This window comes from Streptopelia decaocto (assembly GCF_964273445.1).
Source record: "Streptopelia decaocto genome assembly, chromosome: 2".
NCBI lineage: Eukaryota > Metazoa > Chordata > Aves > Columbiformes > Columbidae > Streptopelia > Streptopelia decaocto.
The window spans coordinates 26,603,529-26,747,707 of NC_138655.1; the positions used below are offsets into that span (position 1 = coordinate 26,603,529).

Sequence of the window (144,179 nt, forward strand, 5' to 3'; positions counted from 1 at the left end):
ATTTAAAGAGCCCCCAAGGCTGTTTTTGGTTGTGGTTTCTTTTTTTGTTTCTTTGCTGTGTTTTTGTTTGTTCATTTGTTTGTTTCCCCCTGAGCCTTTGTATATGTAAGCAGGATCTCCACTTGCTCAATCTACCAGTTGAGTTTCTCCACATCCACTTATGCTGCATTTATCAAGATTCAGTAACTGAACATGAGAAATTGAAGTACACAGTAAGATTACTGAAAAGATAAAGGAGGCAATGACTTTTCTAATTCATCCAACTCTTTTATTTTTTCCACTAAGTTTAGTCTCCAAAGTAACTAGCTCTGGCTGGGGTAGAGTTAATAGTCTTCTTAGCAGAGGGTATAGTGCTGTGTTTTTGATCTACAATGTTGGTTTTTATCTAGAATGAAAATAATGTTAACAACATACTGATATTTTAGTTGTTGCTAAGTAGTCAAGGACTTTTCAGCTTTTCAGTCATGCCAGATGCACAAGAAACTGGGAGGGGGCACGGCCATGACGGCTGACCCAAACCGGCCAAAGTATATAGTATTCCATATATTCCATATATTCCATACCATATGACATCGTGCTTAGTATGAAATCTGGGGGAAGAAGAAAGAAGGGGAGGACATTCAGAGTGATGGTGTTTGTAACAGTTATGCGTGATGTAGCCCAGCTTTCCTGGATATGGCTGAACACCTGCCTGCCCTTGGGGAGTGGTGAATGAATTCCTTGTTTTGCTTTGCTTGTGTGTGTGGCTTTTGCTTTACCTGTTAAACTGTCTTTATCTCAACCACTGAGTTTTCTCACTTTTCTGTTTCTCTCCTCCATCCCGTCAGGAGAGAGCAAGCGAGCAGCTTAGTTGCTGGCTGGGCTTAAACCATGACAAGTGGTTTTGCGAATGTCCTCAGAATATGTCTCAGAACCAGCAGGTCATTTAAGTTAGGAAGAAGTGGCATCGGAAACAAAAGCTCTGTGTTAGAAACCAAAGCTGTTATACAGTTTGCTAATGGTCCCAGGGAAGGAGCTGCACTGAGCTGTCAGAACCAAACCAGAACCGCAAGCAGCAGGCTGAGTCCTGCAGGGATGGGAGGACAAGAATGATGTTCAGTGGTATCACTGAGTAGACTGAATCAAACCAAATACAAAATTCAGCAATTATGTGTTTATTAATTTTAAATAAACATATTCAGTGTTGATGTCTTACTGTGGTACAGTGAACTGAAAATTCATTTTAAATGTTATAAAAATTATATTTAAATATTTTTATCGGAAATAAAAATAGAACTAGCACTGACAAATAAGATCTAGAACAAAGTAGTTGCAAACAAATCAAAATAAACTGAAATTAATTCATTGCTGTGGAAGAAACATTGTGTGAGTATAAAAATATTTTTGAGATGGGCCTAAAAAGTTTTAAATTACATGATGATTTTAAACATAAATCTAATCCTGTGAATCTAAACAACTTGTATAATGTTGTATGTATTTCCCATCACTCAGGACTGTTCAGGACATACACTTTCTCCTGTCTTTCTGCACAGTTTCTGCAGAGCTTGCAGAGTTGCAAGCATGTTTTATGCTGGCAGAGAGTTAGAAGCATTTTAACTTATGCACAGATAAGTGCAGAAATTTGCAGCCTCGTAGCTGGGAGACAGATGATCCTGCAGGTGCGTTAGTACGAATACAAGTGCCACACTGTTTTTACCATGACTCATCTGGGAATTTAAAGAAGAGGCAGCCTTCCCTTCTGCAGCTGAGAAATGCCAGGAAAAAAACCTCTGGAGAATTCAAGCAGCTGGGCTGGAGAAACATTTTGGTTTTGTGCAACTTGTAACTTCTAGCATTTGGAAAGTACAACGAATACTAAGGCACAAGCTGATAAAGACTTGGGCATACAATTAGTGAAGAAAGGGTGTTAAAACAGACTGCAGCACTTCTGTGCATATTGTGTATAGCCCTGATTTTTTCCATTATTACTGTAGAGCTTTTTTAATACTAGATGGAAGTGATAATTTTTGGAGGAGCTTGTAGCATACATGAGCACAAGAACGCAATTAATGGTTGAGGATAGCAGAGTCTACTTTATGGCAATACAGAAGACAACATCTCTGTGGTTGTGACACTGATTATGCTGAAGTCACTGCTCCCAGCTTGGGGTACGCAAGAATAATTTGAGTTTAAAAAGTCCTTTAAGGAAGTTTTGTGTGTGTGTGTTTTGTCCTGAATCCTTCTCCTGATGTGTTTGACATCACACTCCCAGGTCCATTGTATCAGCACAAGTGAGGGCAACGGGGCAGAGAGGAAGATGAGAAGCTAGTAGGAAGAAGGTGGAAAGCTTTAAAACTATTAGTGCTTCCTTAAAAATGCTATGTTAAATGGCACCAGGAGAGGCCTGATCTGGGGATAGGAGTACTTTTAATATCGTATGGTGGTAGCTTGCCCATTGCATGTGATTTTTGCTCCTGTGATCCATTCCATCACAAAAGAAGAGTAGGAAGACTGGATGCTGGTGATCAATAAGGCAGAAAACATGGAAGAAAATCAGAGAGGCATTAATTGGTAAAATTATGCTACCAGGAGCCCTGGGATCATTAGTGTACTGGAGCACCCAGTGGAGCTCATTCTCTCATTGTAGTATCTCCTGCTGCTTTCCAGAAGATGATGGGGTAATGTGATTAGCATATGTTGTATGTTCATCAATCTTTTACTTCAGAAAGAGAAACTGGGTAGAGACTTAGATATTTCCTAACTTATTGTCAGACGAATTTGGGGTGTGGATCTTGCCCAGAGGAGCACCAGGGGTGTCTATCTTTCCCATGAAGGTGTGATGTTCCTCTCTGCAGACCGGCTGTGCAGGTTTAGCACTCTAATGAAGCAGACACATCATTTTTAGTCTGGAGGATACCATTAAGTACCTTCAGCATTTCCCATCCCACACATAGCCACGCACTCCCAGGACTATTTTGGCAGATATAATTCAAATTACATTACCAGTCTCAGTTATATGGTATTCCTGCCAGACAAACCATTTAACCCTTAAGAAACTGAATCACAGACGAGTTCAAGCTCCTTCCATTGGATGAACACCAGAGATGATGAAGTTCCGATATTCCATAGGACTCAACAATTTTTAGGCCATAGTAAGTTCTTTCATCCACCAGTCCTACCTTCATGAGCACTTGCTATTTCTGTTAACCTGGCCTTCAGAAACTTTCACTTAGAGTCCTGAAAACAAGAAGCAGACAGGTTAGTGAGCCTCAGAGGAGAGGAAGGTTTTATGTGACTTGTCTAGCATCACAGAGAAATCCTGTGCCATAGATTTGGAATCCAGCCCTCTAAACTTGCATTTCATTAAACCAATGATAGAATAATTTCTTTGCCTGCAACCCACTGAATCAGATACCCAAATTCTTTAACAAATTATGCAGGTATCCTCTAGCTAACAACAGCTTCCTTCACTACAGCGTCATAACTGTACACCAGGGTATCTGATCCTGTTCATCAAATGAGATGGGTGTAGCAGAAAATTTGTAAGTTCATATAAGTAGTCTGCTTCAAAGTGCACACATATAGCAGCAACGTAGTCTTAGATACAATCTAATACAGTAACTTTTAAATTTTGAAGGATAAAATTTGAAATATATTTTTTTTATTTTGAAAAGTGTAGTATAATTTTAAAATGTCTCATCCAACTGTTTTAAGTTGTTAAAGCACCACTTGTAAAAACTGCCTTCTTCAGTAATATGTATAATATTATCATGTTCCACAAACAAATTAACTATGAAGGACCAATTATACACTGCCTTTCATGTTAGGTGAATAATTTCTAAGTGTAGGAAGTTCAAAAACTATATTTCTTTCTGAGGGGGAAGTTCTGAGTTGTATTTTACATCCACTCCATACTTATGTTTTCTTTGTGGCAATGACTCTGCAAGGAACTCAGAAGAGTCGGGACCTATAACCTCAGAGCCGTATTTTGTAACCTCCATCCACTTAAATGTTCTTTCCTCAGTCGTGTCCAGTAACATAAGAAACTTGAATTTGCAGATACTGAAGTGAAAGCCATCTGATGAGTAAGAGAGATTCAGTCCAGGAGGATACAGGATTTCTTTATGTGTCTACATCAACAAGAATTTAAGACACAAAACATAAACCTGGTCCAGACTACCAAACTGATGAAGCACCCTGGCTGGGCTCAGCTCCACCATGAACAAGGGAGGTAAGAGGTTGGGTGTCCCCAACAGCATCCAAAGCAAGTTGCAGCAGGGCTGTGGGCAGGACCGAGTGCCTGTGTGTCAGAGTGCAAACCCCCCTCTCTCCCCCTCCCTCCTTCAGTATGGGACGAGTAGGCACATCTCTCTCTCCCTCTGCTACTTGAAGCTAACAGCTTCTTTTGTTTGGCCCCAGAGCACCCTGGCCAGGGCCATTATGAGAAGGGAGTGCCGAGGCGCCAGTGAGCCGCTGGGCGCCTGCGGCCAGTGTGGGGGTGCAGAGAAGCTTCTAGAATGCCTACAGTCAGATCTGATCAGCCAATATAAAAACGGGACTCTCGTCGAGACTCCACCCATTGTCGCGGGTCTCTCGGAGCACGAGCAAGATGCTGCCGCCGAGAGCCCCTTCCCGGGATGGAGACTTTGCTTGCCTTGCCGACACGGGTGTGAGTAAAACTTCTCGCAGAATTGCGAGTATATTTATACTTTCCGTGCACATATGCACGTGTAACTTTCCGTGCTCAATATTAGCACATGTAAATTAATCCTTGCAGAATCGCGGGTGTATTTTCCTTCCGTGCACATTTGCACGCGTACTTTCCGTGCTTAATACAAGCACGTGTATAAATTATTTCCTCACACAGTTGCGAGTGTACTTTCCTCCCATGCTTCCACGTAAGCACGTGTAATATTCCGTGCACATTTGCACGTGTACTTTAAATTATTTCCTCGCACAGTCGTGAGTGTATTTTCCTCCCGTGCTTCCACATAAGCATGTGTAATATTCCATGCACATTTGCACATGTAAGTAAATTAACCCTCGCAGGATTGCGAGTGTATTATAAACTTACCCTCGCACGATCGCGAGTGTACACTTCCATACTCACTACGAGTACGTGTATCTTTTTAAAAATAATCCCACACTGTGTTTAGGCAAGTGTGTACTTCTCCGGGACTCAGGGACGGCTCCGGCATTGTTTTGAGTGAAGCCACGTGCATGCACACTGTGGACCGCCTGTTGTATTAGTTGCTGCCCCTTAATAATTTTCCTCAACTGATATCCGAACCTTTATTTAAGTCACTTTTGGAGTGCTAAAACCCTGTTTCTCACCAGTTTAATAAAAGTTGTTTTGGACCCTGTTGTCTCTTAAACTAACCTCGTGGTGCCTCCGTGACAGCCTGCTCTGCAGGGATGTCCCCAGCACCCTGTGCACAGAATGTGTGATTGAGAAGCCAGAAGGAGTTGTTCATGACACTTCATCTGCCAGCATTATGCTAGGCCTGTGGGGTGAAGGAGGTAAATCTTCCTAATGTGCCAGGTGTGAGTCTACACCTGCATCCTCTTTGAAACAGCGCCTGCTCCTCCATGCTATGGAAAAGTTGTACACAACATGGAATATGCAGAGTGACAGCAGTTGGCAGCCGTTTAAGCCCAGGCAACTATTTCATCATTAGTCTAAGTACACAGTCATGCAAACCGATCACATTTATTGCTGATTTTGTTTATACTTGCATATACTAAGGGGTTTTCAGCCAAGAGTAACTCCCTTGTTAAAAACCAACTCATTTGAAGCAGAAGTGATCCTCAACCCTGCTGCATCTGCGTGTACCCTTGCGAAAACAGAGGGTGGGTGGCAATAGCAGTGGGAGCAATGCCAATCTCTCCTTGCCAACATGGATATATACTCTAAAATATCCAGAGCTACTGTACATGGGCAAGTGTGGTGAAAAGGACAAACAGATGTGATTTACCTAATTGACAGCCTAATTAAGATCTGAAGAAGAGGTGAGTGATTTAGTGCTGTTGGAAAACAAGTTATTGAAAGGACTGAAAATTAATATAAAAGGTCTGAGTGGTATTTCATAAACAGAATTCACTCAAAAATGTTTTTAAATGTTCCAGACTTTGTTTTCTACAACAGCTCTGCCAGCTTATTATCACCATGTTCAGTTTGGACCCAAGAGAGCACAGCTGGGGTGAATGGGGGTTGCCACTGGGTTTTCTTGTTCTCATCTGTTTGATGTGATGCCTGTCCCTTAGACTGTGGCATTAGTCAGTAGACAAAATAGAGTGCAACGTCTCTCACTTCAGTGAAACACTCACACTCTTTATAGCATGTTTTGTTCAGCAGTTTCCACTCCGTTGCATTTTTAAGTGCTTCAAAACAAGTCACTCTGGGCTGGATGCAGTTTTAAGAGCAGGGCTTTGCTAGGCTCAGCCCTGAGGTGATCCCTCTGGAGTTCACCTCCTCTTTCTGTTTGACCATTTGACATTTTTTCAATTTTTTCCTGTTTCTCACACAAAAAGAAACCACTGGATCTCACAAGATGTCAAAATCTAACCACCAGTCTTAAGCTGGTGCTACACCATGAGGTAAGCCAGGTGGTGGCACCTGTCTCTGGACCAACCTTGCTGCTAGATTCCTAAGGCAGACATTTGGGCAGGGGAGGTTGGAAAGTGGAAAGAAGGCTTCCGCTTGGCTGTTTGGAAAGTCAGTAGTTTTTTTCAAAAAGGTGGTCTTGAGGCAGTTGTAAAGGGAAGGCAACATCTGTATGTGACAAGGAAGGATGTTGCACAGTCACTCAGTGGTTTGCCTCACGGTAAAGGAAACCGCTTAATCCAGGGAAGCACTGGTGATGAGATCCCTGTCAGATCTACCTTTGAAGTCAGATTTGGTACCACAACAGGGCAAAGAGATTAGATATGAGTGACAGCAAACTTGGCGTCCTGTGTAAAATGATCCTACTTGCAATTTACCTCTCATTTTGTATCAGGATAGCTCATCCAAGCCACGACACAGCCATACCATGTTTGTTGTACAGCGGGGATCCCCCTCTTGTGGGATTCTGCCATAGGTATGGTCAGCAGAGACTGGTCAGCCCTTATCACTTATAAAAGGAGATTATCAAAGAACCACAGTTCCTGCATTAGAGTCTGCAGGTATTTTGCAAGTCCAGCTTCCCACACAGATGCAAAGGTTTTTCACCCTGCTGGATCAGATTCAATCAAATTTGACACAGATGCAGAGGTTTTGTAGGTAATTAACATATTTAAACATAAACTGCTCATAAACATATGATCAGTTAAGGAGAGAGAGACCCTACAAGACACATGCAAGCAACCAAAGACTCTGCTCTGGAGAGAGATTTCATTATTCTCTTGCTACAAGGGAAAAAAAAAAAGATGGGGACAGAAGGTGACAAAAAACAATTTTTCCCCAAAGATCAATCTAAATAGCACCTTCTCAGAAACCAAAGTGAGTCTCAAGACACAGATTACTAGAAAATCTGACTCCGGTACTTCAGCTATTCACAGAATAATTTGTTGTCTGTGGGAAGCCTTCTCCTTTGAACTTGTCCTCCACTTGGTCAAAAAAAAGAAATGGTGGGTGAGGTGTTAATGATCTTCCCAGTGCATTGTTTGCTTTTAAAGGCTTGGGGGTTGTTGCAGAGAAGGCCTTGGTAGGATGAATGAAAGATATGTTTTGCTGATGTTTGAAATCAGTTGTGTTTTAGGTTGATTTTATTTAAGATTTATGACAAAGAAGCCTGGAGTACTAGATGTATTTTTTTAACATTTATAATAGAAAATGAAATATAATAAATCTAAGAATAAGCATTATCCAGTCCTTGTTTTATGAGTCCATAGGGGTCTAGCCCATAAAATAAATGAGCACAATATCACTGAGAGCAGGACTTTGTTCAGAGTTAGCTGAAAATTATGCAAAATCATAATGAGACCTGCTAGCTTAAGCAAGAAGGACATTAGTCTCCAGCCACCATTTTCTACCCTTCTCTTCTGCACTCCATTAATTTCAGGAAGCCTGTGAAGTTCTGATCTTCAGAACTGTAGCCTGTGTACTTCTGAGTGGAGAGAAATATGAGAAACTTGATGTGGCTTCACCATGGCTTTTGAAATGAACCAAGGTCTTCACTGTGTTCTCATTGCCAATTGTCCCTGGTTTAGAACTTATCTAATTCAGGACAACAGAAATGGCATTGTTCAGCTATTCAGACAGATTGAAACAGGAATTAGTTGTTATTGTTGTTGTTATTGTTGTTTGTGTTTTTGTTTTTTTAAGGCAACACTTACCGATCCAACATACTCTTGATATTGGAAAAAAAGCAGCTGGGGAAAAAAAAAAAAGTGAAATTTTCAGTTATAGGCAGAGTCATAGTTATAGTCAGTTATCACTACTGCTTTAGACTTACTTCCCTCAGTTGCTGCTTTATCCTGGAGGTGCCTGAAGTACCTAGGTTACTAAGTGTCTGACAGTGGGAATTGTAGACATGCTGTCAGTGCCAAATAGATTTTCTGTCTCTTAAGGTCTGGCAGAACTTCCTAAGGAGGCAGCAATCAAGCACCTGTGGCCTCCATGGACTGATACCACTGCTCCAGCTGCACAAAACGGGGGTTGGCCCTCCAATTTCTGCCACTTAAAACCCCATGAAATCTTTTTTTCCAGTCATCACTCTCAGCTACACTATGAGTTATATTTAGGGTTTTCCATCCAAGCTCTTAATTTGCTTCAACACCAAAACAATATGTAAACGATGCAGAAAGCACTAAATACATGGCTTCAGATACTCTCTTACTTATGAAGACCTCACATATACTATCATCTGACCCCACAGACAGATACGTGGCACAGTTGGGCACAGATCTCTGCTGGGATCTGCTAGTGCAGTCATAACACATAAAAAACCCCTATAATAATAGTCCCTTCAAATTAAAACAGCTTTCCACAAATGCCTAAGATTACCAAAAGGAGAACTCATCAGATCTGAAAGCCCTCAGTGTCCATCTGCCCAAATTTGAGAGATTTTGGATGTTGCAGCTCAGTATTGACTGAAGCTATGACTATCTAGACAACAGAAGGATGAGAAGATATGAAAGAGAGCAGCCCTATATAAAAAGGTAACATTTCAAAACCACTTTATTTCTGCTGGAAGTCACGTACATTTCCTTCAAACTCTTCGCTGGTGAGAAATATCCTGGATTTTTTCCCCATGAAATGCTAACCAACCTGCTGTAAGAGAAAGCCCAGTTCACTTTGAAGAGATAAGTATGCTTAAACTTGCTGCAGGCTTCAGTATCCCTGAGGGTCCTAAGGCCTACAAATTATTTTTATTCATTTAAAATGAAATAGAAATTAGAAAAAAAATCAATACAACTAAAAAGAAGACACCAGAGAGCTTTGTAACCCCCTCACTCTTCCTACAGTGTCCTGTCCTTTACCTAATAAGATCTCCTCTATCTTTTATTCTGAAGAACATTCTCCTTTCATTCACAGCAAAGTACAATTTGACACAAAAAATTATTACTACCATAACTCCACTGTCTAGCGTGAATTAGGGTTGTTGGTGTGTTTGTTTGCATATTCTACCAGCAGTGCATGAGCGTTCATTGTACAGTACATTGTACAGTACATTGTTCAGATGAGTACATTGTAGAGAGAACCTCCAACAAAAGTGCTGTCACAGAGCAACTTACCACTGCACCCAGAGGTTTGACTGCAGCAAAGGCGCCGTGTTTTGACCAGCCCCAGTAATCTTGTAGTGAAAACCATGAGTTACATTTTGTCCTACAAGAAGACTGCTTAGCTGGTGGCCTGTGCCACGCTGCTGCACGTCCCTTCTGCTGCTTCATGTCATTGCCTGGCTGAGGCTGTTGAAGATGTGTCTGTCCACACGGCTGTCAGACCCCCAGTTACCCTGTGACAGCAGCACCAGCTGACGCAGTGGGAGCACAGATTTAATGTTCGGAGGCAGTTTTCATTGCAGTTTGTAGAAACTGGCTGATTCAAGAAACAAATGTGTCACCCAGACAACGCATATTAGCAAAGTACCACAACCCTATCTTCCAGCCTATGGATGCCTCTGCCTAATTAAGCTCAATATTCCCCAGAACTGTGAAAATTTTTGTAGGAACGGCTTGTCATCACATCTTTGATTTACGTACCTGTCCTACAAGCCCTCCTTAATCTCCATGTATTTGTCTCTCCTTTCAAGTGCGTGTGTTCCTATGGCAACGAGGATGCCATTGACATGGGAGAGCTTGATGGCACTCATAATTCCTCTTTAAATTCCATTTATAAAACGGAAAGTCATTTATACTATGGTTTGTCAAATTAAGAAAGTGTTTATGGGCCAGGTCGGATCTGCTGATGTGGGTAGGAATTTTGCTACTGCCTTCAGTTGCATTCAGTATGGTCCTTATGCTGCACACCATATGTCTCGCTAACCACCACACAATCCCTCACCCTAAACTGCTAACTCCTCTCTTTTTTGGAAGAGAACTAGTGAGACTGATTCATGCAAAGTACTCTAAATTGTTTATAATTAAGATTAAAAGCATAATTATTTTTAGGAGCTCCTCAGTGATAAATTTAAGACTTCAGAGAGGGATGCCAGATGAAATAGTCCTTGACTTCAGAAAAAAAGGTTTCTGCAGGTAACACAGTCTCTTCTGTTTCATGTCACTGCACCCACCTCTCACTGACTCCTGGAGGCAATTTTAAAGAATAGCATGGGAATTATTTCAGACATGTGGAAGATGGGGTGTGATTCAGTTCAAGATCTCAGCAGGTTGCAGGGATGAAATTGGCGATTGTGAAAAATGTTCCTACACATTTTCCACATATTCCACATGTCATCCCACAAAAGGGATGAAAATAGAAGAATCTCTTTTCCTGAATCTGTGAGGAAAAATAAGATAGAAATCAGAAAGGTGAGTAAAGTGTGCCAGAAAGCCTCAGTTTTACACAAGATATTCCAGAAAATTCAGGGAGCAGTGGTCTCTCACACACAATATTTCTTAAAGCCTGTGCCACTAGACCTTACAGTATGAGAAAAATCCATGACACTAGTGCCATACTTTTATTATTTATCATGTGTGAGCAGTATGCTCAGGCCAGAGAAGAAATTCAGAAAGAACAAGACCACTGCCCAAGAAACCCCAAGAAATCTTAAAGTGGAATCAACAGCCAACAATAAATAAACAGCATTTTGGTTTGTGTGAAGTGGCAGATTGATATTACTGGAGATGTGGACAAGGCACTTTGGAAGGATATCTGGAAAGGGTGAGCGAGTTCCTTCATGTACTGCAATGAGGGAAGAATTCCATGTGTAAAAGGATGTATCAAGATGACCATGTGAAAAGGGCTTTATTCTACAATGCCCTTGGAGACTCCTGAAATATACTGACTGAAACACATCAATGTCTTAAAGCCTCTCTAAGTTAGTTTCCAACATCCCACTGGGGCATCTAGGATGGGGCAACCCTAGCTATGAAGGCAAACAAAGGACTTGTAGAGGGATCTTATTAAATCTCCCGAAGTAGCATGTGTTGTCAAGATCCAGCTTTGTGGTAGTGAAGAGTGCTAAATTTTAGAAATTCAGTGCTAAAAGGGAAGGTTACAAGAAGTTTTAATGTCTTACATTAACTTTCTCTTGAACTCTATTCAGCTCTGCCTGACTCTTTATGCAATATGGGACATATTGATATGTGTCAGTTCTGTCTGGAGGGATGTACCAAAAATATATCAATCTTGGTACATTATGAAAGTGAATTGAATATTAAATTGTTATTCTACATAGGCAACACATTGCCTAGGTTGACTCACACATACAAAAGGAAATGTCTGACTTAATTTCTGTGCTTTTTATGTCATTTCTGTCATTTTAAAAAGAACCTGGTCTACTTTTACATCTGAGGCTTGTTTCTTGTCGAAGAGAAACAGTGACATCCTGTGGTTCAACTGTAGGAAAAGTGTATATTTTATCGTTACTCTTTCTTGGATGTAATTTCTCCTTTTCTAAATAACTTAACAAGAACAATCTAAATTTTTGCTATGAAAAAAATATTGATTATATAGCCCCAAACAGTACTTTACAAGTGCAATAAGCTTTCTGTACATTTAGGATTACAGATATTTAGGATTGCAGATATTTATTAAATATAACATTTTATTTTTAGTTTCATGCTAATCAAAATAGAATAACTCTTTTAAAATAGATAAGAATAATATAAAATAATTTAGGTAATAATAATAATAATCTTAAAACAGATGTGAGAAGTATTTTTTGAAAAGCAAAGTCACATCAGACCTAGAATCTAACCCTTTTTTTCATAAACACCTTTAGGACTTGTCATCTTAAGAAATACTTTGATTGCTTTTGTTAGCAGAATGTATTTGAAGAAATAGAGCTTAATCAGAATATGATGACATCTCCAGATGAGAGCACTAGCAATTGTAATAATTAAGTGAGGAACGGTCATATTCATTAAAAAAAAATAAATCTGATATATTGATTTAAAAGCTAATTTCCTCATATGAGACCCTTTTAAACTGTATTACTTTCATCATTATGAAACTTCTGATGATCCTGTACTGACAGAAATAGTATCTTCAGACAGACTTGTAACCATTTAAGATAATGCAACAAAAATTATGCCAACAGAGCTCCACAAAAACCTTGCAATAGAATAAAAATCATATTTCCATAGGAGAAAAGAACTGCAGAATTCCTTTCCCTTGGCATAAACTTAATGAATAAACTGGTGTCATCTTTAAGAACTTGTCTTAAGACCCTACTCTTTTTTTCAGCTATATAAGTCAGAAAGGTTATGTCTGTAGTTTTCCTCACATCAGACTCGCACTCTGGATTTTTTTCTCCACATGTGTTGTGCTATTTGCATATTCTTCAATTGTGAGATTGCCCTTTTAATGTAGTTTACTTTTATTAAAATTCCCACAGACACATAGTCATGGGATCTGTTACATCATGGCTCTCCAGGTTTCGCTGCCGTGTTTGATGGTAGGAGTAATACAAAGAGTAAATGTTCTCTTGTCCCCTGACTTCCCTAATACAAGTGGCCAAGTGGATGGGTAACAATGATGAAGCCTGAAGTTGGAAAAGAAAACAAACCTGTTCAGACAGAAAGGTTGAAATGTGTTTCTTGAACATAAGTGATTTTCTCCAGGGCTTCAATTTCATGACTTTTTCCCCCCATCAATGCAAATAAACTCCAAGGCAAAAAACATGTTTATAGAAAAAGGGGAATCTTGACTTGATGTCAGTGTTGTGCAGGATGGAAACATGATGGAGGTGCAAATGCCAAACTATAAACTATAAACTATAAAGAAAACATTGCTGCCAATGTTGCCAATTATTTATAACCTTTCTTAACATTCAAAAGGTACACACTTGAATAGGCATTTTTTATAATATAAACCCAAATAAATAAGTAAATCCCCTCTACCGCCGACATGCAGAGTGCTCACTGGAATTGTTAATTTCAGAGACAAAAGAATATGCCATCTAACATTTACATCAATTTCATTATGTTTGACTGGCATATGGTGATACATAAGCTTGCTGTTAATATAGTGCCTGTATTTTTTAATTAAATTGATGGTCTTAAAAAAGGTACCTATTCTCCTGAGTAAGGTATAATCTCTTCAATTTTGAATATTGCCTGGTCTCACACCAACACTGCAGTTGTCCTAAAATTGCTTCAGACTCTAGAAGTTGCTTCAGAATAATTTTTAAATATAGGCTTGTAAATTTATAGTAAAGGACAAAGCAAAACTATAACTAGGGATTTCCCCAAAGAAAAATGAAATTAAGAACAACGCAGGCAATAATTCAAATTGTCAATTATATTTGACTCAGAGGAGTTTGAAAATTAAGTTTTTAATTTCCACATACTCCTTCCACTAATCTGTTTGTGAACTTTAGACTGTCAGCTGAGAAACAAAAACAGAGAAAAACTAGACTCTTTTGAACCAGAGATTTAATAACTCCCCCAGGTCACAGTGCTCATTGTAAAGGGAATGAAGTGCTGGTTCTTGGGCAACAGAGCAAACATCTGCATCCTGCAACACGCCAGGTGCTCTAAATCAGGGCAAAACCAAGGCAGCCCAAGCAGCAAAATCTGAGCATGTCCTCTGCCTCTCCAGCCTGCCTGTGTCCCTGCTATGACTGTGGTTGCAGCTGGAGCGACCTCCCAGCCGAACAAGCACACCTGGAAACACTGATGGGCAGCAGCTGTCTGGCACCCACAGCTAAATTCCCAGCAGGCGTCAGGTGTTTTCCTGACTTTTCCTAGGGGAGCTGGATGCACGTGCACTGTGCAAGCTTTAAAATGTCATTGTTAGTTTGCGTGTCAGTGAATAACATTTAGGCTGGAACTGAAATGACAAGGGAAAGAAGCATACTGCAAGAGGTTCTGTTATTGGCAAAAATGCTCACTGCATTTTTATTGTGAATTTCCTTTCTATAAATCTTTCAAGCATCTCTTCCTGTGCATAATAAAATTTTAACTTACACACAGCTGAAAACTACACACCTATCACTATGAGCAATGTATCATCTCCATGATATTCCCTTTCCTAGAGAGTGCTTTACCAAAGTCCAGAATTGATTTTCACTCTTTTCTTCAAATAATTCTGCATAATAGTAGTTTACATGAATTGCTTATGTGCTCTGTTTTTCCAGCCCTGTATTTACTCATCAAAGTCATATACCTCTTGCTTACTGACTCCCAAAATGAAGAGAAGCATTCAAGATAGTCGCTACACTGGATGCCTATTTACACGGCAGTTTGCACACATGTATACTTTTTAATACCATTGGTGTACGTGTAGGAGTGTTCACGGTCCTGCAGATATCCTCATGAACAAAAGCTTTCGCACTTGAATGTTTGCAAGTCAAAGGCAGAGCAAATGCCACCAAAGGCTGCTTTTATGAATAGGGATCATGTGGTTTTATTTTACTCCAAAGGTTTATGCATCTGGGAGCTATGTTGCATTGCTTGAACAGTGCATTTTTGCTTTGATATGATTTCATTCTCAGCTTGGTCCAGGAGTCATGTATTAAACACTTTCTTTCATTGGATGAACAAAGCCTTGGTTTTGTTCATGCTGACTGTGTCACAGTCCATAAATACACGTCAGATATCTTCCAACTTCTACAAAATCACCCTTTGGGTAAATTATATGTAAGAAAGAATGCTCCCTGTTTGTCTGGGTTGTCTCAGACATGTCCTTTTTTTCACTCCCGTGCTGGATCTTAGGATGCAGGAAGTCCAAAAGCAACCAGAAATCCTATACTGTGTACATGTGCCATATGTCTGACTCCCCTGGTAGTTTATAGACTGTACAGATAACAGTGTAAATGCCATGTGCGCTGGGTCCATCTGACTGACGCTGCATGCACAGCTGCATAGCACATGCACAGTACATCAGACATGCTGAGGTTGGGATGCACTTCCAGCCCATGTGTAGGCCATCTGGGTGGTGCCTGCACACATATTTCTGGCCAGGAAACCCTTGTCACAGATATGGCAGTCCTGAACTAATCCAGGAGCAGATCTGGAAACAAATGCCAATCACTGCAGCTCTTCCACTTCCTCCCTGAGGCACGACTTTGGCATTGCAGATCAGAGAAGTCCTACCTGTCCACATCACACTGAATTGTTATGTTTTTCTTTCTTCTAATGTTGCCATTCAAGACATTTCTTTCCTTTTCCTATTTTTAAATTTATAGTGACTTCGAGATTTATTAGCTTTATATCATCTTTTAAAAGTGACTTTATGAAAGGAGATACTTAATGCATCTAATTGCTAGAGAATGTATTTGGCATTCCCAGGGGGGTTTCCAACTCCATGTTCTTGATCATTTGAGAGATAACAGTAGCCAGAAACATAATGCTTTTATGCAGACAGACATGGTCACTGCTGTTGTACGTGGAGACCAGGATCAGGTGCTGAGAATCAGTTCCACTCCAAGTCTCCAATAGAGTTTAGCTGTGTATTGGCAAAGCTGCTCTGAAACCCTTTGCCACATTGAAAGCCTCTTGTAAATTATTTGGCTTGTCTTTGACCATTTCACTGGACTACTTGATATAAACACTGAGCATTTGTTGCATGCTGGCACAGTGTGCCCTCCAATAGTCATCCACAAATTAGTGATAAAAGTAAACTAATGCTTTGCCAGTGCTTTCTGCTTCTCTGGTTTTGAGCTCACTGATGAGAAGAACCTGCTTTTTATGGATGGATGAGTTTTTCTAAGAATTTCTGCTTTTTCTAGGGATGTTGTCTACAGAATTGGATTGTGGTTTTAATGTGACTTCAGCTCCGTATTTCTGAGCTGTAAAAGTGGTTCAGATTTAACCTTTGCCTGCAACTCACAATATATGTGAATTTTAGATGAGACAATTTTTTCTTGAAAGGTATTTAACGTTTAACATCATAAAGAAGATGGCTTTCAGCCTTAGAGTCACCTAAGCAAATATATTTGCCAGAGTTACAATAATCCATAAGCCTTTCCAGGAAATAAGAACCAGTGAAGAGTGTGGCGCTGTACCTAGATTTATGTCAGCTGGCCATTTTACAAATTTAATTTTAAAAAACTGCATATGCACACACACGTACAAATATGCAATATATTTCAAGAAAAATCATGCAGTTTGATGTAGTTTATTGAGCGCTAAGACAGCTGACATTACAGTTATTGCAATAACATTGCTATAAGCCATCTTACAAATTTAAAAGCATTGAGAAACTAGAGCCACTAAGGCAATCCTGAGTGTGATCTGTACCTCTTTCAGTCACCCGGCTGTATTGCACTAGACCATCTGATCACTGTCAGTAAGGTAAAGGTCTGCACTAGAGAGATGTGGATTTGCTTTCAGAGATGGTACATTGTGTCTCTCAGCATGTGCAGCAATGGTAGTGAGTCAAGGGATAAAAAAGATGCTTGCTTTTTCCTTTTGTCAACAGAGATTTGAAAGCTTTGGTAATGTTATTTCAGTGTTAAGGGTAGTCTCAATAGCTCCATATTTTTAGATTTTCATCACTGCTAGAGTATATTGATCAATGGTATGCACATCTTTTGGGAAAAGTGGATCTGGTACAGCAGGAGGTAAGATATTTTAATGAGTCTGATAGTGCTGTTGGTGAATATGTAAGCAGTAAGTGTTGATAGAAGATCAGAATGATTCCCCTCAACTTAGCACTGGTCAGGCCACATCTGGAGTTTTGCGTTCAGTTCTGGGCTCTCCAATGCAGGAGAGACATAGACATAATGGGAGAGATCCAATGATGGGCCACGAAGATGACTAAATCACTGGAGCATCTCTTCTATGAGGAAAGGCTGAGGGAACTGGAACTGTTTAGTCTGGAGAAGAGAAAACCCAGGAAGGTCTTCTGAAAGTGTCCAAATACCTGAAAGGAGAGTGTGAAGGAGAGCCAGGCTCTTTCTAGTGGTGCCAAGTGAAAGGACAAGAGGCAATGGGCACAAATGCAAAACCAGGATGTGTTTCCCTCCAAACCTCTGGAAAAAATTCTTTACTGTGAGGGTGAAGAAGCACTGGCACAGGCTGCCCAAAAAGGCTGTGAAGTCTCTGTCCTTGGAGACAGTCAAAAGCCGCCTGCACATGGTCCTGGAAATCTCGTTCTATGTGGCCCTACTTGAGCAGCCAATCTGTGATTCTGAGAAAATCTGGATTTTTCAGAAGCAAAACATTGCTATTTTTAGAATCCCACATAATCCATTTTAGTCATCAAGTGGGGCTGTTCATAACAGCTGTAGCTTCAGGAAGGGACAAGTCACTGAAGACAATTGTCTTTTTGTGGCCTCGGCATGGCATGAACATTTCACTGCCACAGCCAGCCCTGCAAGAGGGTAAAAGCGAGCAGTGCATGGGAAGTCAATGGAAAAAATAACCGTGCCTGTGTCAGAGAGCTCAGGTTTCTGAATCAGCACAGCTCATGACCTAGCAGTCAGGCAGGCACACACAAGGACCACTTCAGTGTTTTCTTCATTGTTGCTTCCAGCCCTCACGCCGCTGGCACGTCTGCTCACTCAGAGAAAAGAGCAGTGCTTGTGTGGTGTGAGCACGATGAGACTAACCCAAGGGAATGGGACTGCAGCATAAAGAACATGCTTTTTTACTTATACATTTTTTTCATAAAAATGAAAAAACTTAAAACAACATGTATAGCTCTGATGCAGTTTCCCTTGGATTAAAACCAGAACATTAGACACGTATTTAATCAGTTTTGCTGTCCCTAGAGGTGTTACTATTTGGCACTCTCCCCCTTTCAATTAAGAGCTGGTTCTCTAGTTCTTAAATAAAACTAGTCAGGAAATTTCCATGAATGCTTTCTCATTTTCTGCAAAACTGAACTTTACCAGGAGGAAATATTAATAATAGTCCTTGAACTTTCTGAATCTTCACCAGGCAACACTGACTCCAAGGGAAATATTTTGGTTAGTTGAAACATGAGTCTTCCAGAAGAGCATTCAGACCTGTTTAGGCAATGCTACTGTTGTTTGTGGGTTTTTTTGGTATTGTATTGCAGCAGTGTGCTCGTTTTGGCTGGGATAGAGTTAATTTTCTTCATAGCAGATAGTATGGGGCTGTGGTTTAGATTGTACTGGAAACAGTGTTGATAACACAGGGATGTTTTAATTACTGCTGAGCAGGGTTTGCACAGTGTCAAGGCCTTTTCTGCTTCTCACACCACCCCACCAGTGAGTGGGCTGGGTGTGGGCAAGGAGTTGGGAGGGGGCACAGTTGGGACAGCTGACCTCAGCTGATCACAGGGTTATTCCATACTGTATGACATCATGCTCAGCATATACAACAGGTGGGAAGAAGAAGAAAAGGAGGGATGTTTGGAGTGATGGTGTTTTTCTTCCCAAGTAACCATTATGCATGATGGTGCCCAGCTTTTCTGGAGATGGCTGAACACCTGCCTGCCCATGGGAAGCAGTGGATTAATTCCTTGTTTTGGTTTGCTTGTGTGTGGCTTTTACTTTACTTATTAAACTGTCTTTATCTCAACCCATGAGTTTTCTCACTTTTACTCTTCCAATTCTCTTCCCCAACCCAATGTGAGGGAGTGAGCAAGCAGCTGCATGGTGCTTAGTTGCCATCTCGAGTTAAACCATGACAAGAGATTACTTGCCCTTAATGCTCAGAGTATATGTTATGTTTTCTTTTGATTTCACCTGGCCAGAGCTTCCAGCCATAACTCTTCTTGTTGGTCATACTTGTTTGATTAAAGATTATTTCGACATCCATCTTTTCACTTGAATAAACACATTGAGTTTCAAGTTTGTGAAGGTAGAATAACTTCGCTAGCTCTCAGATAAATTTTTTTACTCTTTATCCTCATTTTCCTTTTTTTTTTTTTTTTTTTTCCAGCAGCTCAACATCTTGTTTAAAAACCGGACCATAGATCCATGTGCCATGTTCTCTTATTAGTCTTACAGCATACACACAGGAGGGAACTAACTTCTATTTCCTACTTATCACTGACCTGTTTGTGTACCTGGGGATTTCATAAGTCATCTGGCCTCAACATCACCACGATAAATTTTCATGAGCTGTAATGAGTTTCCATGCCCTATGTCTTATGTTCTCTGCCTTGTATCTACAGTTCCTTTCCACATACTTCGTAAACTCTACTAGGGCATTCTAACTTTTTATAGAATACTACAATTCTCCCTTGATGAATTTACCATACAGGAATAAACTTAATATATTCTATGCTCCAAAAACTAATCTGAAAGTGACTTCTCCATACAATATACAATGTTCTTGAGAGAGGGATTTTATGAAGAAATGTTGATGTCTCCATTCTTTCTTCCCTCTTCTACCCATTTTTTGACAGAACAATACAAAAGCAAAACAGCCAGAATGAAACAGCCAGAATGAAGTCAGATTACAGGACAGTGGAGAGAAGTTTTTGATCTTCTCAGCTTTTTCGTTTTTTCTCCTTTTGTCTCCTTTTTTTCCCTAGTTTTAGTTTTCCATTTTCAAAAAATGTCTACAGGATAATATAATATGTATATTATATATATAATAAATGTATATAGGATCAACTCTGAGAGAAGCAAAAAGGTGGGGATGGTTTTCCATAAGGAAAATAGAAGAAGAGAGCTTGTAGAAGGGCAGAATAACAAGGAATAAGCACAAAAGATACAGGAGATCGCCAAGAGAATCAGACTGAGAAGAATAAGATGTAGAAGAGATCTGTCACATCAGAGCTACTCAGAAGAAAGAAACTCTTATGTATCTTCTCAGAAATAGCTGAATTGTTGACAGTGAAGGCAGAGGAGTGGAATGCTTTGGGGCTGCTGGTCTGGTTTTGCAGATTGAGGTGGGAGCAGAATTCCTTGGAATTCTTTCCAGATAGAGACAAAAATCCCAGTGCTGAAGAGGGGCTCAAGGCTAGCATGAGGACAGGAGTGTACCCTAAACTAACCCTTGAATACTAAATGCCAGCAATTAGGGTTGCAGATTGGCTCTTCTCCGGAAAGGGACTCTGAAGCTGTGACACCCCCTGATTACATCTCAGTGCCTCTCAGAGCAAACCTGACTTAGGTCACAAACAGCAAGAACTCTTTCCACGGAGTTGCCGACCTTGGCAATCCAAGCTGCTACTAAACCTCATTCCTTAAAGCCTCGACTATAACAAAGAAATCAACAAAATTCCCATAGATTTCAGTAAATACAAAATTTCAGCCTCTATACATTTATGCTGTACTATTGTTAAGAAAAGTTCTATAAGCACAGTCAGTTACAGGCGAAAATAACCCAGTTCCCTTCTGTTGCCCTTTGTTCTGCATTTGGCAGGGATGAAAACCAGTGGCACTGTCTAGCTAGTGAGGGGGGAACCGAACACTGTGTGACAAAATATACCCAGGCAAGATAGTGTTTTTGCATACGTGCTTTTCAGCAGAGGTGACACAATGTTGACAGAAAGCTAAGAGTTACACTCCTGAGCTTTCCATAATCAGAGTATTTGAAGGGCACACAAGTGAAAGAAGGTGGTGTTTCCATTTTTTTTTCATGCCATGCACACATAAGGACCTCTCCTTGTTCACCTGGTGTAGCTAGGAAGTGACTCTCCAGAATTTATTAGATCAGTTCTCTTTTACATCATCTGGGAATCAAACTGCTTTTGTTTGCATTTTTTATTTTTAAAGGAGAAGTGTGCCATTTAAGTGTTGACTTTGTGTGTGCCTGTGTCTGTGTGTAAATCTATGTAGAAAAGCTTAGGATAACTGTTTGAATACTAGACAACAAAAGCAAAAAGACAACCCACTCCCTTCACTAAGGTTACAGATAAGCACGACAAGGAGCAAATACCAAAGCTGTACTTGACACCAGTTTCTGGATACTGGTTCTAAACTGTCAGTGAACATTACACCAGATAAGCCATGAGCCTAAGCCAAAGCCTAAAGAGTTAAAAGGTCAGGAAGGTAAAGAGAATCAGGGCCACTGCAAGCTTTATAAGTCAGTAAAAGAATTTTAAAGCCATATGCTGCTTAACAGGCACCAGGGTAGAGGAAACATGAGACTGGAGAAATATGATCTGTAGATCAAGTCCTAGTAACAATTCTGGCAGCAGCAACATTCAAAACCATCTGCAGCCAGTTTAGCAAACAATCTGGAACACCACCAGGAACAAATTAAAATAGTCAATCCTGGAAGTCATGAAAGCCTGTATGAACAAGAGCCTGAGCAAATGAAATGGTGTTTTCTTCAGACTATCTTGCAATATTCTCAAAAACATCAAAAGAATTTTTTTTGCCCTCTCTTTCATGTGAAGACAAAAAGCTGAAAGGAGAGTCATATGGGTAAGCAGAAAGAAACACGTTTCGGGACCGGAGCTCCAAAGCAATCAAAATGCCACAGATTTCACTGGCAGCAATATTAATACAAGTCAGGAAGAGTCCTCCTGTACGCTGCAGGGCCTCAGACCCGGATATTCCACTACACTTTGCGCCACATGTTGAGAGCAGGAGCTGGGAAGCAAGTGTGCTGAGAAATCCCACGGAGAGGGGTGTGGGTGAGAAAACTGGCTAGCATATGTGGTGCTGCGATATATAGCAACTGAACTCTCACTACATGGATCTCATTGTGCAGCACCTCCCAGCAAGTGAAAAAGCAATGTGCATGTGTGTAAGAGGTTAGGAGTTTAGGATGCAGTGCCAACAGGAAACGGAAAGAGGGAGAGAAGTAGAAAACCAGACTGTTGCAGAAACTGCAACGAAACACACTTCCACTAATGCTATCCAGAGAGGGGCATTGCCTCAGCAATTGTCTGGGGTGGCAAATTGTCAAAGAGAAGAATGTGAGAGAAAGTGTCTCACAAAGGCCCATGCACTGGACACAGCACAGTCAGGGATCTCTGTTTTGGGCTAGATTAGCTCTTTTTGGGGACTTCTGTCTGCTAAGTTTCACTCCTGGCACGAGAGGCAGCTACCACTCCATCTGCTCCACCACCATCCCACCACTCTGCTCCAGCATCATCCCACCACTCTGCTCCAGCAGAGGGCAAAGCCCTTCCCACTTACTGCTCCAACTCACCCTCCTTTTTGCCTGAGAAAAGAGGGTAAGGGTTTTAGTTGTGCGTTTGTCTGGATTTTTTAAGCAAAAGGAAAGCCAAGTTCAGTTCAAATTCCTGGCACTTCAGATTCTCGATGGTTTAGCTGAATACGAGGAGTGATAGGAGAGCTCTTCTCACAGAGCAGTTTGACCCACCCGCACAGATGGAGACACAGAACATATGATCTGGGCCAGGTTCTTGTTCAGACACTGCATGATGTGAACAGGCAAGCTTCATGCAGTGTCTATGAAAAGGAACATTAGCATGATATTAGCTTTTTCTTGAGCAGCCAGAAGGACAACATGAGAATAAAAAATTAACTTCAGATTAATCCTTCTGTGACTCTCTTGTTTTAATCATTCTCTTCTCATCTTTGTTGCTCTGGAATTAATAGATATTAAAGTAGAATTTTTCCCGCTTTAATTGCAGATATAAGTCCTATCTTCTTTGCCTTCGACTGGCAAAGGTGAGATTGAACCCTGAGGAGGTGTTGTGTTCAGGTGTTGCTGTTGCAATAGGATAACTTTGATGGAGCTGGCTCATTCCCAAGCACTGCTGCAGCTTCACTTGACCAGGAGAAGAGCGTTAAGCTTCCAACACAGCCATGGCTGGTCTTTCACTCAGCTACAAAGACCTGCATAGCTCCCGCTGGGTGATTCATTGCCTTTCTCTCTCTGTTGGCTGTGTCATGGCCACTCTTAATCTAGCCCTAAATCTGCAGTCAGAACAAAATAAAATAAAATAAAAGAGTGATTTATATACAAGAAAGCATTTTCTGACAGACTGGGGTAGAGGAGGGGAAGCAAAGCAGGCACCTATAAAACACTATTTCAATTTGTGTATCAAGACTTTTATTAGCAGAGCGGATGGCAAGCGGCACTCCAGGCTGATGAAGTTCACAATAAAAAAACCATAGAGACTGTTCTCTGGCTTTTTAATTGTCCTTTCTAAATCACCCATGGTATGGATTTTGGAATTAAGTGGTTTAATAGCTGACTCAACTGAATGGTTTTGATGATGGTTTTATTCAAATGAAGGACAGGCTGCGCCTGCAGCGTGAGCAGTGGAGAGGCTGGGGAGGGGAAGGCACCGATGGAGACAGGAACGACGGGGTGCCAGGAAGCATTTGTGCCCCACACAGAGGCCAGTGGCCCCCCAGAGCCTGCCTGGCTCCCAGGCAGCCAGACCATGGCCTCCACAGGCCCTTGCTGCTCCCAGACAGCAGCATGGTAGGAGCAGCAAGGGCCCCTGCCTGGGCAGAAGTGGGGAGGGGGCTTGTCTTCATCACCCGCCAAGGACATGGAGCTGCTTGTTTTGGTTTTCCCCTGTGGATGAAAGGAGCAGGACAGGGTTGGTGGCTGTGGGACTCCAGGGACAGGCAGCTGCCTGAACTCCATTGCAGGCTGGCAACATTCTCATTGATGCTGTGGGGGAGAGCCCAGGGAGCTGGGCAGGGGGGAGGTAAAACGTGCAGCTCTTTGAGGTTCTGAAACCCCAAGATTGTTCAGTCCTACCCAGCAAGAGAACAAAGATAGGTTTAAAAATAGAAGGGAAGCCCTGTATTCATTCTCACTTGTATCCTAGTTCCTCATTTCATGCCTAACCTGCAGTACATCCCTATAGCTCCCTACAGCACAGCTATTATGTGAGAACACAAGCCCACACTCACTGAGGTCAATACCAGAGTAGACAGAGAGAGCAAGAAGATGTGTGCCAAGAAAACACTTGGTGAAAACCAGAACTCGAGTTCATGCACCCTGTCCTTCCCTCCTCACAGCAGGAGAAGGAGGGATACAATATTTGTCCATGAGGGTCACTAAAGATGGCTACCCAAACTTTGCCATAGTCTGTCTGGTTTAAGCAATATTCTGAATAATGAATAGGAAACCCTAGATTCCTTTTAAGGCCCCAAGAGGGGAAGCGGTTGCTCATTAGATATCTCAGCTTGCCAGAAAAATTCTGCCTCTGGAGATCTTCAAAGCCCCTTACCTCTCTTGGTCACCTGTTTAGGGAATACAAGCACTGAGTTTAGCAGGACTGTTTCATTAGGTACCTACACCATGGTTCTACATTTGGCAGCCAGTGCCAGATCTGTCATGATCCATCTTTTGCAAAAGATTGGTTTTAAACTTAAATATGCTTTATTCATGTTTATATCTATTTTTCTTTGAAAGTACAGAGGACTTGGAGTCAATAAAATAAAGCTGTGAAAATAAAGATGAGTACCATTTCTTATTTTTCCTGTAACCCCCATAATATCTAACAAGCTATAGGAAATGAACAGTTTCCCCAGCAAATTAATTAAAGAAGTAGAAATAAAGATAAAAACACTTAAGAACTTTTACCTGGTATCATTGTATTGTTTTGTTCAAGGCAGAAAGGCCCCAAAACTTTGGAAAACCAATAAATCACAATACTTAGGGTAGATTCAGTGGTCCATGAGACATACCAAGTCCTGAGGAACAAGACATAAAATAAATTGAAAAAAAGAAAGGAAACCATAGCTGGAGTTCTTTCAATTTTTACTGAAAAGGATATCCTGCTTACAGTTTTCAGCACAAACTGGCCAGCATGAGAGGTGATGTTTTCTTCCTACTTGTCTAAAAAAGGAGTATATTTTCTTATATTTTCTGTATATGTCAAGAAAGGATGAATGAACCATGAATGTTTTTTTTAAGAGGGAAATAGACAACACAAGTAAGATTAGGCAGGGTTATGTCCTGAGTGATGATCAGGAGGGAGAGTGTCTCCCCCCACCTCACAGACACATGAACAATTCCTCACTGGTATTAAGAGATAATTGAGATTCTCATACCCCCAGAAGAGGGGCACCAGAAACCCCAGTAGGAAATTCATAGACAAATGAAGTCTCACCCCGAAATACACAACTGCGTGACTGCAGCAGGTGCATTCTGTGTTCATAGAAACACTTCATGAATCTTGGATGAAAGTCTGAGGATGAGTGTAAAAAGATATTCTTTATTCTTTATTGTACTCTATTAGTAACATTGTTTCATTGCTAGGAAACAATTATTGAAAGAATTTAAAATTATTGTAATTAAGTACTTACCAGCCCATTGATTAAGAAGTATCCTAATCAAATCATATTTTTAATGGAAAATCTGTTCTATGGAAGAAAAACCCACTCTTTTCTGAAAATTTCCTAGTTTTCTGACCCCCAGAAAGTACAATTAAGATTTAAACTATCCAGAGTTTTGCTATTGAGTAACTTCACATTAAAGCACTGTGTACTGACGTCCATTAATCAAAATCACTCCATCACCATCAATCACCTGGTAAAAGAAATAATACTGTTACTGTAACAGCACATGATCAATATCTTCTGCTCTGAAGATAAATCTCATTTCAGTAAATCCCTTGACTGTCTGACAGCAGGAGACTATTACTCTATGAAAGTATTCTGTTTCATTCAGTTTATCTCTTTATTTAAAGTTTATAGCTGTTTTAGTAAAAGTATGTCTGGGAAGGCAATTTCTTATGTAAAGCTGAAGCTAACTAGTGGCAGAAATGAAAGGTACTCTGTGATAGAAAAGAAAGGAAGGTGAAAAAGCTTCTTTCCCCTGTCCCTGGGTGCTACCTCCTGCTTATATAACTCCTCACACTCCCATTCTCAACAAAGATGCTTTGCACTGTTTATCTAGAAGGTTTGTCTTTTAAAATGGATTTTCCACCCCCACATAACTTTACTTCAATTTAAATTAAAACTACTAAACAACAACAACAGAAAAATGTAGAAAGACAATGAAAGTAGCAGCTCAGAAATTAGTTCTGACAAAATATTTCGTGATTACTTTGGAATATTTTTGTAAGCTTAAAATACCTGCTATTTTTAATAGAAAATAGAGATATCTTGGAAGTAAAAAATTCTTTGTTAGAATAAGCAACAAGCTTATCAGTGTTTCTTGAAATAATATTTTGAAAGATATTTCTATTCTATTTCTTCTCAGGTGCTCTAAAGATTCCACTGGCAAGTGGGAAATTTCACCCCTTGAACAGAGTAAAATCCTACCCAGCACAAAAATCAGTGTCAAAACCTCTGTCAATTTGAATGGTGCAAATACAGTGTCCAACAATTTGAATTTCCTTCATTGTAGTTATTTCCCTGGCAAATACTTTCCAGGTTAAAACCATAAACTTTCTGATTTCTGTATAAAATCTGTTTTGCTGTAAGAAGGCCTCCATAACATTATAGAGTAGAAATATTTTATATATGAGTTGCTTCAGTTCAAACTTAAAATACAGTTTTTTTCTTGGCTGGAAATCCATATAAGGCTAAATAAAAAAAATAAAAGTAAAAAAAAGAAAAACAAAGCAAAAAACTATTAAGACAATTAGCACCATGAAGTTGAAATTGTTTATAAAAATAGAGGAGTACAGAGAAGCTGTGGTTCTGAAAATTTACAGCAAGTGAAAAACTGTGGATCAAGTATCCAAATTCTCCAAATTCTCCTTCCAGATAGTGAAATGGGGGCCATCCATCATTCCATTAGACAATTCACATGATATATCTCCAATTATTTCCAAGATATAAATGGATATAAAGCTTAGTGTACTCTGTGAGGTTTCAAGACAGCTTTAATTGATTTCAGTGGGAATTGCGTTTATATATCTAAGGAGAGAATTGAGCTGTTCGTATTTAAAATGCAGAATTTCAATATGCTTAAATAATGCAAGAATCTGAAAGAATGGTCAGCTTAGGTTTTTCTCAAGAGACATGAGGATGCTGCAGCTTACATAAGGTATGCAACAATAAGATCTGAAAAAATGAGTATTCACATGAACAGAGATTTTTAAGTGCGGTGACACAATTTGGATAGAAGGCCTACATTTCAGATAAGAAAATGTTCCTGAGATTAGGCTGGTTTCATTTTGGACATATTTCTGAAAGAAATAACAAAACGTGTTGGGAGAATTAAGGGTTAAGGACTGCTGCATATTTATTTGGAGCAGCTTAGTAGGCTGATGTGTCCTGCCTTCATGCCCTCTGCAAGGAATGGCAATGTACGTGCAGTAATAAGCATCCTTTAGGGCCAAGGTATTTCACCCAGCTCTGGGAAGAGCACTGTGTTGTCCAGCAGTATTGTACTGAATTCAATTTGGGAACAGAGAATCTGCGTCTCCTTCAAAATATTCTCGTCACTTTTTTTTCATCTTCGGGACAGGGAAGGAAGAAGAAGCAGCAGCATCTCAGACCTCTCTCACTGGTTTACTAAGCCACATATTTTTTGGCTTTGGCAAGATGGCTGCAGGTTGTGCACAGAAGTGTGTGTGTAGGGGGGTGCTAATCGGGTGAACTGTGCGATAGCCAGGGACATTAGCACTTCTTATCGTAAGCATTTGTGCATTTTATCCTAAGCAGATGCCAAGTCAGTGGGCACCAGGACAGCAAGCAGTAGTTTTTATTTCCTGTTGAAATGCTTTTCTCAGCATAATGTACAGTCAGTAGAATTACTCATTTATGTCAGTATGGTTAGTGTCTTTTGAGTATTAACTGAAGCAAGTGTACCCTGCTTAATTTCAGTCTTTCCAAGAAACCTTATTTCATGCTACATTCATCTTGCAAGAAAATTCAAACCATATTTTAGAAGGAAAGCTCGTCTGTTCCGTTTTACCCTCTTGCATTTAGTCACTTGACTCTCTTTAGCTCACTGCCGTCTCACAAAATCTCCTTTGGGCAGCGGTAGCATAGTTAAAAGCTCAAAGATTTATGACTTCAATTGTTTAGCTCGCTGGCAATAATGCATCATGACAGAAGCAATTGTTGGAACAGGCAGCTATGATGCCATTCTTTTATGAAAAACTGTAGTTGAAGATAAGGAAGGCAAAAGAAGTCTCCTGTGAATCTTACTATCCTCTGGAAATTATTGCAAAAAGATTTGCAGTTTCTCTATAGACTATGGCTAGAGTTCATTGATCCACAGACTATCATCCTGAATAGCAGATTAAAAACAGATGGCCGTAGATCTGTTCTTGGCTACAAATCTCCAAAGAAATGAGAGGGAATACAGTGGTGACTGACCACAAAATGAAAGCATAGAAGGGATTTTTCTTTATGTTTCTTTAATTCCCTCTTTGGTTCCTCTGTAGTTCCATACAAAGACCATTGTAGTTAAAACTCAAATAATATAAACCCAGAGAAGGTATGCAAAGTATACTGAAGTGGATCAAAATTATACAAAATATCGTAAAAATACACTGCAAAGTCTTTTATGTGGGGCCTTTGTTAGGTTATTGTGCTGGAACAGAGCATTGTCAGTGAAAAGAGTCTTTGTATAAACTGACTTGAACTGACAATAATCCATTTACTTTAGTGGCTTGGGTCAAGTGAAGAGTAAGAATAAATTATGTGTCCTCATAAAAGTGATAAGTATACTCTACAAGCCAAGGCAATACAGAGGATGAGCCTCTGAATATTTTAATTGTCATATGCATATTAGTTAATATAATAAGTAACGTTAGTCCTTATACATATAAGTGCAACCTCACAGACGAAGATTTTCCATCTTCTTTTTTCATAGTTTTAAATTCCATTTATTGTGAAGCACCATTCAATTTTAACTATTTTTTTCCTTTTTCTCTTCTCTGAATTAAATGAAATTTTGTGCTGAAATTCCAAAGTTTCTCATGGAATAAAAATTCCAGAAAATTTTAGGACACATTCATTGAAGCAATCTATTTCAGCAATCTATCTGGTATTATTTTATTCTGACCTCAATAACATCATTCTAACAACATAAAAATCCCTTAACTTAAAATTGTAAGAATTTTGAGTTTCCAGTTATTATTTTTTGATGTTTTGTTTAGACTTTATAATAAAATGTTGATTACATGTAATACAATATTCAAGGCATGTGAATAGGATAGTAAATTAAACCAATTAAAGAAGCAATAAATCTTGTTTTAACTTTTTTAATGGTACATTTTCTCAAAGTCAACAGATCAAATATTTTTAAGATAATGAAACTGTACTTTTACGAGGAAGTTGTTCTGTAAAATTGTTTTCAGGCAGTGTTACTCTTAGATAGCAAGTCACAAAACTGGTTAGTCAGTGAAATTCCAAGAGAGTTTGTTATTCAGTTCTAGCTCAGTTTTTTTAAACATTTTTAAACACAAATAAAGTGCAAACAGTTTTCAGCAGAAGTCTACTTAATACCAACAAATTAATTGAATCAATAATATTAACTACAACAGTATAATAATACATGAATTGTATAATCAATGTTATTGTTATAAGAATCTGTTTCTGTGCTTAGATTGAGTATTTTTAATTTAATTCTTAGAAATAGTGTGCAAGCACAGCTGTGAGTACTTCAAACTCACTAGGAATGAAGCAGAGCATCTGTAGAGGTCTGTTGTTCAAATGTTAGCAAGAATTAGATACAAAATATTGACCAAAACTCATATTTTTTAAATACTGACAATGCATGAAATACATAGACTGATTAACTGGATTTTCTGTTTATCGTAGTTAGAAGATGAAAAAAAAAAAAAGATCATCCCAGCTCAGTTAATGTTCCTGGCGCATCACCAAAGTATTGGAAGGTGTTAGCCCTTCACAGTCTGCCTGTGTTACCATCTCCTGGAATGGGTAACAACTTGGAAACATGACACCTCAAAAGTTTTGTTCAAAACAGCTCAGTCTTCTGAATTAAAGTCTGGATCTTGTAAGCAGCTAAAACATCAGATGCAACTCAGACTGAGCCTTTGGAAGGAAGTTAAAGATTTTCAGCTGAACACTGAGGCTCTTGCCTCCCACAAATTAAACTTGCTTTTACCCAGTGGATTGTAATTTCATTTACATCACTGTTATTCTCCACCAAAATGGAAGGATGTCATTCTTATTTACATCAGGCTAAACTGACAGTTTTCTTTCAAAATGTTTTCCCCCGTGAAAAATGATTTTGCAATTAACATCAAAGTTTTACTAAAATACTTCAAAAATGTTCATATTTTTAATTAATGGTACAAAAATTCAAACAGAAAATCTAAATATATTTTCTGCCTACATTTGTACAAAAAGCACTTTACTTTCATGTTTTAGTCACCAAATCAATGTAACCGGTGGAAGAAGCTGGTTTTTGTTTTGTTTTGTTTCATCCAAACAACTTATTTCCCCTCCCCATATCATCCTAAAAGAATGAAAACATTGTTTTCAGAATAAAACATAAGAATTAATTTATTCTGACATACTTATCCTCTCTTTAACTATCTCTGTTTTATAATGCTTCTGGGTAGTGTCAGAATTCACCCTCTGGTCAGGGCAGGGAATATCTCAGGCACATCAACTCTCCTTCAGGGCTCAATCCATGAATCTGGCACTTCTTCTACTATATTTTTGATGGCCAACAAAATGATTCCTTGTGTCTCAGGGATGCTCTGTCTTTTCTGCCACTGCAAGGACTCATTCGCCTCAAATCTCAGACTGGAAAAGACGGCACCATTGCCTTTATTCCAGAACTGAACTTCTTAAGGACCCCTGGCAGAGAGTATCTTTAATGGTTATTTCAGTTTTGGTGTTATGATGAATATGGAACTCAGTTTTTGGAATATAAAAAGAGATTAAGAGACTGCCTCTTTTCTGGAGAATTGCTTAGCACATGTGTATGTGAAAGTTACTATTTAGACAACAACATGTTAAGATGTCAAAAAACAGCCTCCTCCAAATATTGAGGGTAGTGCTTGTGTATTTAGGAGATGGTGGGCATTTTGAAGTGAAATGTATTGAGGAACTTACTAGTCCAGTTCAGTAAGTTTGTGCAAAGAATGCTAATTCTGATGTATTAATCCTATAACAAAATAAATTCCCTTTTCATCCTCATGAACTAAGTTAGATCTACAAGTCCATAAATGTAAGCAAGAAGTCACTCACACTGGCTGGACAGAGTCTGAAAAACTGAAACTCATAATCTATTGATTTCTCTGTTGGCAAATAAGTCCAGTCCTTCAACACAAAATATTAGACAATTTGGAGTTCAGCTAATTTGAACTCTGTGGAGGAGCTGGACAGCAGTGAAAGTCTTTCATTAAAGTCAAGTCAGCCAAGTTTGCAACGCCTCTTTGATTAGCAAAAATGTCTTTGCATGTTATGCCTTAGAGTGCTTCCTCAAGGTCTCATTTCCCTAATTTTTTAAATGGGGGCTTACTAACTCTTCTCGTACTGACTTCTTGTCACTGGTGCAGTAATGAGCACTCTCCCTCCCTGGCTGTGCTGTTACCAGACGCAAAAAAACATTGTAATGCACTCTCCTTTCTTATAACATTCTCTTGTCTGTTTGATACAGTATCACCCTGCAAAGGAAAGACTGATCCCCTATCATGCCTACTACTGTATTTTTCAGAAGTTTTTTTCCCATCTGTATTTCCAGGCTCAGGCATGGCAGTACATTTCCATGGAGATCTCCGGTAGAATTTTGAATACTCCCTCAAGCCTCCAGACCTTTCTGATCTAGTGTCTGTCTCAGAGTATCATGGGTCCAATTTTTAAGAAGTATTTTAAACAAAAAAAATCCTCTTCAGTAGCCCAGGCACAAATCCTGAAGAGTTTGTTCTGTGAACAATGAATGTGAACAATGAATCAAAACATCCTGCTGTTAAAATCACTATTGTAGCACCATATTTTTAAGGATAGCTACTACTTTTCTGTAATTTATGTCTTATGCCCTGCAAAAGCAGGTAACTGTTCAAACAAGAATGGCAAGGAAGGTTGACTAGCAGTTCCTGTCTCCAGAGACTAATTGATGTTACTCATTACACTGTTGTACAAAGAAGGAAATTAGGAAGTCACATTAGTTTTAGTTTTGTCTAATACCCATCATAGAGAAGGGTCAAAGAAGAATGAATGCCAGTGGAAACATTGGACAGGAAAAAATATTCACAAGATCAAAATGAAAAAAAAAAAAAATTACAAAAGGGGTTATGTATTTGTGTGTGTTGCAAGTGATATTACAGACTACTAAGACTAGGGAGGACTGAGATGTATTCAGACTACATATTTTGGTCTATAGTACAGACATAGATGCATAGAATTATACCTGCCTTCAAGAAAACTGGTGACAGAATCAATCTCACAAGGCAGAGATGCTAAGTCATGGTTCTACATACATTCTGCAGGAATGACACATTGGGAAATGTAAACTGTCTGAATAGGGCTCCTACATCATTCTATAGGCTGCCCAACGAGCCAGACAGCCTTTGCTTCACTCACTGACAAGTGTCTTGAACTTGAACTCCTGTTGGTCATGCAAGTCCATTTGAAGCACTAGAGTAATTGGTCAGAATATGTCTTGTTACCACTAAGCAGTTGTGTGACCAACTTCAAGGAGAAATATCTGCACTGAGAAGCCTGTCGACAAAACCAGTGCAAAGTAATCTGTTGCAACCTCTACATGCAGATATAGGTCTGACCAGGGATAATGAACTAATTCTTTCCAGGACTGAGACAAATGCCTGCAAACCAGAGAGAGATTTGCACTGATTCTTTTTCTTTTGCTGTGTTTTTGTAGGCAGCAGGCTGGCTGTGGGCTGATCTGAAGTAACCATTGAATTTAACTTAAGCAACTACCTATTTAGAGGGAACGCAAAAAACCTCAACCTGGTGAATTTATCACATTTTTGCATTTATTATGTTGTAGGAGAAATCAGATGACATCACAAATACAAACGTGAGACACTCCTCCACAAGGATTTTAAGGGACGGAAGTATTTTCAATAGTAGAACATCTGATTAAAGGCTTTTAGAAAATCCTTTCCCTCCTTCTTTTGGCTTTACGTCTATTTTGAATCATAACGTGGCTATTTTGCCCTTCAGTCCTTCTATTGTCTCTGGTTTTATCTGGAAGTACGTTTCATCAGATAGGAGTGTCCCATACAAGAGGAAAAGAAAACATTTTTGCTTGTTCAAAGAAAATTCAAAGGTTTGACTGCAGAATGCAAAAGGGTCTGATGACATTTTATAGCAGCCAGCAAATCATGCTGTCATGCACAGGGAAAAAGCCACTAAAATATCCCCAGCTAAAATATCACAAAATTATGTAGAGCTCAATCCTAGGGAGCCATCTGCCATGTGAAAGCTCCACTGATTTCTAAAGGCGTACATTGCAGGCAGGCTTGCAGGACTGGACGCATAATTTGTCCCTTTCAGAAACTGTAGCTGTCGAAAAGAAGCCTTCATCAAAAACATTTGAGTGGCAGAGGCTGCCTGAAAAATGTCTGTGAATTCAATTGGGCAAAAACACCCATCACATACCCTCAAAAGGAGTTTGTGTGCTGGCTGAAAATGAACCACAACTACAGGTATAGAAATGAGCTACCCATGAAAGATCTGAACCTGCCATGTGTATGTGTGGAAAACTGCCTGCTCTCAAGGAGTTTTCTGTTCAGAAAGTGTACAGATAAGGTTTCTCCTCAGTAATTCTCCATTTCTGAATTACAGGTTCTTCAAAGCAAAAGGTAAATAATGCCAGACCACGTGGAGGAATTTTTGACATTTATTACAAGTGTATGGAGAGACGTGTATATGTATATATGTATAATGTTTTATTATTTCCTTTCATTTCCTACTGGAAACGATGCTAAGGCACATGGAAAATAAGGAGGTTACTGGTGACAGCCAATATGGCTTCATAATGCCTGACAAATTTGGCGGCCTTCTAGGATGGGGTTACAGCACTGGTGCATAAGGGAAGAGCAACTGATATCATCTACCTGGACTTATGCAAAGTATTTGACACTGTCCCACACAACATCCTTGTCTCTAAATTGGAGACCAGAGAAAGTGACATTCCTTAGGATTTGGCATTGAGACTGGCACTGTTTAATGTCTTTGTCAGCAACATGGACAGTAGGACTGAGTGCACCCTCAGCAAATTTGCAATCAACACACTGAAGGGAAGGGATGCCACCCAGAGGGACTTTGGCAGGCTTGAGAGATGGGCCTGTGCGAATCTCATGAAGTTCAACAAGGCCAAGTGCAAGGTCCTGCACATGGGCTGGGGCAATCTCAAGCAAAAACACAGGCTGGGCAGAGAATGGATTGAGAGCAGCCTTGAGAAGAAGGACTTGGGGGTGCTGGTTGCTGAGAAGCTCAACACAACCCAGCAACATTCACTTGCAGCCCAGAAAGCCAACTGTATCCCAGCCTGCATCAAGAGGAACATGGCCAGTGGGTTGCAGGAGGTGATTCTTCCCCTCTACTCTGCTCTGATGAGACACCACCTGGAGTACTTCATTCAGCTCTAGGGCCCTCAACATAAGAAGGACGTGGACCAGTTGGAACAAGTCTAGAGGAAGGCCATGAAGACGTTCAATCAGCCAGAGCACCTCTCCTATGAAGACATGTGAGAAAGTTAGGATTATTCATCCTGGAGAAAAGAAGACACTGGGAAGACCGTTTAGCAGCCTTCAAGTACCTAAAGGGTGTATACAAGAAAGCTGGAGAGGGACTTTTGACAAGGCCATGTAGTGATAGGACAGGGGTAATGGCTTTAAACTGAAAGAGGATAGATCTAGACTAGATATAAGGAAGAAATTCTTCACCATGAGGTTGGTGAGGCACTGGAACAGGCTGCCCAGGAAAGCTGTGGATGACCATTCCTGGAAGTGTTCAAGACCAGGCTGGGTGGGGTTTTGAGGAACCTGATCTAGTAGAAGGTGTCCCTGCCCATGGCAGCGGGGTTGGGACTAGATGATCTCTACGGTCCTTTCCGACACAAACCATTCTATGACTCTACGACTCTGCTAGCAAGTACCCCTTAGGAATGGTTTAGAGGGTCCTGCCTTGAGACAGAGAGATGATCAAACAGTCTCTCAGGGTCCTTCTCCCAGCTCTGCATTTCTGGAAGCACTGAACCCTGATGCAGAGGAGACAATCTGCAGAGAAGCAGAAGGGGATGTGTTTTACAAATCGCAGTCTGATGAGCTCTGCAACAACATTAAACACCCATGGAGAGATACTATAATACAAATACTAAATGAAAAATCTTTTATGGCAGTAGTGAAAGCAAAGCCTTTGATATATATATAAAATAGATAAAATTCCTTTAATTTTCAACTTGGGACAGATGGTATATTTGAATTTACAGACATGCCAAATGGTAATTTTGGCTTCCAATCTTTGCGATGTGGCTGGTCTATTATGGGTGATAACAGCATATGCTGCTTTCTGAGTCAGTATCTGTTATGTCATGAGAAGCACCACTGCTAGTAATGGAAGACATTTTTACATTAGCTAGATTACCAAATGAGGTTCATAACATAGCAAATAGGTGGGCTCCAAAGGTAGATTCAATATTTCAGATGGATGTCAAATTCAATATTGAATAAATAAACCAACAAAAGCAAATTTCACATGATAAATAAACACAGCATGCAGCTTGTAAAGACTTCTTTCTTTCACCGTGTCAGTGTGTTGTGTATCTTGACAACTTGCTTTAGCTGGTCATGCCTGAGAGAATTAATGGAGACATTTGGCCTTTGTGAGTCTGTGTTCAAACTTGTATGTCCTGAGGAAGTAAGTATCTGCTTGAGATGCAGCAGAACAGCAGTGAACAGCTGAGGAATGGGAGCATCTGACTGCAATTTGATGGAGCAGATGTTGCATCCCAGCACTCCACAGCTGCCTCAAGGCTTTGTCTGGTGTCAGCCCTTTCCTAAATGAGTTTTCATAATGAATTTATGTTTTAATTGACACATAAAAATCTATGTTAATATAACACTAAGGACCTATTTTAAATTTACAAATGCCAGGAAAATGGAGTGGAATAAGAAAAAAACCCAAAACAACAAACCTAAGCTTGACTCCCAACAAAACTTACCTGCTGTTTTCCATGGGGAAGAGACCACTGATGTAGACATGCCTTACATACCACAGAATTAAACATCACTTTTTTTTCCTTTTTCTTTTTTCCTGGTACTTGCTAAAGGAAAAAGTATTTCCATGGAAAGATCCTTTTTGACAACTGCACAGACAGAGGTAGCACCTCTAATGCCTGGTAAAGGTTTTGGCAGCTGCTCCTGACTTTGGATGGTGCTGCAGTATTAGAACACTTTCTTTGTTTTCAGCTGGCTTTGGTGTCACCATTGTTGTCACATCACTGACCAGGCCAAGCAGCAAAGCACTTCCCTTACTCCTTGCAGAAATATGAAGATGCTCCCTCTCAATCATTCAGTATTTCTACCATTTTGACAGCATAGAGCTAACACAACATAGTTGTGACACTCATTTCAGACATAAGGTAGGGCAGTTCCTTCAATACAATAGTCCAGTTTCACCATACAAGATGGGAAATCTAGAAACAACCTCCTTCTCAGGCAGCTAAGATTCAAATCTAACATTTTACCATCAGGGGAAGACTCTGCCCACCAATGGGTGAGGATATCTTCCACCAAAGCTATGCTACAAAGAGTTCAAGCCTGAAATGGGCAGTTTGGGCAAAAGATCAACTCTGTTTCAGTGCCTGGGAATGTCAAAAGAGTGTGGAGATCCTGGGCACTGATCCCTCTTCCCAGCACAATTTATGCAGTTAATGTCAAACCACCATTATGAAGACCAGATCTCAGGAACTTCACCTTAGATCATAGTCTCATGCCCTCTGTTGCGTTTGCCCTTGGCCCCAATGAATCTTATTGCCTTATTTTCTGCGCAGCAGGATAACATTCATAGGAAGGAGAAATCACAGAAAAGTTAAGGCATCTTTCTGAGGGAGGAACAGGAAATGTATGGCTGAGAACATGCAGTCAGAAACACTGATTAAATCTGGACAACTCAGCTCTCAGGAGGTTGTTTGAACCATGATAACATGTAAAGGGGCACAGAAAGCCTAAACCTTTCTCCACCTGTGTTTCGAAAGAGAGAGGACTTTTTACTCTGTTAGAAGTCCTCAATACCTACCTTCATGAAGTTGGGGCTGGGAGATGGGAACTACTGCACTGTGGTTTCTGCAACCCAGGATGTGTTTTATAATGGAGCAATATTGACATAAGACTGTCCAGACCCCATATGCCTATGTGCTTGTTTCCATCCTGGCTAATAGCCAGTGCTTAAGACTAGCGGTATCAGATGCATCAGCCTTTGCTGCCTCTCTGGAGAGGGAGAGTGTTGCCATGCAGGTCCATGTACAAGAGCTCGTGAGAGGCAGGGTGGCAGCCAGCACACGGAGCAGAAAGGCCAGCACACATATCAGAAAGGTCAGCACACGTAGCAAAAAGGTCCACTTTAATTGGCCATATTTGTTGTGGGCCCCCAAGCACACAGAGTCAGAGAGTTGCTGGGATTGGAAGGTACCTCTGGAGGTCTCTAGTCCAAGCTTGCTAAGCAAGTTGTTCAGGGCCATGTTCTGCTGGGTTTTGAATATCTCCAAAGATGGAGATTCCACAGCCTCTCTGAGCAACCTGCTCCAGTATTTGACCAGCCTCACAGTTAAAGTAATTTTGAGTGGAATTTCTTGTACTCCAGTTTGTTCCTATTGTTTCTTGTCCTGTTGCTGGGCACCACTGAGAAGGATCTGATTCTGTCTCCTTTACTCCCCCCATCAGGTGTGTATACACATGGATAAGATCATCCTGTGCTTTGTGTTCTCCGGGCTGAACTATCCCAGCTCTATCAGTCCTCCTCCTATCTCAAGCTTCATGTCTTTTGCTGGACTCACTTCAATATGGCCATATCTCTTCTACTGGGAAGCTCAGACCTGGCCACAGTAGATTTCTTTGATCTGGCATTGGTCCACTTAAATTCTCAGACCACACCTTGGTTCACACAGCCCAAGTAGGCAGGATGTTGCCTTTCTAAGCTGAAGATCATGTAGAAGGCAGATTCAGCAGCTGTCCAAACCCAAACAGATATCTCCCAATAAACGGTGCAATAATGCCTCTGGCTACATGAACACTTGGTTGCCCTGTGCTAAGTGGGTCACACTAGTCCCCTGTGTAGTGCCTGTACATCTCTGGGGGTACCGCAGCACGGCTGTGGGGGTGCAGGGAGGGTAATCAAGACATCTCTCTACTGCACTGCCTGGTTCAGTACTACCCTGTGTGGGCCGCGTGGCAGCACACTTCAAGGACTGGGTGCCATGTCCCCAAGAAACCTCATTCATAGCTAACTTGACTAGTCCTAACTGACTGGCTATTCTAAAACTATTATCCTAGCTTTGAATGAATCTTTTGACTGAAAGTACTTCCTCTTTTTCTTTCTCTCTTTTGGTTAACACACTTCCAGGCCTATCCTAAATTTTCTTGGATGCATGTCATGAACAGAGCTGCCACTACCCTTGCTGGTTCCTGTTCATGTATCTAAGTGGTGACACTGATGGAGCAATGATTGAAGTGCTTTCAGCCTACTGTTTGCAATGACTGTCCATAACGTGAAGGTGGTAATGCTCAGGATACACCTGTTCCTCCTTATGGACCACCTGTCTCTCTGAAAAGGTGTAGTCTGTGAGGCTGAAAAGAGGCAGATGTGAATTTGCTTATACATGTAATTCATGCTTATATGGATGGAACACCTATAAATGCTCCATTTTGTCTGAAAAAGTCTTAATCTAGGAAAAAAACCCACACTTCTTTTTATTGCTATGAAGTAATTAAAATGTTGTTGAAACCGTATTAGCAGAATCAATGGCAGTGTGGAAAAAATATCCTTGTGTGAGGCAAACTGCACTTCTGAAGAAAATTACCTCACATGCTGATCAAGGGCCTGATGATAGCTATTGTTTCAAGTTTTTGTGGTCTACCTCTCCTCCATCCAGCATCCCTATGCAGCCTCAGATCTCGGCTGCACCCTGTGCTCTTCAGCTTTTTCATCCATGCACAGTATTGCACAGTCTCATTCTCTTGAGATTTCTTCCTCCCATACACTCTCTTCCCACACTCCACTGTCCACCCCAGTGCCTTTCTGCTCCCAGTCCTATGCACCACAGCCTCACAGCCCACCAGCATCTTAACCCTGGTCTCCAGCTTCGCACCTGCACCATTTCACATGTAATTGAGTTACTTACTGCACCCATCAGCACCTGTGTTATGCAGTCTGTGGAGCAGACTGTCTCCCAATGGGAGAGACAGGAAGGAGCAAAGCGAGCAATCGCCTGGTCTGCAGAACATCACAGGTCCCTTACAGGTCACCATCTCTGTTTCACAGGGATGGGAACTGAAGGGGCATACTGGAGATATGTGAAACAGGGGCAACAGTGGAGCCAGACCAGCACTGAACCTGAGCTGTGACTGGCAGATTTTAACACAATTTTACTACTGAAAATAAAATGAAGATGATCACAAATTTCAGATTGCAAATGTAGTATTCTAAAACCTGCTTCAAATCTGGAAACACATCAAGACCAAAAAAGTGCAGTTTTTTCTTATCAGTTAGGATTGCTCTCATTCTTTCAAAACATGTCTGCCTTTATGGAGGTACTCTGAATAAAGAATTTGGCTGTAGGATCCAAGCTAAAACAGAAAGGAATGAAGTTCCAGAGATTTAAAAACAATCACAGAGGGAGCAAAGAGAAAAAGGAACTTGAAGTAAAGAGTGTTTGAAATTATTCGTTTATACTGGGGTATAAACTAACAAAACAGAGTATCAACTGACAATCCCAATTCTGTGATTACTAAATTCCCTTAGACAGAAAATGTCATGATGTTATTTTAAAATATATTTTAGAAGGACTTTACTAATAGAGATGTAAACACAGCAAGTCCACAGAGGCAGAATGGAAAATCAGCTATTGACATTACCAGCAAAATACTCTAATACCACTGACAGCAAAGATGAGCTGGATCCGAAGGCAGTTGAGATGCTCAGTGTCAGATGTGTGATGTATAGAAATAGACAGTCCTCAAAACTACAGGACTAACAACACTTCACTTCTCTCTTTTTCATAGACAGCATGCAGGATGGGTATTATCTGCCAACGACTTTGTTCTCAAGACTGAATTAGCAAATATTGTCTGCTCCTTCCTGCTTCTATTCAGGATAACAAAGGACAGGGATCTTGTTCTCCCAGATCATAGGGGGATTTACAGTCTGTACCAGCAGTTTAGAGACTGACAAGGTTGCATAAAGAACCTCTGTGTATGAAAGTCAGTCAGGAATAGGGTAGGTAATCACCAGTGGAGTTGTGTGAAGTATGTCAGGGTGGGCTGTACAATTGCACCTTGGATAACACCACTTTCCATTTCTGAAAATGCTCTCTATCTGCAAACTACCATGAATGAATTGTTTCTATGATTACTATAGCCTGTTCAGGCTTTCAAAGTTTGAAATAGCAAGTCAAGTCCCAAACAATCATGAGTTTGGTTTAAAGATCATTCTTTGAGATTATAAAACATGGTTACCAGATCCCATAGAAAATACAATTTACAATGGAACAGGTCCTTTCCAGTACTCTGTTTCTAAAATCATATACTTTTTCTATCAGTTTACTGGTTGAGTCACCATAGAAGCTGCAAGTTGTACAAATATGAAGCCATCCAAAGGATGTTATGTATCACTCTGTGACACTCTGCCACTTTGGCTGGGGACTAACAGAGACCTTATCTCCTGAACTGACAAGCAGCAAGCACTTTTAACTATACTACCTTGGTCTACAAATGACAGCCTAAAGTTTCATATTTGCTGATTGATTTGTTTATATAAAAGTCTCAACAAAGCAAAAAATGTGCAAAACATACCTTTGCCAAAAGCTTACGTCTATTAATTGTAAGTAACAATTAAGGGATAAAATGATTTTGTCTCTCAAATGGAATACAACAGTATATCCGATTAGAGGGGATTTAAGAATATATTTTTGAACTGTGACTATATTTTTGAACTGTGACAGCAGCACAGTCAAGGCATAATGGGGATAAAAATCATTTATGACAACTTGTGCAGCACTATGAGCCACTCCCTCAGTTCTTCTCAATCCTTGATCACCTGAATTTATTAATCACAAAATATCTCTTTATCATGGGAAAGCACATAAGAAAAAAGTTAACTGAACAACCATTTCCCTGCTTTTGCATGTCATGCGCTCCTGAAGTGCTGTGGAATCAGGGCATTCCCCTTAGTGAAGGATTTGTCCCCCAAGCTACCTTTCAAGTCCTTGGTGAAAGCTGATATTGGACTTCTATGCTCCACTTCTGGGAACGAAAAGAAAGAGGTTGCTCAGCCATCTCGCTCCAAAGTGGTTTCCTTGGCATTGTGTGAGTGTAATTGAGAAGCATAGCTTTAAACTTAGCCTTCATCATTAAGAATATTTAGCCGTATGGCAACTGGGTGTTTATGGCACTGCAAGATGTTTATATTTTGCAAAACAGTTTAAAATAAAAAGTGTAGGGATAGCATTAATTTTGGTAGAAGCAAATACTTTCATAAACCATCAGGCTTGAAAAATTAAGCTGCTGCTTTCAAGGCCAAATTTTTAAAGATATGTCAATCTGTTTTCCATTAATGCCATCACAGTTATTGGGTTAGTGGGAAGCTTTACTCATTATTTTCTCTCTATTGGGGTAAGCCACAGACTTTATATAAGGAGACCAGCAATATGCACGAATTGGGTATGAGGTGCGGCACCTGTAAATGCTAATGAAAATTTAAAAAGATATCTTCATATGACTGTGAGTCCATAGAGGTAACATTGGAAAAATTTGCCCAAGATTTCTATAACTCTCACAAAGGTAAAAACATCTGTTAGATGCCACAGTCCCCTAAGAACTGTGGGGAAGTAAAACTTCTGAATGTAATGCAATTTCTCCTCTTTGATTATTAAGATTTAATACATTTTGAGGTTGAAGAAGGCAACATATCTCATTACAGACTGGTTAGCACAGAATGTGAAAAAAAAAAAGCTGCTAAATATTGAAATAATGAGGGCATTTTCCTCCTTCTACATGTAAATTATCTTATATTCCAATTTATTTCCATATAAATTCATTGTTACATATGCTAATATACAGAATTGAAACAAGAAAAAGTTATTATATGCATTGTAAAACATATGGAAACACACAGATTATGTGATCTTTACTAAAAATCCATCTTAATGATGAAAGTACCATTAACACCCGCTCTGGAACTGCACTTCTTCATTTATTTATGAGACACTACTTTCTGTAGACAAAGAAAGAATTTTCCAAAAATAGGAGTGCCATATTTTCAAGGCATACTGTATACTTTATTTTCGTAACTAGTAAATGTCAAGCGGTATTCATACACAGTATTGACGCATTAATGTGTTCATTCAACAGTGAAGATACCTTTCCTTGTTACATTATATATTTATGACACACAGAGCTGTCAAATAAATTAAATCAAAGCAGCTAAAGTCAGACCTTGTGACACTTGAATCATAGAACAGGGCAAATAACCTTTAAAATGAAAGACATATGACGAGAATTAGAAACATTTAATTTGCATAAATATAATGTTAACAGTCTTTTCCTTATTACATATTTTATGCGTAATTTATAATTGTCACTATATTCATTTCTTAGCATCAGTTTGCACTCCATTTTTTTTCTTATTGCTCACTTTGTTTTGAAATGTGTGAAACACAAATTCTCTAGGAAGCATATGATCAGATCCCCATTTCAACATGCTGTGATTAGAACATCTTAAATATTGCAGAAAACTCTTCATTAACATAATGTATTATCTGACATTTAGAATTAATTCCTAGAAATAACTAAAAATTCCTAAACACATCAGGCAAATACAACATCTCTGAAAATATTGGGCCATCTCTTGAAAACAACCTTGTATTGTTTTCCTGTGAAGTGCAGAATACACCAAAGTGTACAAAATTGAAGCTTTGGTTTTCATATGGCAGATGACTTGAATTTACGAATGTAAAATCTGAGCATCTAAGTGTACACATAGGAATCAAAGTGAGTGGCTAGATTTGCAGAATTGCTTACTACTCAGAGCAGTAAACTCATTGGTTTCATTAGCTGAAAACTGCTAGTAAACAAGACACTTCCTCGAGCCTCTGCAGGAGGGTGAAGTCTTTCTCTCACACCCTTAAACATCAATAGAAACAGAGAGGCCTCAGCATTTTGCAGGACTCTGTCCTTGTTGCTAGCACTGCACAAGCTGACCTACGCAGGCACAGTTAATAAATCTTTGCATTATGCTGAAAACTCCCTAGGGATGTTCAGGTAAATAAGGCAGGAAGGTATTGAGATGAATGTCTGTCTCAGGAGGGCACCGTAACTAAAACACTTTTTCTTACTGGCTGTAATTTACCTCTGTTAGATAGTGAGACCAGAGCCTGCGTCCTTGTAAAGAGACACAGATTTTGTGCAGTCTCTTTGCTACAGGGTGTTTGGCTCACTTGGTCCTTCTGAATCAGAAGAATAAATATTGTTTATTCTACTCTATAATAGTCTATTAATTTATAATAATTGTAGGTGAACAGGATTATCATTGTCAGTCCCTTTCAACTGAACTAAGTTTATTCTATTCTATTCTATTCTATTCTATTCTATTCTATTCTATTCTATTCTATTCTATTCTATTCTATTCTATTCTATTCTATTCATTCTGGGGAAGCTAATTGGAATGTATATATTTACATAGGAATTCTTCCTGAGAGCCAGAGGGAAGCCAGTGGACAGTCTATACAAAGAGTAAAGGGTTGAAATTAATAGTAAACTTCAAAACTTAATCTAGAAGGTTTAGGATATTTCATTCAATCTTAACCAAATAAGTGAACAGTTGTTTGTCAGTTGTCTCTGCAAGAGAAGCAAATGCACCCTTACCAGAGAATTGCAGAGACCAACTCAGGCAAGATCTTAAGCAATTCACAGCCCAACAACAGAGCAACCAGTGATATCCTGGTGGTCCAAAAGCGGTGGATGAAATCTGATGGCATGTCATCCTGGTCGCTTGAAGATACACAACATGCAATCTCTAGTTTTAGTAAACATTCAATAGCTCACAGGGGTCATGGTGCAGAAAAGCAACTACACTGGCAATGGAGTATTTTACCCTTCTAGGCCAATAGTAAGAAAGAAATGACCTTCCCTCTCCCACTCACCGTGGTTCTGTAAACCAGTTCTGGCCTGACAGAGCTTAAACTCAGTACAGGTGTTTTAGAAGCGGTTGAAAAGGCAGCTGTCCTCATGGGTCCTTTGAACACTCAGTTCTGCTGAGGAAAAACTACCCTAAGTGGTACCATGGGAATCTAATTAACAATGTATATTCTCTGAAATAGGAAGAAATTTAGGTGAATTTTATAAGGTAAAATACATTACAGGAGTATTACAAGTATCCCAAAGCCCAGTGTCAGAAGGTTAGGAAATTTAGAGTTATGATTAAACCTTTAAGGGAAGAAATGTATTTCATCCCTGATTCTGCCCCAAGAGACAATCAAGCAGCAATCACGGCATTAAGGCGTTTTGAATTTGAAGTCTTACACTGATGAAGCACTTTTAAAAATGACACTGAAGGTCTTTGAGCTAACAAGAGATAAATGTCCATGTCAAACCAGCCATGTAGCTGTGGAAAAATTATTCCCATTGAAAGCAGTGGAAATTGGAAACCATTTTGATTAGCACTACAAATGGTTAATTTGGTGCAGAGATGCAGATGATTTCACAAGGGCTAACACTATAAACAACTTTAAAACCATCTGAGTTGTTCCATTTACAAGATCATTCAGAACAAAACCAAACGTCTCCCGTTAGATGCTATCTTTGCTAAAGACCCTATTTTTGACAATTTTATTAATGAACTTACCTGTAAATTTTCAGAAAAAGAATTTATCAATCAAAGAATAAATACTGAACTTAGTAGAAAAGATAAGATTTATTCATTTATTAAGTTTACAGTTAAGTAGAGATCTCCATTCAGCTGTGACATAAAATTGATACGTCTACATTTAAAGTACAATGTAAATAGTTTCTAAACTATTCATAAATTACTAAAACTGTTTGAGGAAATTATTAGTCAAATGTTATAGCCTGTTATTGAGTCCGAGGGTGTAATGAGTCATTTGCATTCAATTACAGCATCTGAAATGAATGCGCTTGGGACAATGTATAGAACTTATTTCTCCTGTGTATAACAAGCTTCTCACAGTTACTAATCAACCCTTTACATAGTATTTATGAAAGCAGTCTCAGAAAAACATGTACAGAACACTTTTTGTCATTTGTGGGACCAAATGGGGAATAATTTCAGGAGTCACCTATAACTGAAAGGGTAAAAAACCCCATGGCTCTCTCCTATCGTCTTCTAGTAGTGCAGAATCACCAAGACCAGAAGAAAAACCTATTGATGCATTAACATAAGTGTGCAGAGACATGAAAGCCACTTCCTGAGGCACCTCATCTACTGCAGGCAGCTGCTTTGGGCACAGAGAGCAAGAAGAGTCCAGACAAACATATGTATGTAACCAATGCTGGAAAGAGGATGCCTGGCATTAGATTTTGTCTATAAACTAGGGCTGCACAAAGCACCCTTGTTTTAATACTTCTCTCTGTAGTACTACAATGGCCACTATGGCTATGCCATATTAATTAACCTTTTAGCTTCCATAGCTTTTTTTAAATTAGTGAGTTACTTCCTTGTCTTCATCTTTTTTTGATTGCTTTTTACTCACCTCACATTTTCCCTCTAGAGTTCATGTATGGCAACAAAGACAAGAGGAAAAAAGGCATACATGTTGCCACATAACATGATACTGATACGACAGCATAATCTGATATGATCGAAGTGAATCCATAATTACAAGCCAAATAATCAACCCATTAATTCCTCCATCCCATTTGTGTGCTTGCACACAGTACTACACGTCAGAATCAGGGCTGAATTGTGGCACGCACCTTAAGTGTCTCCCCACTGTCATCTCTCAGCTGCCACAAGCTGAAAATTCCAGAAAAAAAAAAATCACAGCTCAACCTGGAAATGCTGACTACTCTAAGCTGGAAACCAGAACATGTTTTGGAAAATTACTACCAGTTTTTCCTCTTTGATATGAGATAAAGAATACCTGTGGCTTTGAAAATGTAACAAACCATAATAATAATTCATGGCAATTACTACAGGAGAGAAAATGCAGTGCACTTAGTCAGCATACATCTGTCTTGTCTGAATATACACTGCCCACACTGACCTTGGCAGACCTTAAAAAGCATACAAAACCATCTACGAGAAATGGAAGAATACGTTTGCTGTGATATGACGGTCTTATTGCAAATGGTTGTTTTGAGCAGAAGAAAGGAAATAAAGCCATTAGAAACAGAATATGCACTGCTGCATGGCTTCCTGCTTATACAGTATCAATTAAAACAAACTGGTTTTAAGAATTCATAATGTCTTATTATTCCATGCACAAAACTACAGATGTGTATTACAACAAACGTTACAATAGAAGATATCTAAAAGAATATAACTTACTGTTAAACACAGTACCTCATGTCTGCTTTCTAATAATTTGTGTCTAAATGTGTATAAAAATATTATATAAAACCAGTACAGAACAATTGTATGAACATTCTCCGAGTAATGGCAGCTGAAAATTTTTTTTAATGAATGGCAGATTTGTCATTACTAAATGTAGTAAATATATATGGTATACAAAAGATCATATGTGAGATCCCCTGGAGAACACTAAGGAGAAACCATGGGGGAGCTCTCTTTCTGCATATGGGCAGACCAGACCAGCCATATTCAATGGGTTGACATCACACTTCACTCTGATCACTGAACTTGCTGTAATTCTGAATTGTGAGAAGCAGAAAAAAAATGTATTATAATGATTTCCTAGAATATAATGTAAAATTAGCAGATAAAGCAATGCTAACTTGAAAATACCCTCATTATAAAGACTAATAAATCAAAAAGTCATTTATGGTGAGAATTAACTTCATAAAGCAACAGGTGAGTCTCTCATCAACTTATTAACGTAAAAATAGAATTACAACGCATTATCCTTGCAGGGTTTAGGTAAGAGCACCTTTGCCTTTCCAAACAGCAGTAGAGGGGAAAAGAAACCATGATGCCCTCTTGCCTTTACCTTTCTGTCAGTGAATGACTATCACTTGCTAAGGGGGAAGCGGAAATGTAAGTTGGAACAAATCACTTTCCATTTCACAAAGTCTCCAGCTCCTTCCTCCTATTCTTTTCCATCCCATCCCATCCCATCCCATCCCATCCCATCCCATCCCATCCCATCCCATAATTTTTCCTTCATGTAAACACTTAATATTCCTCCTGATCTAGCATTTTAAAAAGGCACAGTGAGAGAACATGGACTGTGTTGTTTACAGTGTGGTGCTGCTATTGCTGTCACACTGCCTTTTTACTCCTGTTCATCTTCTCTTACCTTCAGATGTTAAACGCAATGAACACATAAAAAACACCAAATCGCATACTTGGAGTACTCTGAAGTGGCACCAGCAGCATATATACACTGTTCATAATTACATTTAAAATTTAGGGCTGTGTGTAAGCCTTTCAGACTAATCTGTTAAGCCACTATTCAGAGTTTTGATTTGTCTAGCAGCTCTGGTGGAAACATGGGATCAGTTCCTAGGAAAGCGGGTTTCTGAGTTCTAACTCATCCTGGTGACTTTGGACATTTGTCCTGGTCTTTCCATGCCCCACTTCTATAAAATGGGAATGCTAGTACATGACTATCTTAAAAGAAAGTTAGGAAGATTAATTAATTTCTATAAAGAATGCAGATATTTTATATCAGAACAATAATTCAAATTAACCTAATCAGATCCAGACAAAATATATACAGTAGTCATCCCCATTATTTTTGCCCTGCAGTTACCATTTCAGTAAAATATTTTTTGCAACAAGATCAAAATATAGTAAAGCTCTGAAGAGAACATATTTTTCTGGTCAATCCACTAGATCAACAGTGCCAACCCACCTTATCTGGATAAATCAATGGAAAGTGATTTTGTCCATAGGCAACTCTGATTTAATTAGTAAAATACAAAGTGAAGAAAAAAAAATCAAATCACAGACCACAATGAGTTTAATGTCTCTTGGAGAAGGCTCTGAGCCAAGCTCAAGCCATCTTTGGAATCATAACTAAAACCATGGGAAAGCACGCTACTTGTAATGGAAGCTCAGCTATGCTAGGATTACACTGGAAAAGGCTCACAGGGTTTATGAGGAAAGCTCAGGTTTACAGACTCTTAACAAGGAATGTAAGAATCATTATTGAGCAAGTAAATACATGTTCAAGCAGATGCATATTGAAGCCTCAAACCTCAATTTCTGAGCCAACCCTTTTCTTCACTCTCCCTCTAGCTCTCTCTTCTAACTCATGCAATTCCTCTCCCCTCTGCCCACCCAGTGAGCCAACACGGACATCACAGTGCAGGGGAGAGGCAAGTTTATTAGTGCGAAACAAGCCTGCTGAGGATCCAGAAGCATTTCGGTCAGAACAGAGCAGTGCTGTGTGAAGTAGCTTCAAGCAATCCAGGCTGAGGATTGGGGGTGTGTATGTTCAGTAAAGCAGGACAGGGTGTGAGTTAATTTGCCTCACCAAGAAGATACGTTAGGTGTTTCTAGATGACGTTATGCTTTCCCATGGAGAATGCACCCAGATTAATGCACCACAGCACAGCAACTCTGGATCTGGCATAGAGGACCGAGAAGTTTTGCTACAGGAGGGACAGTGACGGGAAGACAATGCTAGCAGGAAACACTTGTTGACTGCAGTCCAGAGGCTGAGGACTAGTTGCAGAGAATAGGCAGATAAAAGATTTCTGTACAAAAGTTTCACTGAACAAATAAGATTTCCTCAGACTTTAACAAATTGCTGTGAGCATCCAAGAAACCCTTCCAGACTTCACCCACCCCTTCTGTAAGTCTCACCCTGTGAATTTGAATGGCATCAATTGCTGAAGAAATAGATTCAAAGAAGACAGGATTTTCAGACTCAAGATTTCCACCGTACTGCATTGCTTTTATCAAGGAATCTGTAATGAAACAAACACATGAGAACTGATAAGGTAGTTTGGGTATATACACCATCATGTTAAAAATTTTGCTGGAAGCTGATACTTGCCTTTGCAGTGTGCTAGCAACACATCGATGTGCCTGTTTTTACAGTCCATGTAAATCTATATGTGTGAAAACATGAAATTAAAAAAAAAATAAAATAAAATACCAACAGAGAATAAAATACATGAAAAGAACGTAATCAAACCAGGCATGGTGCAGGGATGCTGCTATTGAGGCTATGCTGCCAGCAGCCACCAGGGCGAGCCCTTCTATAACGCAAACACCTCAAAACCACACTAATTTCCTTCCCTCAAAGTACTCTGCGGCTTTGCTGAGAATTAAACGCGAATTTGATTAAGTTTTTTATTGTATTTTGTAGTTTTGCTTTTTTTGCAGTTCTCCTTTTTTAGCAAGTTTCCCTGTCTCCTCTCCACATTCAGATTCACACAGACTAATTATTGAATTAGCTAGAAAGTAAAATAATAATAATAATAATAATAAAGTGAAAATGGCTCTAGAACCAGAGTAGGGCCTTTTCTGGCAGATGAGGATCCAAAGCAGTCCTTGCTTCAAAAAATGTTTAAATAACTCGTGTAAAGTGGAACAATTCTAAAAGAAGAGATTCATTATAACCACATCAGAACATCCCATTTTTAAAAATAAACCAGAAGCCTGACTCAACTAAAAACCCCTCTAACTCAAACAGCTGTGATGGTATTTTGGGAGGGAGTGTAATGAAGCAGACACATTGAGTGTGCTTCTCCTTGGGGTAACCCAGGTATGGACTGGTCATTCAGCCCGAGGCTGCACTCCCAACCTGTGCATTTCACAGCCCATGATGGACTTACCTCTCCCAAATTTGTCTAACACTTCTTTCATATAATTTGCAGTCCTGAGGTCTTTAAAAACTTTAGAACATCAGTGTCACTTTTTTTTTTTTTAATTAATGCTTTATCTACTCATTTTATTAAATACTCTACATTTTGAGGTGAGACGCAATAAAGAATAACTCCTACTCCCTTAATTTAATTTTTCTGGTTTTATTTTTTTCTATATCCCCATCTGTAGATACGTTTAATTTAACATTTTTAAGGCAACACTTCACTGCTTAATCCTTGTAGTAAATGGAGAAAACGATTTGGACAAGAAAAGGCCTGGGCTGAGACCCAAGTTCAAATTTGGTCTTCTGACTTACTCAGAAAACTTATAGGAACCAAACCTTGGATACTCATTTAAATCTGTACCCACTACACAGCTATTAAATGCCAGACCAAATCAAACATAAGAAATAGCTTTTGAATATAACTTTTCATCCACCATACAGAACTGCTTATTTTGTGGTTACCGGTTTTGGTCTCCTGGGAGCTTCCTGGAGCTCCTGCAATGCCTGAGGAACCCAGCCTGCCAGGCATGTAACCCACAGGAGAAAAAAGGGAGATCATTAAGACCTCTGGCCTAGTGGAAAGCAGGACATGCAGATAAAATCGCAGAACTAAAAGCTGAAATTTTAAAGGAGCAAATCCACACATAGCTCCACTGCAACTGACACAACTGCTATGACAGGGTCCAATATGACCTAAAACAACTTTAAAAAAAACAGTTCAGAAACTCATCGCCATTACGTACAGATACTTGTATTTTCACTGAATGTCATTCATCTTTAAAAATATTTTTTATATAATTTTATATATAAAAAAAACACAGTTTAATATAAAATCTGGGTTCATCTTTCCCACAAGTGACATGTTTATGTATTTATAAAGAGGAGATTATGAGTAGCAGGTCCCAATAAATTGTATGTGTAATTATATTTCTATGTACAGGATTTGTGTGATGTCACAAATACCTGAAGCAGCACCGAAACTCCAGTGTAGTCAAACAAATTCAGTCCACTGCAGTCTAATATCAAAACAAGTCGCTCACTGTGACATGACTGCAATGACTCATCTGCACATTTGGAAAATGAAAAACTTTAATTAAAAATGAGATGGTCAAGAAAGTAATAAAAGAATTATGATACTTCAACAAAATAAGTCCGAACTATCACAATAAATATTTTACTATTGGGTACTGGGACATCAGTTAAGCAAATGGCATATTATAGAAGCACAAATGAAGGACCTTCAGAGAAATGGGGTGAAGTGATGACAGGCAGAACATATTATTAGTAAGATGTTTTAGACAGGAATCATCTCAAGAATTAAAGAAATGTTTCTTCAGATTTGAACTTCTAAATAAGTCAGGATAATTCTCGACTTGTGTGGATGATTTTGCATGTGTTACAAAGAGAATATATCTCTTTCAAATTCTCATAAGACGCTCCCTTTTGTAGTACCTAAATATCTGTTGACTTAATTAATATCATCCCATAAGGAACAAAAGCATGTAAAGTGCTGTGTTTCATTTTCCTAAGGGTTTACTATGTTGTTTTTTGTTCGGTTAATTTTTCATATACTATCTTGTATTGATGCTGGGGGAAAAAAAAAAAGATATTTTGGTAAGATTTACACAGGTCTTAAACTCATTCTTCAACCTCAGGTTATCTTGTGCTTAAACTAAGCACACTCTGTACTAAACGCATCCTGAACTAGCACATAGATAATGATTCCCGGCTTTGACCAAGGGAAAACTAGAAAATAATGCACATCTTTCTTACATTGCTCTGTGAACAAATGTCAGTTACCATAATGCACAGAACTCAAAAACAAAAGATGAAGGAAAAGAATTCTGAATGTAAAGATGGGTTAAGCTAAGTGGTTTTGACAGAGCAGAAGAAAAGATTTTAAACTCTTGAGAGGACTTAGAATTTCTCCATGGTGTAGATTTGTATTGGAGCTAATTAATTTCTGACAGTAGTCTGAGAGCCAGAGCCTTTTGGACTCTCACCTCCAGAGATTTACTGTCTTTGTACTGTCCAATGTACATTAACAGATACATTTCAAACAAAAATACAAAATTTCAAAGGAAACCTCCTGCCTGACATTGCAGTGGTGGAAACCCAGGAAGGATTTATGAGATCTGATAGGCTGCTCACTGAAATCTTTTCTATGCACCTCCTCTGTCTCTGAAACAAAAGAACTTAGTCTTTCTCCCTATTACTGACTCCTGTTATCTTCCCCCCAGCTGCAGCAGATGCTGCCTGGCTTCTGAATGGGGGGTAGGTGCAGACCTGTGCCCTCTCTGAATCAGTGTCAACACTAAAAGCAGTTGTTTAATTTGATGCTGATACAGACCAATGGCAAATTGGGATTCCCGAGAGAGAGAAGATAAAGATTTTGACAAAGATGTACATCACCATGCATTCCAGGACAACTGCCTTAAGGGTTGAGGATTATGTCTTCCTGTTCTCCTCCTTCCTAAAAATTTAAACCCCACATTTTGTTTTCCTTTTTATAGGGGTTTTTATTTTTTTTTCTCTCTGTTTTTTATTTCAAAGCTCCCATGAAAAGTCATCATAGACTGGTTGGTAAAAGGAACAACAGAGCACTGAAGTTCTCAAGGCAGGATTTAAGCAATCAGAAAATAAGACTTGTGCTCTCCGTCACTTCAGTAACGTGAGAAACCAGCTCATCCAGAAGAAGACTAAAATATATACTGCCAAGACATTCCATCATATGAAGTACTTTGCACTCTTGGAGTATTTTACAATATAACCCTGTATAATCTTCAGTAGCCATTATAATCGTGTTGCTGTCTTAGAGCAGAACACTCCATCTCTCCCAAGTAAACTGAACACTGTAGTATCATAAAATGTCACGAGTCTAGTTAATAAATGTAGACATTCAGACAACAGCCCCCAAACTGGATTCTTTGCTGTGGCCTTAATGCTTCTAAGTGTTTTAAATAAACACAATATTTTAATTCCATCCACAATGAAGTCATCTGTATAAAGTATCTTCTGCAAAAGATTGCTGTAGCTCTCCCATGGGAATGCATGTGCTCTGTTTTGATTTAAGTGTTATAAAATGTGGGAAGAGTGGAATTATACAGCTTAGTCCTTAACTGAAAGCAAACCCTTAGGTTTTTTTCTTTATTCCATCCTCTATTGATATACAGAACAATAGTGGCCAGTGTTGATGGTGATTCAGTTGAGGTTTTCTGAGATTTTCTCCTATGTGGCTTTAAAGATCACAAAGATTTAACATGGCTCTAATTTTATCCTTTTTTTTACTTTTGCATACTAATATTTAATTCCAACTGTGAATGCAAAAAAAAAAAAACACAAGACCAGAGCACAGCAAAACAGCCTCTTAGGCATTTGCCTGAAAACCCATCCAGGATACAACGTGGGAAGGGGTTGCCCCCACTGCATCCTTGTCTCCATAAGAACACAGCAATGCCTGTGAAATAAGCAGGGACTCCTGCAGAATCAGTATTTTCATCAGATCCCCGCTTTTGAAATCTTAAACAGTCAGCCAAGAACAGAAGAGAAATAGGACCCGTTAGGCAAAGGTTAACAGATTTTAACATTGTTTAGCACTCATGCTTAATTGAATGTTTGATCTGACTACAAATATTAGTCTCCAGGCACTTTGAGTTCACCTAGAAATAAATAGAAAATTTAGGAGCCATTTTGCACATATATCCATCTTGGTTTTAATATCATTTATAGATAATAAACTCACCATGACAGCTTCCATTGGAAAATGAACAGAGCAATGTGTTCTGCTCACACTGAAATAAAAGCAATAAACCATTAACATACCAAAGAAAACTAGTCCAATGCATAGTAACCAGAGAAAATCAATGCAATACATAAGAATTCTGCTTCCCAGTATTGAAGTTAACTCCTTCTCTCCAAAATCATGTATGCAACAGCCTATTGGATAAATAATACTTACTATGCCTCCCTGTATTCCTCTAAAGTTATACCAAACTGATATTCTGCTTTTCTTCTTAGATGACTCAACCAACATGTTTGGATCCACTAGGAAGCATATTATGATCATGATGCTTTTGGGGAAGCAGGGGTTGGTTAAGATGTGGTCAAAATATGGGGAAGATGTTCTTGAAAGATCAATTCTAGCCAGTGATTTTATAAGATCAGCTTTCTACTTGCTGCAATCCCACTTGCTATGCTAATATTTTCATGAGAACTTTTTTTATATGTAAATGTATTAAATAATTACTTTTATCTGGAGTAAAATTTTTACAATTATTTCAATATGAATGCTAATATCTCAGTAGAAATATGACTTAAACCCCAAAATACAGCACAGAAACAAAATCCAAAGTGCAATTTTTTTCACCTGTATTATGTGCTACAGAAATATGTTTATTCCATTAAAAAAATTATGCACAATATTTCAGGCAGCTGTTCTGCCAAGTACCTTACAGAAGAGACACAGGATAAAATCTCCCTCCTAAGTAACTTATGAATTAATTTATTAAATTAACTTATTAACTTGTTGCACTTATTAAATTAACTCATCAATTAATTCCATGCAAATCCTAAGTAATATGTTTCTGGTTTGGGGGTTGTTATCATACTAATATCAGTCAGCCTGGCAGAACCAAGGGAAAAAGCAGCATAATTTCTGACTTGAATTTCTAAACAATGAGGAGAAGCCAGCCATCAAAATAAGTATGGGTAGCGCAACTCTTTGGCATAAGACAGAAGAGGTGGTAGATACACATTGCTGGACACTGTCTTAACAACCCATCTAAGAAATGACTGTGATTTGCTCAGCCCATTTTTCCAAACTAGATTAAATTTCTTACAGTAAGCACTGCATGGTATTAGAATATCTTAATTGCAATGACAGAAAAATAAATGGGGTTTTATTCCCTTTTAGGGTCTTTTATAGGAATTTGCAGTAGTTATGTACAGATAAACTTGAAAAATACAATACTTACTAAGATCTTCTGCAAAACTGAGTTATACGTAATTTGTATACTGTTTACTTTTCCAAGACAATCAGTGCAGAAAAGCAAAAAGAAACACTACCTTTGAGAAAAACTTTAGCAAGTTTGCACCTTCTTCCTAATTTTCCTGGAATTATTTATAGTTAGAAACAGAAATAAAGTGTCTATCCCTCCTAGACTCACCTCCAGCAAAAAAATTGCACTTTGTTCAAATAGATTTGTGGCTACTTGTTGTCTGTATATAATCACAACCTTATATTGGCTGAGGTTATGTAAGTTCTGCCAGAAATTTCGAAGAGCTTTTCATCAATGCCTTGATTCCTCTTACAGGATCATATGTAGAAATAGTAGATATTCTTTTCGAACAATAATAAGGAAATAATCCTTACTGAATCTGGTTAAGATAAGGATTGACTTTATTCTATTCTAAATTAGCCATTTATAATATTACCTTTTTATAACTATTTCAGTATTCCCTAAGAAATGCAAGGAAAGCAGTCGTGATCTTCAACACTGTCATCGTGTTTACTGAATTGTATAGCACATCCTACCTTGTTTGCATCTTCATATGCCTGGCTGTTCGTGCTGTCCTTTTGGATTATCTTTATCAGGTCAGCATGAAATTTCCTGGCATTCAGAAAGACTAATGGGTTGTTGACTGAAACTATCTTTACCTGGTTTAAAGATTCCTGTGGAATGAAATAAAAATAATGCTGAAAATATTATCTTGGGTTTGGAGACTAAAAACCAATCTATTTTCTTTTAAAATACTGAAAATTCTACTAAATCAACCTAAAAGCAGCTTTGGATTGTGACATGACTTAACAGGTAACTGTCTTGGTCAGTCTTCATGCACAACTCATAAAAAACTGCCCATTTTGGAAGAATGAGAACAGAATGAGAGACACCATTCTGCTGATTTTGATGCACAAATACTGCCGCTGACAACACCGCAGCAGGTCAGCAGCATATTGTGAAGGCAGATCAACAGATCTGATTCCATGAAGTTCTCCAAAAAGGACTCTAGTCCACAAGAGTGCTATACGCAATAAAATATATTATCATTAAGTGCAAAAAGGGGTCTGGATACAGGAAATTTCCATTTACTACTGAAACCAAATACTTGATTTATGTGAATATCAGCTCTCAGAAATGAATTACTTATGGCAACGGGTAACAGGAAGCAAAACCCAAGAACTCACAATAAAGGTTCAAAAAGCCTCCATTCTTACTGACAAAACTCAGAGGTGCAACAAGGTCACACTCGAACACAAGAGGAGGTGACACACAGACCATTTTTTAAGTAGTTCAAAAAAAGTGTAGGATTGAATTGAAGATACACAATTTTACCAACAGACTTCTGGTAAAACAGGAACGGAAATCTTCACCACAAACCACACAAACTACCTCCTTATTGCAGACTGCTATTCAGACTTCTGGGAACCAGACAATCTCTCAGACACCACCACAGCAACCATTGCATTGGCTAGGGAAGCATTTCAAACACACAAAATTGAAGCAATGAACCCCAGATTATGTATAGGGACTTTGTGCGATTTACCTAACGAATGTGATTGTGGTACATATCACATCACCAACATGCCTCGGTCAATCAAGTGGCAAAGCCTAACTGGCAGTTAAAAAGGCTAAGATCTTATGAAACAAAGCTCTAAAACAAGGGCAAGACAGAGTGCAATATATGCTTGAATGGATGAATACTCCAACAGCAAACAAATTCCCATAAAAAAAGGTGCTATACAGAGCTTGGTGGGAGATAAGTGGGGAATGTGGTGCCATACCAGAACTGGCAAAGTAGAAGATGAAAACTAAGAAAAAGGAAGACTGATGTGCAAAAATCAAAGCCTGTGAGATCAAGAAGCTAATTAGCTTCCAAAAATATGAGGTAGAAAACTCAAAAGGCTCAAACCCTAAGGCGGAATCAAGCAGATGGCAGACTTAGGTATAGTCTTTTGTCCAGGATGGGCAAGGACAACTGTGCCAAATTTGGCTTAGTTATTCCTGGCTCTGGTTTGTTCTAGCTGCTTTCTTAATGAGAACTGTTCTGAGAAAAATGGACTTCCTGTTATCATGACCTTGCTAAGAAAGAAGGAAAATTATCTCAGGTGGCCTATTCCTGCTGTCAGATACCATCAATTGCCCTGTGCTCTCTGCATAGTCATGTCTATGACTGGATAAGAGTTCAGTTCAGTGAATGCCTGTGATGCAAAATGTTTCACATAAGGTTCTAAATACCCTGTTGATTTTTTCCACATTAGAATGTTTTTTCTCTTGTTGATGAAATAACCCCTATAAATCCACAGACCTTAATGGCAGGGTAGATGATTAAGCTTGCATATTTTTATGTTTAAAAGTCCTGTTGTTTATGTCTAAGCTGTTATTTACCAGGGGAACCTGGATCAACCTAACATTCATATATTAAAAATTACCCTAAATGCCTGCTGTAACCTAGTGACTCTAAATTCAATTAAGGGCATTTTCTAAATCTTAAAAATATTTTCCTTCTTTGTTTTGTGTAATAAGCTCTTGAGCAATTTGCTTTCTTAACAAAATGTTGTTTTCCACACTGTCTGCAGACACTAGTTTGTTATTACTTGGTTGCTGGCATTAACCTTAATGATTAAGGAAAAAAGCAGGGGAGCAGTTAACTTAAAAAAAAATAAAATAAAGACTCATAGGGATTTGTACAAAATGTCTTATGAACTGATATGAAAAGATAGTAGGCAAATCAAATTCTGGTTATCCATCCCTGACAAAGTTTACACCAACATTTTTATTAAGAATGAAAACTGATATAATAATTGACAGCTGGGCCAGCCTCAACAACAGTGTTTTTAATTTACGCTTCAGAGTCCTCCCTATTCTCATGTACCTTTCACATTCCAGCATTGTTCAGCATGCCAAAACAGTAAACCCCCCTGAGCCAAATTCAAATTTTGAGCCCAAGATAGCTCTAATGGAAAACATTTGCCTGAAAAAAAACAATGCTTTAGAGGAGAGCTTCTTAATGCTGAGGTAATACCTGCTGAGCATGGTGCTCACTGGTGCCTAAGACCTTTCACAAGCATTAGGAAAGAAGATGTGGTAGTAACTGCCACAGTGGAAGAAGGCAGGATGTCCTAGTGATGGGACTCTGTGCTGAAAGGACACATGGTTCTACTTCTTTCTTGACTGCTGACCTACCAGTTCATCAGAGAAAGGAGTTCACCTCTCTGGGCCATTACTCCTCTCTTCTTACCACAGGCCTGACCACAAAGAACTTTGATTATAATTGCAGTGAAAATAACCAAAAGAATTCTAAATCTCCGGCTGGTAGCTCTAAGTTTGTAAGAAGCCAAAATTTAAAAACACAGTCTTTCAGAGATTCTTCCATCCATTTTTCATGCGAGAGTACCCGTGTTTGAGTACAGGGTAGTGAGATGTGTGAAGTAGTCTGTGACAACTTCATGCTGCTGTCCCTCCTTCCCCAGTGACACTCGGTGTCCTCTGGGACAGTCCAGTCATAAGGGGCTGGGGACAGAAACGGGGAGAGAAAAGAGATTGCGGAGGATGAGAGTTATCAAAGGACTTTCGGGAAATGAGGAGATCTGATAAAAATACAGAGACAGCTCTTGTCTGCTCAGATGGCCCCTGCCCTTGCTGCCAAGATGTTTCCTTAGACTTAAGAATTAGGAAAATTTTACAAAGAGCAAACTTAAAAGTAACAAATAAGCTAAGATAGATTAATCTAACAAGACTTGCCTAACCTTGCAGACCAGAAGCAGAACCAGGAACATATTCCAATTTCTGATGCCTAGACTATTTTTTTAATTTACTATGTCATACTGGTTTTAGATTTCAAGCGGTCATTTTATAAAAATGTTCTTTTGACTCACTGATTACAATCTGGTAACCAACTAGAGAAAATAAACAAATCTGAATTAGTGGAACACACACACTCACGAAAGAAAATTTACTTACACAATTATCTCCTGTTTTGTATTTATATTCGTCTTCTTTAACATTTTTCAAATTCAGTGTCTTTGTTCTGTAATCAATACACAGGGAAAGTCTGTAAGGCATGGCATCAGTAGTCTTGAACAAAAACAGAAAGAGGCACACCCCAAAACTGCAGCATAGAAGTTTAAATCCATACACATCTTTATGCAAATAATGATAAAGATCCAGTTAAAAGAGTAAAAAGCATGTATTAAAATTATAGTATATCACTTTGAAAAATTGATATAATTATTTTTTATTTGAATAAGTATAATGGACATTTCAGGTAAATAAATTATTAATTTTAAGTTTCATTACTGTTTTATAGCTGGCCAGAGAGCTATTCTCAAGTGAAGGTAGTTAATATAGATTCTACAACTTCAAAAGTACAGAGATTTAATTAGTATTTTTTACCTGCAAAATTATAGTGTAAGGAAAGGAAAAAAAAAAAAAAAACTGAATAGCTATGGGCCATGGAAACTAAGAGTGGTGGGTGGTTTATTTATCAAATTTGATGTATCTCTGTATGGTGAAGCAGAATGTTGCACTCCAGCTATCAAAGTGGGAAACTTAACTGGAAAAGCCAGAATCCCTGTGTTCTCTACATGGTCATTGGGAGGAGAAAGTTTCCTTGAGAAGGCAGCTCAGTGCACAACCTTCTGCTTCAACACTTCACTTGCAGAAATGCCTTTACCTGCAGAAGAAGACTATGAAACTAACTGTCATCTGAGCTCTGTGCCTAAAGCTAGGCAATGGAAATATTCCCAGAATCCAGCATTTAATAGATGCATCAGTTGCAGGGAGTGTTTGCAGGTACTGGTGTTAGCTAAATGAGGCTTGCAGAAGTCAGCTGTTCTCTCCTGTTTGCATAAATTGAGCTGTAGCTGCTGCTGGTTTTAGTACACTCTGATACATAACATGTATCATGTGCAATATTCTGTCAAAGAAGTTTTTATTGATTTTTCTGTTGATCTTGCGCTACCTTCACCTAATGAGCCATAGAGATATGTAATACTAACAGAAATTATAAAATACTGCCGTAGTGTGAAATGGTTTAGAGATCCTTAGCCTACTGTAAATGCACAGGTGTGACTTTTGCATTGTCTTATCTTGTAAATTTCTGCAACTAGAAAACTGAAGTTTCATTGTGAAATTTAGTATACTGTATGTCAGCACTGACAGTGGAGAAATGTGCCAGAAAGAACACATAAAGATGTGCTACTAGAAAATTTCAATAGCTTATTTCTCACCTGGGAAAGCGGAAAATCACAATTACTATAGTGCAGACAACGCCATACAACAGTCCCACGTTAGCAGCAAAGCATATTGTAAACACATAGGTACTAATCCATATAATCTTTATGGAGGGAAACAGAAAGAGATTGTTAATTTTAATTTTTGTAACATTTTGCCTTCTATGACTCAAAGATTTTTAATATTAAGATACTTTCTCAGAAGTGAACATTTGTTACTTTGAATGGGATATATCACTCTGTTAGTGATTAAAATAATGTCTACCCATGGGAGAACTCTTATGACATAGCACTACTCATCTCAATGCTCACGGACGTTCCTTTCAGACCTACTTAAAATAGCACATGTAGTTATGCTAACAGCATAATTCAGAATTAACTCAGTTGTTTCGCAAAACCTGTATCTTATTTTTCACATTGTAAGTTTTTGTCACCTCCTTCACTGCGCCCATTTAAAATCCTCCTTTCCTTTTACACAACAAGGAACCCTAGAGGTCACATACAGGGAGCTCTCGTCCCCCTAATATGTGAGAATTATAATTTGTGAAGAGGTTAATTAGAAGTGGTATTTATCAGAGTACGACTGACTAAACCAACTCTATAACAAAAAAATTGTTGGGGAATTAATTTCTTCATATGGGAATGGTGAGATTTCAGATTACTTCCCCATCTGTCAATATCTGATTAACAAAACTTTGGATGCAATTTAAATACAAATTAAAAAGGAAAAAAAATAAAAGCATATCGGGGGAAAAAAAAAAAGTCACTTTGAAAATGAACTTAAAATATTAAAAACCCCAAAGATTTTTACATTTCAATTTTTTTCCTTCATTATTTTCTGAACAGGAATGATCCTTCATATTTCCATACTGCAATGATTTATATCACAGAGATATTCAGATTTCACAATTAAAAGGGCACAAGTACAAATTACTTGATTTCTCACAGTAACCTAATATCAGCACATATTTCTTTACTTGAGGGAGCCTTAAGCAAAGACTGCCACCTAATCTTTGTATAAAAATGTTAAAGAAAAATGGAAAGTATTTTCAGTCCTCTGAATGTACGGATCTTCACATGTGCCTATTTCAACAATTACAGAGGTTCTTGTTAATGTTTGCAGAGGAAAAGATCACATTACAATGTCACAATCAGTGTTAAAATTATACTTTCTGATGCTTTCACTTAGCTCAGGAAAGCCAGAGACAACAGAATACTTTCAGACTAACCACAGGAGTTTTCCTTGAGTAGATTTCAGAGCTGTTATTTTATGAATTATAAAATGTAAGTCATGCCATAATAATTTATACTTCACAGAGGACGGAGTGTTCCGTGACTCTAAAGAGAAACCTTTTCCTCCCTCATCTTCAAAGTTCTAAACTACCACAGAAGGTTTTGCAGTCTCTTCAGTGGCACAGCTGCTAGATAAAGAGCTAGTTCATTCTCTGAAACCATGCTCAGTCTCCAGGTATATTTTAAAATTGGATCTTATACAAATTGTTGTGTATATATTTGCAAAGAATACCTTTATGAGCAACAAATATTGAGTTCTGATTAATCAGAGAAAAAGTAATTGTAACAGTTACAAATCCAACATAAATTTATCAAGAAGGTTGCTGGATGCGAATGGGCTAACAGAAGTAATACACACATGAAATTCAGGGCGGATCAAGAATTGGCCCATCCTCATAAGGCTGAACCCTTGACAACACCTGAGATCAAGTAATCCACCTCAGCTGCAGATCAGAGGCATCTAATTAAATCACTGCTGCAAGACTTGTAAAATTATTTTCTCTCAGAAGAAAACAGAAAGCGTGAAAACCCAACACGAAATCTACATAGGTAGAATGAAAGCAAAATATGTTCAAGTGCTGCTGAGCACTGAGAAAGCTAGTTGAGTGCCTCTTTAGCAGCCTAGTATCTTACATCTGAACTGTAACCAGAGACTGCTATTTTTGAGAGAATGAGCCAAAACAATCATATTCTCATTTGTCGATCACCCTTTCAGTGCTTTTTATTGGCCTGGAGTCAGTTATTTTTACGTAGGGTAGTATCAAACTTGTAGAAAGAAGTTATGTTGATCTGATAGACTTTTTTTAATTAATGGGTTGTCACAAGGTTCAGCAAAGAAGTCATAAAAATATCAAAATTTTCTTTGGCCACTTATGCAACACGGTTATAGTATATTCCAGGACAGATAGAACATAATCATTCTTCAAATCTTAGCAATAATGTATTGTAGGCACGTTTTTCTTAAAAGTCAAAACAAAATCCAACTTCAAAATATGCTGGTACTGTATTAATTTAAAAAAAAAATATCCTAAAGAGTGAGAAAGTAATCAGGAGATATGGATTTATGTTGAATTCTGCATGTATCAGAAGGTATCGGAAGCACTGAGAGGTACTGTGACTGCATATGCAGAAGCTGCCTCTCAAACTCTGTGGACAGTGTTTCCATGTAGACCTTTTAATTTCATGAGGTCTACTCATCTGCCACTGAGGGGAGTGTGAAATGGGAACTTGGTGGGAATAAAAAGCATATAAGTAAGAGAAGTGAGAGCATAGTCTCTGAGGCAATGGCTAAACAATCAAATACTAAGATACTGTGACACTAAATGTTTCTGTACCACTTTGGAACCAGATTACAAATAATCCTTTCTGTTGCAAACTGAGATGATCAGCTATTGCCTGTGTGGGTAGAGTTCATTTCACTCAGTATTTACCACCTACTGCACAGATGTCTACAGCTGGAGGAGCTGTCTAGATTCCCACCATAATCAATGGAGATCTGGTTATCAGAGTGGGGGGAGTTTAGGAGATGTTTCACCTGACTTCTGCTTGATTACACTGCTGCGTACTTCAGGAAGAGATGAATCATGCCCTAACTGGACTTGACTGATCAGCTCTGTACTGTCTATAATGCAAGGCTGTGATGACTTGCTCAGATGAAGAGCCCTTGCTGCAGTCACCAGCACATAGCCAGAGGGAGAATGCTATAAAAATCCTGTTTGTTCAGGGGATGCCTTGGCAGAGAAGATGCTGGAGTCCAGGAGGAAGCTCTGGCTCCAGGGAGGCTGCACAGCATGCCCATGCACCCCCATCCTTCTGCAGACACTACTGATGCATGCCTGTGTCCTCAGGGCACCCTGCATCAAACTTTACAATTCAAATACTGTAGTGAAAACCACTATGGCCATAAATCAGGAACTGTTTAACAGTAAAGTGCTATGGTAGTTCTTTAATATAATTTTTCACAAGCATTCCACACACAATGCTTGAGAAGGTATTTGTTTGCACAGACTTCTCTGGAGACAGATGGACTGATATAAATATTATTCTTTAAAAAGAGTTTATATGGCAATCACACTTTCAACAGATTAAGCATTTGCAAATTCCTTCCCACCCCACTGGGACTAACTACAGCAAAACTAATATAAATCAGGGTAGCACATTCACTAATGTGGGAAGGATAGAAAATCTCCCTAGGATGTCATAAGCTGGAACCATTTGTGTAAAATTAGATAATAATTAGAAGAGACAGCTTGCTACTTTTTGGAAAATGTTTTATATAGCAAAACCTTCAGTGCTCTTTCATGAATCAGGGCACCTATTTGATGAATATCTGAACAAATCTAAAAGTTCATCTCCCTCCTGATGATAGTGTGTTTAGAAGTTCTAAAAATAGATTAAATTGCATCAGTGAGCTCCAAAATTCCATGGAAGGCCCTCCCTGGACCCCCTACTCCAGCTTATTTTGACAAAATGGATTGACAGGGTGAAGGTTCAATGACTTAGAAACTCACACTGGCAAGATCTTGGAGGACACTTGTCTAAAGTGAGACCCTCCTGGTTGGATCTACTTGCTGAATTGGTAACATTATTTATATCCTTATATTACTTACAATTCATACATCCATAACTACCTCTCCCATCATGGCACCATGCAGGGAATGTGTATTTTTTACTATAAATTGTTGCCATTCTTTCTATTTTACAAGTGAGGCGTGAAACTTAGCTCTGCTTCAGCTGTAGTCATTTCCTGTTTAAGTCATTTATACAATTTTTAACATTCTTTTCTCTTTAAATACCATAGTGTTTTTCTGTTGAACACATTAAATCCCCATTGTATAATTCATGCATGAAAATAATTCTTACTCTATTGTCATTTTTCACTTAGAGGGTCACATTCTCAAATATTTTTTTCCCCATCACTTTCAAGTCCAACTGTTAACAGCAAATACAATATTTTTCTTCAGCAGTCCATTACCAAGCAGTAGCCTTTGCCTAGTTTAAATGGCTGCAGCTCATCTGGGATGCTCAGCCTTAAAAACAAGAGTAACAAGAACTTCACAGGCCTTTTTGTTGACACTAAGAAAATGCACTGTCAAGCAGGAGAATAAAAAGGGAAGTTAGTCAAGAAGTAGGCTGGCATAACACTGAGGACCTGAAAAGTGATATACACTCACAGAAGAATTCCAGATCATCTTCCTCGTAGTTCCCCAAAACAGGCAAACATTCAAGACAAGTCATTGTCAAGTTAATGTACAAAACACAGATAACACAGGAATCAACACCCTAGAAACAGCCAAAAGATGAGGACAGCAAAGAGAGGATAAATACTTTTATTCATACAGTTACGTATTTAACATATCTAGTGGAAAAGAGCAATTATTAATCTGAAATTATTGAAATCATGCAAGAAGGTACAGGGACTGTCAGAAGACCTTAACTGAAGCAAGAGACCTTTGAATTTCATACAAGTATTGTGAATGGCAGGAAAGGGCTCTTTGGAGTAAGGGCAGTGAGGTTCTTGCTGGAAAGAAATTTGAGAGGTGGGATGTAAAAACAAGACATTCCTGAGGGCTGATAAAGAACAAGTTGAAAGAAAATTTAAACAAATATACATAATAATATTCAGCTAATAATATTGAGTATTAGCTACTTAGGTCTGTCAGTGTAGCTGTTCCTTTGGACTCAGCGGTTCCTAAACATTAAATCTTCAAGAAAAAGCAATCCATGGCTGAAAGGAGAGATTTCATGGACTCACAGAATACCTTCAGTTGGAAGGGACCCATGAGGAGTTAAACTCCTGAGCTGTACCTTTCAAGCCGTACCTTTTACATTTAACAGAATTATGTTTTATAAAGAACTAATCAACAGATAAATATTACTCTTCTTATTTGTATTCAATGAGAATCTTAAAGAAATGCAAAGGAACAAGGTAACAAAAGCCATAATATCCTGTTTCTACGCACAAAAAGTTTTGCCAGATCTGTGAGCATAACAAACCTGACTTCTATGTTACATGACACAAGCCCTTCAAAGAACCAGTTCCAGAAAGGACAGCAGCTAATTATTACCAAATGTTTTTTTTTTTTAAGAGTTTCTATCTTCAAAACACTTTGGATAACCTGGGTAATGGGACTGATTCATTTCTAATGTGTCGTCAGTTGCTGGGGTGAATCTTTTCAGGTCAAAATCAACACTATTGTGTTTATTCAAACCACTGGGCTTGGTGAGGCTCCTCAGACCAGGCAGCAATGTAAGATGAACGTTTATAGCCTTACTTCAGATTGTGGCATTTAAAGCAAGATGATTTACCCTGTCAGGCTAAGGACTGATGGTACAACTATTTGAAAATAAATCATTGTTCAAGTACGTCCAGTTAAACAGATAAGCCCAGCAAACTCTCTCTCTCTACAACCTTTCTTCTTCTCTACAACCATCCTTAGAAATAATGACAGATGTCAGAGGTATAATAACCAACTACTTACCCATCCTTTCTGCCAAAAACAGTGAAGCAAAATCAGTCAGGCTAGTCTATCTATCAAGATTCATCAACTTTAAAGAGCTTCCAGAATATCCTACTGGAAAACTTAAATACTTTCTACCTCAATGTACTGATAGAGAAGCCATATCTCTCTCCCATAACTACCAATTTTCTTAAGCTGGCTGTCTCCAAAATAATTCTTGATTCACATTATCTACCCCTTGGGACCCTGGAAATCTAGGTTATGATGAAAACCATATACACTACAGGTGGTAGAAAATATTTTCAGAATTTTGCTACTTGAGGAACATAAGATGTCATGAAAGACAGAGCTCTTCTTTTGAATGATTAAATAAAATCAAAATCCCAGACTTTTGTGACAAAATGTGAAAAATCTCACATAGCCAAACTTGATGTTATTTACTCAGTTCTGCTTTCCATACTGAAATCTAGTATTCTATAAAATATGTTTTATTCTGTCTAGACTTACCATTACTGCTGTAGAATATTAAATCAGATAGTACCTCCAGTAACCTATATCTCCCACCACAGTGGAGGATGATATGACCAAAATACCTTTCTGAATATTTGTTAACTGGAGCTGCATAAACAGAAGTTCCAAAAGCTTTATGGGATGTCAATATGTATTTATGTAAGTGGTTGGTGGTCTTGGTTCCACTAATTGCCCAATACATTCAAAAACTTCCACAGAAGAGAAAACTAGGAGTTTTCTAAACAGTGACTCATAATTAGTGCTTGCTAGGAATTCTGTGCAAATGTAAGTCAGACTATTCAGACTTTGCACTAAACTGGATTTTCATACTATGTCTCTTTCCATCTATCTGCTTTTTCTGATGTGTTCCTCCTCTCATACTAGAGTCTTTCATTATGATCAAACAACAGATATCCTCTTTGCAAAATCTGAAAGAGTTAAGGCAATTTACCTACAGAACACTAGGACATATATCTTCCTGCATCTCTAGTGTTTACGGTTCTGTTTGTCCTGTACAGTCATTCCATACCTCCAGAGGACAAAGATACTGAGATCTCTTTGATAATACTACAATAACAAAAGCAAGCTAACCAGCTTGAGAAGGCACAGAAAATTAGACACGCTTCTGCTCAGTTTAACCTGATCTGTCTGTATACTCATCTTTAGCATTAAATTAGGTATGATTCTTTGTCATTTACTAAAATTCTGATTTTTTAAAATACAATTAACATTACAGATGCTATGATTCTGAGATAGAAAATACACCAACAGCACACAAAAACCCTTATAATAATAGCTTGCAGTTGTCTCTTCTAGGGCAACAGAACTATTAAAGTTTGGTTAGGTATTTGTTAAAGGTTCTCAGGAAAACCTCCTTAGATTGTTTCACTTACCCAGTCTATTTTATCCACATTCCAATATTTTTTTAAGTCACGGAACTGCATTAGCATCCCCTTCAAGCCCACAACAATAATGCTTGCTAGTACACACTGCAATGAAATAAGAAACAAAAGACTTTTGCAGAATTCGTAATGAAAACAAACGTTCTTTCTTCAATTTAGCAGTCAATATCATGATTAAATTATAAAAAAAAAAAAAAAAAGTTAGTGTTTCAAAAACAGGATAAGCACTGGTTTCTTTGTGACACAAATGTAACAGCATCAAGCCTATTTTTTCTGTCCTGCAGGCAATCTATAGGCCACCTGACTGTGAGGAAAATGTCAGAAACTTCAGGATGTCCCTAGACTCTCTATGTGTCACCAGACCAATGAGTCTGGAGAACTCAGAAGCAAATCAGTACTCAACTTCTACACAGTGAAGAATTTCAGTTCCCCTTCGTCATCACCTAGACAAGGTCTCTAGAGCAAAAAATCCATTAACTTTGAGGCAAACAAAATAAGTTATTGTTCTCTAAATCAGAAAGCAGGAGGAAATGGTTGAAGAAATGATTTGAAGCCAAAAAGGATGGAGTACAAAGCGAAGGACTTGCAGTGCACAGGTGGAGAGGGAGGCTGAAAAAAACATAGAAAAGAAATAAAATATCAAGAAACACATGATTTTTTTTTTTAATGTAGGCAAAAACACACCACGTTGCTTTACAGAGTCCTAGTGTAGAAGGTGTATTCCATGACAGAGATAAAAGAATATCTCATAATCTTTCTGCAATTCAGTTTAGATCACTATCTACAAAAATTTGTGTCAAATCTATTTGAAAAGCAAAGTCATACCACATATACATAACTAGAGAGAAATTGTGGATCTTCGTTAATTTCTACTGCATTTTGTCAATTTACAAATTCACAGCTATCTGCATGTATTCTTTTCATAAAATAGGTGCCAAAATTAAGTAGAAGAGAAATGCTTTCTTATATACTTATGTGATAGCCTATATATGCAACTACATATGTGTAAAATCTACATATATTATATTGTCACCTCTGTATTTTATGATTTTGAGACTTGCTATGCCCTTACTATTCTTTCTCCCATTGAAATTAAACAGAACTCATTTAAAAGTAGTACTGGTTTTCAGTGAAAAAAAAAAAAATAAGTAACTAGAAAACGTTTAATATAATCTTTAAAAAAGAAGATAAGTACCGTACCATAGGCAGCCAGTACAGCATAGGTCCAATGGCATAGATCACCACAAGAATTAATACACAAGAGATAAGGCAAGCCACCTAAAACAATAAAAAAGCAGATCATTCAGTCTAACAATAAAATAATATTAAAATATATGAAAAGGCTTACTCATCAGTAAGAGATTTCAACACCCATGTTAGACCCTGCTGACACACACAGACACCAACCACGGCATCGCTTACACTCTCAGCTGTTCAATGGAGCGTGTGTGCAATATCTCATCCCAGAAGTTTCACAGCACCCACTGTCATTCTGTGACATATTTATAGTCATGCACCCTGTATTGCACTAAATAACAGATCTGCCATAGCACTGACCAAAATTATATGCAGAGAACTGTGTCATCATTTTTGTGCAAGATTTCTAACTTCTTTTATTGGGATCAACACTAAAAGGAAATTATTATGTTAAGTCAGAAACCACCAATGATTTCATGTTAATATCAGTGAGCTTTACTTTAGAAAATGTAGGAACATTTTTTTTAGTATATTAAAAATTATAATAAATGCAGGTGACATGAATCCAGACAAATATCTGTGGTCTGAACATTAGTATTATATAGTATTAATCTGATGGAAAACTACAATAAAAGTGCAGTCTCCTACTCCACTCTGGCTGCTCAAAAAGCAAAGTACTTCTGCTCTCATTAAGATACAGTCCAGATTCACAGAAGGTTTTTGATGATATGTAGACAGATGCTTGCTTTATTTTTATATTGATAATATGTTTCTTTACTAAAATAATTAGGGATCATTTTAAGAGACAAGTTGTTAAAAACAAAACCAGACAAGTTGTTAAAACACTAGAAAATTAAAGCCATGGTGTACTTAAAAATACCATCAAGAATGATAGACAGAGTGTTTACAGGAAAAGAGACACAAAATCTGCTGGTAAAGCCACAGGGAACTTTTCCCTCTTTCTGCCTTCCCAAAAAAAAAAAAAAAAAAAAAAAGTGAAAAAGGTGTTGATTATACTTGAAGGACACAAGGACACTTCTAGCTCATGATACAGTCCCTCACTTCTGTTTTCTCCCAGGAGAAGGTCATTTCCAATAATAAATGACATCACTGAATCCCAGGTATAGCTGTTGGAGAAAAAGAGGCTGCTCTGAGCCCCTGAAATGCTCCTTGCATTTCTTCCATTGCATGTGCCAGAGTAAACTGACTTCTCTTTATATAGTCAAAGCAACCCCTTGCTCTTCTTTTTGCCTATGATCTGACCAACATTTATTAGTGGTGTTCTTCTCATGTCTTCATTCTACTCAGACAGCCCCAAAAAAGGTAGGAGAGAGAGTTTTATGTTTATTAAAATACGCTCATAGTGATAACATGTGGACATACTCTTTCAAATTAAGGCTCTGCTACACTGTAAAACCAATGGATAAAACCAAGCAGAGCCTTGTTATTTTTAACATGTACTTCCTAACTTGAAATCAAACTATGGTGGTTTCTTTTTCCATTTCATGTATTTAATAACCTTCTACTGGGGCCTTTACCTACATGTACCAGAGCCAAAGTGCTCAGATATCCTACATGCCTTCAGGTTGTAGGCCTTCAAGTATAGGTCTTGAGGTTACCTTACATCTTCCTTGGAAAAGCCATGATGCAGTATAACTGCAAATTGTACAGACAATATGTAAACAGGTAACAGAAGAGGATGTCTGTGAGGATGAGGACACCTGGTATGACATTGAATCCAAGTCAAAGATACGAAATAGCTAATAGCAAACTGGTAGCTAAGTTATTTGTATATAAATGTTTTTTAAATATTATTATTGGATAAATTATTCAGTATGATTAATCAAGTTCAGAGTACTGTGTTGGCTAATTAGCAGGTAATTAATATGTAAAGTTTTGAAACAAAGCCCTGTATCATTTCTAAGTATCATGGTGCCTACATGAGAAATAATTGCAGGACATGGTCAAGAAGAAACAGCACCTCTTAGCTGTACTTAGGCACGTCAGTTGTACCTCATTACACTTTTCCTCATAATTAATGACCTTTACATAGGCAAGAGCAATAGTTATAAAAAGACAAACAAACAACAAACTCCAAAGGACACAACATTTATATGGCAGGATGACACCAATGGATACTTGAGTTTCAGAATAAGGAGGGAGATGCAGTGCTTAGGGGGGTGCCCCGCTAATGTCCCTGTTTCCATGGCCCATGAGGTGCCATCATATGCGAGGGTCACAGAAGAGGAGTTTGCTACATCTCTTGTAGCAAATGATTTTGACAGGTAACAGACTCACAAGGTCCCAATTATTGTTTTCATCAATTGCAGTTCCCTGTTTTCTGACCTACTGCAAGGAGAACTTGTGGGCTTCATTTCCAACAGTAGGAAACAGCCCAAAAACTCCTAAAAAAACACAGTGTCATCTCTATGGGCTCAAGGTATACTGAGGGACAGGACAAGTACACTATGTCACAAGGCAGAAGTTGGGAGACAGTTTTTTTGTTTTGCTTTTTTTGCTTGGTTGTTTTCCTGAAAAGCAGCTCTTAAGGTTACTTTCACTTTATTTTGAAAATCAGATAGAAGCACTAAATTAAATCTGAGTTTTGCTAAAACTTCCATTTCACCTGTACCATTAAATCTATTAAACACCATTAGAGGGCAGTTTTGTTACAGTGCTGACAAATTCACATAAATCTGAAGGGTCTTGTGTGTAGTTTCCTGCAGTCTGAAAACACAATTCCTAACCTCCGAACTGCCACAGACTTTAAAGTTTATATTGAATTAAACAGGCAAAAAATGAACAAGTGGAACCATTAGCTTTTCTCGTAAGACAGTTGCTTGTTGAATGCAATTCCATGCAGATTGTTAAAAATGACAGATCAGAGTCATTTCCCAGGACAGAGTAAAAGGGAGAATAGAAAAATACAATGGATAAGTCAGTAGAAGTTCCAGTGAGAAGTATCTTAGCCTTAATTCCCCTACATACTTCACTCTAACCCATTACCTGTGTTTTGGCACCAGTACTGTATAAAAGTGCCGTCCGTCCCATCGCTGCAGCACTTGGTATGCAAAAGAAAAATGAAGGAATCACGTTGCTGAGGCCATGAGCCAAAAATTCCTGCAAAGTTGTTAAATAAAATATGGGTTTTTTTCCTATTCTGTCATTTCAACCCTTCTTGCCAACAAAGGAGTCCCCAATGTAAATATTAACAATGACAATGGATGGTCATATTTTTCAGGGAAAAAAAATCACATGTATACATGATAAAAGATGTCCCAACATAATATATCTTCTAACATATCGGAACCAAGTTGAATGATAGAGCTGCTGAACCAGATTCATCAAAAGGAAGAGGCACATTTTGTTCACAGAATAAATGGTATTGCTAAGTTTTGAAGATGAAATTCAGCCAAAATATTTACATCTTGATACACATCTGCTTTTTAACAGGCCAGAGTCTCAAGTAGTGGGATCTGGACAGTGCCCAGGTTGTTTCTGGCTTACGACTCTATTGGAAAAAGACAGCCAGTGATTTTTTTTTCTTTTGAGCATGCTTTAGTGAAAGTGAAGTATGGTGGCAATACTATTGGTATGCTGTCTTTCCTTACAAATATATTTGGTGTTTATTTAGAGTCAAAATGCAGACATGTCTGAACAGAAAGGAAAAGAAGAAAAAGTGGGGAAGCCACCTTGTATCTGCAGCCTGAGCTCAACAGCATTTTCTAAGCAAGCGCCCTAACCTGGCTGCCCAAAATATAAGGACCTCATTCATCTGCTGAGGGCAACGTCCAAGACAACACATCAGTACTGATAGCAGTGGACACAAACGGTATTGTATTCAGCCAGGGCAACACCTCATCATAACATTGGCTTCAGAGCACAGGAGAGCACCACCTTAAAGCTCCCCAGATATCATTGCACATCCACATGCCACCAGGCAGATTCCTGTGCCTGGCCCCTGAATGCAACAGAGCTGCACCAGCCCACTGCCCTCTGTTGTCATGGAGATTTTGCTCTTTTGCTCCATTATACGATGCAGGCATACATGTAGTTTCCAACACCTTGGTAATTAAGCTGTGCATGCTATAAGTTTTCCAAAGGTGCAGAAAGACATGCAGGTTGCGGTGCTGCATTTAGCACCCTTGAGACAAGGCAACATTTTGCCCTAAAGCCTGGCCTGTATTAAGCTCAAAACATTTTCCCTCTGCTACATAGAAAACATGACTCTGAAGCGTCAACAGAAATTCATGACCAAATATATTCATTTTGAAAAGTATCTGAGAGACTTGAGTAGACAAGAACATTACCACCATATTTTCCAATGACATAAGAGTTGTAAACTGAGGTAGCAAGACTGACCTGTCTAGCTAGGGTGTTCAGAGACCTCCAGCTGCAAAACTAACTGTTCTTCTTTCGACCTTACATCATTTATTCCAAATCACTTAAGACAAAGGCAGGGGCAGCATTTTCATCACACAGCACTATTGCCAGTTATCTAAAATTGAGCATTTCTTACAACAGTGCTTGAATTCTTGACTCAGTGGATTTCCAGTTAGCTTGGTGTTACCCACCCACCATGACCAGTGGTGGGGTAGTACAGAAAGTAACATACCACTTTTGTTCCAGCATGTCCACTGTAATGTGGAACTCTGCACTCTCCCATGGCTGCAAATTTGGCAGCACTTTCTGAACTCACCCTGCTCCCTTTATACAAATAAACCTTTATTTCAAATGAGATTTCTACTTTGCATAACTTCGTTTTATAAAATCAGGTATGTCCTGATGCTATAAATATCTGGCTTACTTTTAGAACTACTTTGTTTCTTTAGTCAATGGTTGATTTAACATCTTAACTGGTCTTTAAGAGCTCAGCTGCCAGAGGAGAAGCTGTCCCGTCTTAGAGCACTGGAAAACACATTAACACCCAAATGCACCAAATTATAAGATTATTCTGAAGGACGTGCTTCCCCAAAAGGAGCAGCTCAACCAAGTAGGGCATTCTGCAGAGCTGATGCGAACTAGATTCAGGTTTTACTGTAATCACTGGAAGGTCTCAGAATGCATATGGAACTTACACTTTCCTACTGGATATTCATCTATAATATATTTCCAGAATGGCGAAGCAATTTCAAGGATTACTGAGGCCAAGGAGAAAGAGTTTTACCTGGTTGTCATCCACAGTGTATTTGAACTTTTTAGCAGAGCCTTGGGCTAGAGCTAATGATGCTACATAACCCACCAGTGCTACTCCAAAAGCTTCAGTGACTACTTCAGGCAGGACATTCATGGGTGGTGCTTTTGGTGATGGTAACCTACAAAAAATAAAGACAGTCCTTTTTGCAAAGCCTGGTACATAGCCTTGATACACCTGCAATTTATGAAAATAAAAGAGAAACAATCTTTCCAAGTACTGCTAATTTTTTAAATACTTGTGAAGTGACATTTTTTCAATATTCTAGATTAATAAAATCTCAGTCTGTGGAGAAGTGCAGGGGAGAATTTGTATGGGAATATAAAACTATTTCAGATGGAGTTTTCCATTTACAAACTTCGATTTGAGGAATTATGAAGGGATCCTTACAAAATAACTCTCTCACTGAAAGATAATTAGCAAGCATTCCCTAATTTTCTTATACACAATATTCCTTACCAACCCTTAGAGTTTCAACATACCTTCCAATATCTAATCTAACTTCTCTTTCCATCTGATTATAGTGAATACATTTTTTCCTTATCTCCAAGGTCATGGAGAAAAAGGTATCTCTATCTGCAGTCAGAGTGTTCTTTTCTAGATTAAGCATATCTAAATCCTCCACTTTTCCTCAGAAATCACACTTTCTAAAATTACTACGTAAGTGAGTGGAGAAGAACGAAGTGTAGTAATCTACAAACCTTATCTCATGGCAAGTCCTTTCTGCTGCAATAACCCACGGCAACCCTTAAAAAGCAGGTTGCAACAATCTTGTAGAGAATGCTCTGCCCTCCTGCTATATAGATCCATTAGCCATCATCACGTACTTAGTACCTGCTTTTTATTCCACGAAGTAAAAAAAAGCTATGAAAATGTACAAGAATATCTGCGTACAGATATAGCTTGTTAACGTGGGGTTGAATTGTGAGAGAGTATTTGAGGAGGTTGGAAATGAACATAATAGATTTTTGCCATTTCTTATTTCAGAAAACTACTTTGACCTCTTCAGAGACTGTTCTCAGAAGTAAACATATTTAAAAGCCACAAGCTAATAAAAAACACATTACCCATCAGGAATATGTCCCACAACTTCTAGCCCATAGACGTATTCCATGTCAGCATAGTAGCAGGCAACGGATGTAGCAATTATCTATTGATTCAATACAGAGTAAAATGTTATATTTCTATTGCTTTTAGCTTCTCACATGGTCCCTATTATTGCCATACATAAACACATGACAGTGTTCATACAATTTCTTCATACGTCAATCCAGTAAGACAGGGAAGTATATTCCACAAATTTTTGCAAATGTGAAGGAGCGGCAAAATAAACTAAGATCTGCTTATTTGCTTAATCCTTTAAGTAGGGATTTATAATGCAATAGCTAATTTCAATTTAGTCTATGCCATGTGAAAGGAAAACTGTAAGGAAAATTACAGAAAGCTGTAGCATAGATATTTAACTTTGTATCACATAAATAACAAGCAACATCTGAGCCACAACTCCCTAGCATAAGCCTTGCCTGGAGTTTCAATGTGCGAACTACTTTTCATTTTCCATATCAAACTTCTTACACTTTAACATTCTAGAGTTCATTTTCTTGTTATTGTGTAAAAACTTGTAAACACATGAAAAATATTATACAAATTGGGAGCATATGTCACTTCTTTCTTAATTGTTTAGCCAAACTGTTTCCTGTTCTTACATTCAACATACAGCCATGAAAAATAGCTATTCATATAATAGGTGGCAGGTGTGGCTGTGGGTAACTATAGACAACACAGTAAACTGTAACAGATTAGTTGTACCACTGAAAGTTTTGTAAAGCAAAAAGTCTGATTTTGTACTTACCAAAAGTAGATCAACAGGAAGAACAACTTTAATGTTTCTCTGAAATTTCTCATTCAGTTCTTTAACAAGAACAAGCACCACAATGCTCAGCAAGGAGAGGAGTAAAGTCTCCAGCTGAACTGATCCAATATTCTCAAATATGTAGGCATAAATCTACAGTGAGCAACAAATAAAAATCACAGATTAAAAAATATGTCATTCTGGGTCACATATTCTCTGCAACTTCAAACAATTCAAAGTATCCACGAGAGCTGAATCAATACTGCAGGAGATGAGCCACCTGACAAGCTGGCCTTAATTTAAGCTTTTGCACGGAAGAATATCATCAATTTATGATTGCTAAAATATAATGGGCATTTGAAAACTCAAAAATATATGGAAAATATTTATATAGATGTATTCACATATTTCTTTCATTAGAAGCAAACAAGAAAATTCCAGTAAATACAACGTGTATGCTTTTCATATTCAGTCTCATTAAATTCAGTGAGATAAATGAATGTTGCACAAAAATGTTGAGAGATGCTTACATGTACAAAGGTTTATTTTCAGTGTCCTTAGTTCATAACATCCATCAATTCTAATAGTGAAAGTTATTTCTGAGGAAGAATTTTAAAAACCAAAAAGGGGGAAGGGGAAGGAAAGAGAAGGAGACAGAGGAAGAACAAAAAGGGAAAGAAAATACAGGCTGGATGAGGAGAGGAGAGGAGAGGAGAGGAGAGGAGAGGAGAGGAGAGGAGAGGAGAGGAGAGGAGAGGAGAGGAGAGGAGAGGAGAGGAGAGGAGAGGAGAGGAGAGGAGAGGAGAGGAGAGGAGAGGAGAGGAGAGGAGAGGAGAGGAGAGGAGAGGAAGAAGAGAAGAGAAGAGAAGAGAAGAGAAGAGAAGAGAAGAGAAGAGAAGAGAAGAGAAGAGAAGAGAAGAGAAGAGAAGAGAAGAGAAGAGAAGAGAAGAGAAGAGAAGAGAAGAGAAGAGAAGAGAAGAGAAGAGAAGAGAAGAGAAGAGAAAGAGGAAAAGGAAGAGGAAAAGGAAGAGAAACAGGAATCTTCCTAGCTGCACATGTTCTTCAGGACATCCTCTCCAGAGCACAAGGTGATCCATCCAAATATTTTTCCAGAGTAACTGCATCTCTTCAGCAGGGCGCACTGAGTCTCGCTGTGGGTTGCTCTTTCCCATTACAGAGTGCTCCATGGAACGCAATTTGATCAGGTCCAGACACTGCAAACACTAATTAGCTGTCAGGCTTTGTGTACACATGTTATTGGCTATTTAAATAACTAAAATTATCTCCTAAGTCCTGTTTCTTTCCCTAGCATAAACTTAAAAGCTGCAAAGCAAGATGTAAAAAGAAGGAAGGGCAAGATGGGGTGATTCACACATTAGTGGCAAGTGCTTTCCAGGGAAAACTCTGCATGGCAAGGTACAGAAATTGCTGCTGCAAGGCTGTAAGGGATGGGACGTGCTGGACCATGAGGTTCAAAGTCCTGCCACAGCAGGCTCTGGCTATGTCACTGCAAGTGAGAGTCAGACTGCAGTGTTAAAAGACAAAAAGAAGACCAGAGCAGTGCTATGGAGCCGCAAATGGGAGGCACTCGGCTTTCCAAATGTTAAGGTGTGCAACATACTCTAAAATATGGTTAGAAAAATATAGTTGGGTCTATGATGAAGAAAGGCAATATGGTGCTAAATATAAGGAACAAATAGAACAGAAATATGGAATAGGCCTAGAATGACCAGTGGTGATGATCAGCAGGGATCTCTGGTGATGAATACAGTGTTGTAAGTAACAGACTCAAAAGAATGCACTTGTCTTCATACCAGCACAGATGACACTGTGAACTGTAATGTCAGTTCCACTCTGAATTTAAGGGTCCAGAAAATGAGACATAAATCAGTATGACAACAGATCAACAGAAAGTAGTGAAAAATTTTACAAGTTTACTGGAATGGTTAGAAGGGCTGAAGAAAGTTAGAGGGAACTTCTGTCCCAATAAACAAAGAAATAATCCGATCCTTATCGCAAGTTATTTTCAGGCCTCATAAATAAAAGCAATAGTCTATTGGCTGGATCAACAAGATGAATGCAAATGAATATAATACACATGCTTATTACAGCTGCAGGGGGGGCAGAAAAACAGGTTTGGTTCAGTCCCTTGAATTCTGCATTTATATTATGTGAACTATTGTGTAGCTGAAACGTCAACCACAGAGAGAACAAAAAGTTAAAATCCAGGATGTAGATTTAGACTGTGTCACAACTTCTTTTTAAACCACAACATTAAGAATAATAAAATCAAGCAATGCACTAATAATATAAGTAAATAAATGATTTTCTCTGGCAACATCTGAGAAGACCACTAAAATAAATGAAAAGTGACACTTGTAGTTTTGCAGTTTTATCAAAAAAAGATTAACAATTTTCTGCCTCAGAGAACCTATTCTCAAATACATGTATAATGCTAACAAGGTTTGACAATTTGGAGCTTAAATACATATATTTATACTGGACCAGAAAAAGTACTAGAAAAAATTTTCTTAGGAAAGAACCCTGTTCCAGCAGAAAGGTGGTCAAGATTTGATAACATTTTTTGCCACTGTTCTGATTCTGTCATTCCTTGAAGAGATGATACTCATTTCAAAGAATGAGTAAATTAAAATGCCTTCCCATTTTTTCCCCTCTCATCTTTTCTAATAATATTTACATAATCTATAAGGGGGGAAAAAATAGTTACAGAAAAAGAGACAAAATGTAATTTTCCTCACAAAGAGGAAAAAATAGTCCAGTTCTTTGAAATTTAGCCCTTGGTCTTTTGGTTATGGATGCACAGCATAACTCAACACAAATGTTTGTCAGAAGACAGGAAAACATTTTAAAATCAACTTGTTAAATAATATGATCTACATATGTCATAAATCTAAAGAATGTTAATCAAACCACAGTTTTTAACCACTTATTGCCCCACAGTAATCAGACAATATGTGGATTGTGTCTTATGTGGCTTGGGACTAGTCTCTTTACCCAGAATTTTCCTAGAATGCGTTTTCAAGAGAGCACTGGACTTGGTTCAGCGCCTAAGCAGAACCTGTGATTAATTAGGACAAAAGGAGGCAATCTGGAAAACTCTGTTGCAAACTGTGCCCACAAACTCAGCAAAGGCTGAGAAGGGAAGAAATTGATTGATTCCTAATTGTCAAAGGTAAAGAGGTGTGGGATTGTTCTGAAGTGTCTGTTGAAGAGTCAACATTAGTTACTTGTGTTAATGGTGTTTAATTTCATTTTCCTAGCCAAAGTGAGACGTAAGATTGGGTGAATAAATATAATTTTAATGAAGGATTACAAATAAATATGCATAAACTTTTAGAATTTCTGTCTTTACAAACTGGCTAAAAAGCTTCCATTTAATCTTTAAAATACATAGCCAAATCTTGTAGACCTTTGTCACAACTTTGTTACAATTTGTGACAAACAGTTTGTATGAACCACCTAGTGTATTCTTTGCTGTTTCTCTTCAAGTTGTAGCCTTCAGTATGTTGTCTATATCAGCCAATAAATGAAAAAGAATAGGATTACCAATGCTTCATAATTTGTAATAGCTCAATAACACTGACAGTCCTGTGTCTAAAGTGTCTGTAGTACACTGAAATAATTGCACAGTAATACATAAATATTAAATCAATTACTACATCAGACTAAAGAGCTTCCATTGACCAGTCTGCTCCCGGATACTCGTTCTCTGAAAAACTAAAAACACCCATTTCATGATAGACTGACAAAGCCAGGAGACCATTTCACAAAGCATTCACAGACTCTTCAGGGAAAAAAAAAGAGCATGTGGCTCCTAACATGAATGCGCTTAACATATACTATAACTACCTCTCTACACTATACGGTGCACAAGTTATACTGTCCAATCAGTCACTGTACTCATCTGAGGGGAAAGTGCAAATCCTAAATGTAAGCACCTAAAGCTCAAACTTTTAATAACACTGACATTTTATTTAAAAGAAATATTCAGAAATATTTTCATCACAAACATAATTATGAATCCAGTATTTTACGTAGTTTGATGCTGCACTTACTGAAATAATTTAAAAATTCTGTAGCACAATTTAGATTGCTATTGGAGTGTATGAAGAAATTTTTTGTGTTATTATATATTTAACAAAATTTTAAAATACAGCAATCATATATTAATTGAGCTGTTTGCCTCTTGTTTTCTATTTTTATTGTAAGTTTTGTATAAATCTTTTTAATGGAAATGATCTGACAATATTATGAGGAATCAGTGAATATTTTGGCAATGTAAATTTGCACATAAGTGAAAAAACAATATTCTAATGTTGCACATACATATAAATGGACACTGAATGTCCCTGTTCTCATGGGAAATGAATGGTTTTGATGTCCACTATATTTTCACATACTTCCATAGGGTAATAATGAACATTGTAATGGTTTATCTTCTAGAAAGAACTTGTATTCTGATGTAACAATGAAATCCTCTGAGCTCTTTTTTTTTTTTTTTTTTTTTTTAAGGTACACATGAAAACCCAAAAGATTAATTTTAATATTAGTATAGAGGCTGAAGCAAACAAAACATTTAAAAGAGCATAATAGTTAAAACACTTAATACAGCTTAACAATAGATGACCTCATTACATTCTCAAAAATATTCCATTCTGATTTTTGCTAGACGAATACAATACACTGTAGGAAAAACGTACAGGCAACTATAGTGAACTGTACAGGGAACAAACTGGAGGCGGGGCGGGGAAAAAGGTCTGATAGTGGGAACCTGTATGTTTTCTTCAGCTAGGTGCAGCAGCACCGCAAGGATTTTGCAACAGACTTGCAACACAACCACACAACCACAAAAGACCCCATTTTGCAAAGTAGGTTTGTTCTGTTGCAGGAGTATATTTTGCAGTGCTGCATTTTCTCAGAAACTTGTGGAAGGATAAATATATCTACATATGGATAAAGGGCAAATATATATATGTTTTTATGTTTTCAGATACTACATAAAACTTGATGACACATTTTTCGTCCCTTGTAAAAATTAGTTCTTTACAGGTAGTCCTTCCTCACTATTTTTCTTCTTCACTTTCATCTTACCATTTCCATTTATACAATACCAATCAATGCTTCAATGTGCAGCTCAATTGAAGTGTTACAAACCACGTACAGGGAAAACGAAATTTAATAAATTACATAAACTATGTGTAAACACAAAACTCCCATAGGCTCAACACCACTGTAGCAGATTTGTTCTCCATATGCAAAGTTCATTTTTACACATTTAATCATGATCTCACTTGCTATAAAGAGTCCATTTCACTGGCCTTCTTTACTTTCAATCCTCCTATCCCACTTTATTAAACATTCCTATTCTTGTTTTGCGAATCCAGAGGCTGCCTGAAGCAAAGCAATTGGCTTCGTGAGTGGGAGGTGTTTTGGAATGGAAAAAGAAAAAGAATATAAGCAAAAATACTCGTTGTTAGGTCTCAAGCATTTGCAGTAAAGAGCTCATGTCTGGAGACACATGACAAATTTGCCTTTCACTCTCTGGTTACATGTGCACACTAACATATATCTAATTAGTATAATTTTCATATAAAACTACCACCACACTAAAAAAAAAAATGTTAAAATATTAATCCGTGGTTATGACTGAGATACTGGACCTTCTTAAAGTAATCCATAAGTCTGAACAGCTATCAGAAACTTATTTTTATGGTAAAATTGTCCATTCTAAATATGGAGACATTTTATTTTTTCTATTAAGTTGTATAGAGAATTTTTTTGTTTGTTCATTTGTTTTCACACAATTCAGAACCTCAAAAAAAAAAAAAAGAAAATTTTCATTTGGAAGATGTTCAAAGGGGGTTGATTTCAAAAGTAAAATGAAGGGCAAGGAACTTGTTTCAGATACATTAAAAAATACAAGGGATAAGGGAATAGATTTCTTTCAAAGCATTTGAATGACCTCATTTATGATATCATCAGCACACCACCATGGAAACACTTCTTCGTGTCACTGCTGTTCTTTATTATTGCTCATAATGTATGTTCTGATTATGTCTTGGCTCTGGTATTTAAGACCAGTCGTCTCTACAAGTTGACAGTATTCCTATGTGTATGTATAGTCTCCATGGAAACACCATGAAAAAGAGGCTAGTCACATTTTATATTAAGTGGTATTTATGAAAATATTTTTAAAGAATTAAAAAATATTTTAATATATGATGAATCATTTGTAACAGTCTCACAACTGGCTATGACACTTTTAGTGACATATTTACAAGGCAAACTACTCATGTTTATTACATGCCCCTAATTCTCATTAATAAATTGGTCCTGTAAAAAAACTTACCAACGGATTATCCGTATGAAATTTTGTCAAATTTATAAAATAACATGAAATAACATTCTAAAAAGTGACATCATCTTATCACAAAGTTCACAACAACACATTTCCCAAAATAATAAGAAAAAATAAAGAGCAGAGCAGAGCAAGAAAATATAGTGGCTAACCAGATGAAGCCTAACTTCATCTGGTAATCAATGCATTAATTGCTATCAGTGCAATGTAAATATCACCTCAGCAAGTAAATTAAGCTTTATTATGAGCGAAATATCATTTTGACAGATACTCTAGTAATACTATTAATGTTTCTGCCAAGAGATTATGCTCAAAACACCTGAATTAAGGGTTTGCTGGAATAAGTTACCTTAAATAATACGTTCTTCTCTCTTTTATGCAATAAGATTATACAACTTTGTCCTTTAAGGTTTCAGCCAACAATATCTACTTTCCAAAGGGAGTGACCATAACACTATATGAAAAAGCTTTGTGCATTTGATAAAAATTACCTTAAAGATATATACTTGCTGTGTTTATGGCAAAGTAAGACCACATCATATAGCAGTAGGTTAATTTTTACATGGCAGATCCACAAACCATGGGTCATGTTCCTTTTACCACAATGATCATCAGGTTTTGTTCAGCAAAATATGAAGAAAATATGTTGAGAATGAGATTTGGAATATATAATACTATATCCTTCCCACATGCTGGTACAGAAAGAGTTAACCCTCCCTGTACAAGTGTGTAATTGCTCAGGTTAAGGAATGGAATTACTGATGGTGTAATGCACATATCTTAAATTGATTACTGTATTCTTTCAAAATAAGACTCCTTCCTGCTGATCCTTCATCAGGTTTTCCTAACCTCTTCTTACAAACAGACAGAGTGAGATGAAGGTTTTGGTAGTACATCTTCGGTTCACTTACACACATCCATAAGAAATTTCTTACACTTATATATAGCCAAATAGTGTAATTATTTAAGAAAATGTTGGCTAGTGGAATAAACCATCTCTTTTACTGAACTCACATGAAAAAAGCCCAGTGGTCCCGATATATATGGCATTTTCATTCCCAGCAGATACTTCACTTGGGAAGTCACAACGTGTGTAGCTGCTCCTGTTGTCATCGCGCTTATCACTGGTTCTGTTAACAAGAAGGTGGCACTACCCAATTGCAGCATAAACATTGCTACCTAAAAGACAAAGGTATGTGTATCAGCAATTATGCAGGTTCCTGATGATAGGACAACCAGCCGGGGTCCTTTTAATAAACTGTAAGATAAGTGAGCACAAGTCTTACAAGGAATGGCTGAGGGAACTGGGGCTGTTTATCCCGGAGAAAAGGAGGCTGAGGGGAGACCTTACCACTGTCTACAACTACCTGAAAGGAGGTTGTAGCATGGAGGGTCTTGGTCTCTTCTCCCAAGTAACAAGCGATAGGACAAGAGGAAATGGCCTCAAGTTGTGTCAGTTGTTCAGATTGGATATTAGGAAAAAAACTTTCACAGAAAGGGTTGTCAGGTATTGGAACAGGCTGCCCAGGGAAGTGGTGGAGTCACCATCCCTGAAGGTGTTTAAAATGTGTTTAGATGAGGTTCTTAGCGACATGGTTTGGTGCTAGAGTTAGGTTAGGTTATGGTTTGACTTGATGATCCTGAGGGTCTCTTCCAACTGAAATGATTCTATGATTCTATGAAGGATGCGTCTAGCTGAAAGTGGAACCCACTGAAGCCATGTGGGTTTACCTGCATTGTTTTACTCCCATCACTAGTTCACCAGACTCTAATATTAGTTTAGTAAGAAAAGCAGGCTCAGGAAAACTGTCTGCGTGCAATGCTTATTATTCTCTCCTGCTCAAATACATGAGCACAATAAACACCATAAAAGTTCAACATAGCAACATGAAGTAAATTAAATCAGAAGGCGAGGGTGGTGCTAAAACTCCTTCCTACTCCACTGATATTTGCCCTGAGTAAAAGGGCTGTATCTTGGTCCAGCTTACCAATTGCCAATTTGATTATATCAGGATTCCAACCTTAGTGATTTCAACAGTTACCAAATTTATTAGGTGCTAAGCTACGAGGATATGAGTCACATGGTGAAAGCCCCATCATCCTGTGGAGCCCCAGGTTTCTGTGCCATCAGTTTTCCCTTCCCACCCAGTCACACAACTGCTTTGCTCCTCCCGTGGACCCTTTGCCTCCTGATATCCCAGTGACCCCATGCATATGTTTCAATATACAATGATACTTGGTGCTTTCATGCTACATTATTGTAACAGCAAATACATCAAGTATTGCCAGTCCACTACCTCTAGTTATAGTACATCAGCTTCATACACCGAGGTCTCTGGTTTTCAGGTATTCCAGTAAGGGAGCTCCAGAGCTTGCCTCAGATGATGGAGGATATAAAAATACTGATGTTCTTTACAGAGAAACAAGGATGTTTGTGCAGTTATGTGTTCTGTTTGAACAAACTTTATAAACTTATATTAAAAGGAAACTATTTTAAGGACATTTAAAATCTGCATTCTGTGTATCTGAGAAATACTTGAACCAACTTGAAGTAGAATATGTGTATATAATCAGAAATTCTAAAACAGGAAGAGAAATTCAACACCCAATTTCATAAACACAATTCCATATACAAGCTGGATTTCTCTGCTAGAAGATAGAGTAGACTTTGGCTCAGTTATATTTCACCTTGAAGACTATTTCAGCTTTTTTGCAACTTTTACAGAACTTATTTCAGTCTATGGACATATAATGAAAAAATAATATTTCTCTCTAATCAAGGAATCTGGACTACATCTGAATCTACCAATATTGTAGATACTTTATAGGAATATAGGAGAAGTATCCAAAGTATTATTCTGTACTACTGTGTTTTCTCCCCTTATCCCAGACTGCAATCACACTTTTCCTCTAAAGAAAGAGACTTGACAGCCTTTAGTTCTTTGGACAAGGTTGTTATACACCTATAGATACTACTGTGGTTAGCATAACACTTAATCCTTTTCTGATCCATATTAAGATATTAAGTTACATTTAAATTATATCCCCTTACAATGAGTTCTGAATATTCAATAGATAAAAAAGCAGTTTCTTACTTCTATAATCTTTTGCATTTGCTATTCTCTTGCCTGAAAAAGTTACATGCTCTTGGCACAGAGTTGATTGTTACAATACTTTCTAAGAGGACTATTTTGTGTTTACCATACTGAATATCATCCATCCTGAATATCTCACAGTCTCTTTTGCTTTATTTTGTTTTGTTCTGAAGCTAAAATAATAATTTTCAAATGTTATCAACCTTTATGCCTAAACACCATTTATTTTTTCAGCATAAATCTGACCTGTATTCAGCAAGCTACAGGTTCAATAGCACAAAAGAAACAAAAATACCCAAGTGAGTGGCTTTTAATTTACCACAGAAACCTCTAGTGAGAAATTCCCTCTTCCATTTGGGAGATTAAATCTGAGGGTTTTTTTCTCAGTTTCCCACTAATAGCATGTGAATGGCTCTGCACTACAATCAGCATATTGATTGCCATTCAATATTAGACCCCAGTAACGATAATTACCGTTATACCCTCAGTGAGCAGTAATTTATTTAGTCAGGCCTAAAATCAATAATTACTAACTTCAGATATTTTGTTTAGCTGTTTGTTCTAACAGTGTGCCTATTCATGTATTTAAACAATGTTCACAGTAGTAAAGTTCAATAGGAAACAAATTCTCCATTCCCTGGAAAATTCTGGTTTGTCTTCTAAGATCAGTTTCTATTGTATGGATATGAAATTTCTAACTGTGTAATAGCTGAGTTTCCAGAGAATTAGATGAATGTTTATTTAGCTGTGGATTCAAAACCACAGAGACAATAGTGTGAAGTACATAATATCACAGAGAAACACCAGTTAATATTAGCATTTCAAAGAAAGTTATTATGGTGAATTATGGGGAAATGGTGTCAGGACTGCAGAACTTAGCAACTTCAGCATTGCTCTCATATTTGCTTTTTTTTTTAACTGCAATTATTTTACTTTAAATCTTGTGTTTGTGGAGGTTGTGACCTTACTTCACAGGTAGTAACTAAAAGGTCACATTTCAAACATACTTTTTACTGTTTATGTAAAATACATCCAAACCATGAGTATGATTTGGGGTAGACAATTTCTGCAGCCACTCAGGTAAACAAGCAGCAGCCTGTGCTGGTCCCCCATCACTCACTGCAGAAGGGAGCTCAGGACTTCCAGAAACAACGGCAATGCTATATCAGCATGTAAATCCTACTCTTTATTGGCATCGTAGTTAAATAAATGTAATGTGCATCTATATGTCTTCCATGGTGAAGATCTAACAATGAAGCAAACAGAACAGAAAACATCAGGAAGGTGGGTGTAATTTTCAGCATAAGCTGGTATGGGAAATTCCTGCTGTCCTTGCAACATGAGCAATGTACATAAACTGTTTAGATAAAGAGGGGACAAAAAGTTGCTTTGAAGTAAGCTTCCCAAATCTAATAGTGTGTGAGTTTCTTTGACAGATATATTTAATATTTGCAGCATTTATACAGGCCCAGATCGACTCTCCAATTAAACCCACCATGCTTGGGAACAGACACACAGTTCACAGCTTGGCTGCCACCACTTTTCAGCATAAACACCGTTTGAAAGTAAGCTGAGCTGAGAGCACATGATTGCATCACATGATATTACGTCATAAAACCTTTCACCCACTAAGCAATAACCTGTAGAAAGTTCAATATTCTTAAAGAAATTTCTACTTATCTACTTTATTCTTGCTGTGGTCATAATGTAGATTTCCCATATTGTTTTTTTATATATTGTATTATTTTTCTTCCTTCTTAATGCAGAAAAACGACAGGGAAAACTGAAGTCAGAACAGCAAAATCATAAAGTACAAAAAATGCCAAAGGTAAATAAATTTTGATTATTTGTACTAATACCAGGTTTTTCCTACACTGTAAAAGGAACAGAATTTTCACATATTTTAGGATTGTCTCCAGAATTTTTCATTTATCAATATTTAGGTCCTAGGGGCTGGAAGAATATTTTAGAGAGAGTAAGATCACACTAGAAAATGTGGTTTAAGAGGTACATGGCTATAGTTCCTTTGTGCAGCTTTTTCAGTACACCATACTATGTTAAAAGGTTCGTTAAAGAGTAACTTTCTTGAAATAAATTTTGCTTTCACCAGTTATACAGTCTTGATTAAATTCATATGAATGAAATTAGGAGCTGTCAGAGAAAGGAAAAAAAAAACGACACAGGAGAAAGTGGGGGAAAGCAGCCTTGAGCTAATGCACAGTAAAGGAGAAGAGATCATAGAAACAAATTATAAAAGCAAGTGATGAGATGGAAGAGATGGAAGGTGGGACTTGTGAAAAAAAAAATAGAAAAAATTAAAACTAAAATTGAGGATACAAGAATGATAATGCAATGGGAACCTTACCTTGCAGCTGTCTTTACTGCTCCACAGTTTTACCCTGACATGTAGTACAGGAGAATGGGGATTTAGCCAAAAGAAGAGAAATGCGTAACTGCAAAAAGTAAAGCTCTCAATTTCATTAATTCAAGCCCTTTTGGTTCTTGTCCACTTTCAATACTTTCTTCCCATGACAACGTGCTCAGTGTATTATTGTTAAAATTCCACTCTCACTGTGTAGTCAATCTCACTTTATGGCCAGTAAAAATTTTTATCACATAACGAGAACTTTGGAAATCATTAGTTGCAATATTTCTCTCCGCAGTAATCAAAAGGCTGATATCATGTTACCTGATGCATGAATACAGTTTCTGAGAATGAATTTTAAACCACCCAAACCTCCATGTTCTGGAAAGTGCAGCTTTTTTTCACCATTAAACCAAACAAGAAGTGGTGGTGCTCTTTCTGATCATTTGTTGCATGGGCTAAGAAGACAAGGTCAGCCACAGGGAATATCTCTTGGAAGGAAACGGTACAGACTGTGAGCCTCTCATTTAGTATGTTGTGTTGGTTATATCAAAATCAGAGGCTGCAGAACTGAAGGCATCTATGGACCATCTGGAGAAAACAGACACGGACAGTTCAGGTTGACTGAGTCACCGACTTAAAACTCTACTTGGCCTATTTCAATGGACATTATAATGTCCAGCTCTTAAGTTCATAGTGGGTGTTTTGAGAGTGTTTTGTAGCTTCTAATGGTGTATGGAGAGAGCAAAATACATCTTTCTGGGGTCCTTCTGGACTAATATATAGCATGCTGTACTGTAAAAGTGGGAACCAGGACTCCCACCCAGCCTAGTTTTCCTTTTCAAGATGTAGAACATGAGCCTGCAGAAGTTATTTCTACTGTGAAAGAAAAAGGAACTCTTTTCCTAATTGTCACTGTGTAATAAAGACTCATGTTTATACTTCATTAATAGCTATGTATAGCACAGAATAAGGCACCACAATTTTCCCCACAGGGAAACAAAGCTTTGGACAAGAATACTAGCCTTACAAAAATACACTTTGTATTCAAATGTGCTCCTTCATTATTAAGCAAACTAATAATAGACCATGTAAATTTGTTCTTCAGATAACCAGAAACGTTTTTTCTTTCCAATACATCAGCAGCTACTTACATGTAATTATTTAAAATACAGTAACTGAAAATCTTACCAGTAAAAATTTAGAAGAGTGGAATGCAATAAACAGCCACTTCTCATTTAGAGAAGAACAGCACAACTAAAGCCTGTAGTACTGTGGTTCTGAAGAAAATACAACTGTCAGTTTGTTTGTTTGTTTGTGGTTTTGTTTGGTTGTTTTTTTGGGGGGGAGGGGGTGTTTTCATTTGTTTTGTTTTGGTTTTTGTTAGTTTTTTCTGAAAGAGAATGGAAGAGAGCACCAACAGCAGCTGAATATTACATTAGAATGTGGTTTTACTTCATATTTGAAGACCCTAGGCGCATGTGTAGACAATTATTACATCTCAGCAAAGAAGCAGCAAATTCTTAAAACACATAAATTCCATCATACATGAACATCAGACCAGACCCATGGTCAGTTTTTCCCAGAGAAGCGGGGGGAAAAAAAAAAAAAAAAGTGTATTACAAAAGTCATAGCTGTCACAAACGCAATGCATTAGTAGCATACAGAGCATGTGTTCACCACTGACCTGAATGATTCCACCTAGAAATGAAACTGCTGCTGCAACTCCAATTCGCTGCATTTCAAATTCTGACAGGCTCAAAATTCCAGAATTATTGTTTGTAGTGAAATTAGCACTGGCTGAAGGAACAAGACGCTCGACTGCGTTGGCAGATATTAAAGAAGTTAAAGCAAAAGTTCCTATAAAAAGAGCCACATATTAGTCACCAATAATTCTATATATGACTGTACTCATCACTCATAGTCTCTTTTACAAAATTTGTCCCTTAGGAGTAAAAGTGCCATTTTGTGCATTCCTGTCATGATAAGAACAATTTTTAAGGTGATCTTTTTATGTAACACAGATTTCTTCAAGTAAAATACCATTTGTACAGGCAGATAAAATGTAATTTTTGTGTGAACTTATTCATTTAGCGTGTTAACAAAAGAGGTTCATACAGAACAATTCACAATGATGATATCAAGTTATCAGAAATGCTTTTAAGTCACCCTGGATGTGATGAAACAGCTTTTTGTTTGGGAATCCCAAATGTTCACCATTCGAATTTCTAGGGCAATTAATTCAAGCTATGTATACAGTTCCTAGCCCATTGTAGTTAGCAGATGTGTAGATGCAAAACCTCAACAATTTATGGTCTAATAAATGCAGGCAGATTAAGAGATAAATATTTATTTGCTGAGAGGTAAAACAATTTTAATGACACACAGATAAGGATGATAATCCAGTTTTAAAAAGCACATGCACATTCATGCAGAGCTCTAAGAGCATAAGAGATGGTCTAATCTGTCAGTCCATCTTGCACAGTACTTTTCTTCCAGCTATGGCAATCGACAGTGTTACCCAGGGAAAGCACACAAGCCCGGCCATTTTCTGCAGGCCATTCCTCTCATAATCTGCCAGCATCCATACCTGTTGTGTTAGGGAAGTACATTTTTATCTGGCCCTTCTAGATTTTGTTTATGGACTAGTATTGATGAATTTGTCAAAGCTTTGTTTGTACCTGCTTGTATTTTCTGCCTCCACAATATCCTCTGGGAGCAGGTTCCAGAACTTCACCATTTGCTGTAGTATTTTCTTTAATCTATATGTTTAAAGTATTTTAAATTGATCTCTCACCAGTTTCACGGATGTCTCTTTATTTCTACTGTTGTAGAACCTGGTGAACACAGTTCTACCTTCATCTTGGCCTTCATAAATTAAACCTTGTAACTTGAATTCATTGGGAACTTACCAGGGACATTGAAAAATGGCCACTAAGTCTGACCTTTTGCTTCTTATCCTTTAACCTGCTAATAATTAATAGAAGGCCTTTTCTTCTATCACAAGGGCAACCTAGTTTTTTTAGTACTCTTTGGTGTGGAACCTTATCAGTAGCTGTTTGACCACTCTGATATCTCATATTCAAAGAGTTTCCTTTTTCCATGTGCTAACTAACACTCACACAGTACTCTAGGAGGTTAGTGAGGTAGGATTTTCCTTTGCAGGAGTCATATTAACTCCTCTCCAACAAACTCTGATTATACATATCTTTCAGTATTCTTATTTTTATTATAGACAGGTCTGCATTTCCTAGGATTCCCTCCAGAGCCTTTCTGACAGTGAAATTACTCTACATTGGTAACTTGACAATCCTGTGGCCTTTGTCACAGAATGTCCTGCTACATCTTTGTCAGAATGGTGTCCCACCAGTTTCCTTCCTGGCATCCTGATTTTGATGTGTTTAAAGAACCTTTAACTACCAGATTGATTATCCTCTCCATGGCATTCTTCAAATTCCTTCTTTTAGCCTTCTAAACCTCCTGCACGTTTGAACTGCCACACTTCATAGTATTCCTGCTCACCTTATTCTGCCAAGTTTCCCATTTTACAAGTGCAAACTCTTCCCTATGACAGTCTTCTTCATTGTCCTGTTGAGTCATGAAGGGGTTTTGTAATCACATTTTGTTTTTTGAAACGTTACTCCTTTTATCTGGGCCTGTAATACTTTTTTTTCAAGCAATGCTCAGGATAGTTGTAGGCATTTTGCTTTTCAGATTGTTCTTTTTTCTTTTAAATCTGTTCTCTCATTTTTGTTTAAAAATCAAACAAAATAAAAACAAAACAAAAAAAAACCTTAAAATTGGATTTGAAAAGAGTTTATGTAAAATATTATCTGAAATGAAAGATCTATATGTGGTATTATGACAGATGAAGCTGTCTCAGGGAATTCTCCAAGATAACATATACCAAAAACAGACAAGAAAAAAGTATAGCATTTAGTTGTTCAGGTAAGTAATCTTTTAAAGTAGATCAGCTGTCTCACGGAAGAGACATTTCAAAATGAGTAAAAGTTGACAGAACTGGCCATTGATGAATTTTCCATTTCATGATGACATGACTGACTTCACTAACAAAGGGCACCTTTATAACCCATATACGTATGGAGAGCCCTGCTGACCTTACAGAAAATGCTGGTAGGTGAAGAGATTGTCACTGACGTACATGAGGAATTACAGAGCATTTGGGGACACAAGGCAGGCAGTACAGCTCCAGTTCAGGCTGCACGCCATAACGCCTTAACCCAGGCTGGTGGGATGAGTGCATGAGACATTTCTACTGAAAGGATCAACAGCATATGTCACACACATCTATTGAAACAAAAATCTTCATGACTGCAAGAGCACTGTTTTGTTGCCTTTTTTTCTCAAGATTAAGTTCTGGAACAGACACCTGTGAAAGGAATAGGTTTCCATGCCAAGGACTGTGCTGGAATCCACAGCCATGGAGCTGTGGGACTGAGTAAATCATTCTCTGTACAGTATACCTCCCAAGGATAAACCAACAGATTTAACAGCTTATACTTATTTATTTTATCATCTGTTTTCCTTACTAGAATTTATGTCAGCCAGATACTTATTTATCTGCTTTCCTATACATGATCATATGATAGATCCTTGTCTTTCTAATCATCTTACAGCAATAAACTGCTGACAATATACTGCTAAATTACTCCATTTTGAAACAGTTTTTTAATAAAGATTAATGTTTTAATAAGTGTACTAATCTATCTCAATCTATACTCAAGATTCAAAATTATTTTCTTAATTCTAAATTTTCACTTTTTTTCAAATCTTCTGTTTTTTAACGTGAGCTGAGTACATTCTATCACTTATTACAGCATAAGGTCACTAACAGCATCCACAGATCCTTCTTTCAGCTTTCCTTTTGCTCTAAGACAATTTACAACTCTTCAGCAATTTTTAATAATTTAACTGACTATTTTTGAACAAAAAAGGTGCTTAAAATATGTGGCTAACTTCTAACTAAAAGATTGCACACACTCAAGTACATATATGTGCGCAATTAGATTCTTCAGAGTTCATTTTCTGTGTGATTATCCAGAACCATCTTTCCTCCTTTCAGGAGCTTTTCTCCTCTACAAGGAAAACATATTCCTCCCTGCTTAACATTTCTGACAACCACAGAGGCTGCTTTCCTCTAGCCAGCCCTACTGTGCTTTACCAGTGCACCTGTCTCATCCTTCCTGCAAACTTCAGAGGCCACCAAGTTCCCACTTCTGCACACCAAAGAATTTGTGGTTCAATCTCATGAGTAGTATTTCCAGAAACCATAATTTGGTTTCTTTGGAATTAGAAACAAAGTATTCACCAACCTATTAGGAGATTAAAGACCTTAAACTCCTGCAGCTGTTGTTGGCTCTGCTGAGGGTAAACAAGTAACTCATAACTACTAGCAGAGTAGCCAGGGAGCACCTTTCACTGCCTACCTAATTACTCTGCAAGTGGACAGGAGTTGAACTGAACTTATTCAGAGAATCTCTAGCTTTGATACAATACCAGGTAATAGGCACAGAAAGCTGCTTTTCTGAGAAATGCAGGGTTTATGTTTTAGACAGGTGGGAAGTAATGTGTGCTTTCCATTGTTTAAGAAGCAGTAGAGCCTTTTTCATTCCCGTTTGCACATATCTTATTAGCTGAGCCCTTTGTTAAAATCTTAGCCTGAAGCAGATTTCTAAGGTAGATTTAAAATGCAAAAGCCCTAAACTACGTTTATAAAGGAAGTGTCAATACAATATAAAATTATAATGGCAGGAGTAACTCCAATATATTCTTAATGAGGCTCTTTAAAGTACTTAATCTGGCAAAAAATAGTTGTAAAAAGAAGCACAAAAACATCTTTTTTTTCTGTTTAGTCTTGGATAATTTTCCTTCCATTGATCTTACAACAACAACAAAAAAGTTCAGTTTCCAATTCTTTATTTCTGAAAATGTTTTTACAAATAGACACTTACCTGTCACAACATGACGTCCCATTCCAAATATGGCATAAATAATGACAGGAAAGAAAGAGCCATATAAACCAAAAACTGGATGGACTGAAGACAGAACTGCAAAGGCCAAACCTATAGAAAGTTAAAAGGAATTACTTCAGTATATGAAGATAAAACTGTTCTGCAATCTTTTTTTTTTATTATTTTAATGAGGAAACATTTACATCTTTATTAAAAGCAGGAAAAAAAACGCTTTCATTTACAAAAACCTAGACCATAAGCCAGCCAGGGCACAATGAGAATCAGGAAGAACTGTGGAAGGTCTTTCATTTATTGCCTGTCATCAGAATCCTCACACTTTCTTCCGAGTCTTGGTCACCAGCAGAAACAAATGGCTTACAGATACAATCTATGGCCCCAGCTACCATCTTTCCAGGTTGTCTCCATCAATGGTTCCAAATATTTTTTTAATAGACAATCCTCTCAGGAGGAGGCAGCATTGTCTCATCCCCACCCTCACAAATGTGGGTTTGAGACTGCCAAGGCTCCAGGCAGTCAGATGGTTATTTCTTAGAAACAGCTCAAAACCTATGATTTTGGTTTGGATAGAGCCCCTTCAGTCTGCTTTCTTCTAATTTCTTGAAAAAAATAAAATAGTCCAGAGTTCATTGTCTTTAGGTGCCTGGGTATTTTAGTCCTTTAGATATAAACACTTTTTTTCATTATATAAATCTGTCAGTCCAGAAACAGAAAGTATTTGACTTTTATGTTGAGGTGGAGAATGAACTGAATTGGTTAGGATTTAACTTTGCAGGATTACTAATTAACTTATTTGCTTAGCTATAGAGGATAGCATCCATCTTTTTCTTAGAAAGACTCAGAATATGCCAAGAAATCATCTTTTAACAGAGATATTCCTGCAAGGCAGCAGCTTTGGTTGATGTTCATCTTTAGATACCTAAGAGAGTAAGCAAGTCTGCATTGACTTCTTGAAAGTCAGCAAAAAGAGAAACTCCCCAGATGATGCTTCTGATCATCAGCCTCTACCGCCATTTCACAGTTTTTACTCCTAGAAACTAAGAATAGGAGAAATTGCCTGGCAGAGTGACTCTGTAAATCTTGGTCAACACCTTGTTGTGCAGTAGGGAAGGTGGGAATGGCTTGTGTAAAACATAAGGTGCCTTTCTGAAGTCCACCTTTGACCTGAGTGACCAGTCTAAGCTTGTGTATATGTGTTTGTATTGCCAGAATGACCGTGCATGATCTGTGACAGAGGTGATTCAGATCTATGAAATGGAGTTGCCTTCTGTGTACTTTTGAAAACTCCAAAGAAAATTGAATGTTTAGGCTTAATTGTTCTCACCTAGCTTTCCTGACTCTTCCAGAAAACATTTTTACCTGAAATGTTATTGTAGGGGGTTTAAATAACATAGAGAGTACCAAAGAGTACCTTTGTTTATAGGCTTTCAGTGGGAATTCATAACATTTTGAATCAAGAGCTCCCTTCTTGAATTTGCATTTGAGTCTGTTACAAAGAACACACAGTGTGGGGAGACAATAAAATGCCAAAATGCCAGAAGTGTCAAGCTTCTCGTGAAGCACATGCAGCCTAGCAGTTCACCGGTTCTTAGAAAAACATCATGGTGAAGATTTTGCTAAGATGGATCTTACAGGGATCACCTTCATACACACTGTGCTCTACCAAGTAGCACTATCAGTTAAGACTTGGAGAGGAGATATGTTAAAACATGTCTGTTGTAAAATTTTGATGCCTTCTTTTAAACAGAAAAGGATTTCATAGCTCTTTTGCCTTTTAATTAGCATATCTACCAGTCATCACTTCTGCTTTTTTCTCTTAGGACACCATAATCGTGAACCAGAAAGATCATTGAAATTATAGTTCTACATCCATGTTCACATGCTCAATAGATGGGGAAGAAGATTCTGGCCCAGAGCGACACAGAGGGATGTGCCTGGGCAGAATAACAACAGTACAAGGCAGAACTGCATGACCCTATTGCAGACAAAAGTAAGCATGGGGGAAAAAAAAGTAGAGAAAAAGAGAAAGATATTTTAAATGGTTGTTCGACACTGGAAAATTCTTCCATTATAACCATTTTATGAACAAAATCAAAAATGCTTTAACCAACTTGCTAGTAGAATACCACTCATACAGATATTCCAAGTTTTGCAAAAAAAAAAAAAAGCATTATGCAAGGCTAATTTATTTTACTCTCCAAAAAGTAAAGGAATCAGAAAAATCAGTATAACTTGAGCCATACTTCAATTATAGCAACATAACTGAAATTAAGTGACCTCTCTGTGTGGACAACCATAAGAGAAATACACAAGACTTTATACCGAATGCTGAGCCAGGTATGTACTTCACAGGTACTATTGGGAAGAGGTCTATAAATCCTGCTTAATATGATCTGCAAAATACTCTATGTTTAAGTTACTCACTCATTAAATGAAAGGAATTATTTAATGTTGAACCAAAGAATTCCAAATAAAGAACATTTTCATCTGAAAACATTCTTATTTCAAAAAATTCCTATTCAAATGCTGCAGAACAGCTGCATTATGCATAGACAACTTGCCTCAGTGAGTTCCTTTGCATGCTCTCTCTCTCACACTTTTTTTCCGAATATTTGGACTCTATCGGTTATTATACGGGAAGCACAAAAAATCCCTTTTTGCTAGGAAAGGTTAGCAAACTTGAAAGTTATATTTTGAAATATTAAGCTCATTTTGCAGAAAACAGATTATGTTAATATAATTTTTAAGTCTGTGCTTCAATAGTGTTAATTTTGGATTTGGATGTTTTCCTTCTAAAATCTACGTGGTTCACTTTGAATAGGTTTTCACCCTGAGTAACTTTATAACTTAGTTCAAGAGGAGATTAGTTTAGAAGCTGAACAAAACAAAGTTAAGAGTACAGTAATACACTGCAGGATAAGCTAAAATGTTTCCAGAAGAGGGACTACTAGCTCTTTTACTATTCATTACGTCCAATAAATTCAGGATTAAGAGCAGTATACATTGTTCTTTCAGCATTTACAAGGAAAACAATGGTTTAGCTACCGCAAAATAATCTGTCACCATCTAGTTGTAAAAGCCAATTCTCTTGTCTCAGCATGTGTTTACTTTGGTTTATTATGTTTCCTAAAACCTTCCCAATCTGAAACATTTAACAATTATGGCAAAACTGTGTTTGATCCAGCATAAACTGTACATGTTGTGGGCACAGCACAAAAAGCTCAACCCAGCCCCTAGATCACACAAACAGAAACCCTGTCAAGATCTCAATTCAGCTCTCTGAACAGGACTGAGGGGAACAGAGAGGCACAACCTGTATGAACCCTTATGGCCAGAAGAACTGGCTGACAGAAATCTGACATTAGTCTTGTTAAACTGTGGAAAAGGTGCAAGCTGGGCAAGGTAGCCCAGCAAACCCCCAGCATCAATCACAAATTTTGCTTTACTTACAGACTTGCCACTGAGAAATATCTGTTGTTTACGGGCAGATAATCTAAATGTAAATCCAGCCCTTGTTTTTTTCCCTTTCAAAATCTTTTTGCATTAAATTTCTAGAAGCAGTGTCTCATTATTTTCATGGTGAGGTCATGGCAGTCAGGACAGAACTAAAATTACCAGCGTTCGAGTCTAGTCCTGGCTCTGTTTGTTAGCTTTTTGCCCCCATGACTGAAGCGTGTCAATTGTGTGCAAGAGCAGAGGGGCATTATAAAACAGAATGAGTAAGGGCTTCAGGCTTTCTGATTAGGCATAGTGTTCAAAGATCCCAAGACTTTTAAAGATACAAACAGTAACAGGTCTCAGCTCACTTCATTAATTTTTGTATTAAACTTTGCTACAATGCATTCCATATGCCCAAGAACTAGTCAAAAGGCAGGATTTTTTTTTTTTTTTTTCATTCCAAACAGTAATACTACTCAAACAGATCATAAAACAAGGATCCCCCATTATCTTCACTGGCAATACACAGAAGCCTCTGTGGCAGTGACATTAAAGTTTTCAAATGAGAATATAAATTCCATGGAAAGAAATGCAAACAAAGAATGAGCAGTAAGTTCAGATACAGTACATTAATATTGTTCTTTGTTTTAACTAACTCCTTATCATAAGATAACATTGTGCGACACAGTTTCACTGAAAACTGTGCTCTCTGACTAGCACCAGATGCATAACAACCCTCTTGCATACCACACTGAAAAGAAAGAGATGTTGCACCACTGTTGGTAAATGTCAAATGCAGATAAGTACAAAATAACAGGCTTGACACTAATAGAAACAAGCCCATGTCCTACCACAGGAGAAAGGTCTTAGTTTAAATTTATAGTTTTTGCTAATTAGGTTAGTGCCAAAACTATGGCAATAAAAAATATTTTCCATAGAAAACGCTATGAATTGTCGGAGTGTGGTCATCTAGTTAACAGTTTTCTGCATCTGGAAATATTCTCATGATACATGTACATGTTCTGAGGAAAGCTACACAACGTCTTTTGGAAATATGATATGAAAACCAAAAATTTATTTGAAGAAGCAGGAAAAGTAGTAAGCTTATAATTAATTTGAGGAGTTTCAAAATTTGTATCATTTACTACTTACTGTGAAAAGCTATACATTTAAAAGTTTTTCTGGTAGTGCATGTATTCAAATAACTTTTTGTTATTTTAACCTTTTAGTCTTAAATGTGACTCTATTAAGATGGTCAGACCCCAAGTTTAGAGAACTCAAACTGACACTAATATATCTTATCTCACTAAAAATGCTACCTGTAGTTGTGGTCACTCTCTGATGCTTCAATAAGACAATTTCACCCTTTGTTCACAACTGGAATTATGTAGTAAGATATTCCCTGTAGATGTCCTAAAATGTAGAGTTAACACATATCAATCCCTCTTGGAAAAACAACAAATCAAACACTCAGTGATTCCTATCGCGGGCTTTAATTTCTAACTTCAGGATAGGTACATTTTAGTGAAGGAAAAAAAAACATGGAAAACATTTTTAATGTTATATTTCATAACAATTTTCCTACACAAACCTATAGTTCTGTCAGATTCTTTGACACCAACTTGTTAAAAACTATTAACACAAAAAGATCCTTTGGAAAGATTGTCATTTACCTCCAAAAACTGGAAAGCTCAGTATCATTTCTCTCCATGGTACACACATATACATCTTATGCTTGCAAGATCTCTCTTTGCTAATGGCACTGTTTGCTGGGGCTACACATTTGGATTGTACCTTCTGACTTATTTAAAGACAAAGTACCAAGACCTTAAAAAAATACGTTAGTTCTTCTGTCATTCAAAGCCTGAGAGAAATGAAGAATGTAAATGCAAGATGGGAGATTCTGAAAAATGTACCATAAATCTTTCAGATCCTACACAATGTTGAGTTAGCAACCATTCTTTCTTTTTTAAAGGATGCTTCTGTGCAGTTCTTTCCCGTGCAACTGTCTCCTTCAGTTTGGTGAGAATGAAGCACCTCAGCTGTATTAGTCATAGTACCTGAATTCACAGTATTTCACAGTATCTGAAATGCAGCTCTCCCACTGTGCCATCTGTATATAAAAACAAACTTAGTTGCACCCAAAAACAGACTAAAAATAAATAAATCTGGTACTTTCCTTTCTTTTAATGGAGCTCCTTCAAAAAAAGCTGTGACTCCTGACAGACAATCAGAGATTAAATATTTAGACCTCTTTAGGGTAATTCCTCTGCATGTTAGTAAGAACAAAGAGAATGAAAGCCATAATGGCTTCTGGCAAGCAAGCAATTGTGAGGTAGTCTTTTGAGAAGCATTAACTCCGTGGAGAAACAAAGACCAGTCATGACTGATCACAGAATCTCAGAATCACGGAATGGTTGGGATTGGAAAGGACCTCTGGAGATCATCTAGTCCAACCCTTTTGCTAAAGCAGGTTCACCTAGAGCAGGTTGCAGAGAAGCACATCCAGGTCAGTTTTTACTATCTCCAGAGAAGGAGATTCCACAACCTCTCTGGACAGCCTATTCCAGTGCTCTGTCACCCTCAAAGTGAATAGTTTCTCCTCATATTCAGATGAAACTTCTTGTGTTCAGTTTGTGCCCTTTTGCCCTTGTCCTGTCACTAGGCATCACTGAAAAGAGTCTGATCCCATCCTCTTGACACCCATCCTTAAAATATTTGTAAACATTGATAATATCCCCTCTCAATCTTCTCTTCTCGAGGCAAAACAGACTCAGGTCTCTCAGCCTCATAAGAAAGATGCTCTGGTTCCCTCATCTTGTTTGTAGCCCTCTGCTGAACTCTCCAATAGTTTCTTGTCTTCCTTGAACTGGGGAGCCCAGAACTGGACACACTGATGACAGCCCTTAACCAAGATGAACTAGACTTTTTGAAATCCATGAAAAGGACACACATTTTGACAGACCGCTGGCCAAGAATCTCAGTACGGTGAGTTTTGCTGATCTCTCTGAACCTGTAAGACTATTGGTGAAGTCATTTCTTCATCTGGAGGGAATCCAGATTTCCCAGGCTTGCTGGGCTCTGTCCATGGTGCTCTGGTAGCCCCAGGCACGGGGTCACACATCTGTGAAGCTCATCTGGTCATGCTAAGACAAGCATACCTGGACATGAGGCTCCAAAGGATCCAGAGGTGGTCCAGAAGCTGAATTCACATTTCTAGCAGTCTGTCAGACAGGTCTGTATTAGACCATGTGTAACTTGAAAGAATTTCAATAGATATAAGAAATGAAATATTGCATGCACAGCAGCATCAGTGCCTTTCTCCTCTGACGCAAAGCTGTATAAATATTAAACATTGCCCCACATTTACTCACTAACATGTTACCTTTCATGATCAGCTTACATCATTATTCTTTATATGGGAAAACTATAACAGAGCTCAGCTGGACACTCTCTTCTACAAACCATTTATGAATTACATGGATTCTCCAATGCATTCTCTAAGAGATTTTTCTGGCTCTGTTTCTGAATATGCTTATTCAATTTCATCTACACATGCTATTTGTATGCCAGATGTATATTTACAAGACAGCTCTACCCCTTAATAAAATTATTAGCTCCAGTAAGTCTGCTGAGAGTATATTTATGTCTACATTTATGGTCAGAGCCTGAAAAAAATCCCTGGCAACCATCACTCTTGAGAAGATACAGCTGGAGTTCCTCCATGAAAAGCTAAATATATATATACATATATATATGTATGTTCTTGGCATCATGCCTTCCGAAACACTGGGCACCAGTTCTGGAATGCATAAAGGCAGTATAGTTCATTTTTTTAATAGCAAGGTCTCCAGCCAGTATTAAGGAATTAGTTGTTCAATAATAAATCCAGCTCAAGATTAAATTAACTTTAATTAAAACATACAAAACAGACCAATTCTCAATGAGTTATTATTTGGCTTGCAGAATGAAAAAGAAGTTGGCAAGAATAACAATACTGATTTCATCAGATGCCATCTACATCTCAAGGGCTCTCCACCCCCTAAAAATCAGCCCACCAAAACCTGCTTGAGCCAAAGCATTTCTTGTTCATGATAGGTCATAGAAAAGGCACCAAATATATAACACTACATATAAATTCTATATGAAGCATATCCATGTGCTAGCTGACTACAAAAAAAAATATTAAAACAAAAAAAAATAAAAGAACACTACCAGAGTCCCAAATCTGATAAATTTGAAAGTCCAAATCTTATACCATCATGCTTCCACATGGGCAACTTTGGAGTATATGCAGTATAGCACAGGAACAGATATTTGTTTCAAAACAAACAGCATAATGTTAATTAATCCAGCCAAATACCAGGAACTTTGCAAGATAAAGATTGAATCCAGAAATATAATGACAGTATTTTAGTTTTAAAAAACCCCACATATTTGTCTTAACTTATTAATAGACACACCTTAGCTCAAAACTTCCCATTTTCTTTTGAGCAACAGCAGATATTGAAAGGAAACATCAACTTGTGAAGGAAACCACTTGTGCCCTGTGTTCCATTTCCTCTTATGACAGGCAAACATGTGATTTAGTATATCTATGAATGAAATTATGTGAGGAGTTACATCTTCTCATCCCAATATTATAATGGAATATTTTTAGAACTGCATCCAATTTTAAGTCTAAACAGAATCATGCTACTCTATACTAATTTGTTCATGTCCTGCAACTGTCTTTTACTTAATGTCTTTCCTGAGAAGGAAAAACCTTCTTAGGTTTTAATTAGCCTGTCCAAGCCATTTAAGTCTTCCCTCAAATAGAATCTTTGTTTTTCTGATCCTTCTCCTAGCCTTTTCTTCTCCTGCTGAAGTTTGAAATAATCTTCCATGAACTGAGGCAACCAAGATGACACACTATATTCCAGACAATGCATCAACAGTCAGCATTACCTGTGGTCATCAGCTTCACTGCAGCTCCTGAGTCACCTAACAATTCATTTTTTTCAAATTGGCTAATTATTTTTCAGCAGATCATTAAAACTAGCCCTAACTGAAAGCATCAGCAGATTTATCTTTAGAATGCATATATAACTAGAGCAAAACCTACTAGCTGACCTAGAGCCTTGCTTCAGAATTGGGTAGCAGGATCAATCTTTCTGGTATCCTTTATTGCTATACATGCAAATATTATTTTATTATAATTAAAGCAAAATCCACTTCCATTGCTTACATCTGGTCCAGTCTTTCACTTGCAATGCAGACTTGTATCTTGGATACATTACACTCACTATGCTACCATCATAGAATATCATTCCAAATTTGAGACAAACATCAAAGGTACTTGCTACTGGATCTTCAACATCACTTACCTATTCTTTCACACTTCTTGAGATGATGATTACCCATCTCAGACCTTGATCTGAGAGTGTTTTATTTTTTGTCTTTAATGTCAGTTACATAACCAAGCCATTTCCCACATGGGCAAAGTCATTATCATTCAGGAAAACTGAGACAAAGTACTAATTTTGTCCTGAGGTTTCAGTTTAGACCAAATACTCAAGCAGAAAGTATCATGTCTTTCTTTTGTCCTTTTTTTCTAAGGCTGAAAAAAAACATGTAGGTTTGGTTTTTTTTGAAGGGTCAAACTCAATTGTGATGTTGGACATTCATATTAGTCTCAAACAATTGAAACCTGTATTCTTTGCACCATAAACTGTCAATACAGTATTGCATGAGTCATTTCTGTGCTTCAAGCAAAAACACTTCTGTGTTTCTGATTTCCCTCCTCATATACTTTCCTGTTACTGGACAGTGTAAATAGCTCTAAGATGCTATAATGAAAAGTGCATGATGCAAGTATTATAATCACTTAGTGAATCACAAAACAAAAATTAAATCATGTATTTGTCTAAGAAGTAGCCTCTCTGGTCATTAACAGCTTGCATTATATAATATATCAAAATTATCAAAACCTCAAGCAAGGTCTTAGAAGAAGCTTGAATGGGAGGGTTGACATTGTCTGAAGTTAGGTACCTACATCAGGAATTTACATCCAGAAAGACTAAAGCAACTTCAGGTGTTAAACAGAGCACTTAATTTTCCCATTATAGAATGCCCTAACCAAAATATTTCAGGTAGATCTGTGTTACATAACTATACAGAGAACTGATGTACATAAATAAACTAGGTACAGTAACATACACATTCAAACAGACCAACTTTGTGGATAATTTCTCTGGAGAAGAACTCAGCTGCACAACAGAGTGTATATTTCTATAGACTTTTTCAAACAAAGTGAGACTTACTTTTTTTACAGCCAATGACAGTCAGGGAATCTTACTGATGGGTTGCAGAATTACCTACCTGGCTTCTAGATACTAGTCTTTGTGGACAGTATGCATAGTTCTACCCAGAAAAAAACACCAAAACAAACATACAACAAAGAAACACATTCTAAATAACAATCAAAAAGCAATACTGAGACATGATGTACCAACCAGTATATGTTGTGTAATTTAAATCCTGAGAGAAGGCACAAAGCTATTTGCTTGAAAAGACAAGATTGGATGAAGAAGGCTACCAAAATCGACTAATGAGAGGTAATGAATAAATGCTGCCAGGAAAGATCAACTATGAAAGGCCTTTTAGTAAAGATGGATAATACACTTGGTGCAGTAAAAAGTTACCACAGACTGTGAAAATGAGCTAAGCAGCTACATTCTGAAGAGAAATGAAGGGGCTATAACGTATTCAGCAGGCTACAGAGAAAACAAACAAACAAACAAAGCATTATGACATCTTTATGAGATTTAGCTACACAGAAATATTACATCATAATGCATCTTAATAGTATCATGCAAGGAAACAGAAAAAATCGGATGCAGCTTGATCAAAGTATACTTTTCATACAAGTATGTGGTGTCCAGGTCACGTGAAACAAACACAAAAAAAATTCTGGTATTATGGACAGGTAAATGGATGAGTTACAGGAAAGACAGCAAGATCTGCCTTTAACCATATTGCACATGAGACATTTATTACCCACAGTGCCACAGATAGAACAGCTGAGATACATCTCACCTACATTTTGATGTCTACGTCATCAGTGTTTACACCTGAGCCAGTCTCCTGTTACACTCAGTGGAAATCTTACCAATATAATCAATCAACTTTTAAAAAGTAGATTATTGAGTTTATTCAGATGAATCACACCTATGATAAGTCGATCCTGGCCAGCAGCTAAGAACCCACCCAGTCACTCCCTCACTCCACCTGAAAGGATGGGGGACAGAATCAGAAGACCAAAAGTGAGAAAACTCGTGGGTCAAGGTAAAGACAGTTTAGTAAGTGAACAAAAGAAAATGCAAAAAAATGATGTAAAGGCAGTCATCCACCACCTCCCACAGGCAGATTGAACACCATAAATTTCACTAACTCTTATCAACTATAATAGATCTCCATTGACTAGTAAAGAATGCAAGAGTGGCTTGCTGAAAAGTATAATAGATACCTTTGTTTTAATAGTACAGTTTCAATGTAGAGAGAAAAAAACAGATTAGGCACTTATGAGACATCTACATGGACCTAGTATTTAAATTTGTGTGTATGGGTAAGTAACAAAGAATGAAACAGACAGAAATATCTTCATGTGAAGACTGTTGATGGGGTATTAAGAAGTTGGAAAGGGAAAGGGAAGAGAGCAATGAAGTGCTAGTCCAAGAAGCAAATTAAGGATTTATTTGTTAAATTATAGATGTCTTGCTCTAGTCTATCAGTAACAAATGTTTTTGAGAAACATGGACAAATTAGGTAGCATTTACCGAAAGATGAAAGCTCAAATTTCTTAACTGTCTGTGCAAGCATATAGCAAACTTCAAGACTGGATGACGAAGTTCGTTTTAAACCCCAAGGTTATTTATCAACCTTAGGTATCAGAGTAAGAATAAGGATTCTGTGTCTGAAAAATAAGGTGTTGGCCTTTGTGTTATTAAATGATAGTTGGAACTAATATTAAATGATAGCTGGAACTAATGAAGTCTAGTTCCTTTTACTGGTTTTGGATCATGGTTGACTGAGTTTGCAGTCTGAGACAGTGCAAGCTCCAAGTGAATCTTTCCAGCAATTGGTGCATTTGAAAGTGATGTTTTGGGGTTTTTTTTTGAAACACATTATCTAGTGCCTAACAAGGTATGAGCTTCTGTTATCACATTTTAGAACCTAGGATCTGTTTCCACTGGCTATTCTCATAAGATTTGTAGAAATATAATTATCTTTGACACTTCTTTCTCCATCTTCTGTGGAATTAGCTAATGGACTCTAAAATTAGAGGACATACACAGACACCATCCACGTGTTGTCTCAATAGGTAAATAGGACAGAAGAGTTCAGCAGTGAATCTTGGCACCCATTCAGATTAACTTGCTGTTTTTAAGAAGATGATGAAACAACAATAGGAACACTTTGAGAATACCTGCTTGGTTTCAGCAATGACTCTTTAATCAGAAATGCCAAGCAGCACATCATGACAATCCCCGGGCTCTCCTTCCCATCTCCCTGTGCTCCTCAGTGTCCTCTCCCTCACCCCAGTATTGGATCTATTCATTGTACTGAATGCTACTGATCAATGGTCAAATATGACTTGGGCATGTTTTAAACAGATTTCAAAAGTATTTGAAAAGCCATGTCAGAAGATATACTCTCTGCAGGAAATTATTACATAATTTCTTATGGATTCTTTGATAATTATTGTATGTTTTATTGATTAACAGTGTGAGAAAGTAAGGATAACACCTTAGGCATAGTGGCACATGGTTTTACCTTAGCTCAGTGTTAGGCAAGGTGACACCTTGCCTTAAAGATCCATTTCTTCCACACTGTACATACAAGTAAAGACTATTAAATACTCTTTAATTGTTAAATTAATTAAAATAATTAAATTTAACTATTAAATAGCATGCCTTTCTTGTACGTCATTCCTGGACTCTGCCACCACGGGACATAACTTCTAGTTTAAGAGTGTCATGTGGGAAGAAATTTAAACCTAAACAGATAGATGAGCTCAAGTGTTCCAGTTTTCCAGTAGCTGAGTTGAAGGTTTCTTACAGGAGTTTGAAGGCATTAGTCACATTTAGTAACTAATCATTTGGGCCCTGAAAATCAGAAGATGAATAATAGTAGAACTTTAAAACTTTATCCAAAATAAAATATGGCATAAGAACAGCTATTCTGAAATATCCTATACCTTTATAAAAGACCTTATGGGAGCAAACATTACCTATTAATTGCTGACATTTCTAATAATTTGTTCTTTTTTTTTTTTTTCTCACTTATGAGGCAAAAACCAAAACCTGCTATTCCATAGGAATTCTCCAGAAAAAAATTCTGAAAATTCTGCGAGGAGCAGTTATGAGCATTATTTTTGTTGCATTCACTATGACACACTGACAGAGACTTTCTTCTTTCCTTCCTTCCTTTACACAGGAAAGCCACCTATATCATCTAAAATTTAGGTTAGAAGTTGGAACATGGACACATTTCCCCAGATCAGAGCATCTGCCAACCTGAATAGTTTGAACATGGCCAATGCCAGATGAGGGAGAAATCCCACAGTAGGAAATTATGAAAAACACAGCTCAGTTGGAAGGTCCTTCTTAATTATTCTCAAGCTACTGGACTGCACTCTACCGTGGAGTACGCAGCCTTCATCACTCGAAAAACTGTTGTGTACAAATACAACTTCATATTTTCCCATACACTTCAATAACTCAAGTTTATTTCCATATGCTTGAATTTACGTAAACATGTTGCCGTAACACCAAATGACACTGTGCTCTGCACATCACTTATCACTGGTTACTAATTATTTCCTGCCATCACAATCACAGGACCTAGTCGCGGTGAGGAATTTTAACTACCCTGATGTTTGTTGGAAGGACTACTCGGTCAGCCAGCCACAGTCTAGGAGGTTCCTCCAGTGCCTTGACGACAACTTTATGATGCAAAGGGTGGAACTAGAAGAGGAGCACTGCTGGACCTCATCCTCACTAACGAGGAGGGTCTGGTTGAAGCGGTAAAGGTTGAGGGCTGCCTTGGTTGCAGTGACCATGAAATGGTAGAGTTCAGGATCTCATGTGGCAGGAACAGGATAGCAAGCAGAATTGCAACCCTGGATTTCAGCAGGGCAAACTTAAGCCTTTTCAGGCAATTGCTAGGTGAAATCCCATGGGTAAGGCTGCTTGAAGGCAAAGGGGCCCAAGATAGTTGGTTAGTGTTCAAGGACTGCTTCTACCGGGCACAAGATCAGAGCATCCTGACACATAGGAAGTAAAGGAAGGGAGCCAGGAGACCTGTGTGGTTAAACGAGGAACTGCTGGGTATCCTCAAGTGGAAGAGGAGAGTTTATAGTTCATGGAAGGAGGGGCTGGCCACTTGGGGAGAATATAAGGCTGTTGTCAGAGGGTGCAGGGAGGCAACTAGGAAAGCTAACACCTCCTTAGAATTAAACCTGGCGAGAGACGTCAAGGACAACAGGAAGAGCTTTTTCAAATACATGGCAGATAAAACTAACACCAGAGGCAACGTAGGCTCACTGATGAATGGGGTGGATGCCATGGTGACAGAAGATACAGAGAAGGCAGAGTTACTGAATGCCTTCTTTGTCTCTGTCTACTCTGCCGGAGGCTGTCCTGAGGAGCCCCGTACTGCTGAGGCCCCAGAGGAAGCCAGGACAATGGAGGAGTTTGCCTTTCTGAGGACTGGAGGAAAGCTAATGTCACCCCAGCCTTCAAAAAGGGCAAGAAGGAAGACCCGGGTAACTATAGACCGGTCAGCCTCACCTCCATCCCTGGGAAAGTAATGGAACGACTTATCCTTGGTGCCATCTCAAGGCATATCAAGGATAAGAGGGTCATTAGGGGCAGTCAACATGGCTTCACCAAGGGGAAGTCATGCTTGACCAACCTCATTGACTTTTATGAGGACATAACAAGACGGATGGATGATGGCAGAGCAGTGGACGTGGTCTACCTTGACTTGAGTAAGGCATTTGACAGAGTCTCCCACAGCATCCTTACAGCTAAACTGAGAGAGTGCAGTCTGGAGGATCGGGTAGTGAGGTGGACTGTGAACTGGCTGAAGGAAAGAAACCAGAGAGTTGTGGTCAATGGGGCGGAGTCTAGTTGGAGGCCAGTATCTAGTGGAGTGCCTCAGGGGTCAGTACTGGGGCCTGTATTATTCAATATATTCATCAACGATTTGGACAAAGGAATAGAGTGCACTATCAGCAAGTTTGCTGATGACACCAAGCTGGGAGGAGTGGCTGACATGCCAGAAGACTGTGCTGGCATCCAGCGTGACCTGGACAGGCTGGAGGGTTGGGCAGGGAAAAATTTAATGAAATATAACAAGGAAAAGTATAGAGTCTTGCGTCTCGGTAGGAACAACCCTAGGTTCCAGTATGAGTTGGGGAATGACCTATTAGAGACCAGAGTAGGGGAAAGGGACCTAGGGGTCCTGGTGGACAGCAGGGTAAGCATGAACCAGCACTGTGCCCTTGTGGCCAGGAAGGCCAATGGCATCCTGGGGTGTATTAGAAGGGGTGTGGTTAGTAGGTCAAGAGAGGTTCTCCTTCCCCTCTACTCTGCCCTGGTGAGACCACATCTGGAATATTGTGTCCAGTTCTGGGCCCCTCAGTTCAAGAAGGACAGGGAACTGCTGGAGAGAGTCCAGCACAGGGCAACAAAGATGATTAAGGGAGTGGAGCATCTTCCTTATGAGGAAAGGCTGAGGGAGCTGGGTCTCTTTAGCTTGGAGAAGAGGAGACTGAGGGGTGACCTCATTAATGTTTACAAATATATGAAGGCTGAGTGTCACGAGGATGGAGCCAGGCTCTTCTCGGTGACAACCAATGATAGGACAAGGGGTAATGGGTTCAAACTGGAACACAGTTCCACTTAAGTTTGAGAAGAAACTTCTTCTCAGTGAGGGTAACAGAGCACTGGAACAGGCTGCCCAGGGAGGTTGTGGAGTCTCCTTCTCTGGAGACATTCAAAACCCGTCTGCACACATTCACAGTATCACAGTATCACAGTATCACAGTATGTTTGGGATTGGAAGGGACCTCAAAAGATCATCTAGTCCAATCCCCCTGCTGGAGCAGGAACACCTAGGTGAGGCCGCACAGGAACATGTCCCTTCCAATCCCTGATATTCTGTGATTCCGTGATTCTGTGATTCTGTCTTTCATTTTATTAAAGAACTTACTGGTTTATTTTGTGATAGAAGGAAACAGACACAATAAGACCTCTCAAAATTTGGGGTCATTTCCCTTCATGCTACATAACAAATAGGACTTCAAATTTTCTTATGTAACCCTCTCTATAAAAGCTTTGAAGGATAGTCCAGGTAACTGGAAGGCTTACAACACTAGGAAAAGAGTTAATGCAAGCAGGGTCTAAAGAAATGCATTGTGTTCAAATTAAAGCACCACAAATGTGATTAAATGCTTTGGTATCTAACTTTCCTCCTTTTCCATCCCCTAAAATAATTTTGAAATCTTGAGAAGCAGTGAGGAGAGTGAAAGGAAAAACAGGCAATCAGTTTTTAAACAGCATAAAATAACGATAAAATTATTTCTAAATTACATAAAAATAATCTGTGAAAAAAAAACCAAACACACAAACAAATATTTTCTGTCTTTACTGGTTCTTCTTAGATTTATCTGTTACATTAAATTACTTCTTGCTGCAAGACTCAAACAAGAAAATAAGAAAATCCTGGCTAAAACTTGCAGCAGTGCTGACCTGCTGTTTACCTTAATATTTTTGATGAATTTCAACATATTGTTGCTAGCAGCATTTTAATTACAATTGTTGAATGCACACATACCAATGAAATTAGATACTTTACAGTGTTATGGTATTAAGGTTCTTAAAGTTAAATCATGCCAATGCAGATGTTCCAAATTACTTTAAAAGCATAAATACTTATATGAACTGGTTGTTTCCAGCTCCAGCATAATTCAATTAAAGGAGTGCTTATAATTTAACAACATGAATGATAGTTAAGCATAGCTAATATGGAAAATTGTTGAGGAGTATATGTAGTTCACATAAAGGAAGGAGTTAAAGTCCATCTGAGGCAGATAAGAAGCTGTGATTTGCCTGAGACGAATATAAAATATTGCCAAAAGAAGGTGATACTATCAAAGACACATCAAAAACTGACAAAAGCATTTATTTCTCAGTAGCAATCACGCTATAAACCTGGATAACTGGGACTTCAGGTTTCTTCACATCATTGTGAAGGCTTTTGGTTTGGGCAATTTTTCCTTTTCCTTTTTCTCCTTGTTTTTCTTTTTTTTTTTTTTTTTTAAGCTGCCAAATGGAGTCCAGCTCCACCCCTACTTTGTATTGCTGCTTGAAAAGAGACATGGTAGGTAATTTAACACAGCATTAAATCAGCACAGAAGCTGAAGTACGCAAGCCATGGATGCAGGCAGATACTTTCCATGAGTAATGTCTCTGGCAGAAGCACCCTTTAGGCACAGAAAGTTTTAATTTTTCCTGCTGCACTCTGGGCTTCCACAGGTAACAGTATAATGCCAATGTTTATTCCAGAACAATATGTCTTACAATACAATTATCATGTGGATTATATATTGTTTTCCTTTTGAAACAAGAAAAAGTGGTCATTCAACTGAGAAAACATTGCATATAATGAAATGCAGCATGAATAGGGCAACTGCTTTCTTATCTCATACATTAAGCCTCTGAAAAATTGTCAAAGGCATGGAGTATATAGTAGATTTCCAGCTCACAGAAATTAGCTACAATAACACAAAGCGTTTCTATCCACATTCGCACATCCACTATATACATATAAGAGTTAAGACTAACTATATATATATGAGTTAAGACTATACACTTTTTCCTTATATTTTTATTTCAATTAAATCAACATTAGATATATAAGCATGTATTTTTTTTTTTAGCAAAGCTTTAAGATAACACTATAAAAAAGCGGGAGGGAAGACCAATTCAGCATTACTAGGTTTCAAAATATGAATCTGAAATGAGTTAACTGTACCTTGAGTCACCTGTTGAATGGCTAGCATCATCCCAGAAACCGTGTCGGGAAGCAAATTTTCCTTCCAGTTGTAGACAGGTGCCCATTTCAAGATGGGCAGCCTTCTCATACACCAGACTTTGATATCTTCAGAGCGAACAGCCTGGATCTTCCTCCAGACTGCACTTCTTTTCCTTTTTGCTCCTGTCATCATTCCCACCTCCCAAAAGCAGTTCCTCTTTCAGAAAAGTGAACAGTTGAGGAATCACCCTGGTCTGTTTCAGTCTCCAGTTTTCTTCTGAGATTTTGCAGTTCCAAAATAACAGACAGAAAAAAAAAAAAAATGAACAGAAGCAATTAAGATTTCTGCAGCTGCTCTCTAACGATACTAAATAAAACCACTTATTAAATGCTTCAATTATATAAACAGCTACATGAAATGCAAGAACTGTTTATACCAATGATTACATTTTCTACTCTGCAAAAATTTGGTCTAGTCTCACGTTAGTTTGTGATTCTTTCCAGTAAGCTCCTGCTTTATATTCCCTGTAATGCTTGTGCTTTTGGCCTCAGTCCTGTGGCAAAATGAGGTATTAGTGGGTGTGTGAGGGACTCGGGCTGGGCTATGCTAATCTGAGCAGGACGTGCCTGGCAGAGCCAGCATCTCCCTGCCAAGCCCAGGAGAGCAGCCTTGGCTCTGCCGGGGGAGCTTTGCTGGCTGTGGTCAGAGGGCATGAAGTCCTCAGTAACCTTGGTGCCAGCAACTCGTTTTTGCTGCATCACTGTTTTGTCTTCTAAATGACACTAAAAAGCTAATTTATGTAGAAAGTTCAGAACATCAGGTAGCTGAAAATATGCGCAGCTTCTCTCTGGAGGCTGAAGCCTCAGACTAAAGTGTTGAAAACTCAAAGTGCAGTGAAGGACTGCAAGCTATCGGATCCATGTGGGATGTGCTGCAAATGCTTGTGATGATTATTCTTCTCCAAAGCTACCCCTTTCTGCTTTTGGTAGTCTGCCCAGTAAAGGCTCTCTTCGTGAAAACAGTTCACCAAGTAACTTCTGATCTTGCAATAACTTCATGCACCTTGCTCATGATGCAAAGTGCTCAGATAAGAAAAGTGACAAGACCATAGAAGAGGCTTAAATGTCAAAATATTTAAATGCCTTGCCCAATGCAGAGCAAAGACATGGTGGCACTTCTTTAAGTTTTTTATATCCCTGGATGGCAAAGAAATTGAAGTGTGAGATCCATCACATGGGTGAAGAGTATTCCCAATCACTATGCAGTAGGCAATAAAAATAAAAGTATTTTTAAATATTTCTATTTCGTTTATATAAATTAATTTGCATTTTATTGTTTAGATTAAGATGAATAAAACTGAAGCGTTGTCCTCTGAAAGCAGCTTTAGGAAAATGAGGTTTTTTTTCCAAATGCAATAGGAAGAAAAGCACAAGGTCAAATGCACCACAGTTCATTCTAGTGAGTGATATTCAGGTGGTGTCCACTGCTGCAAAGGGAAAAAAAGAAAAAAAGAAATAGCAGGAATAGACTGCTTCAGACAGATCTTCATTCTTAACTATTCCAGGCATACTTATTCTTTGTCCTGCCCATCCTTTAACCATGTACAACTTTTAAGGAACAGAGAAAATGCACAAGACATGTTTACCTTATTTCTGTTCACCAGAATAAACCTTCTAGCAATGATTTTTTTGTTTGTTTGTTTGGTTTGGTTTAGTTTGGAGTTCGTTTTTATTTTTGTGTTTGGGGTTTTTTTTGTGTGTGTGTGTGTGTCCCTACTTTTAGCTTGAAAGTACAGTTCAAGGACTTCATCATCAAGGCTTTTAAGGCTGCCTAGTGCTTCACAACACAGACCTTTCGCTACTTTCAGTGGTCAGAAGTGGACAGGAATCCTTCAAGCTACAGTGAGAGCTACTCAGCTGTTAGAGGTTGCTTAGTTTTGATAAAATGTTAAGTGCATCTAACTTAAATAACATTTACTGGGGAAAAAAATCAAAATACATTTCTACACATAAATATGTATGTATAAATGTACCCAAATTCAGGTACATGTGTAATAGAGACTAAGTCAATTAAAAAAAAAAAAAAAAAAATCATGGTTCACTAGAAGCTCTGGATATTCTGAAACAGTCAAAAAATTATGAAACCAAAGAACCATCAGTAAACACACAAGGACATACTCTTCATTCTTCAAACTTCTCACATCAAAATGCTGGAGCTGTTTGAAATAGTCTGTAATTGAGATTTTCCTACCTTATATTTGCAGAGTCAGTAAATCTGGACAGTTTTCATCAATCCTAGATTAGTATCTGAACTCCTAGGATTAGCCATATCAACATACTTTTGTCTATCACCAGTAACAACAGACGGTTTCTCTCTGTGGGTATGTATGTGTATGCATGAGTGCAAACATCCTACAACTAATACTTTAAAATAAGCCCTACCAGTTAAACACAGACAGAATTACACATGCAAAGTGTTTGCGATATCTGTGCTGATGTGGGATTTGCGTGGAAATTTTGTTTTGCTCCAACAATTACTTTGATGAGTAAAAAAATTGCATCATCCTTAAATCTGGAGTTGATAAACATCGTTACTAGTCTTGAAAAACATTGTTGCTTTTTTAACTTTGGAAATAATAAAGTACTCTTAGTTAACAATGACACAAACACCATATCATTTACAACCTCCCAGACAAAGAAATAAACATTTTTTAGGGAAACCTACATCTCAATACACAGTAGTCCAACATTTGAATCTTAAAAATAAATCAGAAAACACTTTTCTAAAACACAGTATCTTAACTGAAACACACACCATATCCTACATGTGATGTTTAAACACTCTCCCATCAGGTGGCTTTCATTAACCTATAAACCTACAATTTATAAACTCCCTAAACTATGCAAGCTTGTCACACTTCAAACTGTATCACGATGTGCAGGTGTATGAAACAGGTGTACAAAACTTAGCTTTCTGGAACAGCATAGGATAAGCATGAGGAACCTCTGGGTTTATGCATTTAAGTCAGTGTATTCTCACACAAACAGTTGTAAGGTAGATAGATTACAATTAGCTCTTTTGATGCATTTATATAAGTAAAGCCTATGTGTTTTTTTCCTGGAAATTACCCAATAGTATGACTCTAAAAGTGTACATAAGTACAATGCTAAAAAGGTAACTGCCATAAGTAAAAATTTAGAATACAGAAAGTACATCAAAGGAAAGAATTATTGCACCATAGATCAGATCTGGTGCACTTTTCAGACTTGGTTTATAATATGTTCACTGAAAAATGAAGTAACCTCTGTGAGGAGAGTCTATATTTTCATCAGCTCCTCTAATATTTACATACATTGGATATTTGTATACATGGGGGTTACGTAGAATTAGGAGGTTTGATTTTCTTCTCTGGCCTCAAAAGATTAAAATTTAAAACAAAACAAAACAAAACAAAAAAAACATTAAACCAACCTAGTCCTAAAAAAGAAAATTTTCTGGCAAACTCTGTGATAAAAGTCCTAATGCCCACTTCACTAAACTTCAAGAACAATGATTATGTTTACATATGTTCACAGTTACAGTTAATTGAAGTTATTCATACCTTAGGCAGACATAGATGCCATGATGGAAATAATATAACATTTTCTTTGCAATTTTTCTCAGGAAGATGGATCACTTATTAAATATCTGCAAACATCCAATACTAAACCAATTTGGACTAACTAAATCTGTATTCATAGATCCATAGAACCACAGAATAATTTGGGTTGGAAGGGAACTTTATAGGTCATCTAGTTCCAACCCCTCTGCCATGGGCAGGAACACCTTCCATTAGAACAGGTTGCTCAAAGCCCCATTCAGCCTGACTTGGAACTCTTCCAGGGATGGAATATCCACAACATCTCTGGGCAGCCTCTTCCAGTGTCTCACCACCCTCATGGTGAAAAATATTTTCCTTATATCTAATCTAAATCTACCCTCTTTCAGCTTAAAGCCGTTACCCCTTCTCCTGTCACTGTATGCCCTTGTAAAAAGGCCCTCTCCAACTTTCTTAGAGGCCCCTTTTAGGTACTGGAAGGCCACTATAAGGTCTCGCTAGAGCTTTCTCCTCTCTTAGCTAAACAACGCAAACTCCTTCATCCTTTCCTCATAGGAGAGTTGCTACAGCCCCTGATCATTTTTATGGCCTCCTCTGGACCCTCTCCAACAGGTCCATGTCTTCCCTGTACTGAGGGCTCCAGAGCTGGATGCAGAACTCCCAGTAGGGCCTCAGCAACACAGAGCAGAGCAGGAGAATAACCTCCCTTAGCCTGCTGGCCATGCTTCTTTTGATGTGGTCCAGGATATGGCTGGCTATCTGGGTTGCAAGAGCACATTGCCCAGGTTTTCATCCACCCAAGTCCCCCAAGTCCCTCTCCTTGGGGCTGCTCTCAATCCAATCATCGCCCAGCCTGTATCAAGGTTTGGGATTGCCCTGACCCGTGTGCAGGACCTTGCACTTGGCCTTGTTGAACTTCATGATGTTCACATGGGCCCATGTCTCAAGCCTGTCAATGTCCCTCTGGATGGTATCTCTTCCCTCCAGTGTGATGACTGCACCACAGAGCTTGGTGTCATGTTGCTGTATTCCAACAGATTTATATCATTTGTTCCAGAAGAACATCCAGTTCATCCAAGTCACCTCTCCATGTTCCCTCATAAACCCTGATGGGGCAAATGAAAGTACATGCTGTCACTAATCCAAAGCTACATGAACCTTCCTGGCTGGCTGGTGGCTGTCCAACTGAATATATTATAATGACTGAGCTCTCCTAAGCCTTTGGTGCAACAAATTTCCATTCATCCTTGTCCCCTGTCCTGACCAATGACTTCTATGAACTCAGTTTTGTTACTGCTATCTTTCTTCCAAATGCAGATAAAAATTGCTAAAAGATTCAGAGGATACTAGATGAAAGACTTGAGAAAAAAGACAGGCAAAAACCTTGGTCACACAAAGATTGTGTCTTTATAAAGATGGTTAAAGTTCTGAGAGAAATCATATGAAAAATTCCATGTATGTTTGATAAAAACACAGCTGGATGGGAATAAAAGTCAGATTGAAAAGTACTACAAGAAACAGACCAATCTGTGTTGTTCACACATCACAGAACACAGCACATGAGAATATTATACAAGGTACTGAATTAATAAGAGGATAACAAAAAATAGAACAAAAAAACAGTGACAGAAATCTACACTTCCACAATACATTACTGAACTTTGAGAATTTGTATAAAACTAAGTTATTGGTCATATCTATTACATAAAATATTAAACTAGGCCACAGAATCTGCATACTTTTATGTATGCAAATTATTTGTTACTGAAATTGAAGGAACTTTCCCCTCTGAAATTCTGGTACATCAAAATCAAACATAACTCACAAACTCCGAAACTTTCCAATACATCTTTCAAAACTGGATGCAATGTATTTATTTTCAGTAACACCTAACTTTAAAAGCACTCCCAATTTCAGTCATAAAATACTTAAATGTGGACTTAAATTGAAAAATATGTGATTCTTGCCCTTCACAAAGCAGATTAAGCTAAAATCTCAATCTATTCATCATACAGGATGTTCAGAAGCCACTATGGCTTCATACTAATACCTCCTTTACCATAGAGTAACCAGAATTATCACAAAATAAAGGTGAAAATCCAGGCAACACAGAAGTCGGACCCTGACTCAAATTGCTTGGGCTCATCTTTAACATCTTCTCCTCAACTGGGGGTTTCAGCATCGTCGCTGATGCTGAGCTGCACCAAACTGTGTGAGGCAACACTGGCATCCAGTGGCTTCGCTTGGTATTTTTCTTCTGCTATTGCAGGGTCCGAGAGCACTTTCTGGGTCTGCCACTGCCCCATGACATGATGGGTTTTGAACTGGCTAATGTTAACTACACCGTTTAATAACACAGTATGTTAAAAAATCAGAGATGTGTAGCATCAGTAAAAGGTTTATTCGTTACATTTCAAATTTATTTAGTGGTCAGAAATTCAAGACAGGAGGTTGACTGATAGATTAACAATGTACTAAATCATAGGAGGCTAACACTCCAGTACAGTGTGTTCTCAGTTCATCTAATGAATAAGAAATAGAAGTGCAGAACAGACCAAAAAAAATCTGATCATGCAACCATCCTCTCAAATTCTGTTCTTGTTATGATACTTACAGGTGCCTGCTAATAAATCATCATGCAGTTGGTAATTAATAAACACCCAAAAAATTAAAATTATTGGGAAATCATATAATATTATTTCAGCACACCAAAAATGACCATAAGAAACCTAACAGTGTCCTTTTCCTAGGGAAAATTGGTAAGGAAAATCTCATATTTTCATTCTCTTTAAAGTTTGTTTCTAACAGCTGTTTGAAGGTCAGCTTACCTTCAAATTAGTAAAAAAAATGTTTGTGTTTTTTTTTATAAACTAGGGACAAGTGTCACAGAATGGGCTGGAAAATCAGATTAATGAATTTGTACACTTCAGAACACATCTTCATAGACAAAATACATAAATGCATATGCACTGACCTTAAATGCAGAAATATTTTGTGATAAACCTTAGCCTTGACACAGATTCATCTGTTCAAGAGAGATACTGTTTAAGGTCCCAACATCAAAAAATGTAAGTTGAAAAAACATCTAAACAATAAGCATCTGTTTCTTTTTATTATTTTGTTTATCCAAATGTTAAGGCAGAGCGCATAAACCAGATTTTCTGACTACTGAGTGTGCAAACCAGCCTATAAGCCATTCAATGAAAGGAGACCTTTTTAACTTCAGAAACCACAGATCCAAACTCAAGTGACCCCCTTCCCTTGCGGTCCTTATGGGCTGGTGGGCGTTCAGCACATGTGGAGCAGCTGCACAGCAGAAGCAACTGTAGTTGCTTCAAAAAGGAAAGGCTATGAAAAGTAATAATTACAATTTAGTATTTAAATAGTTAGTATCTTGCTGCCCTTAGAGACAGCTAATCGATGGAATTCCAGGGCTGTAGCCAAGCAAATCCCATGAAGCCTGTGGGAGAGCTGAAACCAGTTTTGATTCTAGCCTCGACCACCAGAGAACAAGTTTCAGAACCTGTTCAGAACCTCTGCTCACTCCAAATCTCCATCATTTCAAATCAGTGGGCGCTGAGTATTTAAACACACCTGGAAGAAGCATCCATCCTTGCATCCGAGACCCAATCTGTGGACAACAGTGCTGAGACCTGGCCCACCAAATGCTGTGGGACACTGAGGCCTTAATGCAGCTGCGAAGACCAAACCTCAGCTCCCATGACAGAGTCTCATTTTTCCTGGAATTCAGGTGCAACTGTTTGGCAAGTTAGACAAACAGCAGGTAGGTCTAAAACATAACTGTGTTCAAAAAGTGCAACCTGTTGTTTCCAAGCCACCAAAGTGTTCATATGTCAAGTTACTTTTTACCTGAATAAACACAATGTTCTCATTAACTACAGAACATTTAGGTGCTCACTGATTATCTAATTTATCTAGTTTATCTAATGAGAGAAAGATTTGGGAACAACTATCATGAAACAAGCATTCCTGAATAATTTTATCTCCAGATAACCTTAGAATCATAGAATAATTTAAGAGAGCGGAGGAATCTCTAAAGGTCAACTCATCCAAACCGTTCCTCAAAGAAGGGATAACTTCAAAGCCAGATCACGTTGCTCAGGACCTTGCACAGGGGCATTTTGCAAATCTCCAAGGATGGAGATCCCTCAAGCTCTGGGGACAAACTGTTCTTGCGCTTACTTCCCCTCATTGCATTTTCCTCCTGCTATGTATTCAATTAGAATGTCCCTTCTACTGCTCATGAGCATTACCTCGTCCTCCTACACAGCTCTGACAACAGGCTGGTTCAGTTTTCTCTATTACCTTCCTTCCTACTCTTCCTCAGACACAAGTGTCCCATGCTTCAGTTAACTGCACTTTCAAGTGGACTGATAAAATATGCAGTCTTATTAGAAAATTTTATTGGTAGACAACATAAGTTGATTCCAAGCCTTCAGACACAGAAAGTATATTAAAGGTAAGTGAAACAAACTTCACTCTATTGGAGCAGTAGCAATGTGTAATGAAAAAGAAAGCCACCCCTGTGCCTCAGTAACTCTACTGCCTGTATGTTGAAAACAGGAAAACTTTAGCTACCATCAGGATCATGAAAAAGAATAGTTTTAATAGTCATATAATAGATCAATAAAACGAATTTCAAGTAGGAGAAAAAGGATGCTGAAGTGTGATATCACTATTCTTTTGCTTTGAAAGTGGCGCAGAAAGAATCACATTCTTGCAGCATCTTCTGAGTTACCATTTCTTCCCAAAAACATATACTACATTAAACACTGTGGGCAATGCAGAAAGTTTTTCACATTCTCTCTCTTGAGCGTTACATCATCTCATGGCAGAGGAATGTATGCTAAATTGGAGATAATCCAGATTTACATGGTCTTCCTTCAATAATAAGTTTCTGTTCTGACACTCTTACAGAGAAAAGATACCGCTATATGAATAATCAGCAAAACCTTGCCTTCAGGTCCTTCAGCAGATAAAATCCCTTGATAATGTAATCACACTCCTTTTGCTCTGTGTGAAAGCCTCTTGTTTCTTGTTTCTACCCACTCTTACTGTGCACTGTGTTGCTGCTCTTTTATAGACACACATCATTCAGTGCAAGTGTTGGTTAGAAAAACCTGCAATTTTAGAGTGTCCATATACTTTACTCATTGGCTTAATGTCAACCAGCTGAAATGGATACTTAATCACCTTACTGAGGAAACTAAGTTAACAGTGTATTTATAAGCCAACATATTCATCCAGATCTGTAGGCTGTCACAATATAAATTACAGTGGTAACAGATTTTATGACACATGACAGAAAATATGGTCATTCAAAAAGGAAAGGCTATGAAAAGTAATAATTACAGTTTAGTATTTAAATAGTTAGTATCTTGCTGCCCTCAGAGACAGCTAATTGATGGAATTCCAGGGCCATAGCCAAGCAAGTCTGTGGGAAAGCTGAAACAGTTCTTGAAAAATCCCATCTAAACACATTAACAAATTCACATGGTCCTTTGTTCCTTCATTTTAATTTAAAATATCTGAAAAGATATTTCATGAGACTACTACCTTGTTGTGCACATACTTTACAGAAAGTTTCACATGAGGAATGTACGCTGTGTACTAAATGAAAAGGAGTTACTTTTCAAACATGAGTCCAAAAAGACTTAAATACTTTCTCTCCCCCAAATAGTTGTTTGCCAAACTGACTCAGTAATCATTGGAAAGTAACCATGAAAATTCAATGTATCGTACACAAAGCTACCTTCATAGCTAAGAAGTTAGAGAGAAGACAAAAACTTCTGTGTGTATAGTTGTCTGAACTGTAACATCAATTTTTAGTGGTTCCAGAAATAAGCCTGAAAGATCTATAGAGGTATAAGAACACTACTTTTCTAAACAACTTTACCACCCAAAAAGTACAGTAACCTCAGAAATCTGACACAACAAAGAGTTGCACTGAACTATCTTGCTTACTACAATTAAAAATCTCAGCCTTCCTTAGGACTTAGTGAACTAGACACACACAAAATATTTAAGTTTGAAACAAAGTGTTTTAAACGACCCCACACATGCACCCACAGCTTATTAAAAAAAAAAAAAAAAAAAAAATCCAAATTCTAACAGTTTAGAAATGAGTCAAACTAAACCTCTGGGTATACTTGCCAACTGCTCTGAGATCAGGAACCTTGCTGTTACCTCTACAGCACTTTCTTCCAAAGTGTCAGCAACAAAAACAACCCAATCTGTGTACAGTAACTCAGAACACAGTGACACAGCATGCCAGGTCCTTAAGTAACCATGAAAATATGTATTTTTTTAAAAAAAAAGAGATTGGTCCTTTAGAGGCACCATCCAGACAAGTCCATATATTTTATTCAAAGCTCCCACTACACAGGTGCATGTTCCCTGATTCCCAAGGCACAGTCCTTTTTAATTTGCATTAAAAATGCAGAATAAGTGAGGTAACAACCCAGCCAAATGCAGCTACTTGTGCATTTTATGCAACCATATACTTTTTATACAGCAGATTATGTAGGAAAGTAATTCCATGTATAATGAGACTTGCATGGCCTGGAATCCATCATCTGGACATTTTTGCCCCAGTTGTTACTGGTCTATAATTACTGCAGAAAAATCTGGTTTAGGTGGTCTTGAGCAATGCATTTTGTCTTTGTACCTCTTCTTCACATGCTTATTAAGATATACTCAATTGCTAATGACCTCATAGGTTAAGAAAAGGCTGTAGTTTTGGTACTTTCTTAAGTATTGTCTATTACTCAGAGTAGAAAATTTAAAATTAGATAGTAGTAAATTAGGTAGTCTTCGCTAACGCATAATGGCTTTGAAATATGATTCCTTTCCTGGGATTCTAGGGAAATTATCTACATCACATAAAACAGTATGTGTCATTTTTCCTAGGAATATGATAATGGCACCAACCAGGGGGTGGAGAACTACCGATAAAGATGAGAAAATGTGCTCAGCATTGCTGAGGTGTACAAGGTTCTGTCCTGCTTGAGTGAGTCAGGAGAAAGGAGAAGACCTTCACCCATACTCCACTAAAAATAAATAGTTATTTAATTATCATTACTAAATTGTGCAAACTTAATTAAATCACACTTTGAAGATGGTTGAAAAGTTTGTTTGAAACATGCTCATCAGGGGAAGAGAAATACATCACTGTTTCTGGACAACCGTTGCAGAACTTCAGTTGTTTTCCAAAATAATCACTATCTACCCTAGACAGCTGCAGCTCAAATGAAATGGTCACTCTCCTTTGTCATGCTGAGGAAGCACAGACAATAGAGATCACCCCATGTCAGTTCTCCCTCCTACATCATTTTAAACCTGTATTTTTAAGATGTATTGCCAAAACAATATACCATTGATTTTTTATACGCAAATTGTTCAAATTGTGGTTTTCATTGTATATGCATTTAAAATTTTACATATAAACATCCTTTTTATCTTTTTCTGTAATCCCATAAACAATGGAAACACAAAACCTATGTCTCACTGAGGTAATTTTTTTTTTAAAGTCTAAGAGATTAATTTAATTCTCACAGCAGTTATGGAAAGATTTCTCCTGACCCCACTGATTGCTTAATTGACTGTGGAGTGCTTTGTTAAATAAAAATGCACTTGAGCATATGGCTGGATAGTTTGCTGATTCAGGTGTTTAGCAGTTGCTTTTGTTTAGTTCCTTATTTTTGCAAATGACACAAACTGTTTTCTTTTGCATTTTCCATTCATAATTCCTTTTCTCTTGCTACTTTTGAATTTTATACTTTTTAGTGTTGATTTTGCCTTCTTTCCACTTGTTTACAATTCATTTTCCTCCTTTTATGCAAGATTTTTGTGTTCTGACTCTCATATTCCATGCCAGCATTTTACTTTTATCCCATTAAAATTTGTCCCATGTGCTTAAATGCATTGATGCAATTATTTACCAATTTTTTTCTATCACAGATTGCTTTTGCACTTTCCTAGTTTAGAATTACTTCCCTCAAATTAAGCTTTCATTCAATAATTTGCAATATTTGTAAGTTAGATGTTAGGCAGAACAGTGTATAAAATAAGGCATATACAACACAGATTTGTTCTTTCAAGCTGTAATGACTTTGAGTTAATTTTGCCAAAGCTGAAATTGGAATAGGATTTCAATAGAGAGAGGGGAAGCTTTCTTCAAGACACAATAATTATAAAAAAATCTCTCTTTAAAACACATTTAGGGAAAATTTCTACAGAGAACCTAGTTACCAGGTACAGAGAAGCTGACGAGAAGGGAAAGCAGAAAAAAGTCCAGCGACCTTCCTTTACACAGGTTGGAAAGAACTGAAGAGAAGTGAAGGGGACCTACACTCAGAAACTTAAGGTTTGGGCAGCTGTTAGAGCTGGTACCCACATTACTACACCACAACTTCATTTTCCGGTTGTACTTTCACCTCTTGCTGCCTCCAACTATCTCAGACCCTGGTGTCTGATAAATGGCCTTGTCTGCCATCAAATACTTGTTTCATCTGCATGTATAATTAATACCTACCGTTTTGATATTGCCTTATTTGAATTTGTATGTTTATTTGTAAAGTGTGTTATTTAACGACACAACAGCTTTAAACAACATCATTGTAGCATCATACAAAACACACTGAAACTTGATGCTATCACGAAGCTGGTTTTGGAAAAGAAAATGGGACAAACATTTCTGTGTGAATTAGAAATCTACATTTAACGATAAAACCTGTACAAGATAGGGCTTTTTTTTTTTTTTAATAAAAACAACACTGAATTCTAAAAGTTCTGCAAAAGTCTCTATGTATATATATTTTTCCAAAGGTTGCTGTATGTATGGATGTCTTCCTAAGTGAAGACATATTGTGCAAGTGCCCACACAGACATTTGCTCTGTGACAGCACTTGTGTAAACTTCAGTAATATATTTTTCTCCTCATCATAACTGGATTTTGATTTATTCCCTACCCAAAGGAAAGGCACTGCATACATTCTATAATTTAGTTGGAAAAAAAAAAATCTCTATAGTTTTTCTTTAAACTTTTGAAATAATTGATTTTTATATAATGGATAAAGTTTTCTCTTAGACTAGTAAGATATCAAAATAGTCTGACTGTGGTCTTCTTGTATTTGGAAATGTGATCTGATTGTGCATAAAACATTGCTCTCTAAAAACCTTGAGGGGAAAGCATAACTAAGGTGTCCCGTGACCCACTTTTGTTTTGCCATTTCCATACATTTACGCATGTCCCATAGCCTTCTTAACATCCTTTTAATGTAATAAGGCTATTAATTTAGTATGCCCTGTGTACACATTTATTCTACTTCAAAATCAGAAAAGAACAAAGTGCTTTTAAACTACCCTCTTGCAGAAATGTTCAATTCAGGAAGGTGTCAGAATATTTAGAGTACCACCGAAATACCCTTCACGTTTTGCACAGCACCATAGAAGTTGTTCATCATCTCAGCCATTTTAATTTTTCAAAGTGAAAAGATCATGCCAAAAGTCACCATCGACTGTGTCACAAAGCCAAAAGTCTCCAGAAATATTTGCATTCCAATGATTCTTTATTCTAAACAGAAAACCTGGAGAAAAAATCTGCACCTCTTTGAGGAGCTTTTATTTACTTATTCTTAAGCTTTACAAGTAGCTACTATAGGAGTAGCAGATTTCGTAGAATTATTTCGAAAGAAGTAACTTGGGGTCACTGGAAAAATCTTAGTAAGCACATCCTTAAATTCAAGCACATTGAGAATCCCACCGAAATTACTGACTAATTCTGTACTTATGTTTAGGAATATGTTTCCTGGATCAGCTTTGTCTTTGTAACATCATGATCATTTCAAAAGGCTGACAAATAACAAACAACTGTAATTTCAGGAGAGAGAGGAATGACATGAATAATCAGATTCTTAGCATAAAATAAAGTAACAATAATCTTGGTTCCACTTGAAATCATCCATATGAATAAAAACAAAGGCAGAGTATAAATACAGAACTTCTAAAGATAAAGTAATGCTTTCTCAATGTTTTCCATGAGGTATAAGAACATCAACACCAACAACAAACCATAACTCTAAACACTTCAAATCTGATATTTTCATTTTTAATATATTTATATTTCTATATTACAATATCTATACACCAAATATTAAAAGCCAATTTCAAAACTTAGGAAAAATAGGACTTAGAATGAAAATGCTGAAACATATTAGAAGTAACAGTTTATGCACATCCAAACATTTTCCGCAAATTTAAAATTTGAAGTCAAGGTCTCTAAACAAAAAAAAATTGTTACTCACAATATCAAATTACAACACGTGGAAGAAGCCATCAAAAAGTAATCACAATATCAATTGTTTATGGTTTACCCAATAAAACCATGAATAATGCTTAAGCAATGTCATCTGCTTGATCTATGTCTTGCTGGAGTTTAAACAGCCAAAAACACCACCACTACAGAGTTACTAGGAATATGTATATGAACAGATTACTACTTTGGAATTAATTTTGTCTCCATCTGGTGCACATTTTATTTTGACCACAAATGAGGTACTATGCTAGGAAACTAGTTAACAATTATTGTAAACAATACCAAAGAGAGCAATCTGATTGATCTACTGAGTGCATTCCTTGCTTGCTCTATGGCACAGCAACAGCAATCAGTCCATCACTACCCTGCACAGTAGCTCAGCAACATCCCAACAGGCAGCAAATGTACATTATTTTCATTTTCTTCTGAAAACAAGAGATGCTGTGCATACTTCTTGTACATACTTTATTGAACCTGTAACACAAATATTTCAAAATCACTTTCCACAAATCTATACCACAAGTACTGGTGAACTCCTCTTTTGTCAAACATCTTGTAAAGACCTGGTTTAAAAGGCACAAAGGCTTCTAAGGGCACAATTCAAACTCAAATTTTGTCTTCAAGAATAATATTTAGATTTAAAGGGGACCACTGTTATCTTCTGTGTTATATGTAAAACATAGAGAGAAGACAGTAATACTGTTGCAGAAAACAAAAAATTTCTGAGACAACAAAAGCAACTTAGATTATTTTCAATTTAGGAAAAAAGAATTAGTTTATTATTAGTACAGCACTAAAGTACTAAGATTGGACTTCACAGAAAACATCCACACCAATAAGTAACTGTGAGACAGAAAATGAACATATGCATTGGACTCTTCAGTGTCCACTCTGCTTCATTTTTTGCATCCTCCTTGGAACTTTTGGGCTGCTCCAAGTAACTGAGCAAAGTTCAGAGGAGGATTTGCTCAAAAAAAAAACCACATCCAAAAGGCATTATGGATAAGATTACATCAGTTCTGTCTTTTTCTGCATACCTAGTCCTTCAATACCATGTTCCAACTTCACAAACCCCTAAAAATCCTCATGCTGCCCTCTAACATGTGCATACATACCCTCACTTCCATTCTATAAAAACGTTACCCTGTTGAGCTGGACAAACTGCCCTCCATTTATTTCAGAGACTTTAAAAAGTGAGGTGCACACGAAAAATAATGGCTGTTTCTTAGAGCCATGGGCACACCACACAGGGTCCAGCAAAGAGCCAAAGCCAACTCTGTGCCACACCATGTCAGACAGGCTGCTGTGAAGAGCAACACAGAGAGCAGCCAGTCTGAGCCACTTGGCCTCACGGCCAGAGACTGACTGCCCCAATAATTAGATGCAGTTTCAGTCCTGAACAGTCTAGGCTGTAGAGACAGGACAGACAGAGAGACAGACAAACAGATGGAGTGGGAACAGAAAAAGATGACCGTAACTCCTGGCAGTGGGCAGCCTGCTTTCCCCATCAAGGTTGAGCTGTGCAATGCATCCAGCAGACTAGTAACTCCTCACTTCAAAATTCAATATACTGTTAATACTACTCCCAATTCAACATTCAGTTTAACATCTTTAAAAACCTAATTCAATTTCTATCCATAGCTAACATATCAAGAGATTTCGATTGCCTGTGGAGGGGGTTACACTGGATCATCTCAGGACATCCCTCCCAACCGAGCTGATCCTGTGATTCTCCAGCTCCATGAAATTGATTACTTGCAGGCAACAATGAGGTAAGCACTATAGAGGTGGAGTAAAATGATCCTCAAGTTTCTCACTCTTTGTTTGTAATGTTAACTGTGCCTACAGAAATAGGAGCAGAAGCAACATCCAGCTGGGACTTTGTTTAAGCTGTTGTGAAATCCAACTGTTACTGTTGGCTGGGAACGGTTCCACTTCAAATGCCTCTTAAGAGATTTGGTTTTCCAAAGTGTTGACCATGTCCAGCATTCATTTCCATCACCTACATTGAGACTTAAATCATATCTAGTGTCTTAAAAATGCTTTATGAATGTGCGAATAACAAAACAGAACAAGGCCTTTGATTAGGCAACTGTGTAAGAAAGCAACCAAATATTAAGTTCTTCAATAAAAAGTACTGTAAGTGCTCTTATCTAGGATCATCCAGAACCAGAAAAATAACAGAGCTTTAAGTCCAAATACTTTGGCCACTTTAAAAGTCATTTACTTCCATAGAAATGTATGTTCATGCTGAACAGTACATGTCCAGGATTTGCTGTTTCTCAGTATTGCACATCCAAATGCTTCCTGGAGATTTACAATTCCATCTCAATTTCTCATCCCACATCCACGCATAACACAATCCTCTTTCCTGTTGTATGATTCATAATATTACAGATAAAACATTTAACCTCTATGACCTCTATGACCATAGCAAATCAGTGGCCTGTATAACAAGCACAAAGGTGCACCTGTGTTCAACTAACAGCATAGAAAGAACAACCATTAATTCACAACACCTCATAAAAATTGGGCTTGCATAAGAGCACATCCTTTACAACTCAGTCATAAACAAAAACCAAGAGTAATTTCAAATAGATTATCAAATCAGGCCTTTATTTTGAAGACATTTGTCTTTTCCTGTATTCACTGGCATACCAAACTTAAGTGCTAGTGCCCTTAAGTGAATGCATAGCCATGACTAAAAATCAGTGTTCTGTTCGGAATCTTGGACTAAGATATTGCTCCAAGTTGTTACAGAATGTCAAACAACAATTACAAAAAAATTAAAAACATGTAGATTTAATTTTTCTCCAAATTTTAGGTTAGAATTACTGCTATTTTTTTTAAATTTAATTGCTCATCTGATTCCCATTATGGAATGCTTTAAAAAAATTAACTAACTGACGAGCCCGTCTTGCACAATGATGCTACAAAAAATATCTTGAAGGCCAAATTGAAAAGAAAGCTATTGTTGGCTAATGAAATATAATTATCTCATTTTATGTTAATGTGACTGAAAATATATACGTGCAAGTGCTCTACATCTTATCTAAATAATAATTTTCAAATGGAAAAGATAGATGAACACACAATTTTATTTTTCTGTTATTACAAAGATTCGCAGTTCCTGTCACCACCACACCGACTTTCCTCAGATGAGAAAAGGTAGCAAGAAATACGCCTAAACAAAAATGTCCTCTTCCAAGCAGTACAGATAGAAAGGTATTAAAAAACCCTCCTGACAAACAGTGAAGTTCTCTTGTTTGTTGCTTTGTTTCCATGAGCTATAAGAAGAATTTCAAGGCTGGAGGTATTTCTTAACCTAAAATCTTAGTGCATTCCAATGCAGCTTTCCAAATTAAATAAAACCTTGTGTATTTACTGTTATGAAATATCTGAAATATCTGAGTTTTTGAACACATCCGCAGGATGAGGACAAATAATAGCTAAAAGAAAGGAATTTCATGTTGTGTTTTAGTACTTAAAAATTAAAATAACATATATTAAGCAGTAAAAAAAAACCTACTTGCCACTTTGTTTCGCTTAATTATCAAGCTTAGCTGCTTTTCACTGACTTCATTCTATCTAACCTGGTGAGGTAATTTTAGCTTGCATGGTATAAATCATTGGCAAGAATAACAATACATATTAAGATGATGTACGTTTTATTGCCACTCAGCTAAACATGTCAGCTAAAGTAATTATGGCTATGAAGCTGCATTTATTTTTTAATAATGGGATCCTTTAAGTCACACACATTTGGAATGAGGCATATCCACTGCAATCCCTTTCAAGAGCAGTTTTTAACTGCATTACATCATTTAATATAGGGTTGAAAGTTCATTATCCAACACACGAATCGTTTACTCCCAAAACTCTATAACTTTAAGAGGATCTAGGGAAAATCTAGGATTATCAGCACTACAGAAAGTAAATATATATGAAAAGTGTGGCTTGAGGACTGGATGGATGAGAGAGATGGCAAAGGAATTTAGGACCTTCCATTTCCAAGTCACTCTTTTCATTATGTATTCTATGAGTAATAATTGAGAGTTGTTACTGAAAAACATTTGACATTAGCTCCCTGGCCTGAGTCCAGATACTCGTGGATGGATTCCAGATTTTGAAAGAAATCATCATATGCTTGGGACTTTTACTGGCAGTCACAGCAGGGGCAGCTAAGAACTGCACGTGCAGAGAAAACATTACTTACTCTGAGATGGAAAAGTACTTTCGAAAGAGGTGAAAGGCTTTATGAAATTATTTACTTCTGTGTAATAATTGAGGTAGTTTATGTCCAATCAACAAAGTATTTGATGCCACATAACACAGTCCACCAGGAACGCTCCATACTTGTTGGGACTGATGCTCTGTGGCATAGATGGACTCAGGGTGAATTACAAAAGGACAAGGCATCTGCTGAGTGAGACAGCTAATGCTGTGTGACACAGTCCATTACTGCTGTCCAGGCCAGTCTTACACAACACTCATTTAATGAGGTGCAAGAAGTAAAAAATGCTTTAATGAGATGTGTGGTTGCCGCTAAATTGGAGGGAGGTACAATCATAAAAAGATCATTGGAAGCAGAAACAAAAAATAATAAACTGAACTTCAAGTGGAAAATGAAAGGCGTCTTGCTCACTGTCTGCCCAAATGTGTTAAGAAGACCTCTTGCATGGGCTGTCTTCAAAACTTCTGTGGTATACAGGTGAGAGCTCCAGGAGTCTCCAGGAAGAACTCAAGACAAACAGGTGAAGTTCTTCAGTAACAACTCCAACAGTTCCCAGCCTCAGCAGAAAGAGACTACAGTTGGGCACAGCGATACTGAACGATTTTCCAATAAGACAATCTGCCTGAAAAGCCCTAAGTATGATAGCTCATATGAGAAATGCACAGCTAAGGATAAGAATGGAAGACTTATCTAATGGAATAAACATAAAGTAAGTTAATCATACTGAATACAACACACCAAATTGTAAATAGGCTGAATAACCAGCAATACCTTTAATGCTGTTCTCATCTGTCAGCTGGCAGAAAACCCCAAACAAACATCTCTGTCGCTATGACCTAGGAGGCTGAACCTGAAGAAGCCACAAAACTCAGCTCAACCTGAGGAAACCCTCAGCTAAAGGACTTTTGACAAGTGTGGCCGCTTTGACCAGTCAGGCCATGGGAACAAGGGAACTGCAGCTGGAAGCAAACAGACACAACAAGCATTTCTCTCTTGTCCACACCTACAGAGTTCTCTGTAGCCTTTCCTCCCCTTTTTTCAGATAAAGAAGAACTATACACATAAAGAGAAAGATGAAATAATCTGAAGTTAATGTCACTTTGAGCTGGATGTCAGTCACGAAGACCATCAGAGATCCCTTCAAAACTAAAATATTTTAAGAAAAACATGCTTTGTATTTACTCATCTGTTTTGCACTGAATTTTAGAAAAGTGTGATTAAATTTTGACATTTTGCAAACCAACTGTTGAAAGGTACCTGGTCAGTTTTATAATAATGCATGTTTTCAAGGCCACTGATAACCTTGTCAAGATTTTTTGCCCAACTTGCAGACTCATATTCCAACCCCACATTACACCACCTTGTGCTATTTTAAAAACAAGTTATTATACTTAAGAGATAAAAAGTAAAGTATATTTAATACATATATCTAATCTTGGTGTACAGTTTACTGTACTTCAAACACTTGGTTAAACTACCTTTGAAGCCATTAATTGAACAAACAGAATGTTATGTGCTTTGTGTGCTAGTGGTATGTTCAGCACTGACTCCAGAAATTTTATTAACTGTTTTACTTCAGAAAATAAACTGAAAAAAAAAAGAAGTACAAAATATGTGGAATACATATATTTTTTTAATATACCCATGAGCAGATGAGTGACATACAGAATCATAATTTCATAGGAACCATAGAATGCCCTGAGTTGGAAGGGACCCACAAGGAACATCAAGTCTAACTCCTGTCCCTGCATGTGACAACCCCACAGTTCACACCATGTGTCTGAGGGCGTTGTCCAGTCTCTTCTTGAACACTGTCAGGCTTGGGGCCGTGACACCTCCCTGAGGAGCCTGTTCCAGTGCTCCACCACCCTCTGGGTGAAGAACCTTTTCCTAATGTCCAACCTGAACCTCCCCTGGCACATCTTCCTGCCATTCCCTCAGGTTCAGTCATTGGTCACTGAAGAGTTTGGCGCCTGCCCCTCCTCCTCCCCTTGTGAGGAAGCTGTAGACCATGATGAGGTCTCCTCTGTCTCTTCCAGGCTGAACAAACGAAGTGACTTTAGCCACTCCTCATACGGCTTCTCCTCTAAACCCCTCACCAACTCCATAGCCCTCTTCTGGACACTCTCCAGTAGCTTTATATCTTTTTTATCCTGTGGAGCCCAGAACTGCACCCAGTGCTCCAGGTGAGGCCGCACCAGTGCAGAGCAGAGCGGGACAATCACCTCCCTGACCGGCTGGCAATGCTGTGCTTGATGCACCCAGGACACGGTTGCCCTCTTGGCTGCCAGGGACACTGTTGGCTCATGTTCAACTTGCCATCAACCAGAACCCCCAGATCCCTCTCCACAGAGCTGCTTTCCAGCATCTCTTTCCACAGTCTGTATGTACAGCCAGGGTTGCTATGTCCCAGGTGCAAAATCCGGCACTTGCCCTTGTTGAACTTCATGAGGTTGGTGATTGTTTAGTTCTCCAGTTTGTCCAGATCCCTCTGCAGGGCCTCTCTGCCCTCAAGAGTGTCGACAGCTCTCCCCAGATTTGTGTCATTGGCGAACTTATTTAGTATTACCTCAAGTCTTGTGTCCAGGTCATTTATGAAGACATTGAAGAGCGCTGGCCCTAAGATAGATCCCTGCAGAACCCACTAGTGCCTGGTTGCCAGTCCAACATTAGCCCTTTTACTAGAACCCTTTGAGCCCGGCCCATCAGCCATTTGCTCACCCACTGCATTGTGTGTTTACCCAGCTGTGTGCTGGACATCTTGTCCAGGAGAATACTGTGGGAAACAGTCTCAAAAGCTTTACTGAAATCCAAAAAGATCACATCGACAGGCTTCCCTTGGTCAGCTAGGTGGGGAACCTTGTCACAGAAAAAAGTTAAGTTTGTTAAGCAGGACTTTCCCCTCATGAACCTGTGCTGGCTGGGACCAATGACTGCATTGTCATTCAGGTGTTTTTCAATAACTCCCAGAATAATCTTCTCCATAATTTTGCCAGGCACAGAAGTGAGGCTGACAGGCCTGTCGTTATCAGGGTCATCCCTGTTGCTCTTCTTGAAGATTGGGACAACGTTTACCAGCTTCAAATCAACTGGGACCTCTCCAGATTCTCAAGAGCATTGAAAAATCACAGAAAGTGGTCTTGCTATGACATCAGACAGTACCCTTCGATAAATCCCATCAAGCCACATCAGCTTATTGGGATCTAGCTGGATTAGCAAATCTCACACAAGTTCAGGGTTGATTGGGAGTTTATCATTCTCACAGCCATGGTTCTCCAACCCAGGGCTGTGAAGGTCCCAGAGCCCATCTCGAGTGTTGAAGACAGAGGCAAATAAAGCATTAAACATCTTTGCTTTGTGATATGATACATATCGCGGTGAGGCATATTAATCTCAGATATTCTGATTGTCTTTTGCGTCTTACATGGGCTGAGTTTGACAATTTCTAGCTCTCCAGTAATCATGTTGTACAAATAGTCTACCTTGTGTGTCCTTAAAATACATAAACAATCCTTACATGGAAAAGATGTTAAGTTCAATACACAGGTTTTAATGGAGACTACATAATCAAATGTACTAACTAAGCAACAGTTTTCAAATTTAGCCTGCTTTGTCTTACTTTTAGATTAAGTCTCTGGAGTTGGCCGTGGAACTCAAACTATGCAAAAACTCAACTATGATTAAAATCAGTAAAAATATGTCGGTTGGTGGGGCAGGCACCCACCACAGTGTGCCCCACATAGGCCACCCCTTTGATCCTGACCCATAAGGTGTCACACACAGGTGACAGCTCTGTCACCTGTCCCACAGCCAAGCTAAACCTCTCCTTCTCACCTTCCCAGCCTGTCCTTCTTAAAGAGCCTCTATCCAACCAGTGCATCACTCCAGTCACACAAGCTATTTCACATTTCTTTTTATGTCCAGTGATGTCCTAGGTCTGCAACAGTCCACAGACTTTCAGCTCCAGTGCAGAAACTCTGTAGCTAAGTAGTTTTTTTCAAATGGGCTATCATGAGGGTCAAATCAGCGCATACCCTATAACGCAGAAGACATATTCATATGCAGATTTTAAATACAGTTTTTTGAATACACCCACGTAGTGCCCAGATGTCTCAGTTCAATTTTTACCTAATTCAGGAAAGCAATCTGTATCCTTCCTATCTCCCTCAAGAGCCCCATCATTAAAGGCACTTTTAAAAATTAAATAAAACGAACAGCTCTACTCCTACACACAGCATCAAGGATATTTCACAAAATATATTAGAAACTCAGAATGATAAAACTAGAAAAAGACCTTTATTATAATTTTTGTAGTGTGTCCTTGCACTAGAGGGGAAATATCACTTGTTATGTGGGGGAAAGCTACTGTTCTTTTAGAAATAACAGAATCTGCAAAACCTAAGTGAACTATCAGAAGTGTGAAATCCAGATTCTTCTCTACTAAAAACAAACAAGCAAAACTTTTACTTGATTGCCACAACTAAAACATAGAAACTAAAATATAAAGGTTTGGAATATCAGCACAGTAATTTTCCTTAAGAACCGTTCCATTATTGTTTTTACACAGTTTAAGTTGGATTTAAAGTATTCTTTCATTATGTTCTCCAGCTTCTTGTCCCATGTTAGGTCTCTCAGAGATCCCCATGTTGACTTCCAGTCTGCAGCTGTCTGCAAAAATTGTGGTAAAATGTTCAGAAGCAGATGGATAACCTACTCATGCAGCAGATCAAGCAGACAGCAAATACTGTAACTAAACCAGTGGCATAAAACACAGTGTCAAATACTGAAAAATGTAAATAAAGTTTTTAAAATCCATTGATGTAACCTGCAGTTCTACCAATGAGTGATGAAGGTGCAACGAAGGCTCCCAGTGAAACTACAAAGCAGCTCTCTCCTCCCAGGAGCTCACCAAACCCCAAAAGTTTGAGGCTGCTTGTTATACAGCATAATTCTTCAGAAGCACATGAGGTGTAAAGACACACAGAAATAAGACGAAGATGCATATTGATATTTTTCATATTGCTAAGTAAATTATGAGCTAGAAAAAGTAGCAAATACCTGCCTTCCTTTCTTTCCCCTTTCAGAAACATATTTTAGCATAACAACAGACCCCAGGGAGTCACACACAATCCAGCTGTGTTTTGTCTCTGGAAAACAGGCTACTAGCTTAGTTTGCCACCTCTCTGCTTGGCTGCTTCTATAGCTATTCCAGCCCTCACACTTGTATACTCTCTTGACTCACTGTTCTTAGCCTGGATATTTTAGTGCATTTTGTTCAGGTATCCCCAGTCAGCAACAACGTTCCCTATTTTGCTTTTGGATTTTAGTGTTGCAACACTAAATGGTTCTTCATTAGATATGCCATCTTTTGTCCCTTGCTCTTTCCCAGCTCAATGGAGCCTTATTAGGATTTAACAATGAACTATTACCTACTTATACTGCTGAGGTTTTATTCATATTTTGAGTTTTATAGGATACATATGTCTATTTAAGTCTCCACGTCCTTATCTTCCTTAAAAGAGTATTCAAATACCTTCCAGAATGCAGTTATTAAAGTGCATCTTCATGGCCTATGTAATAACTTTTTTTAAAAACATATCTTGATAAAATATTTTCATAAGAAAGCATTAGTCTTCAAAAGGAAAAAGAAAATTTTAAAAAGCTTTAAAAAAAATAGACCAGGATTACCTCTAGGAGGTGTTAAGTTTGTTCCTGGACAAACACAACATTTTCAGACTCTTTGTGTATCTAATCACTTCAGATATTATGACAAAATATTTGCAGGACTGAGGAAGACCAGGGAGCCTTCGCAGAAAATGTAGCTCCCCAGGAGTATTTTTTACTTTCTTAATTTTTAAGCTCATACACTCGAATTTTTCTAGTTTTTGAAGAGGATAAAGCTTTCCAATTGACACCTTGATGCATTTATTGAATCTGGAACATAGTGACTACATCAGTTTATTTTGAATTTTGCCAAACTTGTGTGTGTGAGCAGTTATATTTATGATATACCTGTTTATAACACACAGAGGTAATTGCTAAGGATTTTAGTTGTATTCAAAAGTATGTATATCATATGACTCTAGTGATTAGTATATCATATGACTCTAGAAACTAGTCTCTGTATAACAGAGACTAACCCACCTGCTGCTTTTATTAGTCTCTCAAAACAAAGGAATTGAGGGGTTAGTTTTCTTACTGGAGACAAGGAAAGCACAGAAAATGCCTTCTGTATTTCAGATCCTATTTTTAAATCTGCTCAACTACTTACATAGATTAATGAATCAAGACGGGCTGCTTGCCCTTTATGAATACATTACGGGAGATCAATTGAAGGATGGAGAAGGGCAAGTTGTGTCTTGAGGACTGAAAATAAGTTTTACTTGACACAATTCCATGACCTATGAAAGATGGTGTCCCAAATTGTTGTCTTGTCTACCCAGATGATGCAGATAGGACATTCAGACATCCACTCTCACCACAGCCTTCGAGGTATTTCTGGGGCATTCAGCATTCACTCCTTTGCCATGAAGGTTGTTGCACTGCTGAAGATGCCACTGACCCAGCACACCTATGCAGTATGTCTGATCAGGACTTCTGAGAACATACACCATGATTTTTCTGCACTGCAAACACCTGTATCACCTATGAAAGAGATGCTGCCTCTCTGTCTCCTTACTCAAGTCACATCATTGAATTCATGAGCTGCAAGGCAACCAGCGCTGGTGAAGAAAGAAGGTGGAGAACTGCACAAAACCCACAGCCCCAGTACCAGCCACCAGAGGTAGCGTCCCTACCCCATCTGCCACCAGCGCATTTACCTACAGCAGTTCTCACTTTTGCAATTCATAACAATATTAAGCTTGAGCATTACACTGCAGCAGAGAGGGAGGCACCATTCCACAGCATCTGATCTGCCCAGTCTCACCATTGCCAGCACCTCTTGCTCCTGGAGACAGAGAAGGAACAGGGGGATGTGCTCTGCAAAGACCCAAAATTTCAGCCTTGTTTTTTTCACTAGGGTCTGTCACAGCTCCTGTTGATCTGACTGTTAAGGACATGAGGAGGGTTGGGATTCAGAGCATGGACAGAAGACAAGTGCCTCTAGTGACAAATTTGCTTCGAGGCAAGTGGTTGTGAAACAAATCCTCCTCTTCATAGTGCTTTAGTACATAATATTTTCACAGAATGACAGAATGTTAGGGATTGGAAGGGACCTCAAAAGATCATCTAGTCCAATCCCCCTGCTGGAGCAGGAACACCTAGATGAGGCTACACAGGGATGTGTCCAGGCGGTTTTGAACAACCTCCCTGGGCAGCCTGTTCCAGTGTTCTGTCACCCTCACTGTGAAGAAGTTTCTTCTCATATTTAAGTGGAACCTCCTGTGTTCCAGTTTGTACCCATTGCCCCTTGTCCTGTCATTAGTTGTCACTGAGAAGAGCCTGGCTCCATCCTCCTGACACTCAACCTACACATATTTATAAACATTAATGAGGTCACCCCTCAGTCTCCTCCAAGCTAAAGAGACCCAGCTCCCTCAGCTTTTCCTCATAAGGGAAAGTAAGTCCTTCTTGAACTGGTTACGAGAATTTTACAAATGCACATAAGGAACATTGCTTCTTCATTGCATTTTATTGTATTTATTACTTAAAAAAAAATCCTTAATGTAATGGAACATTTAAATAATTTATGACACATCTTCACTCCCTCCCTGCTGCCACCCACCTCTGTCCCCCTTCCCGGGGCTGGCTGCAGCCCACACTACTGGGGATGCTCGGGAGAGCAGGGACCAGGTGTGGACTAAGCGAAGGGGCCCAGGATGAAGGGCAAACACCATGTGTGGCTGCGCAGGGTGGCTGGGCCCTCCCGACCCTGACTCGCTGCAGGGCTGCCCCACCACTTGTAACCATGATGGCCAGGACACGTGCTCCCAGCTGTTAATTCACTACTGAAATTCAATTAATTCCCTATCGGAAATTAAATCTCAACTAATTTTCCAAAAACGCCCCACCTAACAGCCCTTAAAGGACAGGGTGGCTGAAGAAATTGATGTCAGCGAATCGCAGATAAAAGTATTAAAAAAAGCTACTCGAATTCATATAAACTGAAAATAAGTAGTGCTATTTTTCATTTAGAAACAACATTTTGTAGAGAGTAAAGCTTTGTCTGCTTGAATAGGAATAGGCAGTCCTTGAAGACTTCATGCTACAGTGGGATTCTAAAGCCATAAAAATTAAATCAGTAATCTACTAACACTAGGAATTAAGAAGTGAACAAAACTGAAAGTGACCCCAAGAAGATTTGCCGCAAATAAATCCGTTTATTACTTTTTGGCAAGTCCCATACAGCATGAGCAAGGATCTTTCACTCACTTTATTAAAACATTATTTCGCTTTATACATATTGTAAACATCTTCAACAGGACAAACTGTTGGTACAGGCATTCTGGGATTCTGGCATCTTTTCTCTGTCAGTTAATCAAACAAGAATGAAAACCCAAGAAAACAAAGAACTTTTCTCACAGGGCATCTATAAAAAGCAGCATGTGCATTTCATATCACACCAAGTCTATGCAACACAGAGAAGAGTATTTCTGATTACTATTTTTAGTGAAATTCATAGTGGTATTTTAAGTAGAGACAATTTTTCCATACTATTGTATCATTTTTGGTTTGAAATTAAAAACATCATGTTACACAGTCAAGGTAGTAAACCAAATTCTACAATAAAGCAGCTCCTATAGACACAGCTATATTTACTATACTGTATCAGATAAATAAGGATGTAAAAATGCTTGATCTGGTTAATATTTTGTTTTCCTGGCAGGTACCAGTCTAAAGAAGTCATAATTCAAGTTCTGCTTGTCCAAACCCCCCTGCTGTTAATTGTCTGATTTTTCTCTCCTCCCTCTCTCAAAGTGCTTTAAATCAGACATAATCTGATCTACAAAGTGAACAGTTATCTCCTCCTTAAGTAAGAGCAGCTTTTTCTTTCTAGTTTATAAATCCCAGGTATGTCAATCTGCCAGCTAGCTTTACTGAAGGACTACAAGATGTTCATTGTTAACTCTTAATCCTCAACTCACGGCAAAACTGCTTTTCTCCAAAACAGCTCATCAGCACTGAAATGCAGACAATGATGTTACTGACTAGGGCTGAAAAACAAAACAAAACAAATCCAAAACCAAAAACAAACAAAAACAGCCCCACATCGCACTTCTACTGTTAAAAACAATTGCATTACAACTTTGGTTTCAGTATGCTCATTTTGAGTCACATTTAGAGTGACTTAAAGACAAAAATCTATTTCTCTAATGTAAAAAGTCAAGTTATATTAAAAACACCTTTCACATCTCTGTGCATCATTAGTAACAATGAAAATCAACTTAATTCTTCTGCAGATCATCTTCAAAGTTACTGTCAAAACCCAAGGTGATTATTTTTACACCTGTGTGCAACTAACTGTTTTAAGCACTATAAAACATCATAGTTCAGATCACAGAGTGCTCAGGTCAGCAGATCCATAAATTTAAGTTCAGATGAGTTTCACTACCTGAAGTGAGAATACTGAGGAGCTTTTTGTTTATAAGATTTCTGTATTACTGAAATGTACAGATGAAAGACTACGAAGGATGAACCACACAGTTAACATGCATCAATGTTATGATGTATAGATTCAGTACTAGGAACAGCATTAGGCATTGGTTCCTACTGTTGACTGAAAAAAAAACGAAGTCCTCAAACTTTGGTAAAAATCTTAGATGAAAGTCTTTAAAACAAAAAGATTGTGTAGTTCCTTCAGCCAAGCAAGATATTCCGCTACTGGATTTGCCTCCAGTTCTTCCCTGCCCAAATAAAACAGGGTATTCCTACTACAGCATTAAATCTGGATCCTGAAATAAACACTGTAGGGGATATTGCATAAATCTAAATACAATCAATTATTTGTAAATGCCTTAGCTCTTCCATGATCATCAAAATCTGCCAGAAATAATGTAACAGGAACTTTCTGGTAATCTTAATTCGTCAGCAGAAACACAGATTAACCAGAACATTTATTACTTGGTATTGTAACTGCAGCATGGGCTGAAGTGCTATTAAAAAAATAATCTGATGTACACAACCACCACTTTAGAGAAGATCTTCTACACATGATTAATACCAACAAGTTCAAAATACTGCTTTGTGGGTTTGGTTTTGTTTTAAACCGAGAGATATTTCTGATTTATATTCAAATCTTGTATGTCTTTTTCATTTTTAATCCATTCCATTTAGTTTTACTTTCCAGCCTGTCTGGGAATTGTCTGGCGCCCAACACATGATGACACGACTGTTATCCATGTGGATTTATTGCTGTTGTATGCTAGCTGCCATTTTCGGTAGCAGTGTCTGTCAGAAGTTTTACAGAATTGTAATGTTCTCCTAATCCATAGGCATGTCTCATATACCTAAAAAAAAAAAAAAAAAAAAAAAAGGGTTACAGAAATAGCGTTTAGTTTAACTAAAAGCATACTTCATGCCAAATATTGCAAGCACTGCAAGACAGCATAAATAAATTCAAGTTTTAGCACAGAAAATATATAGGGTCATTAAACAAAAGAGTATTAATACTGACAGTTTTTAAATTCTGGTGACTTCCAGGCACAGATTGACATAAACTTGGAAGAAAAGAATAAAGTCTCATGCTGCATCTTATATCAATTTCACTATTATTCTGTAATTATCTAACAGGTAAAATGACCTTGTAACGTTCTATAAAGCGAAGACTGAACCACATTTCAGAGACTGTCAGCATTTAAGAACTCTAATTACAATATTTTTAAATTGGGTCAATATCAATCAATTTCCGAGCTGCAAGATCATTATTCCAGCAGTGTTTCAACATCAGATACATAACAGAAAATAAAAGAGCTGACGAGAATCAAAGCTGAGCCCTCTGCTATAAAAAATAAGTGCACTAATTTTAAGAACAGATAAAATTACATACTTACACAAGTATTATTGGTTTGTTCGAATATTCTTCACCAACAATAATGGGAGGGGAATCCATTTGCACCACTTCAATAGGCGTTTGCAAAATGTGTGACAAAGCCCTTAGCTTTAAGGCATTAAAAAAAATAAATAAAATAAATCAATAATAGGATTAAAGTCAATTTAGGGAGAAGAGAGGAAGACATGGCATTTAGTTTTAGCAGACATGAGTTCCAGCATAACATTCCAAATATTATTAGAAAATAAACTTTATTACGATAAGCAAAGTTATCTTAAACTTTTTAAACTTCAACTGAAAACAGGTTGTCTTTAGTCATTGTTTTGATTATAAATTCAGGTAACATTGGGCTAGCTTCAATAATTTGGTAAATACTCTGACGTGAAACAATAAATGGTAGGAAGCAAGAAAAACTAAAACACGTATTTTCTCAAGCTCAGGTTCTGGTTTACATTACAAAAATCGAACATTGCTCCGCTACAGTCAGCTTTGCTACCATCTGAATAATAAAATGCTTTCTCCTTAGAAAGTCTTCCCCGACTGGTACCATCAGTCAATATGATACTTACTTCCAGCTGACCACCCCATGCAGCTGTATTTGCTATATCATCACAGTATTTTTCAAATTCCTCTGTGGGGAAAGAGGAGATAGCTTTTAGTACTTCTCTTTTTGAGAACAAGCAACTGACATAAAGTACTCATTGTACCATGAAGAACTAGAACCTGAAAAGTCCAAACACATCATAGAGAAAAATACGTATGTTCACTGAAGGAAAAGAAAAATATCAGAGGCCAAAAATACCCATAACTGTTTTAGAAAGAAAAATTAAAACTGAAGACAGGAATAAAAACAAGTATGGGAATAAAAATAAGAATAGATTTGTATTAAAACGTTTTATTCAGGGAACTGTTAATAACAAGCATGAAATTGCACAGTTTTATTTCTATTAAAATTCAGAGGGTGCTGTTTTGAGCCTCTAGAAAAGAATGTGATAACAAGTAGTATGCTTAGCTGTTATGTTAGCTAGGTGTCAGCTATGTTTTTAAAATCTTGTAGCTGTATCTAGTTCAACTGTTGATTTTTTTGGTTAGTTGGCTTTTTTTAAATTTCCAAATTAGCTGCCCTGTTTTTAACCTCTGAAGTATTTATTCCCATTAGTTCCTTTGTTAATAGCTAAACAAACCTTTTGCAGATCATGCTCAACAGAAACCAAGCTTTCAAATTTATAAATTACAACCCTTCAGGCTTCTGAACCCTAAGAATAGATTCTGATAAAGAAAAAGTTGCTGAAGATTGCTCAGAATTGCTTTTCATACATCCTCCTTATAACAGACTTAAGAGATGTAAGAAAAACAGGACTCCCTGCTGCTGTTGTGCAGAACATCATTCAGTCTTCTCTTGGGGCACATTTATCCTGTGACAATTATCTCTGTCAACATGGGAAAGATGCCTCCTACTTCACAACAGCCCCCAGTCACCAAATGAAATCCACAGCAATAACTATTAAATGAATGTTACAGTAAGTTAAAAAAAAAAAAAACATACAAAGTCATTTGCATGGTGTTCCAGGCATACAGTAAGAAACGAATAAACCATGTATTGCTCATATAAGTAGTACATAAATTCCATTTAACTGCATTTACTCAGCCTACACCATTGGTCCACACTAAATGCCTTTATATTTTTTTAGTTTAGTCTGTTTATAAGAAAGGGCTCCAAAAGGCCCAGTGTAAACAGTGAAAAAGCGTCTAATAAAAAAACCCCACACATATATGCAACCTATTATAAAAGATTTGCTTGAATTTCACATTCATTTTCAACAGCTTTCCTATGTAAATTGAAAACGCCAACACAAAAGTTGACAAATCATCCCTAACCTCGTAGACAAGCTGTTTGTAACACAACTTAAATCACACCCCAGAACATCAACCAGCATGTTCTGATGTTTTTAATAGGAATAATGTTTGCTAGATAACTTTAAAAAAAAAAAAGAAAAATTGCAAAGATACAGGTGCACAAAGTTTCACAGTGGATCATTAATCTGTGTTCCATAGAACATAGCTGAACCAAGAAGATAACAGAGTTCAGAACAGTGTAAAGGGTTAGTCCCAATTCAGCTGTAACTGAGATTGAGAATAACCAGAAATAGTTGCAACAGTTTTTAAAATCTCTTACACCACGAGTCTTACCTCTGCTATACATGTCTCCAGTATTAGGGTTTGTAAGAAATGGCAGGAAGTCGTCAAAGTGACTTTGCATATACTTTGCTGTTTGGTTCCTCAAAGTTGCAACAGTCCACGAATTTTGGTGATCCCTGAGCTGATCTTCAATTGCTCTGTACATGCAATGGCCATCTGAAGGGATCTGTTTGATCTCCAAGTGCCTTGCTGCCAACAGGGAGGCAAGTTTCTGACTTTCAAGATGTCTTGCACCCGTTAAATTTTCTATCTCAGCTTCGGCTATCCTTTCTTCTCTTTCTTTCTCCAAGGCAGCTTTTTTTTCCTTAGATTAAAAACATATTAAAATTCTATCAGATGTTAAAATTTAGAAGATGCCTGTACAGTTCTTGGCTTAGTGCTTGCTTCTAACTCTTCAAATGTTTTCTCAGTACATTCATGTCTGCGAAATGTTCTCTCACTACAACCAAATCTTAAAGACCTCCTAAACTCAAACCTTAGCAAATGGCAAGTGACCGTATCCAAACTGCCTCTGACACGACACCTGAAACAATGTGACAGAAGAAATCTTAATTATGTCAACATGCAAAATAACACTTTACAACACCCATACAAAGGCTATTAATAGTGATTTCTTCAGGCTCAACTATTTCACCACACTGGCAAACAACTCAAGTATGGGAATTCTAATTAAACAATAGAAAATATCACTCTTTCATAAATGTGAAATCTACCACTTACAGATATGATTGCATAATGGAGCTCATGTCATGAAACTGAAACTCCCTCAGGCTAGGTACCATACATCAAAGACTGCTCCTAACGTAAAGGATGGATAAGACTAGATGCAAAGAATACTAGAGGGGATGTAATAATATATAACATAAAAATGACTTTTACAGAAAGTCTCTTAAGTTTACACTTAACAAGAGAATAAGAGTCAAAGTAAATGAACAGATAAAAAGAAGCAGTACAGAATGATCTTTTCACTTCCACACTTAAGATTCAGCACAAATCAAGACCAGAATGGTTTAGATGACCACAATATAGGAAAACTAAACTACAGCATTTCTAGTTTTTCTAGACATAGTGTGATGAATTAAGAACCTCCACTTGTCAGGTTTGTTACAATGCAGCTCTCCAGCAGTGATCACTTCACAGAGGAGGGACTCTGAAGTGAAGCAGTGCTCCTCCGGCCCCTAACCAACATTCATGCAGGTACAATGACACTGTCAATCCATCGCACTTTAACATCTGAAGCATAGCAAGATTCAACCCTAGTGTTTCTAAACAACTCAAAAACCTACAAAAATTTCACTATTAATGTTCTGTTAAATTTGTAACATTCTACTACTACCTGCATATTTTTCCACATAGTATCTTTCATTATTTAAATT

General features: G+C 38.0%; 2 protein-coding genes across 2 annotated transcripts in view; both read right to left on the reverse strand.

The window, feature by feature from the left end:
* Positions 1 to 45,115: 45,115 nt before the first annotated feature.
* SLC26A7 (solute carrier family 26 member 7) lies at positions 45,116 to 111,635 on the reverse strand (the record flags this gene model as incomplete). Its single annotated transcript, XM_082046305.1, has 18 exons — positions 45,116 to 47,326; positions 49,446 to 49,549; positions 49,639 to 49,693; positions 51,421 to 51,521; positions 54,200 to 54,248; positions 55,991 to 56,128; positions 59,418 to 59,484; positions 60,686 to 60,792; positions 67,845 to 67,940; positions 69,054 to 69,131; positions 72,057 to 72,170; positions 74,218 to 74,365; positions 75,312 to 75,394; positions 76,097 to 76,249; positions 83,490 to 83,650; positions 89,619 to 89,795; positions 93,908 to 94,018; positions 111,446 to 111,635. 18 exons carry the CDS (start codon positions 111,633 to 111,635, stop codon positions 47,291 to 47,293), a joined length of 1,968 nt encoding a protein of 655 aa, XP_081902431.1. The 3' UTR covers positions 45,116 to 47,290.
* Positions 111,636 to 137,915: 26,280 nt separating this feature from the next.
* OTUD6B (OTU deubiquitinase 6B) overlaps positions 137,916 to 144,179 on the reverse strand; it is a 14,420-nt gene continuing 8,156 nt past the window's right edge. Inside the window, exons 4-7 of the mRNA XM_082045002.1 lie at positions 142,795 to 143,107; positions 141,174 to 141,235; positions 140,606 to 140,712; positions 137,916 to 140,062 (exon numbers count right to left, since the gene is read on the reverse strand). Coding sequence (XP_081901128.1) covers positions 139,978 to 140,062; positions 140,606 to 140,712; positions 141,174 to 141,235; positions 142,795 to 143,107 — 567 coding nt within the window. The 3' untranslated portion in view covers positions 137,916 to 139,977. The remainder of the gene's footprint in view (positions 140,063 to 140,605; positions 140,713 to 141,173; positions 141,236 to 142,794; positions 143,108 to 144,179) is intronic.